This window comes from Cnephaeus nilssonii (genome assembly GCF_951640355.1).
Source record: "Cnephaeus nilssonii genome assembly, chromosome: 13".
Taxonomy (NCBI): Eukaryota; Metazoa; Chordata; class Mammalia; order Chiroptera; family Vespertilionidae; genus Cnephaeus; species Cnephaeus nilssonii.
In genome coordinates this window covers 20361543-20504998 of record NC_137084.1, presented here as the reverse complement: position 1 = coordinate 20504998, position 143456 = coordinate 20361543, and the positions used below count along the sequence as shown (strand labels likewise).

The following is a 143456-nucleotide window of genomic DNA, read 5'->3' as shown; positions in this document are numbered from 1 at the left end:
ATGAGAGAGAACCATTGACCGGCTGCCTCCTGCATGCCCCCCACTAGGGACCGAGCCAGCAACCCGGGCATGTGCCCTTGGTCAGAATTGAACCTGGGACCCTTCAGTCCACAGGCCGACGTTCTATCCACTGAGCCAAACCAGCTAGGGCGAGAAAAAATATTTTAAACAAATATTTTTTCTTATTTAACCACAAATTAGGCAATGAAAAGAATATGTGTGTTTGTATATGTGTGTGCGGGTATAAGAGTCCTGCCCCCAACTTTTGCTCTAATGATAGAAATTGGAGGAGCAAGAGTGGTGTGGGAGACAGTGAAGAAAGGGAATCACAGGTTGGTTTCATGTATGAAAACCTTGTTTTTGCTATGTGCCTAGTAATTAACTGTGTGTTCATCTGTATCTGCAGGGATGAGGGAAAGGAGAGTGATATTGACCAGGGATCTACTATGACAAGTTGTAATTCCTCCTTGAGAAGTTTCTTCATAAAATGTAGTCTGTGGTCATTATTGCATAAGGCTAATTAATGTCCAAGACAACATTTAGTTGTTTCAATGACTATTATAAATACTTTCATGACCTCCCCTGGCCATGGCTGGTAAAGCTTAATCTTTCTTAGGGGCGTGGTCAGTTATGTAAATTTGTGAAGAAGCAGAGGAGAGAGGAGAGAAGGTTGCTATCAAATACTTTTGCTCATTTAAAAATTATATACTGCCCAACCAGTGTGGCTCAGTGGTTGTGCTTTGAACTATAAACCAGGAGGTTATGTTTCAATTTCCTGTCAGGGCACATGCCTGGGTTGTGGGCTCAATCCCCAGTGTGGGGCATGAAGGAGGCAGCCAATCAATGATTCTCTTTCATCATTGATGTTTCTATCTCTGTCTCTCTCCCTCTCCCTTTCTCTCTGAAATCAATATAAAAAACAAACAAACATGTATTCAATTGTACTTGCCTTTAACCAGATAGATGAATTACATATAGCAGATACATGACTGATAATGAAGTGGAACTAAATACATGATTCCTTAGTCCTTTCCAATTTAACCCTTATAATCCCTTGAAATAGGAAATAATTTTCCTCTAAATTGCAAATGGCTTCGTGATGAAGAATAATAATTCTGGCAAAAAAATAAAAATGGAAAAAATAGAGAATGAAGCGTAACAAAATGTTTTAAAATTTTGTTTTGAAGATAAAACACAGCCAAAATGATTTTGTAAATTGAACTTGACCAAACACATATAAAAATATATACTAAAAAGACAATAATAAAAATGGTGTAGCACTGATTTCAGATCAGTAAGAATGTGGGAATAGAAAACATTACGTGGGAATCCAGTGTGTGTGTGTGTGTGTGTGTGTGTGTGTGTGTGTGCCATTTACGTCAACAACCAGATCTGGCACTAGGCTACTGGATTCTGTTATCTCTTTATTTTTAAATAAGAAAGATTAAAAACTGAGGTGCTAGATATCTTTTATGCAGATGGAAAAAAATAGAAACCCTAGGGGCATCCTAGAGAAGTGGTATAATGTAGTGAATCGTAAGGAACTATGAAAAATAATATGAATGAAGCCACTTTACAGTAAAATGAAGTTCGAGCTGAGATCTCAGATGAACCGCCTTGAACTTCTTATTCTTCAAATCTTTGGACGCTCAAAACCAGTCAAAACAACCTTTTGACTGCGCCTACAGCAGCACTGTGTTCCAAACAAGTATTTACAATGATAACAGGAAAGCAGAGATTGTAACCACTGGACTGAAATTTAAACGCATTCTTTAGAATTAGCGTCACTGTGTTCGTTGATCTGCACCTACAGAAAGTCCTTTTCTCTATTCATATAATTATTCCCCTTTCCTTTCTCATAAATGCCCCTTGCCTTCACCTCCCAATTAAAACACGGTTTGGGTTTCTGCCTACATCACCGCTTCCCAGAATTGCAATTCTTTTTGGATCTCAAAGGGCCACTCACCTACCCCTTTTTATTTTTAGGTTAACGGAACCAAATTGCTAGATGATCCAGGTTTTCTCAGCATTGTACTCCCCAGAGAAAACACCCCCTCCTGCCGCCCTTTTCTAGGAAAAGACCCCAGATTGGATGCTGACCCCAAAGCGACACAGGGGAGCCCTTCCGGACCAGCAGGAGCCGGAACCCACGCGCAGGGGTTTGAGTTTCTTCCGCTTCCGCGGGGACTCTCTGCGGAAGGGACTGGCGCAAACGCAACTTCCTGCCCGACTGAGCTGTAAAGGCGAATCCCTGCGAGGAGGTAGAGCACCACACTCTGGGTCAAGGTAACCTCCGTGGTCGCTGTGGGGAGCCCGGCGCGGCTGGACACGCGTAACCATGTGGCACCTGCTGGCCCGCGCCAGTGGGCCTCTCCTGCGAGTGCCTTTATCAGGTCAGAAGTCCCCTGGGTCCCACAGGCAGTCCCTTTTTCCACCCCATCCCTAGTGCTGTGTGTCTCAAACTCAAAGAAGGCCCTGCATGTGGTTGCTGAAGTGCTGGGCTGGGCTGCTCTTTGCTGCCGCCCTTCCTGCCTTAAGATTCGTGCAAAAGGGTCCCAGCCGCTATCGGGGTTGGCGCCGAGAGACACCCCCCGGCTGGTCTCTTTGGGCGCCTGAGCCCCATTTAGTGGAACTCGCGCCCCACCCTTCAAGATACCTCTGTCAGGAGTGTCTTTGGCCCTGGCCTTGTCGCCTTCCTGGTTTAATTTTATTTGTCTTTGTAGGTTCTTGGGCAGTCCCACCCGCCAGTGCTGGCCTAAAGACGCTGCTCCCGGTGCCGACTTACGAGGGTGAGCGCTCATTTGTCATTTTCATGTTTGTAAGCCTTTTCTCAGCTGGAATCCAGCAGAGGGTAAGCGAAGACGAAGGCGTGTGTGCTGTCTCCATTCACTCGTTCAGTAAATAAATATTGAGGGCATACTATATGCCAAACAGTGCTCTAAATACTAGAGAGAAATCAAAGAACAAGAGACTCCAAAAGGTCCCTGCTTTTATGGAGCAAATATATAATGGGATAGCCCTCCTATGGCCCGCTACTGATGTGTGGCCCATGGCCCACCCTTAGCTATGGCTGATTGGCCTCAAATTGAGACTTTTGATGTTCTCTCCAAATAAGATTATACTTATGTACTGTCACTTAACAAGATTATGTGAAAAGCATTCATTTGTTAAATGTAAATATTTAAGGTGAGTCACAATTTTGTAAATCTAATTTACCATTTCTTTTTTTAAATATATTGGAAATCTCAAAAAATTAAAGGGGCCTGGACCTCTGAGAGCCTTATCTTTTACACATAATTGTTAAACTACTACATGTTCCGGAAGTATGTATGGACTTGTAGGCCAGAGAAAGCATTACTGTTTCTCTGTAGCTTCGTATAGAAACTTGGGGGTGGGAGGTAGAGGAGAGGGGACAGTTTTTGTGGCTCTGAATAGCCTATTAATAATTTGATATTTCATTGAAGTCTCCTGTTCTATATTTGACTCCACTGTAGAGCCATGTTTGCTTTACTATAGAAATGTTTTAAATGACTTACAAGTTAACTTTTTTTTAAAATATATTTTTATAGTGGGAGAGAGAAAAACATCAATGATGAATCAATGATTGGCTGCCTCCTGCACACCCCCTATGGGGATCAAGCCCACGACCCTGGGCATGTGCCCTTGACCGGAATCAAACCCCGGACCCTTCAGTCTGCAGATGCTCTATCCACTGAAGCCAAACCAGCTAGGGCCAAGTTAACTTTTTATTCCAAAACTAGAGGCCCAGTGAAACGGGTAGAGTCCCTACGCCTGGCCGGTGATCAGGGCCATTCGGGGCCTTCTTTTGTTCTGTGCCGCCCCCTGGTTGTCAGCGCACGTCATAGCCAGCGATCGAACTCCCAAGGAGACACTTTGCATATTAGCCTTTTATATATATAGACAGACATGTAGTGTATGTTGACCTGCATTTCAGCACACCCACCCTTATCCAGCAAGCTGTTGCGTAGGGTATGTGCAAGTCTCACCATTAAAAGCCCCTGCCTAAGTAAAGGAAAGAGCACTAATCACAGAAGTCTTAGATTGTAAGTTCCCCGAGAATGTAGCAGAGCAGGAGAACTTGGATATTTTCATGTACAATATAGTATTCTCTCTACTACCCCCATTAACATCCAGAGAGGTAGTATAATTTTCAGTTTTTTAAGTGTCATACTGTCTGGCTTTGCTGTTTTAACTGGATGACCTGGACCAAATATAAAATGTCTCTAGGCCTCAAGTTCCTCTTCTATAAAACGGAGATTGAAAATACTACCTGCCTCATATCCTGTTTCTTGATCTGGGTGATGTTTATTTGGGTATGTTAATGCATTCTTTTTGTGATAATTCACTGAGCTGTGGGGGTTTTTTATTTGGCCCTTTGACATATATGTGTAAAATTTTTAAAAAGTTCAAAAAATTTTTAAAGAAAGCCCTAAAAAATACCAAGGCTATAAAGTTGTTTTAAAAGATTGAGATTATGCGTGTAAAACATTCATCTGAATTCCAGCACTAAATAAAAATAAAAGAAATGTTGGCTAGTATTATTCTGGGAGTCTTGTATCTCTATACTGTCTCAAATGGTCCCTTTTAGAGTGTTAGGCACAGAATAGTCATTTAATGAATGCATTTTGGTTTGAAGGCTAAAACTGCTATCTTTAACAATTTAAAAACATTCACATTGATCATTGTCATAGCCAAAGGATTCCAATGTTAATAAAAGCATCCACAAGAAAAACCTAACACACTTTAGAACTATTGTTCCAAGGTAACTTTTATTTAAGACTTTCTCCTGATTGCTAAAAATTTTTCTAGGAAGAAAATTAATCCTTTGAGATGTGTAGTATCACTTATTCTTAATCATCCATGTTCCTTGTAGGTGTTTCCATTCCTGAAAGGCCCAAGCTTAGATTTGTTGAAAGGATGCCACTTGTGCCAAAAGTTCGAAGAGAACCTAAAAACTTGCGTGACATACGGGGACCTTCAACTGAAGATACTGAGTTCACAGAAGGCAATTTTGCAATCTTGGTGAGTTCAGCGGCAAGCAGCTCCAGGGTGGAAGCCAGGGATTAACATAATCTCATACTCTTTGAATCTCTTCCTTCACAGGTTTTATTAAAACTGCCACCACTTGTTCTTTAAACTGATGTGCAATACCCAGTAAATATTTGAATTATGTATGGTTGTTGTTTTTTTTGTTTGTTTTTTATGTAGAGTGAAAATAATGTAAAAGCAGGGGGGGAAGAGGCTACCTAATTTACCCCATAATCAGAGCATGAGATCTTTGCAGGCCTCGGGAAAAATAAAACTATCCACTATTTAGGATGTGAGACAGCTGTTTCCTTACTCACTCAGTAGCTTTCATAAAGACTTGATGTCAGAGCAGCAAAAATGGATGTGAACTAGGCTTTATTTCCCATCAGGCAGCCAAAGCGATGTTTTAACGTCCTCTTCCCATAACCCCAAGATCAGCCCGACTACCTCTCAGCCCATGTCCACTCTCACCTGCCCATTCCTCACTACTCCAGCCTCTCTGGCTTCTCAAACTCCAAGCCTTCACCTACACCATTCTCTGCCTGGAATACTTGTCTCTTTTCCTTTGGTTAGTTCTTACTGTTGTGGCCTCAGCTTTAAATGTCACCTCCTCAAAGAAGCCTTTCCTGGCTACCCATTTAAGTAAGTCCTTGTTCTTATTTCTTACTTGGTCCTAGGTTTCCGTGGTACTTATTAGAACTCTAATTTTCATTTGTATGTTGAAGCCACAGTTGCTATAAAAGAAGACATAAGAATAGAGTCCATCAAAGATATCTAAATCCCTATGTGCTTCTAATTTCTCCCATTCACTTTTAGGCACTGGGTGGTGGTTACCTCCACTGGGGCCATTTTGAAATGATGCGCCTGACGATCAACCGCTCTATGGACCCCAAGAACATGTTTGCCTTATGGCGAGTACCAGCCCCTTTCAAGCCCATCACCCGCAAGGGTATGGGACAGCGTATGGGGGGCGGCAAAGGCGCCATTGATCACTATGTGACTCCTGTGAAGACTGGCCGCCTCATAGTAGAGATGGGCGGACGCTGTGAATTCAAAGAGGTAGAAAGTTTCCTCAACCAGGTTGCCCACAAGTTGCCCTTCCCAGCAAAGGCTGTGAGCCGTGAAACCCTAGAGAAGATGCGGAAAGATCAAGAGGAACGAGAGCGTAACAACCAAAACCCCTGGACCTTTGAGCGCATAGCCACTGCCAACATGCTAGGGATACGGAAAGTACTGAGCCCATATGACCTGACCCAGAAGGGGAGATACTGGGGCAAATTCTACCTGCCTGAACGTGTGTAGTGAGAATATGAGAAATAAATGTACAGAGAGAAGGAATCTACATTTTTGTTCCCCTCAGTTACCTTGAAAGTCTGGGTAGCTCTGATGTCATAACTAAGGAGCCGCATATGAGTGCTATAGATGAAAGTGCATTATATTTATATTAAATAAAATTTCAGTATCACCTCTGGTTATAACTTCTCATTGGTCACTCTTAATCCCTTAAATGGTTAAGAAACAGGCCTGATGGACTTGGGAGCTCTGGTCCTCCCTGGCCATATGGTGAACATCTTCAGGACTAAAGCAGGTGTTTGCATCTCCCACCTCTGGTGCAAGTCAGACTTAGTATCTGTACCTCCTTTTATATGTACAAACTTCAGGAGCTAGTTTCTAAGACCTTTTACTAGTTACAAATACAAACTAACATTTTTAGAAAAGCAAAGAAATAAAATGACTGTGTATGGGTTAATTCAACTCCTGCCCAGCTACCCATCTTCTCTCAATCTTGGGAGTTGGGAGCAGTTATTGGGAACACACCCTTGCCTTTTAGCAAAAGGAACTGAAAAACAAAAGTTAGAATTGTGTGGCCTTTCCTAGGTCTGAAATTGTTTAAGGAGGAAGAGTATCTGGCTCTATCTTTGTATCCCTGCAGGTTCTAGTACAGTGCAGTGTGCCACACAGGACTTGAATAGTTATTGCTGGATAAATAAGGGCCCCGTGGTTCCAGCTCCCTATTTGCCTTTGCCAAGATTAATCTGTTTTTCAGGACTAGCCAGCAGTAGTTCTCTATCCATTGTTCATGCTAAAGGAAATACAAATTGATAGAAACATTAAGCCATTTGCTTTTGAAAGTGGGTAGAGAGCACACTGATTAAAATGTCAAATATTTTTATCCCGCTTACTTAAAAAGTTAAGATCTCCCACAAAGAAAATAATTTACTTTCAAAAGAACAAATTTACCTCAACAGTTGTATGGTCCTTAAAAGTTGTATGCTATTTTTAATGTATTTTTAGTTAATCACTTGAAATATAATCACTAAATTGCATAGAAATGTGAACCTTGAATTGGGGACAGTGTTTGGAACATTTTCTTGTACACACTTGCTGGCCAACAACAAAGTCAGTTTCAGTTAGCAATATGAATGAGGTAAGAAGGAAGTGAGTGATAGCCACACTTCACCTTTCTGACCTAACATCGTCATCTCCTTTTTTAGGATTCATAGAGCACACTATTAATAACTGTTAGGAGTTCAACCAAAGTATAAACCTGTTTTGTTTTGGATCCATGTTCAGTTATTAAACCACAATCCTGGGACCAACCATCTTAGCAGGGTGAGAGACTGTTGATGGCTCCACCATCCATAGGGAGAGGACTTTACAGTATAACTTGTAAGGGGGATCCTGTTTTGTTTTTACATAAGTAGATCAATCCATTCCAGGTATTTTATACAGCCTCTGATACTAACAAACCATTTTCCATTGATGCCTTAAAGAGTTTAAGAGTCAAATCCAAAGACATGAATAGAAACCAGAGCTTAAATGGCAGGCACTGTGCTAAACAATGAGGACAGCAGTGAACAAGACATGTCTGGTGCCTATCATTAGGCACTTCACTTGAAAGACTAGAGGGCCCTGAAGAAGGAAGCAGGTGTGGAGTTGGTCAAAGGTGAGACTTGGAAGAACCTGAAGAGCAGAAGTAAACAAGTGCCCAACCCTGATCAGTTGATCCTGATGAACTGGGTATGCTACAATATCTGCCTTTATTTCCTGAACAGGTGCCTGTTACCCTGCAGTCTGTTCCTTCAAACCAGCTACGTATTTCTGGACTCCTTGTTACTTCACCACTGCCCGCTGCCCAACTCTGTATTATCATAATGTCTCCCTTTGTATAACTTTCAGTAGGTATTTGACTGGTGCCCTGTGTCATAAGAGGTTTCATAATGGAAAGAGGAGTCACTGTTGAGGAATCCTTAGTGAGAAGTGATGGCACCACAGAGGTGGACGGAGGATTAAAAATGCCAGTTGAGAATCCATCTGTGAGGGCTGAAGGAGATAATAGAAAAGTGGAGGGGGGAAATCAAAGATTATACAGCAAGTTGTTCAAGGTCAGGATCACCAATCCCTTTTCTGCAGGGGGAATGGGCTACTCACAAGGCTATGTTAATATGTCCTAACCTAAGGGAGAAAATTTATTTACAACAGGTTTACTATGTGGCCCTTTTCCAAAGAGTTTAGGGTGCTTCTAATACAAGAACTGATTCTTTATCCTTTGGCCATTCCTAGATGGCAAAGCCCACATTTTGCTGCAGTAGACCAACACCCTTATAGAAAGCATTCTTCTACCAGACCCCATTGCCACCTTTGTCTCCCTATCTACCTACTACCAATGCATCCTCACTCACTTTTCTCACTATGAAGCATCTCTCATTAGCTTTCTCCAACCTTCATCTATTCTAACACCTAATCCCACCCAGACTTTGGTGACAAACAATGAATGCCCTCAGGACACACCCATTTCAAGTAAGTGAAAGCAGGCCTGACCCTCCCCACAGATGGCTCACCTTTTTCAGGCAAATATGCCCCCAATGGTAGAAGCTAAGATGATCGCAAGGATGATACAGCAGATCATGATCATGATCTTCTTCTGCTCATCCAGACGAAGAGAGAAAAAGCACATGAGAAACAACATCACTGTGCAGACAGAGTTCCCACAGAAGGGAGACAACATGGATCAGGACATGGAAGGGGATATGAAGGAAAGGGGAGATGGATCTGGCTTCCAGAACCCAGAGTGTAGGAATATTCCTTCTAAGTGAGAGATTCCAAATTCAGTCAACAGCTATCTTGGATGATAGCTGTTTACCAGTAGTATGTTCTGTCAGCTAAGTACCATCACACCAATTTACCCCATTTCCTCCTGGAGCCACTATGCTCAATGAGTGGGCCAAACTCTCTGGGGTGAACACCTCAACTCAGAAACTCAAATACAATTACACTGCACTCTTTGAGAGTTGAACCATTTTCAAAAATTAGAACTTCAGATCTATCTCACCCAGCACGTTTAAAAAATATACCCCATTCCTAAACTCACCACATGGTGGCGCCCAATCACTAAGTATTTTGCAGGAAAATTGAGACAACTGGTTTCACAATCAATATAAAGTCATTTATTTTTAAATAGCAATAAAATAATCAAGTGTACTTCTTAAAAAATACAAACAACAACAAAAACCTTCACTTATATTGTATTCCAAACTATAAGCCCCAGACCGCAATCTCAGGAGAGCAAAAGCCTGTGATTAGAGCTTGTCTGGCCTTGCTGCTAGAGCCAGTCCACTGTCAACTTCATAGCCACGGGCAAGAGGCATCCCCTTGGCTCTGTCTGAGTGCTGGACGACGACTGGAAGTAGCTTTTGCAAAGGAAACCAATGGGCAGTGCCTGGATGAGGGTGCTCGCCCTGCCCTAGAAAGCATTAAAATCAATGCTGAAGTATACATCAGACTGGCAGAGACCAGCAGGGAATCTAAGAGGCTCAAAACTGGGCCAGCACAGTCAAGACACTTGAAAATTTCCCAGCTATTGCTTCCTCACTGATGAGATTATGGGAGACAAAGCACCTGTCAAGCTTATTAACCTGATAGAAGGAAGAGCTACTCAGTACCTTCTGGTGTCCCCCAACAGACTCGGCCCTGAAGACAGGACATTCCAGAGGTCACACAAGTTATATCAAATTGCTCTGGGGTAAGCCTAGCTTAGGCAGCAGATAGTGAAAGATTTCAAAACTTCCCACATATCTGCTAAGCAGAAAAAATTTAATGGAGATCAACTCAGTCCTCACCCCAAAGACCTACGATTCTCCCAGTCATCATCCAGAGCCAGCAGGCTTCTCCATGACATGGGAAGATCCTACTTCTATGACTCATTTGCAGGTAAGCAATGTCTCTTACCTAATTTTTGGCCTAGCTCGAGGTTGTTGGGTTTTGTTTATTTATTTTTGGAGTGGTGTGTGTGTTGTTTGTTTTTTGAGGCTATATCCTCCACTTCTAGCTTCCTACTTCATGAGAGACACATGAAGAGCTATATACATTAGCCAATTATAAAAATTTACCTGGAACACATGAAATGAGTGACGGAATGCTGGCACCAGTCTGAAACATTTCCAGAGCCAAAGACTCAAGCACCTTGTCCCTGGCTCAATGTTAAGTGCCAAACATTTTTTTTAAGTAAAAAATATTTGACTTCAAGGCAGTGGCTTCACAAAGCATCACCCTTAACAGTGGGCAACAAGTTTCCAAGACTCAGCCATGAAAACAAATATCCCATATCCTCAGCCTACATAAATGGTAATCTCAGATGACTGCATCACGCTGGCGCCACCTACAGTAAACATGAGAGAATACAACACAGACAAATATCGAAGTTGGCCACTAACCTAAATATACTAAGAGCTTCATTTAAGGCTGAATTTCAAGCAAGTCAGCTCTCGGACCAAAATGACATCTGCCAATCCCTCATATTTTCAGGACACAGGGACAATAAACTGTGAGGACTGGGACCCTGCCAGGTAGAAGACTCAAGTCCAAACCTACTGTTGAAAGAATCCCTTTGCTTTGTTAAAGAAACCCTCCTAAGAAAGATACAATGCAATTTCTGGGAGAATAATAATAGTCCATGAGGTAGAAAATACAGCACCTTGGGAAGGTTTCGAATAATTGGCTTTCCAAGGTGCAAGGCAAAAATTTGACATGGTAGAGGGAAGAAAGAGAAGCCAGGCTGGTTCAGACACTGCAGGTTTTGAGGAAAACTTGGGTTGCATCAGGTAGATTAGACTCCTCCAGGGCTAGATGGTTTGCTGGGTCAGGTCCAAGGACGGTAACAGGAAACAAAGAAATGGGTCCCATCCTCTTTCAGGAAGGCCAAACTCCATTCCCATCTGAAGACAAGGTGGCCACACCAGGCTGGAGTAGAATCGGGCTCTAAGGGAGGCAGGGGAAGGAGGATCAGTGCACAGGATGATGTTGAAGGGCAACATTAAGAATCAGCCACAAACCTAGAAGGTGGAGAGGAAAGATCAGAAATACCTGAAAAAGGGAGAATAATGGGAAAGTCAATGCTAAACCTGAGAAATCCAATAGACACACCAAGACAGGACCTGAAATGAAAAATCCCACTGTATAAGAAACAAAGCCCCCTATGATGAGAGGGAAAGTTTTTTAAATCTCTGGTCCTTTTTCTAATGCTTCACACAGGCTGTCACATACCCATGGAAGGACTTGTCAGTGGGGAGGCACAATCACATGTTGGAAACACTTATTCTACTGTAGGGCCAACATCAGTGCCTTTCAAACACATGCTTCAGAAACTTTCTGGGACTCCAGTCTTCTCTATGACTCCCCTTACACTCCACTTCTCTTAGAGGGCAGAAAGACACAGTAAAAAGAATATGGAAAAGCTCAGGGCTTATACTATGGCTACTCTGCCTCATGAGCTGTGTGGACCTGGGCAAATTTCTTAACTTATTGAGCTTCAAAGAACTTTCCTGTCTGAAAATTGGGTAACGTTCTTCTCCTAGACAGAATAGCTGCCACACAACTAGGAAAGAGAAATGTAAGTTGTCTTCCTTCTCTCCTGTTCAGAGAACTCTCTCCCTCAGATCACATGGGAGGCAAAGGGGAGGCCTAGTAACGATCAGTCCTGATTTTATTAGGGAATATGGATGGAATACCCTGCAGTAAGCAACTCAGCATATCAACTGAAAACAATATATCTATTAGTCTTGTTTAAAAATGATTCATTTACATTCTGAATTCCTGGAATTAGGAATGGTAAGAGGCATTATGAATTTGCAAGACATCTTTCATCCAAGGATATGGAAAGATATGCCTTTGCTTAGTTTTAACATCCTTTCCAATGATATAGTTAAGAGTCAGAGCAAAGCTTGAACTTTAAAAGCTAACAGAAACAATGGCTAGACTTCAAATTTCGGGGTGGGGGAGAATCAATTAATTACTTAAAAGATGTTGATCACCTCACTGCTGCTTCTCTCTCCAGAGGAAGGCGAATGTTTAGATCTATAACAATCTGACTTTCAGACCCTCTAGTTACATGGAAGGAGGAGGCAAGAAATATAAAGTGAAGGATTGCCTCTGGATATCAAAATGGTAGTATGTATCAAGTCTTAAAAAATACTTCTATTATCTCAGGAACCCAACTTCTATGACCTTATAATAAAGGGGAAATAGAAATGAGAAAACTATTACATAAGTTAGTCATAATGTTAGTAATAGCAAAACAATAACAAACCTCCAACATTGGAGAAATGTAACATAATTGAGAGTCTAGTCACAATCTTGTATTGAAAATCAGATTTACAAAGAGATATTAGTGGAATGATGCATAACATTTTGTAACTGGGTACAAAATGATAGGTAATATAGTCAGAACCATGTAAAACTACATCTGAATGTGTAAACATGCCACAAGGCTTTCAACAACATTAAATGTTAATTCTGTTCACCTTTTCTGCATATTATAGTTATTAAACAAAAATACTATATTTTATTCAGGAAAGTAATATTCAAGAAGTCACTGACTTAACAGTCTTAAGTTTTAACAGTCCTACTAACTAGATCATTCCTATCATGCTACCACTATTTACATGAAACTTTGATTCAGGGATCAGCCTTATTCTTTTTGCCAGATTTTAAAGAAATTAATAGGCTAAATGTTAAAGTCACTATCAAGTAGGGTTCTCTAGACTTTGTAGACAATGATAAATAGCTACCTTGTTGTACAAAGAGAAACTAAGATGTCAACAAGGACTATCCTAGGTCTACTATTAGCTGTATGTTCAAACTTGGTTGTGTTACTTTTCTCTTTAAGCCAAAGTGTCTTCGTCTGTAAAATATGGATAATAATAGCACCTATCTCATAGGGTGTTGTGAGGAGTCAATGTTTTGTGTATATGGTGTTCGGTACATTGTCTGGCACAATTCAAAATTCAAAAGTGTTAACTACTAAATCATTCACGATCCAACCAGTCAGCCACAAACAAACCCCTACAGACCCCATTCCCAATTCAAAACTTCATTTACACTAAGAAGATGAAAAAGCAAAGCCCAACATCCATGAAATCCAGTAAGAATTCAGAAGACAAAGCCCAGATCCAAAACACAGATTGTACCCAGCATAGGAGCATGCTTGCTGGGTAAGGGGAGTGGGAAAGAAGTGCTTGGAGCGGCCAGGAATGGCAGTGAAACATTAACAAGCGAAGAGTAGGGACAACCAGGAGACCCAACCCACCGACTGCAGCCAGAACCCAAGAACAGAATTTTAAAGAGATGATAGAATGTACAGACAACTGAAAGTTTTAGTGAGTCCAAGGACAATCACAAGGCGGAAGAAGTGGAATTTAAAATCCCAGGCTAATTTGTCAAGAGGAAGCCAAAAAAGAGTCCCGAGAACCTTCCATTTACTTACATTTCAGTGCAGCAGCCTCTTGGGCCGCCCTTATTTCAGCCCAACGGAAAGTCCAATAACCAACGCTAAAATGCCCAGCAACACAACTACTACCACAATGATAATTATCAACTTCTGGAGAGGGATAAGAGAAACAAAAACAAGGCATTATTACACACAGCCAAAAGCAATAATAATTCATCTAAAACCCAACCCCTCTCACCTCAACATCGAAAACATCTTAGCAATTCAAATAAAAAAGCCTACACCCTATATGAAGACATTCCATTAGGATATTTTATACTTATCATATTACTTCTTGGCTAGCCATATACTCCAGATGGAAACACAGAGTTTCTATCAGCTCTCAGCTCACACTGCTGTCCTGCCCATGTGGACAGACATAAGAGCAACTATCATGGAGTTGCCATGCAGCAATAGGCCAAGATATAAAGTGATTCATCTTTCCTTTTCAACAAGGGGTGCAACGATATTTTTGACACAGTCCTAATGTCAAACTCTGTCCATCTCCTCCCTAAAGCACATGCCCACCTGACAGCTCCAGTGACTGGACATCCAAAAGCAAGAGTATGGTCCTGTTGTGAACCATCCTGGATTCATCATGTAAAATAACTCCCCAGCTTCCCAAATCCCTGTGCAAGCAACAGGTGAAGTGAGAAAACAAGGAACTGAAGAACAAAAATATCAGAGCCCAGGAGGAACAGGAAAGAAACGTCTAAAGAGCAAGCAAAAGCCACAGAGCTGGCTACCAGTCAATGGGCAGAGAAGCATAAGGCCTCCAGCATCGGGGCACCAGAAGGAAGGGGGTGGAGAGATAGGATGGTGTGGTGGGAAGAGCATGATTAGGATCTGAATCTGAATCCCAGCTCCATGCTGACTAGTTGGCCTGAAGCCAATTCGCCTCTGACCCTCCTGTCATCTATGAAGTAGAACTAATAGGTGCTCTGTAAGATACGCCATGTTCACAACAATCAGCACAGAACTGATTTCCGGGTAGAGAAAGGGCTGGGGATAGGGGGGATCTTGGGCTGCTTGAGTGGAAGAGAAGGTTTCAGAGGAGTCAAGTGTAACATCGTTCAGGAGCAACACCCGGGCAATCGCTCCATCCTACAGAACTGCCTTCAGTGTGCGTTCTTGGGTGCGAGCCTGTGAGCCAGATCCATGAGAGGCACAGCACAGGAAGAAAGGACAGCTAGTCTCTAGGAGAGGCTGACACAGGTGTTTGGATGAGGCCAGGACAGAGAGAGAAGGCACAGGCTCAAGGACACAGGTGGGGATAACTGGAGAGAGGAGAGGCAAGTAGGACCAGCTGGGACTAAGGTGCTCACCCTCCGAGCTTCACTCTGATACTTGACAGCTTTTTTGGTATCGGTAACGGCTCGCTCCACGAAACCCACTGACTGGTCCATGTTGTTCTCGATACGGTCAATCATGGCTCCCTTTCCCCGGATGCAAGAGGCGGTGGCAGCAGGAGAAGAGACAGAGAGAGGGAAGAAAGAGCGAGAGACAGCGCACAACATGGACTCTTCCCTGAAGGCGGCGGGAGTCTCACCTTCCGGGCCTGCCCCTGGTATTTCACGGCTTTTTTAGTTTCATCCCGTGCCTTCTCCACGTGGTCCACTGTGTGCATGACATTCAGCTCTATGTTATCTAACATCTCGCCCTGCAAAGAACAGACACTAGTCACACTCAATAACAGTCCCTCCTCCCCTAGACAGTCCTAACGATCCCCACATCATCTTCAATGCTAAGGGGAGCATCCAGAAAACCTGATGCGTGACCCTCAGAGGGCACATGCCCACCTTTCCCCCTGATGTACCCATGGGCCTCCAGTCCTTGGTGGTCACTCACTGAGTTACTTCTCTGTGACAGGCCCTAGGCTGGTCACCTGCCTACATGCCTGGTATCTACATATTCTAACAGATCCCACCACCATTTTCTTTAATTAAACATGTGAGACAAGAAAGCAAAGTAAAGATGTCTCATGTTCTTGGAGCATTACCAGGGTCCTGGCCTCTTCCTGGTCATTCAGACCTGAACCAAGTTCATTTGGCTTGAACCGAGTTTGTTCAATACCACTGAATGGTGCCTGGCACACAGTAGGTACTCCATAAATATCTGAAGGTGGGAATATGTGCTTTCTCGAAGAGATATTCCCAGGCCCCTTAAGTGACACAGTGGGTTCAGCCAAGCTATTTGGCTAAGAGACAGTGATCTCTTAAGAAGATTCCCAACCTCAGATATCATAGCTGAGCCAATCATATCAACAGCTATTACTTCCTGAAAAGAAGTGCTTTCATTCCAATTAATTTCTGGGCACCTTAGGATGGGAATTCCCCTCACCTACCTACACCTTCCCTTAACTCGACCCATCGTTTTATGGCAGTCTGTCAACAGGGAAAGGCACTTACCACCACTTGGATCTCAAACCAGCTCCTCGGCAAGGCAGTGTGGGGAGAAAAAGGAAAAGTGGGGATGGAAGGACTAGCAACATGGTCTCAAAGGCCAGACTTGGAGGAGGAATGGCACTGAGCCCTGAGCAGGGAACTGATGTCAACTGCCAGCCAGGCAGTGCTGCCAGGCAATGCTCGGGCTGTGATTCGGTTCTGCAGTCCTTCTCCAAAGGAAGCAGTTCTCAGTCCTGTCCAGCTGGCCGAGCAGCTGCAGGTTCAGTGACGATGGCACGACACCACAACACGGGGCCGTGTCTGACTATGTGAAACTAACACTGCACGCAGGTGACAGAGACTCACATCCCCGAGAAGTGTGCCCAGGAACAGAACAAGTGTCCGGCTAAGCACCATTTGTGTTTCAAGTTTTTATGTAAATACTGTGCTATTCCTTCATTCACTTTGTTATCTACTCTTGTTCCTGAGCCAAAAGTGGCAACATTTTTGGAAGAACAAATGTAGAATAAAAAACAAAAATGGAAAATAATAAAAACTTCTATTAAACCTAACTTTTCACCAGTGAAACAGTTCATATCAGGAGACTGTTTTAAGGTATCATCATTAAGAACCCATATATCTAACTTTAAAAAGCAAATAAAAATAGAACCTGAGTCCAGAGGAAACTGGGCATTTGAAAGATGCTTGTAAGCCCATATTAACTAGAAATGACTATGAGGCCAAAGCACTAGAAAGAACGAGAAGGCAGAGACTGCCCCATGTATCAGGGTCCAAGTGTGCATTCCTTTCCCTGGAATACTGGAATTCTGTTTCTCCTTCAAGCAAATTCTGATGATGCTCCCTCACCTGGCTCATCATATTCCCTTCCTCACCATCTTCAGAAGTATCTGAGCTTCCCTCTTCTCCCTCCCCACACTGGTATCCGCGGCCAGTTACCTGATTCTCCACCAGCATGGCAATGTCCATAAACATGTCATGGAGCTCCTTGATGCTGCTCTCCAGCCTCACGATGTCTTTGTGCCGCCCCTCGATCTCACTGAGGGCTTGCTTGGAAATCTGAGAGTCAATGATCTACAAGAGGCCACACAATGACAGGCCATCAGCCACCATCCCCTGCTGCAGCCCTCACACCCCCTCCTGCCCAGCTCCTCACGTCCCCTGCCTCCCTGCACCTGCAGCCCACCCTTCCCTGGCTACCCAAATGGAGCTCCCCAGCGCCCTCTTCTGTGGAGGGGCATACATCCCAGCTCCCGAGTCACTCACCCCAGAAGTGAAGATAGCAGGGTTTCCACTCTCCAACATCTCCTCCAGCTCCTCATCTGTGGTCTTTTTGCCGGCTTTATAACAGAAGCAGAGCATCGAATATAAGGTCAAAAGACGCCATTTCAAAAGTTTCCTGAAGATTAGGAATATGGTAACTCCACTATAAAGACCATGGCCTTTACAACACTCTCCCAACAGTCTCCTGACTCATCTGTCCTCTGATTTCTCCCCTAATCTGATTCGTTGTTAATATGATCAGCAATTACCTTCCTGAAGCATATACCTGATCACATTCTTCCCAGCTCAGAACGTTGCCTGGTCCCATCACTACGCCTCAGAGACCAAGGCCCTCAGGACAAGGAGCCAGTTCCTGGGTGGACCCTTCCTGCATCCCCGTTAACTTCTCACTGTTGTTCCCAAATGCACACTTTCCCTAGGCCCTGGACAACCTGCCATTCCTAAATACACTTGTGTTTTTTTCACGATGTCCTTGTTCCTACAGTTCTTCCACTTATAGGGCGTTCCCAGCCCCTCCACGGGGCCCTGAGTTCCACGTTACCAAATTCCTAAAGAGCACAGCTTCATTAATATCCTCATTCCTCACAGCAACTAGAATCACATCTTTCATTTCATAAATGGTCTTTGCTATCAAAAAGACAACAAAAAACATCTTGAGTCCCCAGGAGAGCCATTATTTAGCAAGTATCTCCTCTTCATGTATAGGAAACGCTGGCCTCCATAAAAATAAAATCGCTTGGACCTGATAAACACTGAGCCACCTTTCAGCCCAGGCTTGGGTATAGAATATGAGACGGAAGCCATAAGCACAGTTGCGGCTCCTTTTCCCCAGATCTCACAACTGGGACAGACAACCATGTGGCAGGGAGACGTGAAGCAGCAGCATCACCAAATTTCAGACACGTACTGATTTCGAGCTGCCGCTGGATTCGCCCTTTGCTGCGTTCACGAAAGTCCACTTGAGCCTCATTGTATTTGGTCATCACCTCCACAAACTTCCGGGAGAGGACAGAGTGCTGTGGGAATAACGTCAAATGCAGTAAGCCCCCAGGGAGGTGAGGGATGGGGAGGTCCCTAACTATCCCCACCCCCATCACCACCCCACATAGCTTCATCTCCAGCAGCACTGGATTTGGAACCAAAGGACTAATATATCAGACTCAACTTTTTGGTGTTCTAACTTTACACCAATGGAAGATCCACTGATCTTTCCAAAGCCTGTCTTCAGCATGTTTACCTGCCCTGCTGACCTCATGTGGTAATTGTGAGGCCAGACGAGATACTCTGTGAATCTCAGAGCCCTGCACCCACATGGACGAGGAGCATTTTTCTGGCACAACCCTTGGCCTGCTTTCTAAAGCTGTCAGATTCCCTTCCTACATCCCATACCTGCCAAAGTCCTGAATTCTTACTCAAACTCTTCTTCCCAACTCTTCTTGCTTCTAATTAGAAAAGTGAATGCATTCACTCAATAGACATTAAGCACCACTGGTTTGAAAAATCACCAATATTTATACTTTTTTCAAACCGACTACCACTGTGAAAATTCAGAAACAAAATCATTGCAAAAACCCACCTAGCCAACTTTCCTCTTTCCTCTTCCCCACTCTGAGCCAACTTTCAAACAGACTTCAACCTGAAGCAAATGCATACAGGTGACTCAATCATAATCAGATTCCCTAGAACAGTGGTTGGCAAACTCATTAGTCAACAGAGCCAAATATCAACAGTACAATGATTGAAATTTCTTTTGAGAGCCAAATTTTTTAAACTTAAACTTCTTCTAACGCCACTTCTTCAAAATAGACTTGCCCAGGCTGTGGTATTTTGTGGAAGAGCCTTACTCAAGGGGCCAAAGAGCCGCATGTGGCTCGCGAGCCACAGTTTGCCAACCACTGCCCTAGAAAGCAAATGGGCTGCCTCTCTTCATGTTTGTCCTTCATCCCTACCTCACCCCCATCACCACCACTGCTGCCACCGACACACACATCCACAACCCCCCCACACACACACACACCACATACACCAATAGACTCAGATTCACATACCCACACACACCACAGACACACAGACACACAGAGACACACACACCCTGAACCTCTACCCGAGCCTGTCTGTCCATGTGGGCACTCTTACCCATCCAAGGCCCAGCCTCCTCTGGCTACCCCCAATTCTTCCCGAGGTCTTTCAATGCTAAGAACACATGCAATAGATTATGTATTCTTACACTGCCCTCCATAACAGGTTCCTTATGCCACCTGAACATCATGCTAGTTCTTGAAGGGCAACCCTTGATGTCCACCAAAGAGCCTAACTCCAAACTGGACAACTAATGACAATCTTTAGAGAGAATACTTCAATTTCCTCCCCTGTAAAACAAAGAGGCACACGAAATCCTAAGCTATGTTTTGGGAGCCCTAGGAAGTTCTTCAGGGACCTCCTTAGAGAAGGAGAGCGTGAAAGTGGCCAGGAGGGCTGGACTTCAGCCCTGTTCTCTGCTTTAACCTGGACAGCTCCTCCTTTCCAGTTCCCAATTGAGTTCCAAGTAAGAATTGTACTTAAAAAACAAACAAACAAAACCCTGAGCTAAGAAAAAAGTAAATTAAGAGATTGAACTAGATGATTGTTAAATCAGAGAAAGTCCTACCTGGGATTTTCGAATCCGAAGGTCTGCAGACGAGCGGACCTCGTCTTCTTCAATGTGCCTCTCCATGCCTGGAGCAAAGAGATAGATTATTCCAGCAACACACCTGCTGCTCTCTCTCCTCTGAGAAACACACTGGTCAATACAAATCTCCTTGCTCATTCTCACACACCCAGCCCGTGGAGATGGAGCAACAGGCAGGTGCAATCTCTGAAAGTCAGCTCAAGTGTGAGCCACAGGAGTCACAGGACTTGCATTCCACACCCTTTGCTATTACCAGGTTTTCTTTGGCTATATCTTAGCACAGCATGAGTCTTAGTCACCAAGAAACTCAGCCTCAAACCCTTGTCCTGCCACTTACTAGCTGTGTGACTTTGGGAAAGCCATTTCACCTTTCTCAGTATTCCCTCGCCTATAAAATGGAATACATATAGCACCTCCTTCACAATCCTGATGTGAAGATTAAATGGGTCTGCGCACAGAGTGCTTGGCTCAGTGGCAAACACACCATCATTGCTACTATTGGAAGCTGCTACTATGACCTCCACCTCTACTCCCATGAAAACAAATACGGTGATTTGTTTTGAAGGGAAAAAGTAGTAACTTGGGCTGAACAATGCTGATTTCACTCTCTGACCAATAACATACATTCACCAAAAACACTGGACAGGAATGCAGACCACAGCCATTGAACTGAGAGACCTTCTGGGCCCCCAGAGGAATTAAATCTATGACATTGGTTTCACTGAACAATGCTCTAAACTGAGGGGTGGGGCTAAGGTAATGGCCGGTGATATATACCCCCAAGAAATGTCAATCGACTAAATAATATATTGTGCATCTATATATCTCTACCATTACTATTCAAATGTACATCGGTGCTGGGGAAACAGAGAAAGGCAGAGCTCCCTAGTGAAAGCTGCCAAGTCACACAACTACTCAGTAGCTGAGAGCACACGTCAATGCCCATCTCCTAACTTCATTCTGCACTCTTTCAACCACAGTCATGATCAAAAACAGGTAAATTTCTGGGGAGAGTGCCCAAACCACAGGCAAAGATAGAACAAGTGGCTTTGCTCCCACCAGGATGAGTTTTGGTCCAGGAGATTTGGACGCTGTGGATGTGACACAGATAGTGGTGGGGGCTGCTTTGTTCCCTTTACTCCCTTCTTACTCTTCAGTTTGTTCCGGACGTTGTTGGCCCTTTTCTTGATTTCAGTCGTGAGCTGCTCTAGGTCATCCTTGGTTTCTGGGTAAACACAGGCAGGTAGGATCAGTTAGAAAAGACTAATTATTAATACCCAGAGCAATGTTTATTCTAGTGTGCTCTCCATCATTAGAATCATAGAGAGCTTACTTTAAAAAGGCATTTTCCAGGCATTCCATCCCAGACCTACAGAATAAAAACCCCCAGGGTTGAATCTCCACCATCTGTCTTTTTAACAAGCCTTCCCAAGTAATTCTCCAGCACACAAATTTTGAGAACCTTGTTTTTAGAGGAAATAATCTGGTTTACCATGAAGGCTTCCATTCAGAAGGGAGGATAGGGTTTTTATGGGACTTCTGAGGAGAAAAGAATTCCATGTTCATCAACTTAGAATCGAGCAACTATTTATGACACACCTATTGTGTGCACAATGCTGTCCTAGGAGGTCTGGAGCAAAATGAGTATTAGCTATGACCACCCTACAGCACCTACTACAAGCATGGAACTGAGCTAGAAACTGTTTTCAGAGAGAAGATATAGAGCCTGCCTTCAAGCTGTTCAGGGCCTAGTGGGGAACAGGAACAAAAGGGACACCATTGATTACAGTTCTAATATGCAGGGAGTAAGGTGTGAGTTCTGGTCAAGGTGTGCATGGGATGGGATGGTTATGAAGAGCCCACTAGCACAGCTGGAGGGACCTGGAAAGGCTTTTAAAGACAGATGATAATAGGACTGAGTCTCGAAGAAGGACTAAGAGTTAACCAGGTTGGAAAAGAGACTAAGACTGAAGTCTCAGGGAGAAAAACAGTATGTGAAAGACCTTTGGGGACAAGAAGCATTTGGGGAACAAAGTTTGGTCTGGCTACAGTGTGGGTAGCATGGGGAAGGATGTCAAGAATGTGGCCAAGACCATGCCATAGGCTCTACTAACATGTTTCAACTTTAATCTTTAGGTAATAGAGAGTCACTGAAAAAGTTGAACAATATCAAACTTGTTCCTTGTTCTTATGGAATCTAAAATATAACCCTAAACTTTACTCTAAAAATTTGAAATATTGAGGGGGAAAATTTTGCCTCCAGGCTGGTAATGAACAGATTAGTGATGGGAGGGACTGATGTGGACTTGAACCATTTTGTAAAGCCTCATGAAAAAATAATGGACTTGATCTGGTAAGACTTAGGAGATAGCACAAGCAAAGGGGCAGAGGTGGGGCTGAGATGAGGTTCATTAGAAGCAGTAAGAGTCACTGTCAGTCATGAGCAACCAGGTGGGAAGTAGAGGAGTTTCACTGCATGGATTACATGGGACCATGAAGAGAAGAGCTGACTGTGGCTGGGCAGGGTGAGCCCAGATAGGGTAAAGGAGGATGGGAGATGCTATGATATATACACTGGTGGAATATAATGCATATGTACGCTGCCCTGCTATTCACAGAGGGAAGGAAAAACAAGATTGGCTCAGCCCCTATGCCAAGGGTCATCGCTGGGTGATTCATCTCTGGGTAAACACTCACTTGGTTCTGGAATTGGTGCAGACAGAATGATACTGTAGAGTTTCTTAGCCCCCTCCACATGCTCAGAGATCTTGTCAATGTTGAGCCGAGTTTCCTCGATCTATAATCAGAAAGACAACAGACTTGGTCATCAAAGAGGAAGAATATATCCATGACTGAGATGAAAGCTGAGCAGAGCTCCCGAGTGAAAGATGCCCACCTTCTGGGTTTGTGGAAGAAGATATGACTGAAATGTCTTCTGCTACCCAGTGAGTAAATTAATCTCAGCAGAGGAGTCATTAGAAATTCACACTCATCTGTACACCTTGGAGGGGAGGATTCAGGCCAAAGTGCAGAAGAGCCAGGAAACCCATGAAGAGGAATCAGAGGGAAGGGCCAACACACCTGATCAGGCAGATCCTTTCGCCCCTGCACCCCCCTCCCCAAAGGTGAGAAAAGAGAGAATAGGAGAGGGAAAAAGAAAAAAAAGGAAAGAAAAAAAAGTGAAAGAGAGAGAACCAACCTAGAGAGTATAAAGAGAGAAGAATGACAGGAATAGTGAGACAGAAACAGAGAAAGAAAGAGACTAAGTGTGACCACCTCAAGAGGCAGCTCAAGCTTTTCTCTAACATATTATGTTATATTGTACTAGAGGCCCGGTGCATAAATTCGTGCAGTGGGGGGGGGGTGTCCCTCAGCCTAGCTGGCGATCGAGGCCTATCAGGGGGGCTGGCCAGCCAGGGGGGAGGGACTGCAGGAGGTTGGCCGGCCAGACAGCCCCCCCCTAATCAGGGCCAATGGGGAGGCTGGGGGGAGGGCCCACGGGAGGTTGGCCGGCCAGGGGGAGGGGGAAGGTCCGGCCAGGGGGGAGGTAAGAGGGGGGAAGTTGGCTGTGGGAGCACATTGACCACCAGGGGGGCAGCTCCTGTGTTGAGCATCTGCCCCCTGTTGGTCAGTGTGTGTCATACCAATTGGTCAGCCAGTCATTCCAGTGGTTCCAGTCATTAGGTCATAACAGTTGCTTAGGCTTTTATATATATAGATAGCTGATTCCCTCATATGATCACGACCCTGAAGCTCCAGCCATGACTGCTTCTGCACATTCCTAAGGTTCCTGATTATACAGGTATGTGTCATGAAGTATTTCCAGCAGCACTTTGTTCCCAGAGAGAACCCCAACACAGGACACTGCCTAAGAGCGTCAGACCCTCTTCAAAGGCACAAGCCACCCCTGCCCCCTGGCCCCCTGGCCCCCTGGCCCCCTAGCCCCAGCTATGGTGGAAGCCGCTGAGCAGGGAGCAGCCCATGCTGAAGAGACCCGAAAACCCAACTCATCTACCTGCCTCACTTCCAAAATGAGGGGCATATCAACGAGGCAACAATTAACAAACATAAATTATGTAAAATGCCACACAGGAGGATCTGAATATCTGAGATGCAACAGAAGTACATCTCACCCAGTGGGGTAGCTCAGTGGTAGGGCATCGCCAGGTTGCGGGCTTGATCCCCAGTAGGGAGTGAGCAGGAGGCAACAAATCAATGATTCTCTCTCGCCATTGATGTTTCTCTCTCTCTCCCCGCCCCCCTTCCTCCCTGAAATCAATAAAAATATTTTTTAAAGAAATACATCTCAATTTGCTGTTTTCAGAACTCCTTTCTTCCATAAATAATTATACCTAATGATACCTCTCCAAATTGCATAGAACATGGGAGAAATAAAACTTGAGTTCTTAAACCCTCAAATTAGTATTTTTGCTACTGGATCAGGGGTCTTCCCCTCTATAAATATTGGCCTTGATGGACCATAGTTGGAGAGTTGAAAGACGTAAAATAAAATTTCAATGTAATATCATCAGAGTATATATACAAATGTAAGTAGCCACCCAAACATTTGTCAGTTTAACGGTTGGCAAAACAATCCACAGTACTGCATTAGTATCTTTATTCAAATGAGGAACCTAAATGTTGGTGCTCTCCAGATTCCAGCTAGGATGCTTTTTCCATTAGATCTAACATTTGATGGTTGGCTTTTCCAAACTGTTTCATGTTTAGCAGATTCCCAAGTCTCTGTGACTATAAAAATGGCCTATGTCATCACCTGTGAAATCCAGCAGCCTCAGAGGTGTAACCAACTTCAGAATCAGGCCCTTGGGTGACCCAGAAATTGCCACCTTTTCCTTCCCTTCCCCTTTATCTCTCACATCGGACACTGGCTCCTCTTAACAACTCATAAAATGTCACTGCATCACACCAGATTCCCATTTCCATCACATGACTGTCTTGCCAAAGCAATTGCATTACATAAACAGGACTGAGAAATAAAGGCTTTCTAGAATAAAATGCACTAACCATTGATAAATGAGCTTGACATATTTTCACTAGTCAGAGGCCTTAGATTTTTGCATGTTCCATGGATTGGATGTTTTAGAAAATACATTCTGGAATTTTATTTCACAAACTGAAGAGCATTGTGACCCAAAGTTCAGTCAATGGTATAAAAAACGTGACAGGGAGCTGCTAGGATGAGACGGCTGGGCCTCAAGCTCAGAGTCGCTCCATACATTTGGAGACTGGATAGGAAATGGCTTGCTCAGCCCTGTGGATGGGAGAATAGGGCCGTGTTCTCCATCCTCAACCTGCCTGCAGGACTTCCTGGGCCTGAGGAGCATGTGCCTCCTCTCCTTTCCTCTGTCCTCACCAACCTCACCTTTTGGAGGCATTTCAGAAACTGACAGTAATTTAGTCCATGCACCAAATAATCACCCTTCAGAACTTCAGGATGGGCAAATGGCCAGCCACAAAAGCCATTTCTTGTTATCCACAGTTTGTATTCAATGCAAATCAATTCCATAACATGAGAAGTTACTACAAATCAAAGCATAAATACACAAACGCATTATATATTCCAAAACAGATGTACAGCATTCAGGGAGGAAACAAAAGGGAATGTTTGTTCACATATACAGTAGCTGGAAATCTGCTGGGTATAGTGTTCCTGGGTACGTTTCTAAAGATGGGACAAATGACTTTGGGTATCAAGACTACCATGGCCATATTAAATAGTGGAACACCTAAGCATCAGTGTGTGACTGTGAGAACAAGACTTTAGGAAGTGTCTGTTTTCAAAAAGGTTCTTGCATCAAGGCAGTTGTGAAAAGATTCACTTTCCAGAATCAAGCCCACATCAGGCTCTGGCTCAGGTTCTAAATATCTACAAATATGGAAAGCTTTCTTTTTTTGAACTTTATTGTCTTTATTTTTTCTTGGAAATGTTGGTTTTCCTCCGAGGTGACTTTCCGGGTATTCCACAGTGGCAGCTACATGCAATTGATTTCCTTTTCCTATCTGTGCATCTGCCAGATAACCAACAAAGCATGGGGTTGGGGGAAGGAGCCCAGGAATCAGGAAATCTACAAGTGCGGAACCTAATGCTCAAAGCTATTTGTGTGTTTGTTTGGGGTTGACATTACCCAGCACAAGAATATGTTTAAGGACTAAAACTGCTTTAACATGTACCTGTATCCGAAATAAGGGCCTTCACAGGATGTCTGTGAAGTCACCGTCACTTTCTTCCTTTTATGCATGAGAACACTGTGGCTCAAAGAGGTAGAGAAACTCACTCAAGGCCATAGTGCAGAAATGTGAAACCAAGGTTTGAATGTTGGCATCTGTTAAACTCTGTCTCCTGAACCAGGTAAAGGTGCAAGAACCACCTATGGGAGGCTCCTCTGCCTCCTCTGCCAGGTCCATGCTATCATCCAGTGAGTGCATGTTCGACGAACTGTTGTGTGAGAGGGGCTTAGTGGCCTCTCACTGAGATCATCTGCCACATTTCTTCGTTCTCTAACCAATGCTCCCCTATGGAGAGCTTTTTACACAAGGTGTGCTCATGAAACACTGCTGATCTAGGGAACCAATCAGGTTTTTCTCATCACCATGCTAAATTTCTAGCTAATATATCCTCAATGCCTGCTTATTGTGTGTTACTTTTTTAAATGTATTTTTCAGCAACGTGGAAAACAAGTTAGAATCAAATTCAACAAGTTCAAGGTTTGCCTCTATCAGCAGTTTTGTGACTTTGGGAACAAGCCACTTACCACCACCCCCTGCCCCAGTTCTCTCACCAGTGAAATGAGGATTATCATAGTTTCCACTTCCTAGAGGTTTTGTGGGGTTTAAATGAGATAATATAAGTCAAACACTTCACACAAAGTATATGCTCAATAAGCATAAATGATGGTGATGATAATCTATAGTAATAAAAGCATAATATACTAATTAGACCGGACGTCCTTCCAGACGAAGCCAGGGCTGGCCGGGTCCCAGGTGCCTGCCAGTGGCCGGAGGGAAGCCTAGGTCCTGGGTGCTAGAGGGAAGCCGGTGCCAGCAGCCAGGGGAAGGAAGGCCTACGCTTGCACAAATTTCGTGCATCGGGCCTCTAATACAATCATAACCAACAATTACTGCACATTTAATATATGCCCGGTCCCATGCTGTGCCTACACAAGGACACCTCATTTAATCCTCATGGCAATCCTAATAGTAACAAAATGCTGGGTGATGTTGTCAGGAGCCATCCAAGGAAATCAAGTAAGGACAGCGAGTCGACCAATCCTCAAGTTAGGTGTCTACCTCATGGAACAAATTATAATTAGCACAGTATACTAATCACCATCATCTAACTAAAAGGAGGGGGTAATCTTCAAGGCATGGATGGCCTCTTCCCTCTGGAGTTAATAAGCCAGTGGAATTTAATTAGACAATGGAAAGCAGAGAAAATACCACTTTGGAGAGCCAGCAGGTGTTGTGGCCTAGGGGAGAAGGCTTTGTCCATTCTACCTACAATGTCTCTGCCTCCCCTAAATTCCCATTACCTGTACCTGAAGTTAGGCATTAATTCCTGCATATTTATTTATTTAAAATGTATTATGTGCCACCCCTCTAATGTGACAAAAGTAATGGAGTTGAAGGGTCACATAATAACTCTTCCTTTTCACAATTCATTAATTTCCCCAAAAATGGTATAATCCAAAACAGTTCTCATATAAGGAGTTCTCAGTCAAATCCTCTTTGATTTCTTTCTTTTTTCTTTTTTTTTTTTTACAGAAACAAAGGTGATTTTTTTTATTAGAAAGAAAAAAAGCCTTATTTTAATACAACACCACTGTGAGAATGTACATCAAACTGGTCTTAAAAAAACTAAAAAAACATCACAATGACAGAAAATTTGATATATTACTCTTCGAGGAGCCTGCAACCAGGCCACTTGGAAATAAACATACAGTTCCCACCACCACCACACACAAATATGTACATGTTGTATAAGCAAAGGTTTAGAAAACACATCGGAAGAGAAGGGTGAACACAGCCATATGTGTATATGTGAGTGTGGCTTCTTGGCTTTGGAAAACAAATAAACATTGACGAGAATGGTCAGAGAGAGAGATCTCAGTCAGCCAAGCATCAGAAGTCAAATCCCTCAGGGGTTTTATCAAGATTGGGACTAGTGTTTCAACTCTCTCTTATGAATGAAAAGAAATGAACGATCTCAGAGTTATACTGACCAGTGAAAACTAGTATTCTTAGACAATGATCTCAATCATTCAGTGTATCTGGGCTTTGCATCATCAAAATTTAGTCAGGAAAACAAAAACATATCTAGTTATTTTAATTGAAGTAACAGAATGCAGGGTATTCTTTACACAGAGATGGAAGGGCCAAGAAGAGGATGGTAAGACACTGAAAATTAACTACAGCAGGTTGAATGGACAAAGATGGGAGCCTGACCACGGTGAAGTTGACCAACAGAATGGGGCCAAGGAGGCAAGGTCTGTTGAGTGAAAGCTGAAGCCTGGGAGAAGCATGTCTGGGGAGGAATACCATGGCCTCTTCCCTCCTCTTGAGTCTTCTGCCAGTGCCAGTGCCTCCCCTAAGTCAAACACACTAAAGCCAGTTGGCAAGGGAACCTGGGAAATGAGTTCCCTGCAACGCAGAGCAGAGCACAGGAAGGGCGGGGAACGGACCTGAGAGCAAATAGGCAAATGACCAGCAAGGGCTTCCTGCCTGCCTATTGGGGAACCCAGAAATGCAGAACCTACCAGCTCCCCTGGTCATTCAAACAGTCTACATACAGAAAAAATCAAGGAGTATTTTACCTGCTATATTTGACGTAATGCCTGAATTTCCAAGTCACACTCACTTTGAGGTTCTTAATGTTAACAAAAATCAAGCCCACCTAGCAAATCCCTATGCTTTTAAGACTGCTCACCCCCCAGTTCTCTAACCAGGCACGCTCCCCACTCCAAAGCCCCACGGCACTTTGCCCACACTCCACCCACTCTCACTTCTCCCAGTCCTGACTCAGATCTGCTCAAGGACTGGGGCTGTCTTGTTCCTCTTAGAAAACTTGACATCCATCATTGTGCCAAGCATGTGGTGTCACTTCATAGACGTTTGTTCAATGAATAAATAGATGGGCATAAGTAACTGCAGGAGACAAGCATACACCACTGCAGAACTTTCTCATCAACTTTTTTAAAGCACATCCAAAAGAAGAAAACTTTCTAATAACATTTTCCAAAATGTATTCATTCATCCTTGTTAAAAGACATTACACATCAAAAAGGTTTCTTTGAAAAAGTAGGCAAGCAAAGCAGGTCTCTTTATTACAGGACTTCTTGGAGCCTTTAATAAGTTAACGTGCATTTTACCTCTCCATGGTAGGAAGGAATAGGAAGCATTTCTCAGACATATTTGATCCCAGAAGTCTTTTTTACATCTCATAATGCCGTCCATGACAAGCACTCTGACCCACCAAACACCCACATGCCAGCCCCTGCCCTTCTTGTTACCAGAACTCTGATTTTGTTTGGGCAGCAATGCTGCCATCCCCAGAGGATGAATCGCAATGGGTTCTATGGCCATCCTGACAATCCTGTCCCTTTGCGAAGGAGTCACTCGCCTGGCCTCCCTTCTAGCCAAGACTGGCCACAACCATGTGATCCATTGCTGGCCAATGGGTCATAAGGGAAAGTCAGCTTGGAGGATTTGTGTCATTTTCTTCCCTGATAAAAGCATCTTTGAACTTTTCTAGCTGCCCCATTTCTCACTTCTTGTGAGGTTGGTATAGGACAATGCCATGTGCAGCTGTGACTGTGGTGGTTGTAGAACACGACACAAATTATTTAATGCCCCTCCCATTCTTTAATGCCTCTCCCCTTGAGAGGTGGTATTCTATGTATTGCCCTTTTGAATCTGCTTCAACAACAGAGTACAGCACAAGTGACTTCCATAGCTGGAACACTTGCCTCGGACCCCTGAGTCTCCGTGTACCAACCTCACACCCTGACTTGGTGGTGCTGAGAAGTCCAAGCCACAGAAAGAGGTCAAGTGTAGGCACTCCAACTGACAGGCTCTGCTGAGCCTTCCTGAGTCCCTCTAGTCCAGGCACCAATGTTAGAATACAGAAGTTTCTCTCAATGTTAGAATAAAGATTCCTGCCTCTGGCTGTTCAATTCTTCACAACTAAGGCTCCAGAAATTGTGGGGCAAAACTCAGCCATCTCCACTGTGCCCTGTTTGCCACTGTGCCCTGTCTGAATTCCTACTCCACAGACTCTATCAGAATCACCAAAAAGGTTGGTTACACCACTAACGGTTACAGCAATTTGCTATACAGCAATAATACGAACAGATTCCATCTCTCAATCCTAAGGGAAAAGCCGAGAGGGTCAGAGAGCTATTGACCTAGAACCCCAACACCTCTAACCCGCTGCACCACCCCTAACTCCAGACTTGTTCACGTGTGAAATCATTCATGTCTTTATTGCTTAAGCCACAGTCACTCAAAGGCATCCCTAAGTGATACACCATGCTGCTCCTCAGCGACCCAGAGTCAGGCCGGGGTGCTCCTTTTTCCCATGAGCTGCGCATGGAAACTTACTGATCTTTCCTTTTCTGGCCTCTCCCCCTCCACACACTACCATCAGAATAATTTTCTAAAACACACTTCAGTCCCATTATTTGCTTGTTTAAAATGTTCAAAGGCTCCCCATTACTTCGCAGGGGTTCGTAGCTGCAGCAGGCAACAGAAGCATCTGGAAGAACTTCAGAAGTCTGAGCATTCCGGACCCTCTGTGTCAAGTGTATGTGCAAACAACTCCCAGGCAACTCTAATGGGCAAGTCTAGTTTCAAACCATTGAGGCCTGGCCTCCCCTCCCCTTTCCCTCTATCCCAACAGAACATGAGGCTTCCTCTTCTGTGCTCCCACTTTACTACCTTGTTGACACTTCTGTTACCATGTGACTTTTTTAATTTTTCTGTCACCCTCACCAGACAAGAAGCCACCAGAAGGCAAGACCCCTGTCACACAGAAGGTTCTATCCCCAGTACCTAGCACACTCTCTGGAAGATAGTGGCACTCATGTCTTCCCATGATTGGATGAATGGATGAATGAATATAGAACAATAAACCCCTCATCTTTCTGCCTTCTCAGGTATGTTCTGTTTCCCCTGAAACTCTGCTCTCTCTCTCTCTGCCAACTGAGCTAACAGACCAAGGAAAATACAGACAACTGCAAATTAGACAAAAGTCTGAGGTTTATCATTTACTAGACCTCGGCTTGCCCAGCCAAGGAGGCCTGAAAACCCAAGGGCCAATTCTCTTATCTAGCAATCAAGAAGCTGGAGAAACCATTGGAGTTTCACAGTGGAAAGCACATTTTGAAACCATCCTGGTCCTGTGACTTCATCCACATCTTGCAAATGCCACTCTGACCACCTGTGATTCGCACTGTTGGTCCTCAGCAAATAACCAAGCGTGACCTACTCACTAGAATGAGTCCAAAAGGCAGGTCTTATCACAAGAGTGCCTTCCCCAGAAACTGACTTAGCCAGATGCTACAGGGAGTAGGGGGTGTATTCCCCAGTCACAAACAAAGGGAAACTCTCTTCTTTCGCCAAATCCCATTACCTGGAATGTACTTTAGTATGTTAGGCACCATGCTAAGTACATCACATACTTTCTCATTTTATTTTATTGATTTTTTAGAGAAACAGTGATTTGTTGTTACACTTATTTATGCATTCATTGTTTAATTCTTATATATGCCCTTACCAGGGATTGAACCCACATTTGGCATATCAGGACGACACTCTAACCAACTGACCTACCTGGCCAGGGCTCATTCTATATTTATAATAATCAGTAGGTGATACCACTATTCTTATTTTAGAAGAAACTGGGTTTTTGAGAAGTTAGACAACTTTTCCAAAGTTCAACAGCTAGTGATGGGCAGAGCTGAGATTTAGACCAGGATCTGCGAGGGGGCAGAGCCTATATGATATCTTTCCATGACTCGCTTGCTCTTGCCTCCGCCCCACTCCAACACTTATCCTGTCTGTGCTTTACCTAATAAGAAAGAAGGAAGGTAACATTTACCTGTGCCCACACCAAGCACTTTCTGAGTGTTAGCTTCTTTAATCCCCAAAAATCTGTGAGGTGGATATTTTTCTCCCCATTTCACAGATAAACCTACTGAGGCTTAGAGAAGTTAAGGAATGTGCCCAAGATCACAGCTCTTGGCAGATAAGAAATTAATTTCAAAGATCATATTCTTGCCCTAGCCGGTTTGGCTCAATGGATAGAGCAAGGGTCCCAGGTTCGATTCTGGTCAAGGGCACATGCTAGGGTTGCGGGCTCGATCCCCATTGGGGGGCATGCAGGAGGCAGCCAATCAATGATTGCCTCTCATCATTGATGTTTCTATCTCTCTCTCCCTCTCCCTTCCTCTCTGAAATCAGTAAAAACATATTTAAAAAAAAAAAGATCATACTCTTCCACCCCACCATGCTGTCCCCTTCTCCACCCTAAATATGATAGGGCTCCTTTTTTTCTAAATGATAGAATAGCATGCGACAAAGAAAACCCATCATCTCCTACCTCACAAGGAATACTGCCTCTCAGAGCCCCTCTGATGTAAGAGAAGAGGCCAAACACTGTCATTGGATAAGATCTCTTTTCCCTTATCCCTTGTTCCTTATTCCTTATCCCCTTAGATTAAGTTATTTAATGTATCTGATTTCCCAAGGCAAGATCAGAGGGACAAGCTACAATGACTTAAACATCTTCTGGAGTCCACTCCCACCAGTGAACAGACAGACATATTCCCTTCATGATCCACATGTAGAACAATACTGAACTCACAAAACCCAAATGTCTGATCTCACTATGACTTCTCGACCTGAAGGACACACCCACCCATGGGGAGGGTGGGGATCTGTGGAATGTTCACAGCCAACTTCCCAATCAGGCCAGCACACGCTCACCTTCACTCACTCTTACACCTGCCTATTACGCTCACACATGAACGGACCTGAACCATCAAGCCTCGCTCCACTCCATTTAGACAAGAACTAGAGGGTGGCTTTTCCAAATCCATAAACTAGAGGGCAGGAAGCACCACTTGCTCTTTGCAAAAGAGCCTGATGCTCCTTGTCTTCTTTCCAAAAAATTTAAAAGCCATAAAAAAGAAGCCATAGTATGATGGCAAAAACTTCAGTGACTGAACTGTCTGTGGTTTTGTTCTGTTGTTTTAACATATCATTATTGAGCACATATATCTCAGATGCTACACTGAATGTATGAGAAACATTATCCCATTTAATCCTGATAATAACCCTCCAGAGAATTACATTACTCATCCCAATCTACAGGTAAAGAAACCAAGCATGCCGAAGCCGGTTTGGCTCAGTGGATAGAGCGTCGGTCTGCAGACTGAGTGGTCCCGGGTTTGATTCCGTTCAAGGGCATGTACATTGGTTGCGGGCACATCCCCGGTGGGGGGTTGCAGGAGGCAGCTGGTCGATGTTTCTCTCTCATCGATGTTTCTAGCTCTCTATCCCTCTCCCTTCCTCTCTGTGGAAAAATCAATAAAATCTTATCTAATAAAACAGTACTATGCAAATCATCACTCCGCTACACTCACAAGCCACGCCCACCAGCCACGCCCACCAGCCAATCAGAAAGCAAATATGCAAATACACCTAACCAAGATGGCTGCAGCCTCGGAGATCGTAGGTTGTTAGAACAGGGCTATTGGAGCCGAAGATCAGAGGGGAAGATCGGAGCCAGCGGGAGTCCCCCACAGGTGATCAGAGCCAGCTGGGGGTCCCTGCCCAGGGCCCGAGCCTCAAACAGAGGCTTGCAGCATTGGCTGGGGGCGGAGTGGGGCTATCAGAGCCAGCTGGGGGTCCTGCCCGGAGCCCAAGCCTTGGCCAGAGACTTGCAGCCTTGGCCATTGGGGCGGAGCCAGCTGGGGTCCTCTGAGGGCGATCGGAGCCAGCTGGGGGTCCCTGCCCAGAGCCCAAGCCTCGACCAGAGGCTTGCGGCCTTGGCCTTGGATGGAGCTGGGCGATAGAGCCAGCTGGGGGTCCCTGCCCAGAGCCCAAGCCTCTGCCAGAGGCTTTAGGCCTTGGCGGGGGGTGGAGCCCGTGAGCAGAGCCAGCTAGGGGTCCCTGCAGGCTATTGGAGCCAGCTGGGGGTCCCTACCCAGGGCCCAAGCCTCAGCCAGAGGCTTGCAGCCTTGGCTGGGGGTGGAGCCTGGCGATTGAGCCAGCTGGGGTCCCCTGCGGGAGATCGGAGCCAGCTGGGGGTCCCTGCCCAGAGCCCAAACCTCTGCCAGAGGCTTGCGGGCTTGGCTGGGGGTGGAGCCAGTTGGGGGTCCCTGCCCAGGGCCCGAGCCTCAAACAGAGGCTTGAGGCCTTGGCCAGGGGCAGAGCCTGGCAATCGAGCCAGCTGGGGGTCCCCTGCCAAGGGCTGGAGGCTTTAGGCCTTGGCAGGGGTGGAGCCAGAGATCACAGGAGATAGGTGTGAACTACAGAGGAAATACCTTTTCTGACCGCTCATTGGGTAAGCTCCCTGTATGCCACTGGTAATATTCTTAGTAACTTGGGTAAAAGAATCCAAAAAGGTGATCTAGGGCTTTTCCACCAAACTCCTGGAGAAAAAAACGAAGGTCTGCTGCTGGAGGGCTAAGAAATGTCATATCCTGCCCTAGCCGGTTTGGCTCAGTGGATAATGCCTAGGTTTGCCAATCGTGGAGTCCAGGTTAGATTCTGATCAAGGGCATGTACCTAAGTTGCAGGCTCCTCCCTGGCTGGGGCCCAGGTCAGGGCTCATGAAGGAGGCAACCAATCTAAGTATTCCTCTCACTTTGATGTTTCTCTCTGTCTTTCCCTTTCTCTTTCACATGCTCTAAAAGTCAAAGTCAACATATACTCAGGTGAGGATAAAAAAAAAAAAAAAAAAAGAAAGAAATGTCATATTCTATGAAAGACACATCTTGAAAATGCCTAAAGAAAGTTGTCATTTTTTCTTGGTGAAGGGACGGGAGTCCGTGTTGATGAAAACACCTTGGTGGCTGCGGTGACTGGCAGTGGCTCCAGCAGCGGGGTGATGGGGCTGGTGCCTTTCCCTGATCAGCCTGGTTGTCTCTCACAAAGGGAGGCCAGACTGCGGCTTAGGCCCTTATGGGGAGCAGGCCTAAGCCGTCAGTAGGACATCCCCTGAGGGCTCCCAATATGTGAGAGGGGGCAGGCTGGGCTGAGGAGACACCCCCCCCCCAGTGCACGAATTTCGTGCACCGGGCCCCTAGTATATATATATTTTTAAAAAGAATTTAAAAAAAAGAAAGAAAGAAAGAAACCAAGCATGCTAAGAAGCATTCACAAGATCAACAGCTGGTCAGAAGCAGAGCTGAGATTTGAACCCAAGTTCACCTGACTCCCCAAGACACACTATGCCCCACAGCTTCCCAGCATTATTTACTGTAACATCTTCCCGACAAAAACCTTCAAAATCAAAGAGCATGTGAAACTGTAGACATGGGCAATCCCTCTTTGCCCCTGTCCAACTTCAAAAACATAAATTGGTGGTTTCTTGGTTTCTCTGTTATCACTAGAATTAAGTCAAAGGAACTACGTTTTTGGGAACAAATCTGATCTATATGAATCACAGGCCTGAAAATGCAATGTGTTTTATACTCATGGCTGGACCCCATGATTGATCCTGTATTAAAATTATGTAATTTAGGCCAAAAAAAAAATATCACTAAAATGTTGTCATGTAGCCTAAAACTTTAAAAGCACCTCTTCAATCACATATAATTTACCTTGTGCTGACTTTCTCCATAGATTAAAAATCCAAATCCTGCCCTAGCTGGTTTGGCTCAATGGATAGAGCGTCAGTCTGCGGACTGAAAGGTCCCAGGTTCGATTCCGGCCAAGGGCACATGCCTGGGTTGCAGGCTTGATTCCCCAGTAGGGGGCGTGCAAAAGGCAGCCAATCAATGATTCTTTCTCATCATTGATGTTTCTATCTCTCTCTCCCTCTCCCTTCCTCTCTAAAATCAATAAAATATATTTTTTTAAATAAATAAATAAAAATCCAAATCCTCCCAAGTCTTTGAGAGATTCATTCTCCTTGTAACGTCTTGGCTGCACCACCCCTCCCCAGGGAAAGACTGACTTTCTTTGCTACCCTGGAAAGATCTGAGGGGTTTTATTCTTTACTGAGGAAGCTACATTTTCTTATGTACATTTAGGAAAAGGCACTGGACAGCAGCCTACCTCAGAGAAGAACTCATCCATGAAGGCTGTGTTGTCAACGGCAATCTCGACCTCATCGGCATCATCATCCTGTGTCAGCTGCTTCTGGGAGAGACACAAAGGAGCAGGTGAGGCAAAAAGCACAAGAGCTCGCTAACAGTGCTGGATGCTCACGAAGGGCCAGGAGCTATAGCTGCCTTAAGCACTTTACACATATAATCTCCTTGAAAACACAGGACAGCTCTGGGATGTGGCAAACTCCGAGGTCACCTGTCTGAATTTAAATCCTAGTTCCACCATTTACTGATTTTTTTATTTTATTTTATTTTATTTGCAGGGTGGGGGAGGCAGGTACGGGCAAGTTACCATCCTAGCTGTGCCTCGGTTTCCTTATCTGTGAAATGTTAATAATAACACTACTTACTGCACAGCATTGTTTAATAAATCAATGAGATGATAAATATAAAACGCTTCTGCACAGTGTCTGGCACAGTGCTCAATATTGCTAGGTTTGGTGGTGATGGCGGTTGGTGGTGGTGACATTACCAGTCAGAGAACCAAGAACAGAGAGGTTAAGTAACTTGACCAAAGTCGCACAGCTAAAATGTGAAAACTGGCAGATTCTAGCCCATCTTGGATTTGGAGCCCATGTTCTAACCCTTTCTGCAGTGTTCAAATGCATGACCCACCCTACCAGGGACCTTTAACAGTTTCTAACCACAATTCCTCCAAATACTAGTCGCAAATTCTCACTGTAGGAGTGAAGATTTGCCTGTTTTCTGAAACCACTTATTGCAAAGGAAACAACACTTTGTGTTGTTCCTTGTCGGTGTTCATGTTTATAAGGAAAAGGAAGCTCTACCCCCAGCCACCCCCAGGGATCCCAGCTTTCTTAACCTTATTCAACTTCCTCTGCAAAATCACTGAATGGCTATCTAAAGGAAGGGCTTCCCTTCCCACCAGCACCACGGGCCTGAGCTTCTGCTAGGTTCTTCTCAAGTTTTCTTCCCAGACCACTGCTGCATCGCACACTGCCTATTTCTAAGCACAGACGGAGAACAGGGTGTTGGGGGTAAAGGTGGGAGGGGTACACCCCCTCCCCAGCTCATTCACAACTTTCAGTGGCCTATGGCCTTCTAAGCCAGGGCATGTCGCTCGCAAACACTCAGAACTCCACAGGCAATGAGAGTCATCAGGGGGCTCTTTTCTTCACCAGCTATCATCTCCCTGATCTACAAGAGAAGATGGAGCTACTGGGACTTCCCATCAAAATTTGGGGGCTCTCTAGCCATTCAGGGAGTCTCTTTTGACTGGCGCCCCCATCATTTCATTTTGTGGCTCAACTGGAACCATCAGCCACCCAAGTTTAACAGCCACATTCAAAGGAGTTAAATTTGAGGCGCTGCTACAGCCCCCACAATCATCTTCCTAAAACTAAGAACTCATCATGTCCTTCTGCTACTTAAAGTCATTCAATGGCAGCTCACCTCCTAGGACTAATAGTCCCAATGCCTAACAGACCATGGGGCCCTTTAAGATCAGGCCCCACCCACATTTCTCCCTCTGTGATGCACTCTCTAGACCAGGCACTCTTGCATTTCCTGGACACATCACTCTTTCATATTGCTGAACTGTCACACAAGGACTTCCTCCTGAAATGCATTTGTCCAGCTGGCAAACTTTTACTTAGCCTTTAAAACTCAATCTCCAACAATCTTACCTGTCAACCTTACCTGACACTTCCCCGCATGCACAACTTAAAACCTCCCTAAACTCCCAAAGCAGCCAACACACCCTACCGTTAATTACCCCTTTATTTAATCTGTCCTTCCCCCACTGACTATAAACTTCTGCAGGGTCAGGGTTGCCCTATGTATCTATTATAGTAGATCCCTTGAGTGTGTGTGCCTGCCCAAAACACCTTCCTTTGTGGAGATAGCCCTCACCTTTCCACATGATTCTGGGAAGGTTCTCAGCCATCACCCAGACTCCTTGAGGAATTTGAATTGTGAGGGGAACAGAGCACAGTCTAGATTTCTGCTAGATTCCCAGAGCTACCCTCGTTCTGTCCTTCCCAAGCCACCCCCTGGCTTACAGCAGGGTCACCAGACCTTCCCCAGTGTTCTTTCAATGAGCAGAACCATATTCTTCTAATATTTTTTAATTCATTTGGCCAGAATTAGCTGTTGTCACTTGCAATTAGAATTACTTGTACTTTGTCATTAATTAATTTATTCTACATGTATTCTGGACACGTACCCTGTACCCTGTAATAGATATGTAATAGCAATTTCATCAATTTTAGCTGAATAACTAATTTCCACATAGACTAGCAGCCTAAATTCACCCAGCAGTTTGTAAAGTTTGTAAATGCTCCCTTTATCAATTATCACCAATACTTGGGCCTCCCAGCAGCCTCCAAAGAGCTCATCTCCCATGAAGGATTTTGTGATCCTCACTAGAAAACAAGAACCCAGTTTTCCTCTAGGAAGCATTTGTTGAGAGTTTCCTGTCCTCAGAGGTCTTAGAGACCCATGCTGAGGGGACATACCCCATGTATATGTGTGTCCATACATACACCCCACACATGAATGTATCAACTCAGCTTTCTTCAAGACACTGGTGCTAAGAAAGTGTGGCTCAGTGGTTGAGCATCAAGCTATGGATCAGGAGGTCATGGTTCAATTACTGGTCAGGGCACATGCCTCGGTGGCTGGCTCAATTCCCAGTAGGAGGCGTGCAGGAGGCAGCCAATCAATGATTCTCTCTCATCGATGTTTCTCTCTCTCTCTCCTTCTCCCTTCCTCTCTGAAATCAATTTTTTTAAAAAAGTATATTAAAAAAAAAAAGTGGAATAAGGTTACATTCCTGGAATGGGACTAAGGGAAGTTTCTGGAAGCTTGGAACAACTGTGTCCTGGAGCATGAGAGGCAGGTGCCTAGTTGTCCAGCATTATGTAAATTTTCGAGACCCATGGAATTTGTACAGGGATCCCCCACTTCCAAACAGCCACCTCTTGGCTGTTGGCAGGCTCTAGCGGGGCAGCCTGGTCCACCTCCAGTGAGAGAATATGTGAACGAAAGGGGAAGTCTTTGGCAACTCACAGCCTAGGTCCAAAACTTGTTCCCCACTGCTGGCTATGAGACCTCCATCAAGTCCATTACTACTCTGAGTTTTTTACCTGTAAATAGTAATAACACCACATACTTGATCACTCTCAGGAGGGTTAGAGAAGATCACATGTGGAAAGTTTCTGGCACAATACTGGAGGCACACTGGCACCTAATAAGTGCCAGTTTTCCCCTCACCTAGCCGTGAAGACCTGCTGCCCAAAGAGTGTGTCCTTGTCCTCCCCGTCAGGAGGTTCTCACACTAAAGGCTCATCAGTAAGATTGACTGCATGGCGTCATAATGACCAGGGTTCCATAACACACTCCATTGCATACTGGTCACTTCAACAACTGGTTTAACATCTCTGAGCCTCAATTCTCTTATCTACAAAACTAGAGGCCCGGTGCACGAAATCCATGCACGGGGGTAGGTCTCCTCCGCCCAGCCTGCACTCTCTCCAATCCAGGACCCCTTGGGTGATGTCCGACTGCCGGTTTAGGCCCGATCCAGTCGGACATCCCTTTCTCAAAACGGGACCATTGGCTCCTAACTCACCTGCCTGCCTGATTGCCCCTAACTGCCCCCCCTGCCAGCCTGATCACTCCTAACCACCTCTGCCTGCCGGCCTGATCACACTTAACTGCCCCCGCTGCTGGCCTGGTTGCCCCCAACTGCCCCCCCTGCTGGCCTGGTAGCCACTTACTGCCCCCCCTGCTGGCCTGGTCACCCCCAATTGCCCCCCCCACCGGCCTGGTCGCCCCCAACTGCCCCCTGCCAACCTGATCACCCCAACTGCCCCCCCCACCGGCCTGGTCGCCCCCAACTGCCCCCACCCCCGTCAGCCTGGTCGCCCCACGCAGCCTGCTGTTCAGTCCTTTGGTCGTCCCTCACTGCCCACCCTGCTGGCCTGGTCACCCCACGCAGCCTGCTGTTCAGTTGTTTGGTCGTCCCTAACTAACCCCCCTGCCAGCCTTGTCACCCCACGCTGCCTGTTGTTTGGTCGTCCGTCTGGTTGTTTCAGTCGTGATGGCCCCTGGTTTTTTATATATTAGGATAGGAGCAATAGTGTCTACCAGGGCTTTCGTGAGGATTAAATGAGATAACATTTTAAAGTTCCTTATGCAATGAACAGCACATAGTAACAACTCACTAAAACACCTGTATATAAGATCTCGCCAACTTCTCTATAGCTTTAACCTGGATCTAAGTACCTTTAAACAGGAAGGGGGGCAGGGAAGGAAAGGAGATTTGTAGAGCTCAATGCAACCATACAGATTCTATCATTAAATTATCTCACTTAGAGATGGGCAAATCAAGGCCCAAGACCAAATAATGAGTTACTAATACAGCAAGAAAGAGAACACAGGTTCCCTGAATGCCACCTTCTAAGGCAGTTTCTCCCACTGTGGTGTTTGACTGCTTCCAAAAACATAAAATAACAACATAAACAACAAGAGCAACAAATGGCAGATCATAAAATTCAAGGAAGAGGGTCAATCTCACAGGTGACCTGCATAATGTGGTTATCTGGAGTCACGTGGCACTGGGAACTACCACCAAGCTTCTGCAGAAGGGACTTAGCAGAGCCCAAGGCTGGGGCTCCTTCCCTTGTGACCCAGCCATGTCCTAATAGACCAAGAGGCCTCAGGGACCCCAGGGGCAAGGGAAGCACATGGTGCCCTTTATCTTCAGCCCACATGACTGAGCACAGCCAAGAAGAGAACTTCAGCATCTTTATCAAAGAATCAAGGCGTGTGGTAATAGGAACGCTCCAGTAGCTGCAACATTAGCCACAGTATAAAAAAACCAACGTATGTGAAAACCATGCGCCCAACCGCCCACTTCCTCTCCCCACACCCTGACCCCAGCCTCCTGCTGCTTCTCCCACCAGGAGGTGGGAGATATTGGCAGTGACTTAGGCAGCACTAATCTAGAACCCAGGACTTATCACCTTCCCCACCTCTCAACTGTGTTCCAAAATTCGGTGAGGATAGCCAGGGCTATGACCTCCTCTCTGAACAGAAAGTGGAAAGAGTTCAGGGCCCCAGATCTCAATATGAAGTAATTTAACCTGTGATTCCTCTCACTCAGCACTCACTGCCTTCTCTAGAATACTTAAGTCTATCGGACTCTTCATCAGCTCCTTTAATAAAAAATACTTGCTACACAGAGTCACTGGTAGGTGCTAGGTAGGCACAACACTAGCTGCTTTACATAAACTATGTCAACAAAAGCCACCTAAATTTTGAAGTTGAGAACCTGCAGGTCAGAGAAGTTCTATGTTATTCAAGGTCTCCAGCTATTGGTTTTCAGAGTCGGGGCTCAATCTTAGGTTGTCTGTCCCAAGCCCTTGCTTATTCCTCTGCACCCTGCTCTAAGCAGCCTATCACCGAAGCAGCCAGGGACCCCGGAGAGCAGCAGCCCAGCCCTGCAGAAAGCACCCTTGGGAGAGAGGAGCTGTGGACCTGCAGCACTTGTCTCCGTTAAGCCTTGATTTTCTCACCAGGAAAGGAGCTTAGCTTTCCAATTGGCTTTTTGGAACCTCAGGACACCTCAGAAACCACCCAGGGAAGTAAGGGAGGGGGAGTCAAGCAGGTGGGTCCTCTCCCCCTGGTCAATCTGCATAACCTCACTTTTACCTGCTTTACACGTTGGGGTTGGATATAACATTTCATATGAAGACAGAGTCCTGTTGTTAAGAGAGGGAAGAAAGGAAGAAAAAAGAAAGAAGGACGGAAGAAGGCAAGCTTAGCTAGCCAGCTGGAAAGTCACTGAAGTTAATGAATGGGTGGCTTCTAAGAAAAGAGAAGAACAGGGAGGGCCCTCACTCCTCTCCAAGTTAAAACATGGCTGCAGGCCCGGCTGGTGTGGCTCAGTGGTTGAGTGTTGAACTATGAACCAGGAGGTCATGGTTCAACTCCCAGTCAGGGTACAGACTCAGGTTGCAGGCTTGATCCCCAGTGTAGAGCATGCAGGAGGCAGCCAGACAATGATTCTCTCTCATCATTGATGTTTCTATCTCTCTCCCCTCTCCCTTCCTCTCTCTGAAATCAAGAAAAGTATAATATAAAAAGAAAAAGAAAGCAAAAACACAGCTGCAAAGAGGTTAACCTCGTCAGCAATTCCATGAGGATCATTAAAAATCAGAAGAGCAAGACAGGGACAAAGAAAGAAAAGAAGTGACAAATAAAGAAAAAGGAAGCCACCCAAATTAAGAGGACACGAGTCAGAGGCTCCCTGATTCTCTGCCTGCCACAGGTGCCAGACCCCCGGAAGGCCAGAGGGTTCCAGCACAAGACAGAAGGCCCAGGAGCTCTTGGGAAGTTTCAGGGTGACGGAAATAATAACAGAGGGGAAGGGACCAACAGTCTAAACTGGAACGGAACAACACTGGTCCTTAACTTCCCACAGCAGGGTATTAAAGGACTGTGGCTAGCGGGGGCGGGATCCCTCCTGGCACAAGCAGGTGATCACAAATTCTTGCTCCTCTTCCTCTCCATATTTAAACAGCTCTTTGCTCAGAAGATACATACTCTTCTTTTTAGACCCAGATTTTCTCCCAACAAATTTGATGCAAAGAGACAATGGCATGATTTTTCTTGTCCCTGCTCCCCACTTTCCCCATCTGCCTCCCTCTAGGATAAGGGTCTGTGGATTCAAAGATGAACGTCACCACTTCCAAAAATTCCAAACATACACACCACACAACACAACACACTGCCCAACATCTGGTTTTTCCAGTCCCTCTTCTTTAATTAAAAGAAGCCAGAAATTCTGAGTAAGCCTGTCAGCTCTCAATAGGCACTCAGTGCTCTGTTCCCCATTTAAAGAGTCAGATGGCAGTTTTCCAATGCCCAGTTCTCCCTCCTACACTGTTTTTTTGCTCATCCACTGAAACCCTCCCAGAGGGACCACTTCCCCTTTCCGCTGAAATGCATCTTCCCCAACACACTTGTAAGATGAATCAAGAAGAGACATACAGATAATGAACCCTAGGTGAGACATACAGATAATGAACCCTAGGTGAGCCTCATACTTTTACTTTCCAGATGTTCTAGTTGAACATTTGGAAGCAAGAACCGGCCCTCTTTGGAAGATGAAGACACTGGGGAATAAACTCAATACCAAATCAGCCCAAGGCCAGCAAGTTGGTGGACAACTGGACAAAAACCAAAGTCCCTAATGACCCCACCCTATGCATTCTGCCATAACAATCACACTACTACACAACATATGTGTGTTTGGTTGCAGACACTCTTGTGGTTTCAAATATATTATTTGATTCTCATGTCATCCCTAGGAGAGACAGATATTACTTTCTCCATTTACAGATGAGGTAATTATTTAATTAGGTTAAATGACTGTGCAAAGTGATTCAGCTAATAATGGTGGCATGAGGACTCGAAAGCAGGTCTGTGGGAGCCCAGCACCCTGTTCTTACTTTCTGCACTCCACTTGAAGATACCCTTCCCACTCTGGTTTGATAACACACCTCATTTATTTCAGGGGATGCTGCAATGTCAATATAGTAACTAAACTGGATTAATCTATATCATGAGTGAAAAAGATACTGGTGCATATAATCCTTGAATGTGCATGTGTGTAGGAGACACAGAGATACATCTGAATTGAAAATCCAGCTCTGCCCCTTAGTAGCTGTGTGATCTTAAACAAGTCACTTAACCTCCCTGTGCCTCAGTTTCCTCATTTGTAACATGAAAACTCTATTCACAGAATTGTTGCGAGGATTAAATTCATTGATACATATGAAATACCTGAAGCAATGCTGGGTACATATTAAATGCTCAAGACCATGCCATCTAAAGCAGAGAATTGCCTTTTTTTCTCTAAAGAGAGTTTTTGCTAAAGATGCAACTCTAATGCCATTTCTCAGAAACTGAAAGCAGGTCCCTTAAAATGAACTGAAATTTAGTTCATTTATTTGAATAGTCATTTCTTTACTATATGCATTTAAAGAAATAACCCAGCCAGCATGGCTCAGTGGTTGAGCATCGACCTATGAATCAGGAGGTCATAGTTCAATTGCTGGTCAGGGCACATGCCAGGGTTTCAGGCTAGATCCCCAGTGTGGGGCATGCAGGAGGCAGCCGATCAATGATTCTCTCTAATCACTGATGTTTCTATCTCTCTCTCCCTCTCCTTTCCTCTTTCTAAAATCAGTAAAAATACATTTTTTTTAAAAAACAACACATCCTCAGATGAGCATTAAAAAGAATGTCAAATTTTTTAAAATAAAAGTAAAAATCTGCCCTAACCGGTTTGGCTCAGTGGATAGAGCATCAGCCTGCAGACTGAAGGGTCCCAGGTTCGATTCCGGTCAAGGACATGTACCTTGGTTGCAGGCACATCCCCAGTGGGAGGTGTGCAGAAGGCAGCTGATCAATGTTTCTCTCTCATCAATGTTTCTAACTCTCTATCTCTCTCCCTTCCTCTCTGTAAAATAATCAAGAAAATATATTTAAAATAAAAATAAAAATATGGTGATGGAAGATGATTTGACTTTGGGTGGTGGGCACACAGTACAATATAGAGATCTTGTAACATAGAAATCCACACCTGAAACCTATATGACCCTATTAACCAATGTCACCCCAATAAATTTAGTTATTTAAAATAAATAAATAAATATTAAAAATAAAATAAAAAGCATCCAAGTTTCATCTCCACATGCCATGTCCATTCCTATCTGCTTTTACATCTCAAATTCTAGGCCTAGAGAAGGAGCAATGAAAGGCGATGGAAATTCACCTAAACAAAGAAAAGAGAAAAGAACAAAAACACCCTCTAGGTAGATGTTATCTATACTCTGTGGTTAGAGAGGTTAATTCAGTGGGAATCACAGCCAAAAGTGAAAAAGATGGGACAGACTGCTGCATACAATCCATTGTTCATGGTGCACTGACTTAGGTGGTGGGGCCTCATAATCAACCACTACACCCACAACCTTCTTCTTCTCACTACAAGGTCCCACACAGAGTAATAGAGTCATTTATTCATTCATTCATTCTTCCAACAGTATTCATTAAACATCTACCATCTAAAAAAAAAACAAAACACACAACTACCATCTGCCAAGGAATAGTACAGACACTGGAGACACACAGACCCGACTCAGCCCCGCCTGCTCCTGACCTCACTGTCTCAGATGGGAGGCACAGGCACACAGGTCATTCATTACAAGTCCACGTACACAGGAATTGTATACCCAGGAGAGGAGGGGATCAGCCTCACCTGTATTCAGGGCAGAGCCTGAGGAAGACAGAAGCCTACTAGGGATGTATGCAGAGGTGACTCCTTGGGGAATTTTGAAGGTGGACTGGATTCCCCCAAGGATAACTTCAGGAAGGCCATTGTGGTGAGAAGACTACACCTTTTTCCTGCTTTCTCTATGCTCCAGGGAGCCATTCAAGTAGATTCAAAGAATACCTTCTGCTTCCTCCTGAAGCGTGCAGGTCCCCTTTCAAGCCTTCCTCCCCTTCTCCAGCCTTCTTTACTCTTTTCTGACTCCCCCAACTTTCCCTCCCCCCAGCAACCTCACAACATCCAGTTCTCAAGGATATAGGAAGGAAGAAGGAAGTAATAAGGTCTCTATTCCATTCTTAGCCTTCTCCTCAACCCTTCCTTTCATTCAGCCTGCCCCACAAGCCCCCTCATCCTCATGGCCGGTCCTTCCAGAACACTTCATTATTAGTTATAAAGAAAATGACTTAAACGTAAGACGGGAAACCATAAAATCTTAAAAGACTCCATAGGCAGCAAAATATCAGACATATGTGGTAGCAATATCTTTACTGATACAGCTCCTAGGACAAAGGAAACTAAGGAGAAAATAAACAAATGGGACTACATCAAAATAAAAAGCTTCTGCACAGCAAAAGAAACCATCAACAAAACAAGAGTCCCCACTGCATGGGAGAACATATTTGCCAATGTCAGATCTGATTAGGGTTTAATCACCAAAATTTATAGGGAACTCATACTACTTAACAAAAGAAAGATAAACAATCCAATCAAAAAATGGGCAAAGGATTTAAATAGACACTTTTCAAAAGTGGACATACAGAAGGCCAAGAGACATATGAAAACATGCTCAAAGTCACTAATCATCCGAGAGATGCAAATCAAAACAACAATGAGGTATCATCTCACATCTATCAGAATAGCTATCATCAACAAATCAACAAAAGACAAGTGCTGGTGAAGATGCAGAGAAAAAGGAACCCTCGTGCACTGCTGGTGGGAATGCAGACTGGTGCAGCCACTGTGGAGAACAGTATGGAGTTTCCTCAAAAAACTAAAAAATGGAACTCCCATTTGACCCAGTGATCCCACTTCTAGGACTATATCCCAAGAAAATAGAAACACTAATCAGAAAGGATATATGCACCCCTATGTTCATAGCAGCACAATTTACAATAGCTAAGATTTGGAAACAGCCTAAGTGCCCATCAGCAGATGAGTGGATTAGAAAACTGTGGTACATCTACACAATGCAATACTACGCTGCTATAAAAAAGAAGGAATTCCTACCATTTGCAGCAGCATGGATGGATCTGGAGGACATTATGCTAAGTGAAATAAGCCAGGCAATGAAAGAAAAATACCACATGATCTCACTCATTTGTGGAATATAATGAACAACATAAACTGATGAACAAAAATAGATCCAGAGACAAAGAACCATCAAACAGACCATCAAACCTCAGAGGGAAGGCGGGGGGGCGGGGGGGGGGGGCGGGCATAAGAGATCAACCAAAGGACTTGTATGCATGCACATAAGCATAACCAATGGACACAGACAGTAGGGAAGTGAGGGCATGTGCTGGGGGGTGGGAGCGGCTGGGGAGAGGGCAATGGGGGGAAAGGAGATGTATGTAATACTTTAATCAATAAAGAATTTAATTTTTTTAATGTTATAAAGATAACACCTGTGCTAAGGGTTCTTCTAAGACACATGCTCTATATTTACTAAGGCACTTCATCTCACAACAACCTTCTGGGGACCTCCCCATCTGACAGCTTAGAAAACTAAACATAAAAATGACCAGTAACCTGCTGAGATCATGCAGATGGCACGTGCCTGAGCCAGGACAGCCTGGGAAGCTGGTGGCAGGGCCCTGGTTCTCAACCATCACGGAGTGGTGCCTTCTAACAGCAACCCACCCCAGCTGCAACATGCATCACCGGCCAGCGGAAACGCACTTCCAAAGCACTAAACGCAGATGCCACCCCCGCAGGTGGTAAAACACAAGACTGAGAAGCTGTCACAGGCCAGGGGAAGCTAAGAAAACATGACAACTACACGCAGTGTGGTGTCCTGCACTGAACCCTAGAACAGAAAAAGGGACATTCGTGAAAAACTAGTGAAAACCAAATAAACTCTGGATGTCCGTGAATAGTAATGTACCAGTATCAGTTTCTCAGTTTCGACCAATGTACCATCGTAATTTAAGGCATTAACAATGGAGGAAACCAGGTGAGGCGTAGACAGGAACTCTCTGTACTATCTTTGTAACTTTTCTGTACAGCTAAAATTAGTCTAGAATAAAAAAAAAAGTCAATTTTAAAAATAAAAGCAAATCTGATGCCCTACCAAGCTGCCCTAACCCAGACAACTAAACATACCAGACAGTACACAGTCCACTGATCTCTTTAGGTGGGGGGCTGAATTTCACTCAGTCTCTAGACAGAGACTGGGGAATGTCGCCTTAGAAAGGGCCCAATGCCAGAAAACAGGCTGACCTAACAGTGGAGACAGTGGTGAGGGGAGGAAATGGCAGAGGGGCCTAATAGGAAGGTGGCTGAAGATCAGGCCCCTCAGGGACTGGAGAGCCTCCAGGTCAGTTCACTGGCAGAACATCCCCATTCATCCACTGATGGTATGGGTGACAGCTGTGCTGGCTGGGGACTGGGAAGTGAACCTACAGGGGGGATGAGGCATTCAGGGTCTATGCTACCTCAGAGAGCGGGACATCGCGGGGCAGGCAGCTTCTGAAATTGAACAGTGTGTAACTGCTTTTATATATCAACAAAAATAGTTTGTGGAGGTCCCAGGAAGGCAGAGTAAATGCTCTCTGCTCAGGGTCTGCAAGTTTTTCTGCAGTGATGACATGGGAACTGAACCCTAATGGATGTTTCAGATTCGGCCAGGGGGAAATGGGGCAGCCAGATTTCACTGTGGTATCCACATCTTCTCCTTCCTTTTCTCTCTGAACAAGAGCAACCTTCCATGATGTAATGGGCTGGGGTTGGGATATAGCTAGGAGCCCAGAAACTCATCCATCCATGTCCCTGGGGGTGGAACCAGTGATTTCTGGCTCCATCAGCAATTGTAGGGGTTCCCAGAGTTAATGCTGAACTTCAGGCAAGTAAGGATTCACCAACCCACAGGGAATGGATTGGGAGGAGTAAGTCATAATAATGAATAAGGCATGTGTAAGGGCCAAGCTGTTGTTGACTAGTCAACTAATGTTTAATAGGTAACTACCATACAGAGTGCTAGGCACTGAGCCCCAGAGGAGTATCCCATCTGCCACTGCTTGTGCATACAATAGTTGGGGAGATGAACAAATACAGTATAGGGCGACATAATAAAGCAAGGAAGATATACTTGTTCTTGATCCCACTACTTTTGAGCTGCAGATCTCAATCTACTCTGCGCCTCAAGCCCCTTACCTATAAAATGAGAATGATGTCACAGCACCTTGCCTTGCAGAGTTGAGAGGATTAGAGACAAGGTATATAAGGCACCTAACACAAGTCCTGTCCTATAGTAGGTAGCTGCTCAATAAATGATTGTTGTTACTGCAGCTGATATGATGACGACAAGAATAGAGCCATCGATCTTAAAGTTAAGAGGACCTAGAAGACTGAGTCCATCTCATAAAAAAAAAAAGAGGAAGATGGGTTCAAGTCCACTCCATGGTAACAAATAACCCCACTGACTTTTTAGAAGAAAGGTATTTCATTGCAAAGCAATATACGGCCCATGAGGGCTGCTGGAAGGGAGGGAGAATATTCTAGGCTCCAGTTAGGGAGCACTGCCTGTGATGAATGAATTTTGGCATGGTTTTGACAAAGGGGAACAGAACGCTGAAAGGGAGGACACATGAACAAGCATTTCTCCCTCAGTGACTGACAATCCCCCAAACCCCACAACCCCCAACTCTTCTACACTCACAGGAATATAAATAAAACTAATCCCCTTCTTTCATCCGAGCATTTTCTCTTCTGGCCTCCGGCTGATGGGTCTGTAATCCCTACCCAATCCCTGTTGCACTCATCTCAGCTCTGCTTCCCATCTGCTCAACAGCAAAACAGCTCACCCAGGGAATGAACCCTCCCAGGAAGAGAGAGGAGCTGGGGAAGAAATCACTGGCTAGTAGAGGTTTTATCACTGAAGGATGGGATCTCAATGAAGAGATTCTCAAGTAAGGACGTTAAGATTGGGTTATGATCCAAAGCGCCTGGCACATAGTAGGGGCTCAATATCTATTTACAGAATGAATTAAGCTTTAAAGGGGAAGTTCAGGTCTGTGTTTCCATGGGGCTGAACTAACACTGTTATCCTGAGTAACTCTGATCCCAAAAGCACACTAGAACTTCAGATGGGGAAGGGACCAAAGACAAGCCCTTTAGGACACAAGACAGAACAGAACGAGCAAAAAGTAAGGCTGGCCTTTAGAGCCTCAGGTGGCTGATTTCATTAGGTGTTGGTTTTGGAGGGGCCAGTACATCCCAAGTCATCTCTATTCCTCTGTAGATCTCCAACAGGGTCCAAAGTCCTTGACCTCTATTCCATACATCACTGGCTTCTCTATTATCATTATCTACCTTTGATTATGGAGGAGGGGGGTTTCTTTTCATAACTTACAGCCCTTTGTTTTCCCTAGATGGCCATTGACTCTTTAAGACCAGGACTTTATGTAATAATTCTGGCTAACATGATGCCCAGCAGGATGAGGTCAAAAAGAATGAGCATGAACATGCCCACCGCATAGAGGTTAAAGAGCAATGATCGTAGTGTATATGTGGGACATTCGCCAATGGGAGAGTGCTTGAGAAAATTCAGGATCCTTGCCTTACTTGGAAGACTTGAGGAGGAACCTGAGCTTAAGCATCACTTCTTCTGGGAAGTGTCCCCACTCCCTGATGCCCTGTCACCAACTCCCGCAGGGTATTCCTGCAGTTTTATCACAAAGATGGCATCATGTGTCCATTTCTTGTGTGTCTGTCTCCCTGTCTGTCTGGAAAATTCCCAAGACCCAGGAAAATGTGTTCACCATTATACCCTAGCACCATCCCAAGGACCTGGCACACAGTAGGTGCTCAGTAAATGTTTACTGAGTGTTTAATAGGTAACTAACTACCTATTAAAGAGGACCAGGCAAGAGGATCCTGGACAGCAATCATCTGGACTCAGCAGATCCAAAGTTCAGCTAGTGAGAAATCAGCAGGACCCGCCTTGTGAGATAGGCGAGGTGGAGGCATTGCGCATTCCTGGCGAGCCTGTCCTAGTCACTGAAGAAGCTGACTGCTGAGAAAGCCCACCAGGAGGACCACTGCAAGAGATTAGTCAGGTCTTGTGACCTTGGCCACAGGAGAGTGTGCCCTTCAGTGTGGATGCTGCTCCCAACAGGGCAAGTTTGAGGGATTCATACTTCCTGGGGTGGGGGATTATCATGAATCACCTCATTTCACCCTGCTAATGACCGTAGGGGAAAGGCATGAGGATCCACTTTACAGATGCAAGTCTGAGAACTAAGTCCTATAGACTCCAGAGCCTAACAGGTGCTTAGCACAGGCTCACAATGAAACATTTTACACAACCACATATCCTCAGAGTTGATGGCGGCCTTAAACCACCTGATTTGCCTCCCCTTCTTCAAAGATACTCAAATCCCTACAACATGCAATGTCCCAACAAATTCTTGCCTCCTCCCTCCCATGCTAAAGGATTCACAATCTCTCCAGCCAGCCTAGCTGATCCTTGGGCAGCGCTGACCTCTAAAAATGCTGTAGTGCAGAATCATAACTTCCACCCATCAACTTCACATCTCCCTGTATCTATACAGAGCAAACCTAACCTTCCGCACATGACTGTCCTCCAGATCTCTGGAGGCGGTTATCAGCTCTCCTCCCCCAGGGTTTAGAAAGATGCCTCAGAAAGAGATTGCATAGGCTGCTCAGTGTGAAACTGGTTTCATGCTGATTAACAAATGTCTTTCCCTGATAAAAGAAATCAAGAGAGAAGATGGTTATCTTACGGCAGTGAGAGCTGTCTCTGTCCTGGGGGGGAGAGGGATAAAGTAACTGGACTAGAAACCAAAATTTATATAACCTTAGTAGTCTTCAGGAAAATATTAATATTGAGATCAACCAAATTCTTTGTTTTACAAAGGAGGAACAGAGAAACAGAGAGAAAAAACGACACAAAAGGCCCTAGCTGGTTTGGCTCAGTGGATATAGCGTAGGCCTGTAGACTGAAGGGTTCCAGGTTCGATTCCAGTCAAGGACATATGCCTGGGTTTCGGACTCGATCCCCAGTAGGGGGTGTGCAGATGAAATCAATAAAAATATATTTAAAAAAGAAAATGACACAAAGGAACACAGTTACTAAGTGGCAGGGTCACAGCTAGACCCTTTGAACCTGCAGCCCAGTCCCACCCATCTCCCTGCTCTAGAGCACCTGTTATTTCAGAACTGCAATCCCATAATAACTGCATTTCCCTAACAGCTGCACCGTCTGCAGTCTCACTTGCACCACCACCCCAAGAGGTAAAAGGAGGAAACAGCATTAGCTCCCTGTTCCAGGGAGTAATAAGGAAGCTTGAATTTATACTTGGAATCCAAAGCTTGGTGAAGGTTCTTTGCTGGTTGTTGACAATGGGCTATTGAAAGAGGCCATAGGGTATCTTCCTTTGGAAATGGATCCCTAACTAAGAAAGGGAAGGGAACCGCCTCTGCCTGCTCTTCAGTTTGCACTGTTTTATGATGGCTGGGTGTGCTGACATGGGAAGACCTTCAGAACCTCTTCCCTTTCTGCCTCCCCAACCAGCGTGCATCAGAAAAAGAGCACCATGGAGGATCACCAGCTCTGTGACCGGGGGCATCCCTCCTGCTCAGGCTGAGCTCTAGTCTCCTCACCTACAAAAATAGTGGCACCCGGCCAGCATGGCTCAGTGGTTGAGCTGCGATCTATGAACCAGAATGTCACAGTTTGATTCCTAGCCAGAGCATATGGCTGGGTTGTGGGCTCAATCCCCAGTGTGGGGTGTACAGGAGGCAGCCGATCAATGATTCTCTCTCATCATTGATGTTTCTCTCTCTCTCTCTCCCTTCCTCTCAGAAATCAATAAAAATATATTTTTAAAAAATAATGGCAATATATTCTGCCCTGTGAGTGACCACTGTGAGGCTCAGATAACAGAAAGCAGGTAAGATGCAGAAAGGCTCACTCCCACAACGGTCCGGTCCCTTCTCTCGCTTCCTCACTGACCTGCCTCCTCTGCTGCCCTACTACCTAGAGCAGGTGAAAGGTCATGAAGGTCTCACCCAAGGGAGGAAAAAGGAAAACAATTGTGACATCATCCTATTAGTTCCTCACACTTGTATGAGGTCTCTGTTTTTCCAAAGAGCCTTAACAATTAGCAGCATTATGTTGCCATTTACTAGTCCCCTATGTGCCACACACCACACAAGAGGGCTCTGCGAGCTCTCTTGGGGTTAGTCCTCACAACCACCCATTTTACAGATGACAGTACTTCGACTCAGAAGTTAACGGATAGATAGCTAGTACTCCTGCATAAGCTCCCATGTAGATGGACTGCTTTTGTCAAGAGCTAGATTTTTAATTCCATTAAGGCAGAGCCTGTGCCCAAGGTTTAGCACTAGGCCTGTCCCTAGACTGCACTCAATAATTATTTGTTGAATGAGTCTGTGAATATCTGACTCCAAAACCTATTATGCTTTAACACTTCTCTATATTAAGTCTCATTATGTCATTTCATCGCATAACAAATCTCTAAGGCATGAATATCCCCATTTGACAGATAAGGAAAGAGTGGCTGGAAAGAGTAAGTAGCCTAAGATTTTACAGCCTTTGTGCAGCAAGGCTGGAGGCGGGCTACCTTCAGATCCTTTGCCCCCGCCACAGCTGTCCTGGGGATGCTGGGGGAAAGTAATAATTATAGACCCCCCCAGAGCTGGACCCATCTCCGCACGTAACCAGCTCACAGTTCAGGAGGTCACCCAGAAGCCCTGAGCTGCTCCCCGGGAGAGGGGGCAGGTGGGCTGGGTGTCCCTCAGGAGGGAAACAAGGAGAGGAGGAGGCCAGTCCTGGGCGTAGTGCCAGGCAGCAGCGGGCAGGAGGTGACCCCGGATCTCACAGAGAGCTCGTCCAGGCCCAAGCACCCCCCGCGGACCCCAGCTTCGGACTAACTCTGTCCAGCTTGGGGGTTAGAGGAGAGAAGGGAGGCTACAGGCTTCCAGGAAAATCGCAGTCCAGCGATGAATCACCGGCACATGATCCCGGGGCGAGGGGAGGGGGGGTGGTGGAATGGGCGCGGGATGTGGCCGCGGCTTGCGGAGGGCAGGCCTCACGCGGCCCCCCTCCAGCCTGGACTTGGGGAGAGAAGGGAAGTCCCTCTCCCGCGCAGCTCCACCCTCCGCAGCCCCGGCCCGCCGGGGTCCCGGGGGCGGCGGGACTCACGGCCTTCAGCTGCTCCAGCCGGTCCTTCATCCTGGTGCCCAGGCGCCCGAGGCAGGTGAGCGCGTCCGGAGTGCGCGCGTCCCAGGAGAGCTGCCGGAAGTGGCGACCGGGCCGGGCCGGGCCGGGAGTTGGAGGCGGAGGTGGGCGGCGGCGGCGGCCGGCTAGGAGGAGCGTCCGAGACTACGGGAGGCTCGGCCGCGCCGCCCCCTCCGGCCCCGCCGGCGCCGCGCGCTCCAAATCCGGCTCCCGGCCAGCGCCGGCTCGCAGTGCTGATGCGCCCGCGGACCCGCCCCTTACCTGGGCCGCGCCCCGCGCCCCGCGCTCCTCCTTAAAGGGGCCGTGCCCAGCCGCTGCCCAGCCATCCGCGGCTACCCTAACGCCACCTGCTCTGGCTCCTCGTCCCCCGAGGGAGCGGAGAAGTCCAGGAAGAGGACCGTGCGCGGGTAGGTCCCGCCGCAGGGCGGAGGAAGAGCGAGTAGGTCTATTGGACCCCAATTCCATTCGATTCCATTCGACAGCCTTTCGCTACCTGTGCCACGTTTTGTATTAGGAGCCGGCCCTCAAGACTCATTCATTGCGGGGCGGGGGACAAAGTATCGTAGACAAAGAACTCTTAACCCAGTGTGATTTCTGCTATAATGGGTGGGAGAGGGGCATTCTAATAACGTAATTTGAACAGCTGATAGAAGGTAGTCCTAGAGGAAATAACTGGAAGTGAAGCACGAAAGGGCAGGCTGGAAGGAAAAATTCGGATTTCATGATGTAGGCAGTGGGGACCCTTCAGAGACACGTTAAGCAGTTCAATGTTGAAGTCAGAACACCTGCCACTGACAATTTGTATAACTGGGGAAATCACCATTTCTGTCGGGGGGAGTGGGGGGTTGGAGGGCTGTTTCCATATCTATAAATCAGGGATAATACCCACTGTAACAGAGGGGGAATAATTGATGGGTAAAGTATAGAGCAAGGTTGTAGGTAAAAATATTTTTATTGGGAAGCTTAAGCCGTTCTCGCTTCCTACGTGGTGCAGAGATTCCCAGGCGAGTTATACCTTCTGAAAAGGGGGTGAGGTCTTCACACTACCCCCCTTCTTTGTTCCCTCTTCTCCCCTCCCCCTTCTCTCTTCCCTATTAGTCCTCTTTCTTGGGAACAAATAACATACCCAGCAAGAGTGGCTCTCAATAAATGGGACTGACAGTCTGAAGATTCATTTCTCAAGTCAAGAAAAGAATCTGCTCTATGCATTCAGGTTAAAGGGCTGTAATATTTTTCTTAATTCTAACAGACTTTTGCCCTCTTCTGCTATCTCAGCATGTGCTCCATGCTGATTTCATCGCCTTCCATAAAGATACTTACAGTCCGTGAGTGGCCATGCTATTTGCACCCTCTTTGGTTCTGAATGCTTCCTTCTACCCAGGTGTTAGCTAGGTGGAGTTTCCCATCTGTGGTACAAAAGGCGTCTGCGCCCCCTGGTGGCCATGCACAGAAAAAGAGCGTAATTCAGAGATACTAGTATAGGGTGTCCCCCCAAAATGTATTCACCCTTTAACAGCCGATAGATCAATTTTGAAAATGAAATGTAAACACTGCCTCTATAATTATTCAAAGTGAGTGTATACATTTTTGGGACACCCTATATATCCCACCTCCTCTTAATCTTTGTTGGGAGAGCTAGGTCCCCATACTTCAGGAAAAGAAGGTCTCCTGACTCTAGACACAGCATTTTGCCACAAAACAGCTGTTACTTGACATCACACAATCTATGTTCTCATCTTTCAAGTAAAAGAGATGATGAAAACTAATGATTCCCATTCTTCAAGGTAAAAAATAATGTATTCTTTATTTTCATTTGTAAATCTGTTTTTGAAAGATGCTGTATACTTACTATGAAATAAGAAATTTGATTTCCTCAAACTCAGATACAGAACACAGACTTGTGGTTGGGGAAAAGGAGCAAAATGGGTAAAAGTGATCAAGGGGTACAAACTTTCAGTTATTAGATAAGTTAGTTCTGGGGATGTAATGTATAGCATGGTGACTATAGTTATTAATATTATACCGTATATTTGAAAGATGCTAAGAGAACAAGTTTTCATCATAAGAAACATATTGTAACTATGTGAGGTGATGGGTGTTAACTAAATTTGTGGTAACCATTTTGCAATATATGTACTAGTATATATCAAACCATTGTTACATACTTTAAACTAATATGTCAATTATTGCTCCATAAAATTGAGGGGATGGGATTTGGTTTCCTATGAGAGGATGTTTCCATGAAGAAGGAAAAAAAGACCTTTTGGTTAGTTTGTGTGGCCATACAGAGATAACTATATGATTTTCCTTACTTCTTAAAACACTGAAAACTGTGTTAAAAGAGTCCTCTTAGTAGCAAGTAGAGTCCAGGAACTCAGGAAGGGAAACATCAGCAGAGTTCTTTTATTATCACACTAGGGGCCCAGTGCACGAATTTGTGCACCTTAAAAGGAACTATAGACCGCAAGGCTGTGGTGGGCACAGGGACGGGTCTCGGCCCATCCTCCATGGCCCTGCCCGGCCCCTCCCACTGCGGCCCTGGTCCCCTGTCTGCCAGCAGCCCCACTCCCACCACGGCGTACAGGAGCAAAGAATTTTCAGTAACCACCAGAGGCTCGCCTCAATGACAGCAACTGGCGCCCAGCCTTGGTCTGGCGCCCCGCTCACCTGATCCATCATCCCACCACAGCCAACGCCCATCATGTTCCATGCTCTGCCAATGCCCACCATGTTCCGCGCGCACCCCCTGGTGGTCAGCACACGTCATAGCAACTGGTTGTTTGGTTGTTCGGTTGTTCCGCGCCTTTCGGTCTATTTGCATATTAGGGTTTTTTATATATAGAATCTATTGGAAGGTAGTTATTATATATTTCAAGCCTTCGTTAAACCTCCTAGTAGGTAGGAACTCTACTTGGTTCATTTTATCTTAACATTAATATTTGCTCTTTCCTGACAGGAAGAAGTCTGGATTCCACCTGCTAATTGTGTACAAAAACCTTAAGAAAGTAAAGTAACTGCAAGGCATGGGACCTGAGCTAGTGGAGCCCCTGGGCTGGTATGAAAAACCCTGACATTGAGGCCAAGTGAATTCTAGGGTCTCCACGTAGGTGGACAGTGACTTAAGGATCCAGCCTCAATGTTCTCACTGATGTATTTTCATATTTATCCCCCACAGTGGTACTTGGTTTTCCACCCACCAGATATTAATGTAGCTGTTTCCCCATAAAACAGGATTCATTCAAGTGTTTGCATTTTGGTTATAAATATATCAGCCAACACTTAATTTCACATTTATAAACAAACCAAAGACAGACTCCTGGGACTTGGGGTTTCACTTCCTTCTCTCTCCACCCTGTAAACCTATTTCTTTCCCAGTGGAGAAAAGAACTGAGCCTCACCCCATCTAGACTGCCAAAGCCTGCTGTGAAACAGGTGAGACCACTTTCTGATTGGTGTACCTTAAGGTAGTATCTCCAGAGTGTGGTGTTCAGTGCTGACATATCTCAGAGGGGAAGAGAGGGGAAGATGGGAAGAGATTAACCAAAGAACTTATATACATACTAGAGGCCTAGTGCACGAAATTCATGCACAGAGGGGGGGGGTCCCTCAGGCCGGCCTGTGCCCTTTCTCAGTCCGAGAGCCCTTGGGGGATGTCCAACTTTTGAACTTATAAGCTGTCAATCAGACATCTTTAGCGCTGCTGTGGAGGCGGGAGAGGCTCCTGCCACTGCTGCTGTGCTCGGCAGCCATGAGCCCGGCTTCTGGCTGAGCAGTGCTCCCCCTGTGGGAGTGCACTGACCACCAGGGGGCAGCTCCTGCGTTGAGTGTATGCCCCCTGGTGGTCAGTGCATGTCACAGCGACCAGTCATTCCGCCATTCAGGCAATGTGCATATTAGCCTTTTATTATATAGGATATGCATAACTAGTGGACACAGACAATAGTGTGGTGAAAGCCTGTGGTGGGGCAGCCCTGGGAGGAGGAGGGTAAAAGGGGGGAATTTGGAGGACATTTGTCATACTGTGAACAATTTTAAAAAAATAAGGGGAGCTAGAGAATTAAAGAATTAAAGAGAAGAGACTTTCTGTCCTCCATAGCTATTGCTCCCCATGGCAGGAAGGATAGAGAATAATTAGGATGGAGAATAAACTCTCTGACTTGTAATTTTGCCCCTTAAAGTTTGTATATTATCTATGGCTGCATACCAAGTTGTCCTAAAACTTCTGTGATTCAGGAATCCAGGAGCAGCTCAGTTGAGTGCCTCTGTGTCAAGATCTCTCACAAGACTGCAGAGAAGGTGTTAGCTGGGGCTGCAGTCCTAGTTCATGCTTGACTGGAAAAGGGTCTGTTTCTAAGGTTACTCACAAAGCTGTTGGCAGGACTCAGCCCTCAAGGGCTGTTGGAAAGAGGGCCTTGGTTCTTTGCTGGCTGGAGGCCACCCTCTTGGCTATGTGGGCCTTTCCATAAGGCAACCCACAACAGGGCAGCTGCCTTCCATCAGAGTGAGCAGGTGAGAGAGAAGGAGATAGGGAATGAGAAAATCAGAAAGAGATCGATGGAAGCCAACGTGTTTTTACCTAATCTCAGATGTGACATTCCATCGATATTGCCATATTCTGTTCATTAGAAGTGAGTCACTAGGCTCAAGCCACAATCAAGGGAATGAAGACCAGTAGCTATCTAGTTCAAATCCCAATTAATGCCAAAGTTATGCTATTTCACCTTTGCAGAGCTCTCCCCTTCCCCATATCTGAGATCCTCACCCACCAGGACTGAGTTAAGTGGCCCTTGAGCTGCCTCTATGATACCCTGGGCTTCTCCATCATAGCCTCCACCACACCAATTACAGGGGCACAGTCTGCCTCCCACCCCTTCTGCAAGCTCTGTGCAGGCAGCAGCCTTGTCTCTTCTCCTCACTGATGTGGACGCAGCCCTAAACTTAAGGCCAGAAATGTACCAGGCACTTAGTATATGTGTAGTAAATTTATTAACTGAATGTTCTTTGTAAGATGGCTCCGTTTTCTCTTTCTTCTGATTAAAACTGAAATTTTATTCTGAAATCATACAAATGTTCACCTACATTTTGTTCTTGCTTTGTGTGTTAAAACTGGTTAAAACTCCTCAGTTGGCTTTTTATTACAAAAAGTAGGGAGTCCAGACTCAGAATGGCTTTCAAATAAGTCCCATGTATTGTCACTCCCTGACAATGTGTGTCTCTCAAATTGATGTCTCTCTCCCCCTCCCTTCCACTCTCTCTAAAAAAATCAATGGGAAAAATATCCTTGAGTGAGGATTAACAACAACAAAAGAATCAATAAATAAAAAAATAAAAATCGGGGTTTTATATGTTTTATAGCCCTTTAAATTTTATGGGTTTTTCTAAAATGCTTAAAGAATTTAAAGTCTTTATATTTAGTTTGTCAGTGATTATATTTTTCATTATGAAATTTGGTATTCAAACTTTGCTTTGTGATTTTCATAGTAATTAAATTCTGAAATTTTGTTCTGAAATCATAGAAATATTCACCTACATTTTGTTCTTGCTTTGTGTGTAAATTTTTACATAAAACTTATCATTCTGGAATGTATTCTGGTATAAGCTGTGCTATAAGGATTTAACTTTTTGCCCCAAATAAGTAACCAATTACTTCAGCATAATTTTTAAATCATGTTTCCTTTATCTATTGAATTGAGGTGTCATCTTTGTCATATATAAATGAAGTTTTATGCTGTTGTTTATTGCTTACTCTGTTCTGTAATCAATCTGGATATTCCCACACCAACACCTCCTTATTTACAAGTATTTTATAATCACTTACATCATAATATTAGAATCTATTTTTCCATAAACTTGCCATGATTAAGACAAATAGGCCTTCTTTCAAACAGACTGTGGTGGTTTTAAAATATGTCCATAAATTCTTTGTTACCTCTTCCTTTATAAGGATCTCCTTATACCCTTCCCTTTGAGCATGGACTGTACTTACTAACTTATTTCTAACAAATAGAATGTGGAAGAAGTGATACATATGACTTCTGAACCCAGTCATCAGAGATATTGTGACCTCTCTCTGGGAGAAGCTGCCATGTCCTGAGAACAATCAAGAAACCCTATAGAGCCCTAGCCAGTTTGGCTCAGTGGATAGAGCATTGGTCCTCAGACTAAAGGGTCTCAGGTTCCATTCCAGGTCAAGGGCACATACCTTGGTTGCAGGCTGCATCCTGGTCAGGGTGCATCCCAACTCAGAGAGTGCAGGAGGCAACACATCCATGTGTCTCTCCCACATCAATGTTTCTTTCTGTGTGTCCCTCTCCCTTCCACTCTCTCTAAAAATCAATGGAAAGTTATCCTTGGGTGAGGATTAACAACAATAACAAAAACAGGCAACTGGCCAGATTCAACGAAGGGCTATAGTTTGCCAACCCTTGGTTCATAGGGCACCAATTCTTTGAGACTTGAGGTTACCTAGCACAAGTTTTATAGCACTCCATGCATACTTGCAAACCAATTAATTACCATCTTATCCGTGGACTGTTCCACTTCTTTAAGGTTCAGGCCCAGCACATGTAAACATTTGCTTTTGTTAAATTGTCACAGGATTAACAGATTGGGTGTTTGGAATCAGACGAATCTCAGTTGCCAGCTTTGCCACTTGCCAATAGGTGGTTTGGGACAAATTACTTAACATCTCTAATCCTCAGATTCCTTATCTATAAAGTACCTACGTCATAGAGTTGGCACAAGGAAAGATTCAGTGAGATGATCCATCTAAAACACCTAGCAGAGAGCCAGGCAAACTTCAATCATTAGTAGTAGTATTGGCATCATCCTGCCATTGAACCACTACTGTGTAAGGCAAGTATCATTAAACCCATTTTACAAAGACATTAAGGCTCAAACTTGTTTACAGAGCGTTCCCAAAACTGATAGCCCGTGACAGGAAGCACTGATTCACACCCAGAACTTTTATTTCCAACAGGCTCTGATTAATCCAACCACACTTAACAGGAAAGAAAATTTACTGTCTATCACTCCAAGGCGAGACTGCATTTTAAGACACCCAGAGAAAGGAGTTGTGAAATGCACAAGAACTCATTCTTCGCGGTGCAAGTTTAGCCTTTTGCACTCGGATGTGGAGTGTGACTCGACACGGTTAGCAGCGGTAGCAGCTCGTATGTCGAACGTTTCAAAAAAATATCACACCATGAAAAATTATAGAGATTAAAATTACTCTTTGAATGTATCAATAATTTGAAATATAAAAAAATCCAAATAAATAAGTTTGTATGAAAAGAAACTCCAGTTTTTTTATTCTACTGCCGCGCTTTGTAAAATCTGGGGTATTTAAAAAATTAAATCCCGAGTAGAATAAAGGAATCGAGAAAAAGGTAAGCGAGTGCAAAGGGTTAGTCCGTGGGGGGAAAGAGATAATTTCGTGAGATCTAAGGCTGAAAGGGCATGGGAGGTGCTAGCGACTGCTACAAATAACCAAAACCAAGATTTCCGAAATCAGTGTGCTGAGGCTCATAATCGGGACACTCTTTTCGAGCTTGGATCCTCTAAGGAGGTGGTGTCACCCCGCCGCGCACTCAGCCTGGCGCTTCTCAGCCTCTATGACCTTGCTGCCCACGGCCGCGCTGCCCTTTTTGGCTCTCCCGCTCCACGTGCCTGGAGCGCCTGGCGCCTAAAAATATCGCCCTAGTGGACCCTCCCGGAACATGCCTTCGGCTCTTTAAAAACCGGGCGCCATCGCCACTTTGAGTCACAGAAATCACTGTCCACACCTGCTGTTAACTCAGCGGGTGATGTGCCGCAGAAAGTGGCGACGAATTCAGCCCCTTGGGATGACATGAACTTTTCCATTTTTTTTTTCCCCCTCCACTTGGCGGGTAGCATATAATTTGAGGACCGCCGAGCAGCCCAAAGACTGTGTTGGGCGTTAGAAAAAAAAGAGCCCAGGAATCTCCCTTTCTTCCAGTTTAGACTAAGCCTGGAACTCTTCAAAGCCATATCCTGTGACAATCACAAGGGTTTTCTCCGCCCCAACGGTGACGGAAAACTCGTGACTCTGACCTGAGCGTTGGGGCGGGCGCAGAGAAACCGGGGCGGAGCTGCAAGTCGGAAGGCGAGGAAGCCCCCCGACCGGCTGCGCGTGCGCAATCTCACACCACGGGCCCTCCTTCCCGCCGCTGAGTGTAGGAAACCGGACGCCAAATCTGTCCCCGCGCAGACGCCGCCGCCGGGTGCGGAGCGGAGTGGCCGCCCTCCCTCAGGCGCGCCTGCGCACGTCCCCACGCACGCTCCGGCGTACGGCGGCGGCCGGGGGTCGCGAGCCGGTGGAGGACCCGCGCGCGGAGGAGCCCGGGGGAGTCAACTCTTTTTCCCTCCCTTCCCCATTCCCCTCCCCGCTCCCTCCCCCTCCCCAAGAATGTTCCGCTACGAGGTGAGCTGTGGCGACCGGAAGTGACCCCTCCCTCCCTCCCGTTCCCCTTTTCCTCTCTTATCCCCTGAGCTTCTGTCCCGCGCTTCGGAGGACGGGTGGGCGTCGGGCGGTGGGACCCCCGGGACTCAGAGGAGCGCCTCGCACCTGGGGTCGTGGGTTTCATCCTAGAGCTGTGTGAGCTGGCTTCGGGGGACGGGACTGCCCTATTAGTTGTCGCTGGGTAGAGTTGGCCTCGGTTTTGAGGTGGGGAGGGCCCGTTAAGTGCCTGAGCCGGACCACCTGCCAGCCCCAACCCGGGAGGAGCCGCGGAGGGGAGGCGTTGCATCCATCCGGTGGCTCTTCTAGAGGAAGAGTCACCTGGGAAAGCCCAGAGACACGTTTCCCGCCCTGGATCAGGAACCACTCTTCGTCCAGTTACACACACCTATACACACAGGAAACCACCGGGTCCATGGGGCCTGGGCTTGCCCTTTGACTGGGTCCGTAGACTGTGGACTAAAGAGGCCTGGGAGTTGGGAGGGGGCGTGTCCAGCAGAAGTTCCTTTTGGGCGAGTGGAGGGAGACGTGGGTTTGGTGACGGTCCCGGTAATGTAGCAATAGTCGAGAGTCCTGAGCTTGTCGCTAATGCACTGTATGACCTTGAGCGACTTCTAATCTCTGACCATAAAGTCTCCAGGTTTGTAGAATAAAGAAAGGGGCTTGTCTGCATAATCCCTAAAAGCCTTTCCAATTTAAAAAAAAAAATAGTGATTTGGTTAAGTAGATCTTTGTGATTTGGGAGGAGTGCTGCTGGATGTTGCCTTTAAGGTGGAAGCAATTGCATACCTGCTTTTGTGTACGTTTGTGAGGGCTAAGATGGGTGAAATGGCCCTTTGGCTTAACCGTACCTTTGGGAACAGTCTAAACTAGGAGGTAGCCAGGCAAGGTATAACACAACCCTGCCTTCCGATTCAGAGTCTTTGAAAATTGTGGACACACTTGATACTTGATAGGAAATGGTTTAAAACCAAACTAACTGTATGAAAACATGGAGGGAGGTGATAAGTGGTAGGCAGTTGCCAAAAGAAGAGAAAACTTAGAAAATAAGTTAAAAACTAAAGTGTAAGGAGGAAATGTTTACAATAAACCTACCTAAGTTGTTATGGTGATATCTAGCATTGTTCAGCAACCCTCAGTGTTTGACTAAATCTCTTCCTCATTTAATCCTCGTAACTATGAGGTAGGTGGTATTGCTCCTCTATTATCTCTTAGGAGACTGAGACTTAGAGCCTAACAAAGCCTGTGGCACAATAGGTGCTCAAGAGGTACTTAATGAATTAATTTTAAAAAATGATTTGCCCAAGTTAACACCACTTGTAAGAGTGGAGTCAGAACTTGAACTTGCCATATCACAGCTTTTTGAGAATTTACTTAATTGTGGTTGAAAATTTTAGCTTTCTGTTTTATCACCAGAGTTTGGGCCAATAGGAAACAGAAAAGGGGAAAGATCAAAAATGAAGAGAAAGCTTTAAAAGAATAATAAAATAGTTGAAAAGATGACATGAATATGAGGAAGGTGAAAATTTTGTTGAACAGTACACTAAAACTCAAAATAAAGGGTTCATTTAATTTGTCATTATTATTCTAACCAGTGATGTAAAGGAAGTTGGCAGACCATGAGGAAATGCTCTTATTAGATTCCTGATAGAGAAATGGAATGTTTGCAGGGAAAGGTTAAATGAAATAAGGAATGGGAAAGAGAAACTGAAAGAAAAGAAGATACAGAAATTTTCCAATGTTGGGGAAATTGAGGGGTAGAAAAAATGCCATCTTTACAAAAAGTCATAATGAAGATATTACGCTGATTGGGAAAGTAAGATGAACATTTTTAGAACATTTTACAATGTGGTTGTGAACTTCATGAATAGCTAAATCTCTTTTCTCTTTTTAGTCTTTGGAGGATTGTCCTCTGGATGAAGATGAGGATGCATTTCAAGGCCTGGGAGAGGAAGATGAAGAAATTGATCAATTCAATGATGATACATTTGGGTCAGGTGCAGTTGGTAAGTGATATCTTTCTCTTATATCACCTTGGTCTCCTGACAGTTTCAAATGTTCTCTTTTATAAGTGCTTTGTCTTAGTAGGAGTAACTTCAGTCACCAATTTAGCAAAATATCCCATTCTTGGTCTTAGAATAGTCTAGGCTTGACTAGAAGCATCTACCCTTCTCCTCTGGACCTCTTTTTGCCTCACTTATAAAACCAGGTGTTCTGTAAGCTCTATTCCTACCAGCTATATGATCTTTTGCTCTGACACTATAAGGAATTCAAGTGGTTAGAGAAATAGATATTTTTCCAAAAGTTTAAAATAATCCTAGGAAAGGGAAATTTATTTGTGGAGCATGTAACTTAAGGAAAATTAGTTGAACTAGGAGAAAACTCAGATTTGGATATGTATGGTTTTAAAATTCAGTTGATCAGTATTATATATTACATGACCCTGCTATTGTCTTAATAGTATCTTCAATAAAATAAAAATCCCTTTATTCAAAGAATATTGGTGATAGAAAGTCTTCATAAGTTAGAAATAAGATGAAATTTTCCCATCCTTGGATATAGATAAATATTCTAGGAGTTGGAAAAGGTTATAAAAAGTTTAAAAGCCAACCTATTCTTAGAGGCCACAGAGCTGTGGTAACTGAGATGGGGAATTTAGAGAGCAAGCTTATATGGTAAAGTTTGAGAATTAGAGATCCTAGGACAAGTTACATTAATAAGTTAAAATTAAACTGAATGTTTAAAAAAATGAAGAGGTAAGGCTTGGTGGAAATATTTTTGCTCTATTGATACTGAAAATGGCAACAACTGTTTTTTCTGGGATGTGTAAATACTTATGATTTCTTTGGTATCAAGCACTCTGTCTATGCAACAAATATTCAAAGTTAAGTAATAAGAAGAGGAAATTTAACTGTAATGGGTAATCCCAAGATGTTGAATATAAATAACAAAAAAAGAGGTCTTATATTCAATTATAACCTCTTAACAAAAAAAGAGGTTATAATGGTTATTGGTGTTACAGTGACCTAAACAGCTTAAATTTATTAAAGCTTAGACTGAGTAGAATGAATTGGCAAAAATGAAAGAAAATACTATTATCAACCAGGGTTTACAAAAATCAGTAGAGAGCTCAAACTGCCACTACTAGGAACAGCAAAAGAAGTGTTTAAGGTAGAAGGAGAGACTCATTATAGAAGGGAACCAAAGACCTTTTGGATTATAGCCATAGTTTAGGACATGAGATCATCCAAGAGGATGACATAATCTAAGATGCTGTTCTCTCTCCATGGAGATCACAGGCAAAAGCAATAGAATAGAATTACAAAAGCAGGGAATTATTTGAATTGCAAATTATATTTGGAAGTTAATTTACTAATAACATATAGAATATAATAGAAGCTACAAACATTGTATGCTTGTTTCTATAACTTCGTATCTTAATTGTACTGAATCATCATTTTTAAGCAAATTTCTCAGTATTAAAATGAAGTTGATGGAGTTGGTTTATAGATATTATATTAAGATGAGGCAGCATAATAATATGTACTCAGTTTTGAACCTGAACAGATGAGGAATAGTCTTGCCTTCTCATTGACTTCCAGAGTGCTGTGGACAGTTTTCTGAGTTTCTGAGTTCCTCACAAGATGGGGGAAAATATTGCCTTAAAAGGATGCTAGAGTTTCAGAACTGTATTTTATATGATAGAAAGAAAGAAAAGTCCTGGGGTTACACCGAAAAGAATAGGTAGTAAAAAACAAAGGCAGGGAAATGAAATAGCATTTGATTAGCCCACTTCGTACCCTCAGGCATAAGGGGTGATTAATAAGGATTTCTTGATTATTAACAAGGTTTATAATGGAGAAAAAATTTCAAAACACAAGCCCTTTCTATTGAGTATAATATACTTGAATTGTAAAATTAAATTCTTAATTTCTCATAACATCTTGATCTAAATACTATAAAGGTTTCTAAAAGGGAAATTGCTTTCTAAGTCCACCTGTGACTTGCTTACTACATCTCTACAAGAAGATACACAGCTGGTGTAGAGAATTTAAACCAGGAGATAAAATGTCAGACCTTTGACATATGTTTTGGTGTGATGGTTTCTAATTCAAGGAGTGTCTTGAATGAAACCTGTTAGTACAGTAGTTAATTTTAAGTCGCTGACTACAAATGCTCTCATGTCACCTTTCCTTAAGAAACTAGTCTCTGTCTTCCTCATGGAAAAATGTTTGCATTATCTTAGAGCAGTGGTCGGCAAACTCATTAGTCAACAGAGCCAAATATCAACAGTACGACGATTGAAATTTCTTTTGAGAACCGAAAACCGACTTCTGCGCATGGGCCACGAAGTTTCAATTGCACTGTACGTGCATGCCCGCACGTGGTATTTTGTGGAAGAGCCACACTCAAGAGGCCAAAGAGCCGCATGTGGCTCGCGAGCCGCAGTTTGACGACCACTGTCTTAGAGCAATAAATGTACCACAGTAATCTCAACTCAATCTCTAAAAATAAATGCTTAACACTTAGAAGATGTTTAATATGTACTAGGCACCATTATAAATGTTTTACATATAATCCTCACTGTGTGAGGTAGGTGCTATTATTATATTCATTTTAACAAATGAGAGAGGAAAGTGACAGAGAGGTTAAGTAACCATAAATGGAATTAGTTTAAACTAGCAGTTAAAGCAATCTTTGGGAATCTCCTGTCCCCCATCCTTCCTACTTTTATTGATAACTACTATAATCTTTAGGGATTGAGATTGCCTTAAAGTTAAATCACCTCTGCTTCCTTATCATTTTGTTTTTATTTTAAAATATCCCTGAGACAGACTTAAGGGGAATTATTACAAGTATAAGTTTATGGGAGCAATGAGGAATTTACTAACACACATGAGGGTATAGGTTAATGAGTTAAAGAAAAACAGCTCTCTTTCCCTTTATTTCTCTGTTTTTCTTTTGCCTACTGTTTATCATTTTTACCAATGGGGATTGAGGTCCAATATTGGTATATCTAAGTAACTATGTTTAGGTCATTTGAAAAAGGTATAGGGTGAAATAGCTACTCTCTTATAATAAGGATAAGGACATTCCATCTCTGACATTGCTTCAGATGATTTTTCACAAAACCAAGTAACACCTGAAATGATGATGATGGTATTTATGGCATAGATTCCTTTGCTTGCATGTTTAAAAAAGCAGCAATTCACAACAGTCATGAATATGGCTATTCACAAACTATGGCTATTTAATCAGTGTGTTTTAAAATGTAGTTATTAAGGCCCTAGCTGGTGTGGATCAGTGGATAGAGCATTGGCCCTCAGACTGAAAAGTCCTGGGTTCGATTTCAGTCAAGAGCCGCACCTCGGTTGCAGGCTCAATCCCTGGCCCTGGTCAGGGCGCATGTAAAAGGCAACCAATCGATGTTTCCCTCTCTCTGTCTCTACCCCTCCCTTCCACTCTCTCTAAATATCAATGGAAAAATATCCTTGGGTAAGGATTTACCAAAAGAAAAAAATGTAGTTATTAAGGACAAATAGACTACTCATTTTTGGTAGGATCTGGTAAAGTTAGTAAAGATAGGTATGGAAACAGTGAATGAAAACAACAAAAATTAGAACTTGACTGCATTAGAACCAATCTATTAACAAATTAACTCCTTAAATTTAGAAAATAAATGTAAAAACATTCCTTATTTGGGATTATAGACTTCCTTTTTTTTTTTTTTGGCATTGCTGGGTTAGTAAAATTACAAAGAAAATTTGTCCTTTAAAAGCTTTCTCAGTTTACTGTTCCTTGGTAAAGATGACACAGATATTAATGTCACATGCTGGCTGGGCTAAAGTGGATTTTAAAGTACATTTAAATCTACGGCAGTGCCCAAGACTAGACAGTGGTTCTAAACATGCCAGGTTATAAATTTGGAAGTCCCACTTCCCTCACTTTTTGAACCACTAATGTTTTGTGATACTTTTTTATGTAGTAAAAATAGCAGATTTTAAGTGTTTATAATCTGACCCTGAAAGGTACTTACCCTACATAAATATTTACTTAAAATATTAAGATATATATAATATTTAGTACAATATTAATCATTATATTGAGAATTTGCAAATCTAAATTTCCATCAGTAGGGGATAAGTTGAATTAGTTTTAGTTTATCAATAGAATTGAATCTTATATAAATACTAAAGGCCCAGTGCACGAATTCGTGCACCAGTGGGGTCCCTCGGCCTGCAGGATCGGGCCAAAACTGGCTCTTTGACATCCCCAAAGGGGTCCTGGATTGTGAGAGGGCGCAAGCCAGGTCAAGGGACCCCATCGGTGCTCGATTGGGGCTGGGGAGGGACGCAGGAGGTTGGCCAGCCAGGGAGGGACCGTGGGAGGGCTCCAGGGCATGTCTGGCCCATCTCACTCAGTCCCGATCAGCCGGACCCCAGCAGCAAGCTAACCTACTGGTCGGAGCATCTGCCCTCTGGTTGTCAGTGCACGTCATAGCAACTGGTCAATCAGTCGACTGCCCCCTGGTGGTCAGTGTGCATCATAGTGAGCAGTTGAGCAGCCTTAGCATATCATTAGCATATTACACTTTGATTGGTTGGACAGCTGGACACCGCATATTAGGCTTTTATTATATAGGACTAGAGGCCTGGTGCACGAATTTGTGCACATTGAAAGGAAATTAATTAGAAGAAGTATTTTAATATCGCTATTCACCTTTCTCTATTATAGAAGTGTCAGCCAAATTCACGATCAACAATGGCAGATGGAAACACACCTGTGCAATTGGCGCCAGCAAGAGCTTTATATATATAGATAAACTTGCTTAATTAGACCTGCTTTCTGATTTAGCTAAACTTTTCCCAGCCCAGTGAAGCATCCCAACTTCTCTTTCAGGTAATTGTCAGTAACACAGCAGTAAATATCAACACGAAGCAGATTATTATTGTAGATCACGCAGGGAGAACAGAGGGTAAAATATTTAACTGCAACAGTGTTTGACTATATTCTGCACAGTGAGAAAACCTGAAGTCATTTTTAGGTTCACCATTTCTTCTTTTCAGTTGGGTCAGGTTTCTAAGCTTTCTAAATATCCATGTTCTGGCTAATGGAAAGAAAATAGAATTCCACTGAGTCTCCTTTCTACCTATTTCAGGACTTCTTTGAGGATCAAATGAGATGAGGCACGGGAAAACGCTTCACAGACATTTGGTTAAAGTGTAAAATGTTTCCACTTGGCTATAAAGCAAGTTAGGTTCCTTGGCTGAAGGAACTCCAAGAAGGCTAGTCACTAGGGAGAGGAAGCCAGGAGTTGCTACGTGACATCATTACCTGGTGCCCACAGCCACCATTTCTTGGCTGGGCTGGGCTGTGGGCCACATTTTGCACCACGGGGTCTTGGCAGTGGCAGCTGCAATTTGGTGGGGTGTCGCTCCGGGGTAGTGACGGGGCCTTGTCCCACTTGTGGAAAGCCGAGTGTTGCTTTGTGGGCACCAGGTCAGCGTTGCCATTTATTGTTAAATGGCCTGTCGCTAGGGAGAGGAAGCTGGGTGTTGCTATGTGACATCATTACACGGTGCCCACAGCCACCATTTCCAGGCTGGGCTGGGCTGTGGGCCGCATTTTGCACCATGGGGTCTCGGCAGCGTTGGCTGCAATTTGGTGGGCTGTCACTCCGTAGTGGCAGGGCCTGTGTCCCACTTGGGGGAAGTTGAGTGTTGCTTTGTGGGCGCCAGATTCGTGGTGCCATTTCTCTGTAAATGGCCAGTGTGTGTCACAGCAGGTCCTGCATTGAGCATCTGCCCCCTGATGGTCAGGGCACATCGTAGCGACCATCGGATGGTCGGACACTTAGCATATTAGCCTTTTATATAGATAGATTTAAAAGAATGAGATAATACCAGTAGTTACGTGTGTGTATGCATGAAAAGATGCCTAAGCTGTATTCTTAAACAAGTTGAACATGAACCCCTCAGAAAATTGTCAATGCCCGGCAGGCCGTGGCTCAGTGGTGGAGCATCAACCTATGAACCAGGAGGTCACAGTTTGATTCCAGGTCAGAGCACATGCCGGGGTTGCAAACTTGATCCCCAGTGTGGAGCATGTAGGAGGCAGCCAATTAAGGATTCCCATCATTAATGTTTCTATCCCTCCCTCCCTCTCTCTTCCTCTCTGAAATAAATAAAAATATATGTATTTTTAAAAATTGTCAGTAATCTAAATATGTTTTTAAAGTGGTTACCATCTATTATACCCTACTTATCAGGCACCTTTTTTTTTTTTCCTGTCATGGTGCCTTCAGTTTTTCCTTCTCCTAATACAGTATACAGGAATATTATGCGGGGGGCGGGGGGGGATTGTCATTAAGAACACTTTTTGAGAATTCTTTGTTTTTATGTTAGTTATAAAGGGAATTACTTGTTATTCCTCTGTTGAATTTTATTGGCATACAAAATAAAATTAAAATCAGAATAAAGCCCTGACCGGTTTGGCTCGGTGGATGGAGCGTCGGCCTGTGGACTCAAGGGTCCCGGGTTCGATTCCGGTCGGGGGCATGTGCCTTGGTTGCGGGCACATCCCCAGTGGGGAGTGTGCAGGGGTCAGCTGATCGATGTTTCTCTCTCATTGATGTTTCTAGCTCTCTGTCCCTCTCCCTTCCTCTCTGTAAAAAAATCAATAAAATATATATATTTTTTAATACATTTTATTGATTTTTTACAGAGAAGAAGAGAGAGGGATAGAGTTAGAAACATCAGTGAGAGAGAAACATCGATCAGCTGCCTCTTGCACACCCCCTACTGGGAATGTGCCCGCAACCAAGGTACATGCCCTTGACTGGAATCGAACCTGGGACCCTTGAGTCCGCAGGCCGACGCTCTATCCACTGAGCCAAACCGGTTTCGGCAATAAAATATATTTTTAAAAAAATCAGAATAAAATATGTAACATATACAAAAGAATACATGGGTGTTTGTGGATTAGAAAGTAGTGCATGTTTAGATGAGGTGAAGGTAGAATTATCATGAAAAGGTTATTTAGGGAAAGCTTCAATGAAGAGGGAAAGGTGTCTAAATTAGAATCTCAGAGGAGCAAAATAGTGGGTAGAGCTTTTATGATGGAAGCAGAATGGAACAATGAGATTGAGGAGCATTGGAATTAGAGAAGTGATGGAAGTAAGGTCTAGTTCTAGGGAAGCTCATAAAGGGTTCTGAAGATACTCATCTATGCTATAGCAGAACTCAAAACTAATCCTGTGTCATCATGAGAGAAGGAGACAGCAACCTGGTCCCAGTGCTACAGACTGTGTAGTAGTGTGCAGGAATAGCAAAGACATCTATACTAATAAAAGGGTAATATGTAAATTGGTCAGGGCAGTGAGGGGCAACCAGGTTGGTGGGGGAAGGGAGCATTTAGGGGCGACCAGGCTGGCAGGGAGGGGCAGTTGGGGGCAATCAGTCAGGAAGGCAGGCAAGTGGTTAGGAGCGAGCTATCCTGAATTGTTGGGCCTAAACCAGCAGTCGGACATCCCCCAAGGGGTCCTGGATTGGAGAGGGAGGCTGGACTGAAGGGAACCACCCCCTCCCCCCCCCCCTCGTGCACGAATTTCGTGCACTGGGCCTCTAGTAGTTAAAATAAAAGAGGAAGGTCCAAGTCACCATCACCTTTCCTTGGGGAACTGAGTAGCCATCTGGCAATCCTCCGTGCTTCCAGTGTTGCTGTCCCCTCCCCCCAGTCTGCTTTCAACACAGCAGCCAGAGTGTTCTCTCAAAAAGTCATACCACATCAAAACCTCCAGTGGTCCCTCATTTCAATTAAAGTGGCTTAAGAGGCCCTAAAGGAACTCCCTCCTACTACCTCTTTGACTCATTTTCTTGTATCTCCCCCCTTGATTATTCTAGTCCAAACATGGTCCTTTCTCAAAACCATCAGTCTCTCATGTTAAGGCCTTAGTACCGACTCTCTCTGCCTGGAACACTTCTCCCAGATATCCACCTGACTATCTTATTCTTGAATCTTTTACTCATTTGTTACCCTCTCAAAGAAATGTACCTCTGATCATCCTATTTAAAGTTTTCCGTCTGCCTCTCTTCCTCCATATTCCTGTAGCATTTCATCTTCTAATATAGTATCTAACTTATTCATTATGTTTATTGTCTTAGGTTTAGTACACTCATGTATCCAATGCACCTAAAACACTGCTTGTCACATAATAGATGCTCAACAATTATTAATTGAATGAAATGAATAGATTCAAAAGCTTATAAAGATGGCAATTATAATCTAAGAGAAAGCTGTATGCTAGTGCAGTGAGTTGTAACTTTCCTTTAAATTTTTTGCCTGAAATGTCATAGAAACACAAGACTAACAGTTTCAAAATTGGTTTCAAAATATAGTTTGGACACCATTGATAATGTGTTAACCTATTACTTTAAATGCTTGAGTTATATTCTTGATAATACGTTATTTGTTCTTAAAAGTGAAAAGCCCACTTTATTATGCTACTTAGTTTAAACTTTTATTTCATGTCTCTAAGTGGAAATTTAACTTTCCACCTATCTTCTGGAGTTGGAATTATTCACTTGGTTAAAGAACTTTATAAAACTTTTTATAATTCCAATATGAACTGTATTTCTTTTTTATGATTTCCTTATAGATGATGATTGGCAGGAAGCACATGAGCGACTGGCTGAATTGGAAGAGAAGCTACCGGCAGCAGTCAATGAACAAACAGGCAATGGAGAAAGGGATGAGATGGACTTGTTGGGTGACCATGAGGAAAATCTGGCAGAAAGTCTCAGTAAGATGGTGATTGAAAATGAACTAGAAGATCCAGCCATCATGAGGGCAGTGCAGACCAGGCCAGTTTTGCAAGTGAGTAAGTTAGTCTGGTTTGAGCATAGTAGGAGACTAATAATTAAAGTGAAATATTGAGTTTTGCTATTTCTTTTCATTTACTATAATGAGAGATTTACATATGCCATGCTGTAGAAAATTGTTAGTGTAATTCCTGATAACAATTCTGGAGATGAAGTTGGGGAATGATATATACTCTGGGACACTATATTTCTTATTCTCAAGCAGTTGAGGCTCTTTTGGAGCTTTGTTCACCAAAAATAGGTACTTCATTCAGAGAGCCTACACTATTCCAGACTTTGTGTATTTTCCTTTTTTGTTAGCCCCAACCAGGAAGTCTCAATTCCAGCATCTGGGATGGATCTGAAGTTCTGAGGCGAATCCGAGGACCATTGCTTGCTCAGGTATTAAACATTTTCTCTTTATATACAATTCCTCATCTGGGAAAATTTCAAGCTTGCTCCTGTTGTCATCCTTTCCTTGCAGAAACATATAGTTGGATATCATTTGCCAGTCTTAGGTCGATTACTCCATCCAGCACTCATAGCTGTACCACTTCCTCAGCCTCCATGGAGGTGCTGACTTGACTGTGCTTTACTTTGAAAAGGTTGAAATGGGGGTGACCTGGAGAGTGACTGGGGCCAGGGAGAGTGGTGCCCAGCAAGGAGGAGGGTAACCTAGGAGTGGGGAGGCGGAGGACTCAAGGATGAGAGATTCCCAGACAGGGCCCACTGTGAACTGGATATTCAAACGCATTCGGGCTGGTCCACCTCCCTGAGAGCCCTGAGTGTGCAGGATGAAATTGGTGTCCCCCAACTCCAAAGAGGCTCCCCTGTTCCCAAGTAGCACCCTTAGTGACATCAGAAGCAAGTCCAAATTACCAAAGTTAAGGTGGTTATTGGATTGGTTGGTTTTTATAGTAAAACCTTTTTATAGTGCATGCAATAGACTTAATTGCTGTATCTATATTATATGGTTAGACCAAGAAGTGTTTACATGCAACAAGCATATGTGGAAATGCATTTCTGAAGACCAGAATAACTCAAGGCTGCAATTCTATTCAGAACAGAAAATAAAGTTTAAAATAATAATAAAATAAAAGGTTGAAAGGGATCATTGTAACTCAAATTTGTCACCTTACAACTTGAGTTAATTGAAAAGTCATTTCTAGGTAGAACTACAAGGCTGGAGAACAGATCAGTGCTTGCCAGTGTTTGGGAGTGGTGGGAGAGGTTGACAACAAAGCCACTCTACAACTCATACAACTTAACAAAAGGAAGATAAACAATCCAATCAAAAAATGGGCAAAGGACTTAGATACTTTCCAAAAGAGGATCTACAGAAGGCCAAGAGACATATGAAAACATGCTCAAATCATTCAACAGATGCATATCAAAAAACAACAATGAGGTAACATCTCACACCTGTCAGAATAGCTGTCATCAACAAATCAACAAACAACAAGTGCTGGCAAGGATATGGAGAAAAAGGAACCATTTTGCACTATTGGTGGGAATGCAGACTGGTGCGGCCACTGTGGAAAACAGTATGGAGTTTCCTCAAACAATTAAAAATGGTGCTCCCACTTGACCCAGTAATCCCACTTCTAGGAATATATCCCAAGAAATCAGAAACGCCAATCAGAAAGTATATATGCACCCCTATGTTCATAGCACAATTTACAATAGCTAAGATTTGGAAACAGTCTTAAGTGCCCATCAGCAGAAGAGTGGATTGGAAAACTGGTACATCTATGCAATGGAAATACTATGCTGCTATATAAAAGAAGGAACTCTTAACCATTTGCAACTGCATGGATGGACCTGTAGAGCATTATGCTAAGCAAAATAAGCCAGTCAGAGAAAGATAAATATCACATGATCTCACTTATTTATATTTGTGGAGTATAATGAACAGCGTAAACTGATGAACCAAAATAGAGCCAAAGAAAAAAATATTTTAGAATATAATAGAAGTAATCCTGTTATTTGCAGGTTTTTAATATTTTTAATATTTCCTACAACTTTTGTGATATTATGTTAGTACAGTTTTGGTATTATATTTAAAATTCTTTTTCTTGAAATATTAATTTTCATTGCATGTAATATATTTAAAATCGTTTTTCTTGAAATATTAATGTTTATTGCATGTAAAAACACTCTAGAGGAAGTTTGAGAAGTGATAAAATTGTTTTATATCTTGATTGTGGTGGTAGATTCATGACTCTGCATTTATTAAACTTCAGAGAACTGTACACCAAAGAGGGTAAATTTTACTGGATATGAAATAAAAATAAATAAAATTTTTAAAAATTTCTCCAGATATTTTGACTTTATAGAGATTATTAACACGTTTCAAGTTAAACTAAGTTTTTTGTTTTTTTTGTTTTTGTTTGCTACTTCCTTAATTAGGAAATGCCTACGGTGTCTGTATTAGAATATGCCTTGCCTCAGAGGCCCCTACAGGGCCCGGAAGATGATCGGGACCTTTCCGAGCGTGCATTACCAAGGCGGTCAACTTCACCTATCATTGGGAGCCCTCCTGTTAGAGCTGTCCCCATAGGCACCCCACCTAAGCAGATGGCTGTACCCAGCTTCAACCAACAGGTACCTCTCATTAACAGGCACTCAGCCCAGGATATTGGGAATCTGGGCAAAATTATTGGGGAAATTGGTGATTTTGGGAAGAGGGTGGAAATTTTGGGTAGGCATTAGATTAGAAAGAAAAATAGCCAATTAGAGGAGAAGTTAGTACCAATAAGAGACACATTCCCTAATGCCCCTTGCTGGTGCTGCTCCTGTTGCTGCTTTCTAAATGGGGAGAAAAGGGTAGTTAACCACATTTAGTGTATATATCCTTTTTAAAGGGTTTTGCTGGCTGCCCAAAACATTAGCAAAGAGGTAACTGAAAGCTGGGGGGAGTGGGAACACACAGCATTGTCCACATCCCTTTTTACCTTTAAGATATCCCTGCTTTCCCTAGAGCCTGTGCAGTCCTGTTCCATAGACTTTCCTCCACCTGAAACGAGCAGCTGAAAAGGAAGGCCAATTTGGAAGGTATGGGGGGAGGGTGGTGTTGGTATGGCCTAGTTAGGCTCAGTATCCCATGAAATGGTGGAGTCACAGTATATCACAAAAGAGCTAAGCATGGCGGCCATATCACAGGGGCTTCAGAATAGGACTTAGTTAATCCTCCAGCTTTCTTATCATTCCTTCTCCCTCACTGCTACCAAAATATATCCTTTTGGAGAGAATTTGCAAGTTTGAATATCTGCTGGTACCTCCCTCAGATAGCATGGAAGGGTGGGGATAACTGGAGAATTAGCTAAATCTTCCTCAGTTAAAAGCTACTGATATTTGTGAGAGGAAGTGACCAAAGGTTCTGTATATGAACCCATAGCCTTAGCAATTGGTTTAGAAGTAGGGCTTTGCATTGTGTTCTGAGTCTCTGCCAGTACTAGAAGGGAGGGAGTGTAGGTGGAGGAAAAACTGACTTCACTGAGTGTAGTTGTTTATATGTTTGTCCTCATAGATTCTGTGTCCGAAGCCTGTCCATGTTCGGCCCCCAATGCCACCACGTTATCCTGCTCCCTATGGTGAGAGGATGTCTCCAAACCAGCTCTGCAATGTCCCGGTATGTCACTCTACAACCTAATGAAAATGCAGTCTGTATTTTCTGATCACTACCTATTTAATCACCATACAAGTATATGGACTTCTCTTAAATTATACATAATTTTTTTTCTATCTCCATACTTGAATTTCTGGATCTTCTGGTCCCCACATCACAAGACATGGTTCATTATGTTCAGTTGTTTCTTACATCAGTTCTTATCTTTAAAAATCTAAACTCAGTGTGATCATTTGATTTCCTTCTATCTCTGTCCCTCGTTCTGCTTTCTTTTTCATGTTATATTATGATAGTACTTCGTAATTACATAATTATTCTCTTTTACATTAGTGGACAGCTTGACTGTACAGTGTAAGAGTGCTTTTTTTTTTTTACTGTGTTTTGCATTTTGTTGTTGTTTTGTTTTTAAATTCTTTATTGTTGCAAGTATTACGTATGTCTCCTTTCTCCCTATTGACCTCTCCCTGGTTGCTTCCACCCCTCAGCACATGCCCTTGCCCCCCTATTGTCTTTGTTCATTGGTTATGCTTATATGCATACAATTTAAGAGTTTTTATATCCAAGTTTATTCTGCATTTCTATTGAGTTTCCTTATTATATTGATTTACCTATTTCACAGTATATGTTTTTTCTTTCTTTTTTTTTTTTTTTTCCCTAGAACTCTTCCCTACTGGGTCACCCTTTCCCTCCTAGTGTTCCTCCGGTTCTCAGCCCCCTCCAGAGAGCACAGCTTCTTGGAGGAGCTCAGGTAAGCCTTCAGTAGCTCAACCCATAAAGAGCTCTCTTACTTTCCTGAAGTTCACTAAATGATACCTTTTCTTTTTCTCTTTGATCAATCACTACTGCCTCTTTTTTCCCCATTATAATTTCAAACAAACTTAACAGTATTAACTTTTCTGTGGATAAAAGCAAGGGGACTTGCTGATTAACTAAATCTAAGATTTTGTCCCTCTGTAGCTACAGCCTGGACGGATGTCTCCCAGCCAGTTTGCACGGGTCCCTGGATTTGTTGGTAGTCCGCTTGCTGCCATGAATCCCAAGCTGCTGCAAGGGCGAGTTGGGCAGATGCTTCCCCCAGCACCAGGCTTCCGTGCCTTCTTTAGTGCTCCACCTCCTGCTACACCACCTCCTCCACAGCAGCACCCCCCTGGCCCAGGACCTCTCATGCAAAACTTACGGTATACACAACAAATGCTACTGTTTGTTTATTCATTGTTGGCTGAGTCTCCTATTGATGTTTAGTATTTTAATATGGAAGTCTCTTGATATTTGCAGGTGATAAATTTTGAGATGTTACTGGATCCTCAAGTTACCAGAAGAGAAATGTTTGACAGTCTGCAGGCTTTCTTATAAATCACATTTTCCTCAAGTCACATATTTCCTGTGTACATTTGCACATTCCTAATTAATCACCTCTTTTATTTCTTCTAAAGTTTATGTCTCACTCTGTATTCATTTTACAAACACACACATACTTATACAGGGTGGGACAAAAATAGGCTTATAGTTGTGAGTATGCAAAACACAGCTTATTCTGTTTATTGTATTATTATTATCACTAGAGGCCCATGCATGAAATTCGTGCACTTGGGGGCAGTGGGGGGGTCCCTCAGCCCGGCCTGCGCCCTCTCGCAGTCCAGGAGCCCTCAGGGGACATCCTTAGCGCTACTGCAGAAGTGGGAGTGGCTCCCACCACCACCGCAGCTGCGCTCACCAGCCGTGAGTCTGGCTTCTGGCTGAGTGGCGCCCCCCCTGTGGGAGTGCACTGACCACCAGGGGGCGGCTCCTGCATTGAGTGTTTGCCCCCTGGTGTTCAGTGCGTATCATAGCGACCTGTCGTTCTGCTGTTCGGTCAATTTGCATATTAGCCTTTTATTATATAGGATATTATTTTCCATATGAACAACTGTAAACCTACTTTTGCCCCACCCTGTATATATCATTAAGGGTTCTTTAGAGAAACAGAACCAAGAGGTGCCATATATACATAATACAAGGTGGGGCAAAGGCAGGTTTACAGTTGTGAGTATATGAAACAGTTTATTCTTATAGTATTATTTATTAATTATTGTTTTATTTTCCATATGAACAACTGTAAAGCTACTTTTGCACCACCTTGTATTTTCAGTGTCATTCCCAAGTGGTTGTAACAAAGTACGTTAAATCTAGAGCAGTGGTCGCCAACCTTTCGGACCTCACAGACCACCAGTGGTCTGCGGACCACCGGTTGGCAACCGCTGATTTAGAGACTTCTGTTTGACAGAAGCAAAGAGAAAAAGAATTATACTGCTTTACTGTTAATTCACTCAAATTTATGATCACCTGCTCAGGAGTTGAGAATTGGCCATTATAGAAGACATAAGAACATATGGCTATCTTTTCCTAAAAAGTCTCCTTAGAATAGACTTTAACATTCCCTTGGATGAACCTGTATAAAGTTATCTTATACTAACAACATTCTTGAAAACTTTAAATCATCAGGACAACAGAAATAACCTTTTCTGTTTTTTCTTAGATCTCAGGCCCCAATGTTTAGAGCAGACACCACTCATCTTCATCCACAGCACCGTCGACTTTTGCATCAGAGACAGCAACAGAATAGAAAGTAAGTGCTCACCCTCCTCCTTTGCAGTTTTTTAATTCAGCTGTTCATTTTGACAGTGTACATGGTGCTACTAGTTTATTTTTTTTAATATATTTTTCTTGAGGGAGAGAGGGAATGATGAGAAAGAATTATTGGTCAGCTGTCTCCTGCACGCCCCGTAGTGAGGATCGAGCTGCAACCCAGGCATGTTCCCTGACTGGGAATCACACCATGATCTCCTGGTTCATAGGTCAATGCTCAACCACTGAGCAATGCTGGCTGGGCAAGGAGCTACTGATTTAGTTTACTTTTTAAGTAAATTTAAATAGTATTGAATTTATTTTACTGGTAAAGTCAGAACATATAAGCTGTCATTTTATGTTTGTGATACACTAGCTTCAAATGATAAGATTTTGTCAGCTAATTTCCAAGTTACTGTAATTCTTTTGATCAGAAATACAGTTTAGATCTGATTTTTTTTTCTTTTAAGCCAAAATTTTATACTCTTACCGAGTTCTTACCATATTCTTACCTACCTTTTGTCTACCATCTCAGCTCTGAGGTAATCTTGAATTATAGTAGTTAGCTTTATATTTGGGTCGGACATAATGCCAACAGTCACTCTTTAATCTTAGCTATAATTCTTTAATCCTCATGCAACAAATACAAATACATATTGATATATGTGACCCCAGCTATATGCTAGGCACTGTGGGGATTGAAAGAATAGGGCCTATAAAACCCTGCCTTAGTGGAGCTTATGTTATAATCATAAAATAAAAAATTAAACCAAACTTAGGTTTCTTCAACCTTCAGTTATAATGTTTTCTATGTGTAATCTATTCTCACACTCAAAGGAATTCTAGAATATTTTTTGCAGGAAAAAAAACTGTATGGGCTCTTAAAATATTAATTTTAAAAATACTGTGTTAAAATATATTAAAATTCTAGTGGCTATCATTAACTCTATGGGACTGTACACTTTAGAATTTGATAAGAGGGTAGATCTCATGATAACTGTTCTGGGTAACAAAAGACCACACTAGCATGCAGTTCCCAGTAGAACCTAGATGGCTCATATAAATGAAGTCTCAAAAAACTCACTTGTAATCAGAAAAATGCAGATTAAAATTAGATAACCATTTTACATCTCCACATGGGCAAAACTTGAAGTTTCACTGACTGTTATTATCAGCAAGATTGGAGTGTACAGCCTCTTAAGAGAGAATTTGGCAATAAATAATAAGGTTGAAAATGTGAATACACCACCTCTTAGTAGATCTATTTTTAGTACATACTTGGGTATATTATCAACATAGATAAGTATGAAAAGCAGTGTTGAGTGAGAACCATTTATATAAAATTGAAAGGCACCCTGAACAGTAATGTATAAAATTTAAAGATGGACACACAAGTAACCAAAGAACTTATGTGCATATATGCATAGCCCATGGACATAGACAATAGTGCAGTGAAGGTCTGGGGAGTGGGAAAGGGGCTGTGTGGAGGGAGGCAAAGGAGGAAGGGAAATGAGGGACATCTATAATACTGTCCACAATAAAAAATAAATTTAAAAAAGGGAAAAAAGTATAAAAACAATTCAGGGAGGGTACATACCAAAGTCGTTCCTCTAGAAACTGGGCTGGGATCCATCCAGAGAAGTACAAGAGGGCCTTCAGCCGTAAATGTAATGCTTAATGATACTTTTTTAAAATCTGAGGCTAATTTGGCAAAATAGATTTTTTTTATTATGTCTAGGTGGAAGGTAAATGGATGTTTATTATAGTATGTTCTGAGCATTTCTCTACATTTGAATTATTTCACGATTTTCAACAAGTTAGCAATCAAATTGGCCTATGTTCAGATCTCTTACTCTGACTAGTTGTGTGGCTTTGGACAAATTACCTGATCTGTTTCGGCCTTAGTTTGTTGTCTTAAGTGGAAAAGTAAACCTACTACCTCATAGGGTTATTGTAGGGCTTATACAAAAGTCTATAGATGGAAGTACTTAGCATTTGGTAAGGAAGTCAGATCTTAGTTTTATTTCCTTAACTGTGTATTGCATAGCTCTTGCCTCTCAAATTTTGTAAAGAGTCAGCTCTTTCACTTCTCTTTTAGCAAAAGCAAAGGGAAATCTTTTTTTAATTGGCCTTGTTTATTCCTGTATTATTATAAGGCATAATAAATGCCGCTTGAAGTGAATGTGTTATATGTTTGTTTTTCAGTCAGCATCGGAATGTCAATGGTGCAGGGGATAGAGGAAGTCACCGGAGCAGTCACCAAGATCATCTACGGAAGGATCCATATGCCAATCTCATGTTGCAGCGAGAAAAGGACTGGGTCTCCAAAATCCAAATGATGCAACTGCAAAGCACTGATCCCTACTTGGATGATTTTTATTACCAGGTAAATACTCTCTGCTAGTTTTGAGGGTCATAATTTAGTTCCTTCCTCTGGTAAAAGCACTCATTTAAATATTGGTAGAATTGAACATTGATAGAATTTTCTTTTGAAGTAGTCTTTAAGTGGATAAGAATGACTAAATTCTGTCCTCTTTTCAAGCTGGTGAGCCTCTCACTGTTCACTAAAAGGTTTGCATATATGCCTTCTATTTTTTACACATAGAGTCTCAGACCAATGTTTTCAAATCCCTTTGGCATCAGTAATCTGGTTCTTTCAATTAAAAATATTGGCAGTCTTTCTTGACCTGTGTTGCTCAGTTGGTTAGGTGTCATCCCATGCAGGTTGCAGGTTCAGTTCCCCATCAGCCCAGGTTGCAGGCTCAAATCTCTGGTAGGGGGCGTGCAGGAGGCAGTCAATCGATGTATTGCTCTTACATTGATATTTCTCTCTCTCCCTCCCTCTAAAAAGTCAACTTAAAAATCTTTAAGAAAAAAATAAGAATATTGGCCGTCTAACTTTGAAGATATTTCCATTGATGATTAGCTTTTTTGAAGGCGGGATATTTTTTATAAAGGAAATTTATAGCAGTTTAACAAAAATTAGAGACCAATACATTTATAGAAGGCAAGTTGTTGCAGTCACCAGTATAATTTTTTAATGGTAAAGAGCTGCCATATTGTGTGCTTGTGTTGCAACTGAAATTCTTGTCACGGGGCAGAATTACTTTGAAAAACTGGAGAAACTGTCAGCTGCTGAAGAATTACAAGGTGATGGTCCTAAAAAGGAGCGCACCAAGCTCATTACCCCTCAGGTGGCCAAACTGGAGCACGCCTATAAGCCAGGTAAGCCCTTATCCCCTTAATGTAATAAGAGAAATTTGGCAGGCTGCTGATAACATAAAATATAAGTAACTGCATAGGTGACTGGATAGAGATGTTTAATTAATAAAGTAACGTTGTCCTTAGTAAATACCGAGATCAACCTTTGTTCAAGTGTGGAATAAATGGTTTGGTTCGGACCTTTTAGGTCCTTTTCTACTTGAGATTCCATAACTTTTTAATGCCCTTTTAAATTCCTAATAGTGCTAAAATAGATAAGGGAGGAACATTTCAGATCTCTATTTGATTATTATTGCAACAAAAAAATGGAAAAGGGTAAATTTTGATAAGAGCTTGCTTTAGATAATACTTGGATTTTTATAGTAAATTATTAGACTATGAGTAAAGAACAGAGAATATAAAGATCTCAGAAAGCTGTCTGCCTGCACAGCTGAGTTTTTGTTGGAAATGTTTTGTCCTTGCAGTGCAGTTTGAGGGCTCTTTGGGAAAGCTTACCGTCTCTAGTGTGAATAATCCCCGGAAAATGATTGATGCTGTTGTGACATCTCGGAGTGAGGATGATGTAAGTGTCAGCAGAATTGTGTGTTTAAGGAATTCTGGGTCATCACTACTTCTTTTGGGGTCATTGTGAAATGGAATCAAGCATAATGGAGTTCTTGATAGTCTAACCTAACCTGGAGCTTCTGATCTGGCCTATCATGGCATTCTGGTTTTCTTAAAATGTGCTGAGATTCTAACACCTTCATCTCTAAGGCAGCCAGGCAGGACCTGGGGTGGCAGGAATCTTTTCACTGAGTAACTGGCTGCAAATAGCATCAGCTATTTTTCTCCAGTATTTAAATTATCATTTTCTATGTGTTTTAAGATTTTTCTATAATATCTTCATCTTCTACTGCATTCTACAATTACCTTTGCCTATCTATGAGTTCAGTTTCATGGTTTGTGTGTGGATTGATTCAGTCAACTTTATGACCTTTGTCCACATCAGTGTTTTTAGAATATTAACTTTCAAGAAGTCAAGATTGTCTTCTCAAAGTATTTTCACAAATGGAACTTTTATATGCAAACTTAGAAACTTATTTTTAATAGTGGTAAACAGTCCACATTAAATAGTCTTGTCTTTTTTTAGGAAACAAAAGAAAAACAGGTTCGGGACAAGAGACGAAAAACCCTTGTCATAATTGAGAAAGTAAGTTTTAGAATTTGTTGCTATGGTTTCAAATAAGGAACTGTCAAATGTATGTACTATTAGTAGAAAAGCAATCAGTGCTCTGTAATTTTAATTAATGGATATATTCTTGTTAAGTGCCTATTATGTGCCAAGCACACCAGAAAGAAATGTGGTGTTCTCACCTGTGGCCTCAAGGAAGGCTCTCATGATCACAAGTACTGGGGTTTTGTCCACATTTGTTCAGGTCACAGCTGAGTGCTAGGGGCAGGTCACCTGTCTAGGACAATTGGAATAAAAATGACATTGTTCCATCTATGAAATAATTGAATCAGTTCACATATATTTATTGGGCACTCCCTGGGTGCTGGGTGCTAAGAAAAACAAGGTAACACTGGTAGTTGTTTTGTGAAGTGTAAATACTAAGTTGCAAGACAATAGAGCATAGTGGTTAAGAGCACAGACTCTGGAACCAGGCTGCAAATCATGCCTTTTTCACTTTTAATTGAGTCTGTGATTTGAGGCAAGTTATTTAACCTTTCTGTGCTGTCCTCAGTTTCTTTATCTATAAAAATGGAGTGATGATAGTCTCTTTCTCATTGGGCTGTAGTGAGTATTCGGAGAATGAGTACTTACATGCAAAGTGCTTAGAACAGTGCTCAGCACCCAGTATAAAAATGATTACCTTTTTTTTTTTTATCAATGTAAGCCTTCACTTGGAGCAGTGATACAGGTTGTTTGTTACAGAGCTGTTGTTGCTTTTGGAAATTTTAGAAAGTGTGTAATCTTTTCACTATCATTACCTTCTGGATTAGAGGTCAAGGAGACAGAAAGAACGGTGTTTAAAGAAATTTAGAAGTTATTTCCCTGTGTTTTTCTGGATTTAAAAGAGCACTTTTGTTCTCTCAATTTTATTACAGTGAGCTTTCATTCCTAGGTCTTTTATCTGGTAGTCCTAAATTGTGAGGTGATTTATCTAATACTCTGATCCTGACTTAGACCTACAGTTTGCTCCTGGATGTGGAGGATTATGAAAGGCGTTACCTCCTAAGTCTAGAAGAAGAGCGACCTGCCCTGATGGATGAAAGAAAGCACAAAATTTGCAGCATGTATGACAACTTAAGGGGAAAATTACCTGGACAAGAGAGGTAAAAATTGTGCACTTTGAGGAAGACATGAGACTAGCTGGACTCCCTACTCTGCTAAACTGAATTTTATACATTTCTCCCTTTTCTCCCTTACCATCTCAGTAAGCTTCAAGTCTGTTCTTTTGGCCTAATTCAGATGCCACTTCATATAAAGCATTTCATAATCCTTCCCAGCCAGGAAAAAAAAAGTCTCTTTATCCTGAATTGATTTATTCAACAAATACTTACTTAGTATCTACTAGGGACTGTGCTGAGTGCTGGAGAGAAAGTGGGGAATATTATTCAGTTTCTATTTTTGAGCTTATGGATTGTACTTGGTTAATGCTTACTAGCATGCTCAACCTTGTAATCTTTATGTATTTTCTTTCCTACTAAGCTGAAAAGTATAAACATTTAAACTTCCTTGAGTACTCATACACTATGGAAACGTGTCAGTCTTTCAGTGAAGACTAAGCTCCTTAATATATATATATATTTTTTTTCTGTATCTCTATTATCTCTCTCTCACCCAGTATCTGGAACAGAATCTTGCTAATGGTAAATGTTCTATAAATCCCAAATATTTGTTTGATGAATGCAAGAGGACTATCTAAGCCAGGACATACACCAAACAGAACATAAGAATAAGCACCTTCTTTTCTGGAGTTGGGCTGACAGGGAACTGGTTGGATAAATGTAGGTTTATCCATGGATTGGAATGTTATGCAGCCATTAAAACGTATGTAGTTGAAGTATATTTATTGATGTGGAAAAGTGTTCACAAAAAGTTGTTGGGAAAAGTGAGGTAACAAAGCCACATTAATTCTATGGACCCAATTTTATTTTTAATTATTTTTCTGTTAATCCTCATCTGAGGATATTTTTCCATTGATTTTTAGAGAGAGTGGAAGGGAGTGGGGAGAGAGAGAGAGAGAGAAGCATCAATGTGAGAGAGTCACATGAATTGGTTGCCTCCCACATGCGCCCGGACCAGGAACCTGCTATCGAGGTACGTGCCTTTGACTGGGACCCTTCAGTCTCCAGACCAACTTTGTCCACTGAGCCAAACCAACTAGGGCTGGACCCATTTTTTAAAAAATATATTTTTATTGATTTCAGAGAAGAAGGGAAAGGAAGAGAGAGAAACATCAATGATGAGAGGGAATCATTGATCAGCTGCCTCCTGCACGCCCCCTACTGGGCACCGAGCCCACAACCCAGGCATGTGCCCTTGACCAGAATCGAACCCGGGACCCTTTAGTCCACAGGCCGATGCTCTATCCACTGTGCCAAACTAGCCAGGGCTGGACCCATTTTTTTTTTTTTAATTGATTTTTCACAGAGAGAAAGGTAGAGGGATAGAGAGCTAGAAACATCGATGAGAGAGATACATCGACCAGCTGCCTCCTGCACACCCCCCACCAGGGATGTGCCCGCAACCAATGTACATGCCCTTGACCGGAATCGAACCTGGGACCCTTCAGTCCGCAGACCGACGCTCTATCCACTGAGCCAAACCGGTTTCAGCTGGACCCATTTTTTTGTGAAAGATAAAAGTGTTATACCCAGCGAAAAATTTATTCAAAATGTTAACACTACCTCTCAGATTATGGAATTTTAATTTTTTTTTTGCTTATATAATTTTCAGATTTTGCTGTATTAACCATGTTATTTTATAGTTACTTAAAAGTTAATAAGGGAAATTAATGCATATAGTTTGACCAAATTTTTTTTAACATACAGTTTTTGAAATAATGTTCTACATTTGGGAAACTTGAAAAATTACTTTTTATTATTTGATTGAGAGTTGGAGAAGTTAATTCTCACTATTTTGTAGTACAGATAATTGTAGAGTGAAAATGAATGCAGTATATTCATTTAGTAACATGCAAGAGGGAAAGGGGATTTTATATTGTTCTTGCTGACCTAAGTTAGCATTTTTCTTCCCCTGCAGGCCAAGTGATGACCACTTTGTACAGATCATGTGTATCCGAAAAGGGAAGAGAATGGTTGCCCGCATTCTCCCTTTCCTCTCCACAGAGCAAGCAGCTGACATTCTCATGACAACAGCCAGGAACCTCCCATTCCTTATCAAGAAGGATGCACAAGATGAGGTGATCCTCATGTGGGAAGGAGGGATGTCTTCTTTGGGTCTTTGTAGTATGATTTCTAGAATCCAAATTTCTTTTCCTCCCCATTCTTTTTGTGTTGCTTTTCTAACCTTTGGCAGTGTGATTTGATTGTTTAAAATAAAAATTTACTCCAGACCTATATTTTTAATTCCATGTTTCAGACCAGGTTTCTAAACATGAAGAAAACAGTAATTCTTATTTAACACTAGAGTCCAGGTGCATGACATTCATGCACTCAGAAGGGTGTGGAAGGGGGTCCCTCAGCCTGACCTTGTGCCCTTTCGCAGTCCGGGAGCCCTCAGGGGATGTCCGACTGACAGCTTTAGGCCTGCTCCCTTAGTGTTGCTGCTGCGGAGGCGGGCCGCTGCACTCGCCAGTGGCTGAGCAGCGCTCCCCCTATGGGAGTTCACTGACCAGCAGGGGGCAGCTCCTGTGTTGAGCATCTGTCCGTCCCGTCCGCCCCCCGCCCCCCTCCGTGGTCAGTGCGCATCATAGCAACCGGTCGTTACGCCATTTGGTTGATTTGCACATTACCCTTTTATTACATAGGATAGTTGTAAAGCTGTGGTCTGTATCTGAATTACTTGGGAAGCAAATAATTTAGCCCTACCCCAAATATGCTGAATCAGAATTTGCAGAGGAAAGATCAGGGACTCTGTATCTATAACAAAGTCCCAGCTGAATATGATGCTCACTTAAGTTTGCAAACTTATGGTCTTGGTTACTTTGCTAGATATAAAATAGCACTCATTGGGCTGTTGTCACCAGCTCAACATTTACCTGTAGACTGAGTTGAATGGCATCCTGCCCACAGGAATCAGGCCAGTACTTTTAAGTAACTTTTATCACAATCTATACTAGGTTGGATATTAAAACATGATTATCAAGTTTACAAGTTAACTCTTGGTGAGAATTATTCTCTGCTTATTCCTGTCATAGAACTTGAAAGATTAGCAGAATTTAGAATAGTCTTAGAAGTTCAAAACAAAAAATTAATAGGGTAGCACAAAGGGCTAGTATTATTAACTGTGAGCTTCAGAAAAATAGAATTAATGATAGTGAACCTGTTAGAATAGACTACAAGTTAAGTAACAACCATCTGGTAATAGTCTGCAGAAACATGATCTCAAGATACCTTATCAGTGGTGTAACATGAAAGAGTTGAAAATTATTCCTTTTGAAATGAGTTGGAAAAAAATACCTTCTTGAAATTTTAGCATCTGCAGAAGAAATGAATGTGAAATTTAGGTCTCATCATTGGAAAATGGGTTGGAAATTAAGGATTTGAGGTTTATCCTAGAAAATAGAAGACAAGAATGAAAGTAACCGCTACTTTACAGCATATAAATTGTATGCAAGGAGGCAGGCATTCATTCATCATAATCTCAGAGGAACTCATCAATGGAAACAAGTTTGGAAAACACAAACCAACTTGAAGGGGCTCCCATTGGTAAAGTGAGATTATTTTTATCTTAAAGAAAAATTACAGAAGTGGATTGAGGTAGAAATATTTAATGAGTTTATAATGATACCAAGAAATATGTCAATCATCTTCAGAGATTGCTAGGTCATCAACTTAATATTCTGAAAACTGATAAGTAAAGGAAAAGAATCAAGCTTCATTCTGCCTTTCCATTATAACCAAATATGGTGACCAGAGAGTTTATAATAGAAAGTTCTTCATAGAAGAACTAGAGGCCCGGTGCACAAAATTCATACAAGGGGGGGGGGCTCCCTCAGCCCAGCCTGCATCCTCTTGCAATCCAGGACCCCTCAGGTTATATCAGGCCTAAACCGTCAGTTGGACATCCCTCTTGCAACCAGGACGCTGCATGCACCAGTGACCATACTTTTCATACAGGTGAAAGGCATCTTGCTGTTGTTTGGGCAGCTACATTTTTTTGCCCTGATTATAAAAAGTAGTACATAACATGATCCTTCTGAGGCAGTAGTACCATTTTCCCTATCTCATGGGTGGAAAAACTGAGAGAAGTTAAATAATTGGTTTTGTCACACATAAGTTATAAGTGTCAGAATCAGAGCTAACGACAAAATGTGCAAGCCAGAGTCCATGCATGTCATCACTGCATCATCCTGTTTTTTAAGTGTTAGAGTAGCCTTGCCAGGTTTTAATTTTTAAATCTAAGAGACTGTCCCAATATATAGGGTAGGGTCCCTAGGCCTGGCCAGTGATCAGGGCCATATGTGGGGCTACCTGCAGGCCAGGCGATTTGGGGGCCCTCCTGCTGGCATCTGCCTTAGCTGGCAGCCTGGCGCCACTCACCAGCCTGCCCCACCCCCGGATTGCCACTGCCAGTCGCCTCCCTCTCTGGGGGCAGATGCTCAACACAGGAGCTGCCTGCAAGGAGTGGCAGCTCCTGTGTTGAGTGTCTGCCCCCTGGTGGTCAGTGTACATCATAGCGACCTGTTGTTCCACCATTTGGTTGATTTGCACATTAGGGTTTTATTATATAGTATTTCAGCTACTAAATGCAAAAATACGATAAAATTAGGAAATCGTTTTACAACCCCCAAATGGAAAAGCAGTCAATTTGGACAGCAATCATTACTGATACTAAAAGCATTAGGTAAAGGGTGGGTAGAGGACTTTACATGGGTTGGAGCAAGCTAACAACACCTGAACCCACTGGTCACTGTTCACAACACTAAGAGGGGAACTACCAGATGCTGTGTGCATCTTGACATGATGCAGTAGAAAGCACATAGTTCTACCAGCCCTCCAGCAAACCTCTCCCTTGTTCCCCCTTGAACCTGAATCTAATCAAACTTCTAATTCTATCAGTTTTTATGGGGGAAAAAGAAGATAGAAGATTCTGTTAAATGATACCACACAGATGCAAATAACCAGATCCAAACTATGAGACAAATGAGCCAGTTTCTTCAACAAATAAATTATATGGGAAGAGGATATGGACAGTGACAGAGGACCTGTTGTTAACAGATTTTAAAAGCCTTACCAACCAACCAAGTGCAGTCAATGAGTGGATCTTATTTGAACTATGATTAGAATAAATCCGCTGCTAAAGGACATTTTTTAAATAATTGAAGAAATTTTAATTTGGAGTAGCTATTTGGTGATATTGAGGAATTAAATTTTGCGAGGTACGATAATATGAGAGGTTTTGTTAGAGATACAAACTGAAGTATTTATAGATGAAATGATAGGATAAAGGAGGAACAGATTGAATAAAACTTGGCAAAATGTTGGTTTAATTGTTGAGGTTTCGTGATGGGTAGGAACATGGACTTCACTATACTGCTCTTTATACTTTTGTGTATATTTTAAATGCTTTGATTTTAAAAGCTTTGTTTATTTAGAGTAGTGGATCACAAAAAGTAGCCGACTCTCCATCCTTGGCTACTGTATAAAGTAAAAACAGCCATCATTTTTTTATAGCAGGGGCACTGAGTGCTGGAAGCACTTTTGATTTCCTTTCATGTGTTGTAACCTAGTTATGTTGGTAGCTCTGAATTTAACTTTTCAGTCCGGTCTAATGGCCAAAAGGAGTGAATGGCTAGCAGGCTAGAATTCAACAGCCTTGGGTTCTGTTTTTAGCGACTAGCTCTATAACTCTGAACACTGAGCTTAGTCACTTAGCTTCTCTAATAATCTATAAAATTACTAAATCATTTTTCCATTTCCTCATTGAGCTTTTATAAAGATAAACCAAAATAGAATTAAGTCTGAAAATACTTCTCAGTAATTCTGTAGCACTCTTAGAGTGTCTCACAATATATTGAAATTGCCTAAATACTCATCTCCTTTGTATTTTTGATCCCTGAGGGTCTGTCTATCCTTTTAACTTTTGTTTTTAGCCTAAGTTCCTGGTACATTGTAGGCATTTAAATATTTGTGGGATAAATTAAAATACTGATGTTTTATCATGAATCTTTTGTGTTTGAGAAGTGATTTTATTCCCTGGGTTCACACAAGTCATGATATTTCATATGCAAATTGAGTTGAAAAAGTTCTCAGTAGATACCTTAGAATACTTTGTTAGGATTCTAGGAGTATCTGCTAGACTTGTCAGCCCTTTTTTGTTAAATCTCACCTCGGGCAGTTGAGTATACAGCTGAGCACCCTTCTATCCAGGCTCACATACTGAGGGTGACTGAAGTAACAGTTGCCAGGATCTAATGTTTTATTTTTTCTCTGTAGGTGCTGCCATGCTTATTGAGTCCCTTCTCCCTCCTCCTCTATCATCTTCCGTCAGTGACTGTCACCAGCCTTCTGCAACAGCTAATGAACCTACCTCAGAGTGCAGCTGCACCAGCACCCTCTAATCCTCACCTCACTACTGTTCTCCAGAACAAGGTGGTTTTGCCTTTTTCGCCCCTGAACTTTACAAGGCTTCTAAATTTGAGTTACAGATAACACTAATGGCTTCTGTGGGTATGGCAACTTGTTAAAAATATTTCCTTTGTCCAGAGTTACATTAAGTTCCTAGTAACAGAGGCTAGAATTAACAGTGGTTTCAACAAAATAGGATTTTATGTATCTCATGTCAGTAAATATGGTATAGTGGCTCCACTCGTGGTCAGGGACGCAAGCTCATTCGGTTTGCCTTCTCATGACTCCTCTGGGTCCATGATGATTGTAGAATTCAAGGCTCCACTTTGCATCAGGAAGAGAGGTGGGTACGGATGGCTAAAACATGTGGATTAGCTGTCTGTCTTCCTTATGGACCTTTTCCAGGAGTTTTCACCAACAATTACTTAAAATCTCAATGGCCAGTCTTAGTCACATGCCACACCTAACTGCATAAAGGGTGGAAACATCTTTTAGTTCACACCATTGTCATCACAAATAAAATTAGAGTTCTCTTAGGAGGAGAAAAGTACATTATGGTGGGTTAGTAGCAGTCTTTGTTACACGACTTTATGTAGAAGAACATCCCATTTCATATTTAATTTACATCAAGTTAAGTATCCAGAGACTCATAGGGGAAGCATAAACAGAAGAAGGAGCATGAGCTTTTAAACAGAGCAACTTTTCATTCCTTGCCTGCCACTGTCTAGATTTGTGACTCTGAATAGATTATTTCATTTTGCTGAGCCATGGGTTCCTGGACTGTGATGATGTCTACTTCAGTGTTTATGTCCACTTCAGGCTTTTCCTATTACTGAGATGCGAGAACAGCTGTGAACAGTTCATTGTAATGCGCAGTACATATAGGCACTCATTAAGGGCCATCTGTTAGAGTAAAGTGAAAAAGTAGGCTCTTTCCTTGCCCCCAAAAACTGCCAAAGCATAACTCTGGAGAGGGAGCAGTTGCAGTGCCTTCAGATGGGGTTCTGGGGTGATCATTTATGTGCCCTCCATATTATTTGGTTTCCTGGTACTAATTTTGATAAAGGCAGTAGAAAATTGTGAGATCAGACGAGATTATATAGCCCAGTGTTGTTTTTCAGACATGAAGGGAACTTTCTGGGAAAGGCAGGGTTATCCTCTATGAGGGGAACTCAGAAAGGTGGGATGGAAGCTCAGAATATCTCCATCTTCTCTTTATGATCCATCATAACTGTGACTCAGACATTAACCCAGTACTTCTGGTTCCTATTGCATTTTCATTCTATGTTCCTTTAGACTGCATGTTTCCTGCTTTTACCACTACCCCATAAATAAAACAAATCTTTATATATTTTAATTTCTAAAACATGTTGCAGAAATCGTGATAATCCTAGTTATGGTGAATATAAACTTCTTCTCTTTTAATTTTTTTTTAGACTCTTTATTAGCATCCTGTCTGCCTTTTCATTTCCAGATAGGTGTGTCCTTTTTTAAGAAAATCTTTTCTTTGTATCCTGATCATTCCAGTTACTTTTCTTTGTACATTTCCCACAGGTTTTACCACCTGTTTTTCTTAATTCAAAATATCTTGCTCTTTTTAATGTTTTTTATTTTTCCATGAACTTTAATTTTTTGTATCAAACTTTGTCTTCATTTAACTTTCCTTTTTAATTCATTTATCCATGACAAGGAAAAATTATCTTTTTATCACAGGGTGGGGTTGGGGAGCAGTGAGAACCATAGGACACAGGAACTTTTGTTTCCATTGATTATGCTTTTTGCTGCTGTGCAAGGAGAAAGGCACAGTGTCTCCACTCATGGTTGTCGGATCTTTGCTCAGTCTCACTGAAGAGCACAGCGGTAGGGTCATTTTGATTTACTAGTAGTGCCATTTCCCCTGCGTGGTGGTGGAAAGGAGGAGATGCAGTGTTGAACTTGAATCTCTCTCTCCACTTGTAGTTTGGCCTGTCACTGCTCCTCGTTGTCCTGAGCCGTGGGGAAGACCTACAGAGTTCAGACCCTGCTACAGAATCAACGGAAAACAACCAGTGGTTAGTCTTTGCTGCATTTCTTCTTTTAAGTTCTTTTAGGTAATCTTTTCATTCTTTTTCTTACATTGTTATTATTGATTTTCCCTTTCAGGATGCAAGTGATGTTCATGGCAACCCGAGAACTTCTGAGGATTCCCCAGGCAGCCCTGGCCAAGCCAATCTCTATCCCCACAAACCTAGTATCCCTCTTTTCTCGCTATGTTGACCGACAGAAACTGAATTTGCTGGAGACAAAACTGCAGTAAGTTAGCAACAGGAGAATTCCATATTTCACTAACGTTGGCACTTTAGAAGTTATGCGGGGAGGGGGGGAGCAGGCATAAATCTGAATTTGGTAGAAGAGATTAAAGACTTCTGTCAAATATATGAGTATCTGCTAGATATCAAACACTGTACTGGGTGCAGTAGCACCCTCATAGTTGACTGAATGCTAAGGGTAGAGACAAGACATCTCAGGTGTTTCATTAAGATAATTTTTACAAGGATGTAATTTTATGAAAAACATTGCCTTCTGTTCTAACTCATTTATACAAACAAGTTTCCTTTCTTTCTTTATACCTGTAGGCTAGTTCAGGGGATACGATAAAAGATCTGCACATGTGTCCTGTACCTCTTTGGCTGTCACCTGCACTGCTGCCATCACCAGTGGAGTGTTTGTAATGAGGGAGGGGAGGTAGCTCATTCCTCAGAGCATCTTGTGTGGCTGAGTCCTGTTCACAAGGGTTGTCTCTAAATGCCAGGTGTTTCCCCACTGCTCTGTGACGTTCGGTTGGGTGATACTTTTGCTGGTTTCTTCTTACCTTCTCTGTTACAATTCTGCATGTCCTACTTTTACTCAATTCTTCTCAGTTTTGCATTTTCTTTGCTCTAGAGACACAAATATAATCTCTCCCTTTATCCCACCACTACTCCATTTCAGAGTAGATTATAGCCTGCCAAAGGATCCCTCCCCGCATCTTACTGAAGTCTTTTTCATTGCCCCATATTAATATGACTATAGGAGAACCAACTAAGTAGAAATTAATTAATATACATGTGTGTGTACACACACCCCTCTACATATGTTTCTGTGGTCTCCAGAGGATCCTTAAAGAATGAGTTTTAGAGGGAGAAATACTCAGTTGACATCCCTCCTCTAAATACAAACTAGCTGATATATTCTTAATCTGTTTCTAGTCCTTCTTATAATTAATTTGGTGAGTTCCCCTTGTTTTAATATAAATACAGAGTATGCCAGCATATTAATAAAATCAGAACTCAATTGGCTGACACCCAGCTCTAGACTGAGAAGTCCTTTTTTTCTCCTCACTTGAGTTTCCTTTGTTTCTGTTCACCTGAATGGAAACAGCATACGGTTAAGCCTTTATCCTGCTACAGCTACAGTGTACTTGAGCCTGTCCTCCCAAGTGTGTGGAAGATTGCCCATGGTGATTCTGACTTAGAGCCTGCTTCCACAGTGTAGCTTTTGTCTTCCTGAGACTACTTCAGTAAGCCATGCTTTTACCTCTCTCTTCCCCATTTTTATTTGGTGTCCTGGATAGAAACTTCCAAATGTAACCATGGAAGCTAAGTTGGGCTTGCTTTGTTCTTCATTCTCCATGCCATGGGCAGAACTGCTGTCCTTGCTACTTCATCTCACCCAGGTCCCATCCCAGGGACCTAGACATGAATCCTAGTAAGGACAGCCTTCTGTGACCCTTTTCACTTGTCCCTCTCCCATTCAGCAGTCAACCAGGATAAGGGGTTTTGATCCATGGTGATTATAGCCCTCAAGAAAAATCTGAATCCATTTTACATGACTGTCCTAATGTACTTTCTGTTGTTCTCACCTTTCGAATGTAGTGGGGAAGACAAGTTGTGATGTTTAAAGAGAATAAACATTTTGCACATACATGTATTGTACAACAGTAAAATCCTCCATTATAACCAGTTGTCCTTGTCTCCATCTCCATTTCTTCTCATTCTGTAGCCCCAGGCTCCACCAACTGTTCTCAGTGACATTACTAGCTTCCCAGCCATTATCAACTGACTTATTTCCACTGGGCACCTTTCCTGCCTTTCCACTTCACAAACAATCAAGTGAATACTTGATTAGTGTTTTTTCTTTTCTGTGCTTTTTTGTTTGGTTCTAACTAATAAAGATTAAAGTTTCTAAATTTACATTTTTATAGGGTATTGTAAATAAATACAAATTGTATACTTGAAAAATGTGTGCCAGCATTTCTTCTTTCTTGTTACTTCTTAGCATGATTTTTAATTTGTTTCTAGCATATTTAGGTAGACTGGCAAGTCTTGGTGTTGGAAATTGGTAAGGATATTACCTAACGTTTTTACTTTTTTATTGTTGTTGTAATGTTTACATGGTAAATTTCCTTTAAAAACCTAGAGTGCTTTCCGTACTCTCTCCATTTTAACTACAAAATGGAATTATGAATTGTAGATATACTGTAGTTTATCTTTTTCATGCCATCTATCTCTAGGCACATGTGACTTTTAAGAGACTCATTTAACCCAGTTTGGCCTTAAGCTGCCCTCACAATTCATCTTCTCAAAGGAGATGGGGGAAATTTGCCAATTTGTTAGAGTAAATTTATGTTATTTCAGATAAAAGGTTCTTCTGCTCTACCCCTTTCTCTGCCATCGTGGTGTGTGCAGTTGAATCTTTTCCTCACCATGTCTTCTCACAAGACTTTCAGGGTCAAGCAATTCTTAACTGACAAACAAAAGCAGAATCATCCCATTCCCCAATGGATTCGGCTGAAAACTGGTAATAAAATCTGGTACAACTCCAAGAGGAGACACTAGAGTAAGACCAAGGTGAATGTAAGGAATTGGATGTAAGTTGGCACACATACTTGTGTTGTGTCACAGTCACCAGCCTCTACCATATCTAGCTAGGAACATTACCTCTCTGGACAGTTGGATATAGTCTACAGAGACAGTCATTTTTCTCTTTGTTTCTATGTTCTTCCTGTACTAGTTGATTGTTTCAGTAATAAATGCGAGATATTTTGTTTGGAAAAAAAAAAGATTCAGTAAACAAGTAGAGAAAGAGAAAAAAGTTAAAAATGATAAAGAGGGAGGGAGATAATTATTGGCTGCCTACTTACATGAAGCTTATTTTCCTCCTCATGAGTAGCTGGGCTCTCCTTGAGTTAAACAATTTGCCCAAGGTGACAGCTGAGCAGCAGAGCATGGGACTCCTGCAGGATGTTCTTATTGCTGTGAAGGAGTAAAACTATCTTCTGGTGGATCTATTCTCACCCCTAAGTGAAATAAAGTCTTAGTAAATAGTGAGGTTTGGTTAGAGAGGAACTGGCCCAGGAATGTCCTTGCAACCCAGAAGCATGGATTCAGAATGTCAGAGTGAGGAAGACCTTAGTGGCTGGTCTACAAGCCAGGGAGCTGAAGCTGAGGGGAGAGAGGCTAACTCAGGTCCCCGGGCTGGAATTCCAGTTTGTATGCTCTGCTCCTCCTTAGGTTACAGTTCACAGCCTGAGAAATGCTGGGCCTGGTCCAGAAAATGTTATCTCTAATAATAAAAGTGTAATATGATAATTAGACCAGACTCCTTCCGATTCCCGATGAAGCCGGGGCGGGAGGGAAGCCCGGGTCCCAGGTGCCAGAAGGAAGCCGGTGCCGGCAGCTTGGGAAAAGAAGGCCTACTCTTGCACCAATTTCGTGCATCAGGCCTCTAATAGTGTTATGTTTTTTGTGAGAAAAATCCAGAGTTTAAGAAGTAAGTGCTTTGGCCCTGCCTGAGTAGCTCTGTTGGTTAGAATGTCATCCAAATACACCAAGATTGCAGGTTCAGTCCCCGGTCAGGGCACATATAAGAATCAATGAATGGATGAATGGAATAAATTGATGTTTCTCTTAACTAAATAAGTGCTTCTACTTTATGAATGTAACACTAGCTTACAATAACCACCAACTGATTTTGAGTCATGTAGTATATTCAAGATAATATTTGTTCTAGGCACTTTAAAAGTCATTTAAGACTCTTAACTACTGAGAGCAATATTAAACTCCCTGCTAATGTATGTCAAAAATAATCAAATTAGGTGAGGCACTAAAATAGTTTACGACAGTCTGTCACAGTTAAAAACACATCAATGTATGTAATCCTATCAAATAAAGAGGGAATATGCTAATTGACCATCACACCCTCACAAGATGACGGCGCCCAGTCCCCTCAGCCCTGCCTCATCCAGCCTCAGTCCCCCAGTCCCCTCAGCCCCGCCTCATCCAGCCTCAGTCCCCCAGTCCCCTCAGCCCCACAGAGGAAGGCAGTTGGGGGTGATCAAGCCAGCAGGAGAGGGCAGTTGGAGGCAATCATGCCTGCAGGAGTGCAGTTAGGCATCAACCAGGCTGGCAGGGGAGTGGTTAGGGGGTGATCAGGCTGGCAGGCAGAGTGGTTAGGGGCAATCAGGCAGGCAAGCAGTTAGGAGCCAGCAGTCCCGGATTGTGAGATCGGGCCTAAACCGGCAGTCGGACATCCCTCAAGGGGTCCCAGATTGGATAGGATGCAGGCTGGGCTGAGGGACACCCGCCTCCCCCCACACACACACCGCCCCCGTGCACAAATTTTGTGCACCGGACCCCTAGTCTTATATAAGAAAAAGAAGTCCTTGATAAGTAATAGTTAACAGACTTGTGAATAATGATTTCCACAAATGAAAATTGAAAATAATATTAAGAAGTTCACCCCACTAATAATCAGAGGTATAAAATATTTTTTCACTTACCAATCTAACAAAATTTTTAGAAATAATACTAGTGAGCCCAGCCAGTGTAGTTCAGTGGTTCCATGTTGACCTATGAACCAGGAGGCCGTGGTTTGATTCCCAGTCCAGGCACATGCCCAAGGTTGCCGGCTTGATCCCCAGTAGGGGGCATGCAGGAGGGAGCAGATCAATATTAACCTAAATCAAACCTGAAACCTGGGAAACATCTATAAGGGAGCTAGGTAATCAGTAATGTGTGTACTTTGCCAGTTGTGAATAGAATGTATTTTTTAATATATTTTATTGATTTTTAGGAAGGGAGAGAGAGAGAAATATCAATGATGAGAAAGAACCATTGATTGGCTGCCTCCTGCACACCCCCTACTGGGAATTGAGCCCACAACCTTGGGCATATGCCCTTGACTGGAATTGAACCCGGGACTCTTCAGTCCACAGGCTGACGCTCTATCCACTGAGCCAAACCAGGTGGGGCAAAATATCTTAAATTGCTTAGATTTTGTACCAATCTAAAGAGCCAGAGAGAAATCTGCATATAACTTGCAAAGGGAAATGATCTCAAATTCCAACCTCCCCGCCCCCCTCGAAAAAACCCACTGTTAACTGTTTAATGTATTGTCCTCCAAGTAATTTCTGTATGTATATGCAATCATAGTTAGAATTATAGATGTTTTTACTTTTTTTCTCAGAATCATGATGCATCTTTTCTATGTCACTGTATAGAGAGCTACCCTGTTTTTTTAAATGTTTGTATAATGTCCCACTGTGTGCCACAATTCATTTAACTGCTTCCTTATTAATAAGATTCAGTTTTCAAGGACGTTTTGTCCGTCAATGTTCATCCAACAGTGAACAAAGGTAAATCCACAATATCATCTTACAGCTCTTTCATAGTGTACAAAGAACATTCATTTTCTAACTCAGTCTTCTCTATAACTTTAAAAAATAGGATGGACAATTATAATTGTACAGTACAAAAAAACTGTAGATCAGCTACTAGACCATCCAGCTAGTAAGGGCTAAACTGTAATGTTAAGCTCCACATCTAGGTCCTGGATACAAAAAGGCTCCGGCCCCTGTACCCATGCTTCATATAGGAGCAGCAGAAAAGCTACAAGCATTAAGGACATATCTGCAAACTCTTCTGATTGGACTTTAATGCCTTCATTTTCAGTGGACAAATTAAGCAATTGCCTCCAAGAAATATCCAAAAAGGAGCAATTCAGGTTATAATGATCAAGTCCAATTGCAATGTGTAAGGGTCAGGGTTAGAGGAAGGCCCTTGTGACGCATCTGGTCCTTTTGGTTTACGCATTTTTGAAAAGAAGAAAAAAGACTCCTTGCTTTCACCCTTCCGTCTCTATTCCAGTATTCTAAAATGCATTGTATATTAGATATATTCAGTTACAGGTTAGTGGTTCATTCATTCATTGCATTACTACATGAGCTCTACAAACACAGGAACTGTCTTATTCACAGCTATAACCAAGACCCGGCACAGAGACAACACCTAGCAGGCATCAAACAAATGCCTGTTCATTAAATAATTATGCTATGAAGAAACAGCTTAGGATTATTCAGATGACAGACCTTAATATAATAAATTAGCCTGTGAGTGCAAGGCCCATTTCAAAATACATGTTACTGTTTTATCACAACAACCCCTAGGTCAGGACCAATTTGATAATATAAGGAAAGCACTTGTGTCCAGTGTTACTCCAGGTACAGTGATGACAAAGACAAAAGAAGGTCCTACTCGGGTGCAGCTTACGTTCTGAGGGCAGTACTTACAGTGATAAGAGCTAAAAAGAGAATAAAGGAGGAATTCAGTGATAGGAGGATGTGTACTTCAGACAATGTGGTCAAGAAATACCTTGAGCATGTGACATTTAAGCAGGCATATGAATAATGAGAAGAAGACCGCCATGCAAAGGTCTCAGAAGAGCTCAAGCAAAATGAAGAAGATGGCCAAGACCCTGAAATGAGAATGAGTGAGGAGTTGAAGGGGCCATGGCAGGTCAATGTTGCTGGAGTGAAGGGAGTGGGATAGGGTGACCACATGGGGTCTTGAAGGGACCTATTCTCATTGCATGGGAAGCTTTTGCAGAGTTTTTAAAGAAAAAGTACAAAACAACATATACTCTGATTTATGAGCTCCACAAACACAGGAACTGTCTTATTCACAGCTGTACCCAAGACCTGGCACAGAGACAACACCTAGCAGGCATCAAACAAATACTTTTAAAAATCACTTTGCCCTATGAAGATGAAAATAGACAAGAGAAGGGGACACTTAGCAGAGAGCCTCACAACACTATTCCTGGTCTACAGGATGAGGAGACTGAGCCTTTAAAAGGCAGTGATTGAGAATAAATTTTTTGAAAATAGACCTTAAGACAGTGGTTAGCTTTGGGAGTGTTTAGGGGGATGGGATTGGCACAAAGATGTAGGAAACTGGTTAGTTTGTATTATGTTGAATGGTGGATTAATGGGTATTACTTTTACTATTGTGTTTTATGACTTTCATATGTCATATATGCCTTCTATGGATGTTATGGGTTGAATTGTGTCCCTCAAAACTCATGTTGAAGCCCTAGCCCCCAGAACCTCAGAATGTGACTGTTTTTGAAGAATGGGCCTTTAAAGACGTATTAAATTAAAATAAGGTCATTAGTGTGGGTGGGCTCTAATCCATAGGACTGGTGTCCTTATAAGATTAGGACACAGGCACAGAGAGGAGACCATGTGAAGACAAAGATAGTAAAACAGCCATCTAAAAGTTGAGAGACCAGAAAGCCAACCCTGCCAACAGCTTGATCTCAGACTTCTAGCCCCCAGAATTGTAATAAAATAAATTTCCATTGTTTAAGTCACCCCTTTTGTGGTATTTTGTTATGGCAGCCCTAGCAAACTAATAACTATAGGTATTCAAATATTTCATTAAAATGTAAAATCTATATGCTAGTGGAATATATATATATATATACTGGAAGCCCAGTGCACGAAATTTGTGCACAGAGGTGGGTTGTCCCTCAGCCCAGCCTGTACCCTCTCCAATCTGGGACTCCTGGAGGGATGTCTAACTGCCCGTTTAGGCCCGATCCTTGTGGGATCAGGCCTAAACGGGCAGTCGGACATCCCTCTCACAATCCAGGACTGCTGGCTCCCAACTGCTTGCCTGCCTGCCTTCCTGATTGCCCCTAACCGCTTCTGCCTGCCAGCCTGATCACCCCCTAACCACTCCAATGCCAGCCTGGTTGATGCTTAACTGCTCCCCTGCCAGCCTGTTTGCCCCCAACTTCCCTCCTCTACCGGCCTGGTCACCCCTAACTGCCCTCTCCTGCAGGGTTGATCACCTCCAACTGCCCTCCCTTGCAAGCCTGGTCCCTCTCAACTGCCCTCCCTTGCAGGCCTGGTCCCTCTCAACTGCCCTCCTTTGCAGGCCGGGTGCCTCCCAACTGCCCTCTCCTGCTGGCCATCTTGTAGTGGCCATCTTGTGTCCACATGGGGGCAGAATCTTTGACCACATGGGGGCAGACATATTGTGTGTTGGATAAGGTGACCAGATCGTCCCGCTTTTGGCAGGACAGTCCCAATTTTTAACAATTTGTCCCGAGTCCCACGGCATTTTAAAAAAGTCCCTATCTTTCCAAAAATAGGGATCTTTCCAAAAATAGGGACTTTTTTAAAACGCCGTGGGACGCGGGACAAATTGTTAAAAATCGGGACTGTCCCGCCAAAAGCGGGACGATCTGGTCACCTTAGTGTTGGAGTGATGGTCAATCTGCATATTACTCTTTTATTAGATAGGATAGAGATCTGGTGCACTGGTGGGGGCCAGCTGGTTTGCCCTGAAGGGTGTCCCGGATCAGGGTGGGGTTCCCTTGAGGTATGGGGGGGCCTGAGCGAGGGGCCTGTGGTGGTTTGCAGGCCAGCCATGCCCCCTGGCAACCCAAGCAGAGGCCCTGGTATCTGGAATTTATTTTCCTTCTACAATTGAAACTTTGTAGCCTTAAGCAGAGGCCTGGCCGGCCAGGGTGTGCGGAAAGCTTTGCTTCCCCTGTGCCACCGACAACCCTGGCCTGCTCTCTCAAGCTCCGTTCTGCCCCCATTTCTGTTTGAATTTGTTTACCTTCTATAATTGAAACTTTATAGCTTGAGTGGAGGCTTAGGCCTGCAATGGCTATCGGAAAGCTTGGCTTGTTCTGTTACCTGGGAAACCTTGCTCTCTGTGGCTGTAGCCATCTTTGCTGGGGTTAATTTGCATACTCACCCTGATTGGCTGGTGGGCGTGTCTTTGCTGGTGGGCGTGGCTTATGTAGCGGTATGATGGTTAATTTGCATATTACCCTTTTTATTAGAGAGGATTCTGCTAACAATGGTCACTCCTAAACATTTCTTCAAATTTTAAAGGAGTTTTCCTTCATAGCTACTATACCAATATTACATTGAACAAATGTGGTAATCACCTAACATCTAATACCAGCCAATTTTCAAATTTACCCAAATATCCCAAACATGTCTAAAAAGCTGTTTATTTTCCCAGAACCAGAATCCATTCAAGCATTTGGTTGTCTTTTAAGTTTTTGGAAACTTAGAACAATCACCCCTGACCCTTTTTTATGCCATCAATTTTCTTTAATCTTTGTGATTTTATCTTCTATAAAATTGGTTGTCTTATAGAATGCCTAGCATTCTTGATGTATCTGATTGTTTCCCATTGTTTCTTTGAGGGTGTCTAACTGGTTCCTCTAGCCCCTGTAAAGGGAAGATTAGATATAAAGGCTTGATTGGATTCAGGTTGAACATTTTAAACAAAAAACCTTCATTAAGTGATGCTGTATACTTCATGCAGCAGCACACCAGAGACCTCATAAAAATTTGATTGTCCCAAGGGTAATGATGCTCAATTGAATAACTGAATTAAGGTGGGGCATCCAGATTTCTCCATTGCAAAAGTATGTCTTCTTTCTGATTGGCAAGTAATCTGAGAGGTGTATTTGACAACACACTGCACATTTGTGTAGTTATTTACAGTGTATCAAATATTTTCAAATGCACAACAGCATCCCTGTAGGGTTTTATTTCTATTTAACAGAAATGAAAATTGAGTCTTGGAGTGCTTAAATAAATGCCTTTCTTAAGTCCTAGAACCAGTGAGTAGCAAAGGCAGGACTGAAGCATAATTGAGTTCATTTTAGTTCAGTTAAAAACTTTTTTTAATCCCAAAGAGCCTACTTCTACCTGCAGATTTTCAAAGTGTATTCTCTCTCCTTAATTCAATGAGTCTCTCCTTATGGAAAACATTTGTCTTTACTTTCTTGATACCGGGAAGCATGTTACCAAGGAAAAGCAATTTGTTTTAGTGTCTAACAGCCATTTCTATTGCCTATCTAAACTAGCAAAATATAACAGGTTCCCCAAAGCTCCATTTTAACAGTAGCTTACAACATCTAAATGTTAAATGAAGTACTGAATATGTTACTTTCATAAATGTATGAACAAAGTAAATTTATTTTTAAAAAATTGGTGCGAAGTTATGCACACACAAGTGCGCTTGTGCTAAAATCAACAAAGTAAGTCTGGAAGAGATACCACTGTGAAGTACGTACAAAGTCAGGTCCTTGCGAGTCTATTTTCTCCTCATTAACGTGAGCAACTTGTGAGACAGAATTAGAAGCAAGAGAGCCCGGCGGCATGGCTCAGCGGTTAAGCATCATCTATGAACCAGGAGGTCAAGGTTCCATTCCTGGTCAGGGCACATGCCCTGGTTGTGCGCTCGGTCCCGGTGGGGGGCGTGCAGAAGGCAGCCAGTCAGTGATTCTCATCATAGATGTTTCTGCCTCCTTTCCTCTCAGAAATCACTATATATATATACATATATATATGTGAAAAAGGATTAGAAGCAAGAGATAAAGGATGTGGTGCAATAAGAAAACCAGGGAAAGTCATTAGGAGGATCGTGGATCCAGGAGGGAAGCTATTTCTGGGCTCCCCGGAAATCTGGGCCTCCAGATCCGAGCCAGCTGCTGGAAGAGGGCTTTAAAGGGGGAGACTGCCTGGTCCAGTGATTCAGGCAGGGCCTGACTGCTCAGAATCACTCTTCCTAGCAAAAAACTACGGAGGTCTTAACTCAGCAAGAGGGACTCTAACACCGCACTGAGCGCTTTAGTGAGACTGACTTGCTTTTACTCCCACCAATTCCCCTAAAGCAAGAAGCAGGCGGACACGCCCCCCGGGCGCTCATCCCAGATTTTACTGGCTGCCCCGGCCTGCCCCTCTTACAATACGTTTCTTTCATTGGCCAGCAGGTGAGTGACATTTGTAACAACCAATAAGAAATGAAAGTAAGGATGTGGCAATGAGACACCTCCCTTTTTCCTCAACTGGTGCAGTCAATGGTAGAAGAGGTTGAGCAGCTGATACCAACCACCAATCCATAAGGGCGGAAGAGGGACGCTAGGAAGAATGATGGGAGGGGGTGACGTGGCAGTGACGGGAACATAAAATGAAATGAGTGGCGGAAACGCTAGCCAATCCACGATCAGACTGGCCGGGCACTCTGAATTCTCGAGTCCTCCTTAAATGCTGGAGACTTCAGGAAAGCACCAATGAGCTTTACAGAAGTCTGATTGGCCTTCATAGGAACCAATCAATGACGTGCCTGGCGGACAGTCCCATCCGGGACTCTCAGCGGGTTGTATGGAATGACAGGCCCCAGAAAAATGCCAATGTCCTAGGGATCTTCCGCAAGTGACACTAAGCGGCACCAATTGACTTCCTTCTTCCCGGCAGCCGGTCCCTCCTCCCCCGGCCGGCCTGGCGGGGCGGTGACGCTACGCGGCGGCGGCTGATGCGCTAGGTGTGCGGCGCTCCAGCGGCGACGGCGGCTCTCGTAGGCGGTTCCGGTTCTGTGTCTCGGGGCGGTGGCAGCTCATGGCGGCGACGGAGCTGAGAGGAGTGGTGGGCCCGGGCCCGGCAGCCATTGCAGCTCCGGGCGGCGGCGGCACCGGTCCCCCGGTGGTGGGAAGCGGAGGCGGCCGCGGAGACTCGGCGCCAGGCTCTGGGGCCGCGCCGGGCACTGTCGCCACGGCGTCTGCGAGCGGCCCGGGCCCCGGGGCCGGCGCAGTGGCGGCGGCGGCGGGCCCAGCCCCAGTACCTCCGGCCGGGGGCTCGGGGGGCTCGGGCGGCTCGGGCGCTGGGGGTTCGGGCTCGGCTCGAGAAGGCTGGCTCTTCAAATGGACCAATTATATCAAAGGCTACCAGCGGCGTTGGTTCGTGCTGAGCAACGGGCTACTAAGCTACTACAGGTAACTGCTTCCGGGGCGCTGTCCCCCTGCTGCAGCCCACCTTCCCTCGCCGTCGCCCTCTCCGGCTGGCCCCGCAGCCAAGGTCGCCCCAGGCCCCTTTTCGTCACCGGCGCGCATTGACAGCCCGCGACCTGAGCCCACCATCACGGAGAGTGCATGCCCCACAACTTGCCCCTCTACCTGGGTTGCCCAGCCTCGGTGCCATACCTTCCCCCTCGGCCTCTGGCCTTTCCATTATGTTTCCACCAGCACGTGGGTGCAATGATTAATTCTGCACGAAGACGCTGTTGTAGGTGCCAAGGGGCACTGCTCCCAAGGAACTTAGCGTCAAAGTCCCAAGGTTTAGCTTTAGCTGTCTATGCCCAGTCTCCAGATTTCAAGGTTATTAGCAGCCCTTGATGTACCCCGCGTTGCTCTCTCCACATTCAGGCACAAGGACAGGGTGGCCTCCATCTATCCCCTGTCTTCCTTCTCTCTCCAAGACTTGGGCATGTTTTCTCCTTCTAGACAGACAGCGCAGAATGAAGATGTGCACTCCAGTACTCCTTTTATTTTTGCTTGCCCCACCTCCTCCCGTGAGAATGATTAAGTTTTCCATCCAGTAATATTTCTGGGGTCTCTGGCTAGTTTGGTGTCAGCTGATTAAAAAAAAGAATGTCTTTGGTATGGTTACTTCTGTTCAACAATGTATGTTTTATATATTTATGGTCACAGTCTTGCCATAACCTAACATGTTTTTGGCTACTCATGTTACTATAGATAGAGGGGCTAAGATACGGGATTTGGGGACAGGGCATAAACATTTTCTGAGGGCTAGACAGTTTGGATAGGTGTTTTATGTACAGTATTTCGTTGGCTCCCAACAACCTGGGAGTTAGGAGATATTCCCATATTCCTGATGAGGAAACTGAGACTTACGTAGCTTGAGCAACCTTCCCAAAGTCTTGAAGAGTCAGGATTTGAAACTAGTTCTGTTCACACCAACATAACCTAAAACCCAGGTTAGTATTACATGAGTCAGATACAGAGATAATTAAGTATCAATAGCAACTAAGTTTATAGCTCATGGTTACTATGTTTACTTTATTCAGAATGTATAAAAGTCTCCTTTAAGGGAGACTTTGCTTAGTGTAATGGCATTTCTAATTGAAATATTTTTATGAATACCATCTTATTTGGGACACAGAACGCTGCTGTTAAGAGCAGCTCACTCTATTTCTTTTCCTCCGCCAGTAGTCACTCTGCCACCAGGACAGTTAGGGTGAAAGAATCTCTTCCATTAACTCTTTTGTATTGGCCCTTAGAGAATTTTTAGGGGAAATCGAATGTGGGAGTTGGAGGTTTAGTTGGAGTTAGGAACAGTGGAAAATGCCTTAGTGCCTCCTCATTGCTTAAGCGACATTAATTGTAACCAGTTGTGTATATTGTTTGCATTATTATATTCAGAATTAATTTTAATTTTAACCTCTTCTAATTACTTAGGTTAGGTAAAAAATAAAAAATTTGGTTTGCTCCAAAGCTTTTCCCCTACTCAAGTTCATGTTTATCTCTTAAGCTGATTATTAGCCCTGGCCAGTGTGGCTCAGTTGGTTGAATGTTGTTCCATGCACCGAGGGGTCACTGGTTGGATTTCCGGTCAGGGCACATACCCAGGTTGTGGGTTCCATCCCTGGTTGGGGTGCGACTGTGCAGGAGGCAACCAATCAATGTATCTCTCTCTCTCTCTCTCTCTCTCTCTCTCTCTCTCTCTCTCTCCCCCCTTCCTTTCTCTCTAAAATGGATAAAAACATATTTAAAAAATAAACTGACCATCATTTTAATGTTCAATTGGTTCATATCCTAATTTGGCTTGTAAGTCACTGTTAACACTAATTCCCCATTTTCAAAAGTTGTGTACCAGCCGAGGGTCTTAGTGCATGATCAGTTTTCCTCATCCAAGTTCTTGCCAGATCCACTTTCCCAGCCAGTTGATTCTTTGATCAGAACCAGTCTTAATCAATATTGATCTTGATTGGACATTAATAACTTAATGTGTTCTCTTCAAGTACTTGTAACCACTTTTGACTTCTCTCTTACAAGAGCTAGTGGTACCTGTCTGAGCACAGATAAAACTCCTTCCAAAACATACCAAACCACATGTTGGGAACTATGCCATGGGCCTGCCCTTGCCAGCTAAGATAGTCCCACCCACAAATCAACCAAGCAGCAGGATCCAGAGTTATCAAGTCTATGCATTACCCTCAAAATCACATTGAAATACATCCGGCCAACTATGTTGGTAGTCTATTCTACCTAATAGAGTTCTTCCAGTCCCATCTTCCTAGAGTTGTTTGGCTAAGTTGTCATTCCTCTTGCTTTTCATGCCTCCAAAACCTGTCATTTCCCATACATGCCTTTTTAAAAAGACTGTTTTCTTTTTAACTGAGATCCTGTTCTTCCTAGACCTGTCCTCTGATGAACTGTCCTAAGAGGCTTTGGCAACACCACTTGCCTCTTTTTATGTATCCTGTTCTTCCTTACATACTTAGTTACACAGATGGCCAGTTATTTAAAACCAAATGTAGAGTCCCAGCTCTCCCAGACACATCATGACAGGCCCATGGTATTAGTTTTCCTGGCTAGCTTCTAGAGATGGAGTTACTGTTTCAACTGGCCTTTTCAGGGAAGAACTTTCTAGCTAGAAAATACCACCTAATATTGTAGTACCTGAAGAACTTACCTTGTACCCTGCAAGTAATTTTTTTTTTCAGCTTCGATAATCATGTATAACCATTGGTGTATTTGCCCAAACCCAAGAGCCCTGAGATCAAGGCTACCTTACTCCCAGGATTTCTTTGTATTTTTGAAACTGCTACAGACTTTATATAATTTGAGAAACTTTTTTATACACATATATATATATATATATATATATATATATATATATATATATTGATTTCAGAGAGGAAGGGGAGGGGGAGAGAAATAGAAGCATCAATGATGAGAGAGAATCATTGATTGGCTGCCTCCTGCATGCCCCCCACTGGGGATCGAGCCAGCAACCTGGGCATGTGCCCTTGACCAGAATCGAACCCCGGGACCTTTCAGTCTGCAGGCCGATGCTCTATCCACTGAGCCAAACCTGCTAGGGTGAGAAACTTCTTTAGTTCATGAAGACGAACAGGCAGAGATTCTAGGAAGTGATTTGTGAAAAGTACCAACACATTGTGAGGAATGAGGTAGAAGGTCCAACTAGCACCTTAAGAGTAGAAAGCAAGGGTGAGCGGACTGTCAGCTGTGGATCTGCAATTTGGCCTGCATTATTCATAATGTAACTAAAGCTTGGGGTAGTAGGAGGGGAGGGAAGAATAGAAAAAACAGGGATTCATATTACAGTGTGGCAGGTGCAGAGGATGGAAAGTGGCCCCGTCCGTTGAGACCCCCTGGCCATCCCATACAGCATTTGTGCATTTGAGGATGAAAAACCAGTTTCATGTGACAAACTGAACAATAGGGAATCGATATTCCTAAGGACAGGAAACCAACTTTCTCAAACACACCTAATCACTCTCTGCGGACGGGTGTGTGTCATTTTTGGCTTGCAAGAGATTCTGGATGTGCCAGGTGTGTTTGGCTGCTTGGCTCCAGTGAACGGGAAATGGTTCTGCTTTGCACTGTGGCAGTTGGCAAAGGACTTTGACCTCTTTATGCTCCAAGTTGGTCAGGGAAAATCGCGGTCTCAACAGGCAGGTCCCTGGGCATAGCCAGCAGGTGATGGGGAAATTAGCACAGTTCACGCTGTACACCCAGTTGTGCTAGCAGCTTGATAGCTCATGTGAAGTCTCTTGTAGCTTGTTGTCACCAAGCGGTGCTGTAAAGTTCAAAAGTTAGTCTATGAATAGAACTGTCAGTAGAGATGGGGAAAAATTTTACACCCAGCTCTCTTTGAGAGCAGATTTGCTGAATCTTTCCTAGCTATTAATAGGATGGCTTAGGAGTTTCCACCAGTAGAGGTCAGTGGGCCTTAGGGAAGAACTTAGCAGAGAAAGATTATACCACCTGGTGGTTCTTTTATGATTATTTTGTCTTTTCTCCCACAGAAAACTATTTATTCCTATTTCATATCATTTGAGCTATAGTCAATATTTACTCTAATCATGTAAGTGTGCCTTACACTTCTGCAGTACAATTCTAAGCAGTGTGACAGGTCTCATTTAGGCTGAGCTACAGTTTGGGGAGAGGGTGGATTGTTCAGTACATGTAAAATGCATGAGTTTATAAAGCACTATTTTATAATTACAAATTTCTAAATAAAAAGTAATTCCTATTTGCAAAAGGGCATGAGGGGACTTTTTGGGGAGATGGAAATATTCTACATTTTGATTGTGGAGGTGCTTACACAGTTATGTACATTGTCAAAACTCACTGAATCATACAGTTAAAATTGCTGAATTTATAGTTTGTCCTTGTACTACAGTGAAGCCTCTTTTTAAACAGCTAAGGGTGAGAAAAACCGCAGAGCAATACAATCTGACTCAGAAACAATACTTGGGCTCTGAAAGGAAATCCCTACTGACTGTTTCTTGAATTTCAGGGATCCATTTGAGGGAAATATTAGAATTTGCTCTTTTTTGGGACTACTGTATTTTCAAAAGTTATGAGAAGAAATAGAATTGATCAAGGACAAACCACCCACAGCTTTCTACTTAGCATGACTTCGCCTCGTTATTGCAGGTCAAAGGCAGAAATGAGACATACCTGCCGTGGTACCATCAACCTGGCCACAGCCAACATCACTGTGGAGGACTCCTGCAACTTCATCATCTCCAATGGAGGTGCTCAGACCTACCATCTGAAGGCCAGCTCGGAAGTGGAGCGGCAGCGCTGGGTGACAGCCCTGGAACTGGCCAAGGCCAAGGCTGTGAAGATGCTGGCAGAATCAGGTAGGGAGCAAAGAGCACTGTGCCAGGGAAACTTTTCATTTGCCTGTCTTACGCACAAACCTTATTTTATCCCTCATTGTCATTTAATTATCAATATCACCTAGATGTCTCGGGTACATCATGCAGTGTTTCTCCTGGAGAGATGGTTTTCAAGTGAGGCCAGTTCTGCCTTACAGGGGACACTCAGCAATGTCTGGAGCCATTTTCTTGTCCCAGATGAGTGGTGGTGGTGCTATTGGCCTATTGTGAGTAGAGGTCAGGGAGGCCGCTAAAGCTGCTGCCATGCAGAGGACAGCCACCCACAACAAAGAGTTAGTTATCTGGCCCAAATGTCAGTATTGCTGAGGTTGAGGTTTATGACCTACAGGCATAAACAGTTATCCTTTTGCTTTTAATGCCAATTGACTCCCTTACAATTATGAGAAATGATTATTTTATTGCTAGATCAGTCTTAGGATTATTACAACTCACAATTTGTATTTACCTTACTTTTTAATTTTCTCCTGACATCTCCTTACTTAACTATTTGTTAGTGGAGTTGAAACAAGCTTCATAGACTGCCAAAAACATTTTATGTGATATTTTCTATGAAACATCTTCATTTTGCTACCTTAGTTTCACTGAAAAAGAGCAGTCTGATTATGTTTGTATTTTTCTTCAAGGAAAATGGTAGGATTTCCCCCATAGATGTTGACAGTTTAAGCATACTGAGCTTGTTCACTTGGAGCTGACCAAGATGGTCATCTGCTGACTTGTGTTCATCTGTTGTTTTTCTTATCCCCTATAATTTCCCATACCATATTTATTATCTACTAGGCAGTGAAAGGAAAGTTCACTGCTTTGTAAACATTCTGGTAACAGGCTATGTTTTCATCTTGGCCCTGCCTCTCTGCCCAGCAGTTGCGTCAGGTCTTTCCTTACTTGTTTCGTTTTGATTTTAGTGCTGATGTTTGGCCCCTGCCCAAAAGAGGTGCCACTGCTGGAGAAATACTTTGCAGTTACGAAAGTGTTAAGTACAGAACTGGTAGCGAGAGGTACAACATAGCTGTCTGCTTGACTGACTATTGGAGAGTCATTGAACAGAAGACCTTGCATTGATTTCAGTGCAATGTGGCTATAATGTCAGAAAAGTTAATTTTGTAATCTTCTTCTCCTCTTCAGAAAAGACAAATAAATTAATGAATCTTTTGTTTATAAGGAGCTAGACTGTGATTCTCAACCCATGTCATACAGGGCCTACCGAACACCTAACTAACAAGTGATAGTGGATTTGCAGTAATAATCAGCTGGGGCTGGATTGGAACCCTCATGTTAAAGTATAAAGGCTTAATAATGCATACCTAATCCCAGGAGCCAGTTAGCTTTTCCATCCTGATCTCTAGGTTTTGAAACTTCAGTGTGCATCAGAATTACCTGGGGGGCTTATTCGAAATGCAAGTTCCTCGACCTTACCTCACACTAGCCAATCAAAGTCCCTGGGGGTGGAGCCAGTGAGTACACCTGTAAGAAGAACTCCAGGTGTTTGTGATGCAGGTGGGCTGTGGAACACACTGTGGAGAAGTTGTCTGGTAACGGCAAGCTGTCGGGTGGTCAGAGCGCACAGTGGGAGGAGTGTCAGTTTTGGTTGTGGGCAGAGTTGGCAGTGTTCAGGCTCTCACTCCTGGGCCTGGAATCATGTAAGTTACCTTTTGCTTCTGCAGATGAGTCAGGAGATGAAGAGTCTGTCTCACAAACTGACAAGACAGAGCTGCAGAATACCCTTCGGACATTGTCCAGCAAAGTTGAGGACCTGAGCACATGCAATGACCTGATAGCCAAGCACGGCACCGCGCTGCAGCGCTCCCTCAGTGAGCTGGAGTCCCTGAGGCTGCCTGCTGAGAGCAATGAAAAGATCAAGCAGGTCAACGAACGGGCCACACTCTTCAGGATCACATCCAATGCCATGATCAACGTAAGTGCAGATGGTATCTGTGTAGCTTTTTTATTCTTTCCCTCTTTCAAAATGTAATTCTTCCAAAATGCCAGGAAATTGTAATTGATAAAGCACAGGACATTAGGTCCTGCTTTGCTGCTCAGGGATTTAAGTTAAATTGTCTGTTGTATGAAATAGAACAGGGTGCACAGATGGAATGACTTCCCTGCTCTGCTCAAATGGTCAGGAGGACGCTGCTCCAGCCTGGGAGTTAGTTAGGAGTCCATAGTTCCAGCCCTGTTTCTGGCACCAGCAGGACATCTGATGGTGATGTTAATTGCATCCTTTAATCTCTGGATTGCGGTTTTATTTATTTTGAGCTGGCTCTATCTGTTGGAACTAAAAGATCTCCTGGGTCCTTCCACTGTCAAGTTCTTTGAGCTTTAAGTTGGAGTCTGATCCCTATGTTGCTAATGTATTCTGACCCACGGTGTGGTAAATGGGGGTTGGATCAAGTGAGAGCTTTATAATAGTAGTTATTCCATCTTTACTCCTTGATTTCAAGGGTAATTTTAGTTGGTAAGACAATAACACTCAGCTTTGGGCACTTCGGTTTAAAAATAAGGGGCCACTGCTCTGCCTTCTCGTGACTTCTGTCTTGGTGGCTGTTGCTGGTTTGGGGTACTTCTGCTGCTTGGCTGCAAGGCTCTAGATAAAGCCAAAGCCCCATGGGAATTAGTGATATTATTTCAGATCCTGGGGAATCTGTATGAAATGAATACTTGGTTTAAGCAGTGCTATTTTTCCTCTACTGGTAACTGATTCTCACCTGGCAGGTTGTTTTAGCAGTTTCAACTTGAAAACAAACCCTAAAAGACATTTCATAATGTAAGTGAGAAGGGGACTCGGTGAGAAAAGGCTTATGCAGGGTTGTTGTTTTTTTTTCTTACCTTATTAAATGGGATGAAATTACTTCACTAGGGCCAGATTTTCCATTGTTGGGGGAGTGATAATAAGACTTATTAGGCCCTGACTGGTTTGGCTCAGTGGATAGAGCGTCGGCCTGCAGACTCAAGGGTCCCGAGTTCAATTCCAGTCAAGGGTATGTACCTTGGTTGCAGGCACATACCCAGTGGGGAGTGTGCAGGAGGCAGCTGATCAATGTTTCTCTTCCATCGATGTTTCTAACTCTCTATCCCTCTCCCTTCCTCTCTGTAAAAAAATCAATAAAATATATTTAAAAAAAAAAGACTTATTAGAACTAGTGTGGCTCCTAGAGATCAAAGGTCTTCCCTGTGATCAAGGGGACGTTTAATTTTTCTCATCTTCAGAGCTCTGACTCACAGAAGGTAGAAAGGACAGTTGTTTTGTCCACTGCAGGAAGGTCAGCTGTCTCCAGGACTCTGCGCATCAGCACTGATGCTGTGTTTCTCATGTGTAGTCGTGTGCTCATTCTCCAGACTGTGGCATTTCTTAATGACTGCTTGCTCTTCTGGTCCTCATAAGTCATTCAGGCCAATTAATAGTGAATAAGTAATAGAACAACTCAGGACCCAAGTCTCCTGGTAGTGAATGTCACCTCTTATCCTTATCAGGTGAACACCCTACTCCATGGTAATTTTTTTCTACTCTAGATATGAAAAATTTGCTAAATAAAACACCTCTTGATTGAAAAATTTCTCATAAAACTGAAAGTTTAGTTTGGACATTACTCTTGAAACCATGCTCATCTTTGTTCCTCGGGGCAATTCTTCCCTAAGTTGTGATTGCTTGGGAGTCAGAGGGAAGTTGTGTCTTATTCTGTTCTCTCCTAGTGCACTGCCTGTACCCCTCTCATAGCTGGTTATTGCTTAACATGTGTTTTTTATCCCTGTCTTATTTCCTTTATACCTTTTAGGTGATAGTGGCAAGGCCTATAGTGTAATATGAATGTTGGAAATTACAATCCTAGCGCATTACATTCCTAAAGGGGCTTTTGTCCTAAAGGAAGAATACATTTTACTTAATTTTGTAGGTTGTAGCTTTTTTTTTTACTACCAAAGTGAATCTAAGCAGGGGAGTAAGTTTGACAGTTAGTATATCCATTTGCTAATTCAGTGGACATCTCTTTTGTACCGTCTGTCTTCTAGGCACTATGCTAAGGGATAAAACAGATGTGGGCATATGTAAAACTTTAGACAATAAAAAAATAAATTAAAAAAACACACAGATGTGGGTGTGGTCCCTGTCCTAAGGAACATTACTCTCTGATGAGGGGACAAAGAAGTTACCAGATCAGTAGGACTGTGCCAAGGAATGACAGAAGTGAGCACAGGCTGCTGATATAGCACATAGAATTTAAAATTCAGCTGAATTCTGGAAGACCAAAGAGTGCCTGCCTGTGAAAAAAGGCAATTAGCCTGGCCAGCGTGGCTCAATGGTTGAGCAATGACCTATGAATCAGGAGGTCATGGTTTAATCCCTGGTTGGGGCGCATGCCCGGGTTGTGGGCTCTTTCTCCAGTAGGGGGCGTGCAGGAGGCATCCGATCAGTGATTCTCTCTCATCATTGATGTTTCTCTCTCTCTCTCTCCCTCTCTAAAGTCAATAAAATATATTTTTTTAAAAAAGAAAAAAGGCAATTAAATCCAGCTTCCTTGGTTAACTATATAGCCTGGGCAACCTACTTCCTCTGTAACCTCAATTCCTTTTTGGTAAATGATGACTGTACTAGGAAGCTGCTCACAAGGTTGTTGAAAGGCTTTTATCAGATAACTAGGGGCCCAGTGCACGAATTAGTGCACCTTGAAAGGAACTGTGGGCTGCGAGTCTGCAGTGGGCACGGGCGGATCTCGGCCCATCCTCTGTGCCTCCACCCGGCCCCTCCCGCTGTGGCACTGGGCCATCTGCCGGCAGCAGGTGCGGGTGTTGGCAGCAGGTGCGAGCACTCGTCGGGACCGCAGGAGCAAAGAATTTTCAGCAACTACCAAAGGCTCACCCCAATGACAGTAACCGGTGCCCCCCCCCCCCTTGGTCTGGTGCCCCTGGTCACCTGCACATCCCACCACAGCCGATGCCTGCTGCTGACGCCCTCCATGTTCTGCGTGCACCCCCTGGTGGTCAGTGCATGTCATAGTGACTGGTTGTTCGGTTGTTCTGTTGTTCAGTCTATTTGCATATTAGGGTTTTATATATATATATATATATATATATATATATATATATATATATATTGATATAAAGTGTTCAGCAAATGCCTGATATAATTGTGTCTCACTAAATTTTAGTTGTGATCAATATTATTAAAAGGAAGCGAAAGAGAACAGTTGATCCAGGTAGAGGTGTGGCATAAGCAGATCTCTCCTTCTCTCCCAAAGTCTGGGAACTGCTGGTAATTGACTATTAGTGGAGCAAGTTGCAGCTAGAGATGAGGCTGGAAAGGAATTGAGTGTGGAGAAGGGATAGGGTGCAGATCATACTAAATGGTTTTGGTAGTAGTGCATTAAAAGAGGGTAAGATCAATTTTGGTGCAGGCTTAGTATAATAGCTAACACCTTATTGAATGCTTACTGTGAGCCATATGGTTCTAAATGCTTTATATATAAAGCTACAATTCTTTAACCACTTAACTGCCATGATATTTTGAATTTAATTAAAAAAGGTCTGCTGCTTGCGTCTATAGACGCTTAAGGCATACAAATAGCTAAGGTATTACTGTTGTTACTCTCTGTTTACAGATGAGGAAGATGAAGCACAGAGAGGTTAAATTACTTGTCCAGAGTTCCATAGCTAGATAGTGAGATGGAGCTGTGATTAGAGCCCCAGCCACCCAACTCCAGTGTATGTACTGCCTCTGAGTATGGAGGATGGAAGGAAGTATGCAATTCCAGAAACATTAAAGAAGAATCGATAGGACTAGATAATTGGATATGGGAGGGACTAAAAACTCAGAATCAAGTATACATCTTGGTTTTCTGTCTTGGGTACGTGGAAGGGCCCTAGAACTATTGTGCCATGGGGCACACTGAGGGAGAAGCAGAGTCAGAAAGGGAACATAGTGAGTTCACTTTGGGACCCACAGATTTTGAGATTACTTTGAGCCACTGAATAGGCAACTGGATATTCTGGTCTGAAAGCTCCATGAGCACAGAGCTGGAATTACTGATTTCACAGTCATTTAGCCTAGAGGCAATAATCGAAACCATGGGTGGAGAAATTTTATTTACCTTATAGTTTCTCTAGAACAGGGCATTTAATTTTAAGAATACATTGCTTTATTTATTTATTAAGCAAACTTTATCAGGTTCCTACTATGTACAAAGCTACTAAGGAGCTGAAGATAAATATATGAATTAATCATAAATTGTGTCTTCAAGTTGTGTATGATCCATCTGGAGACATTGCACATCAGTCATGCGGCTGCTGTGGCTATTTATTTATTAAGCAAACTTTATCAGGTTCCTACTCTGTACAAAGCTACTAAGGAGCTGAAGATAAGTATACGAATTAATCATAAATTGTGTCTTCGAGTTGTGTATGATCCATCTGGAGACATTGCACATCAGTCATGCGGCTGCTGTGGCTGGTGAAGAATAGAGGTGTATGCCAAGTGCTGTGGAAATGTACAGAAGATACTGACTGCTTAAGTGACTGGGGGGTGAGGGAGTGTCACAGAAGAAAAACATTTGCCATAGATCTGAAAACAATGAAGAGGTCTTGGCCAAGTAGAGAAAAGGGGTAGGAGAGGGCATTCTAAGCACAGCGAATGGCATATGCTATCTATGATAGGTAGGCAGGCCTGAAAGAAATATGTTGCTCCAGGAAATAGTGATTCCACGGAGGATGCAGGAGTCTGGCGAAGAGGATATAAAAAGCATGTGGTAGCCCTACTGTGAAGGGTCCTTTATATTCATAACCAGTGGTTTTGATTTGGTCCCAGTACCAGCAGGGAGCCAATGATCTGATCAGATTTGTGTTTTGTCTCTAGAGCCTTCCTTTGATTCCTCGGGTAGGCTTCTAATTTTTATGGTCAGTTGTTTCTCTTAGTGACCAAAATAAAAACAAAGTCAGTTTCCCCATATTTGGTCAATTCAGTGCAGATTCTCTACTCTCAGTGTCTGAATTCTTCAGCTTTAGGTGACTTGGGTTTAGTGAAGAATTTATTAAAAACAGTCCTATGCTTTTCCTTCTCTTTCTTTCAGTCAATAAATTTTTTTTTTTGGTGTAGTTCACATAGCTGCCCTCTGTGATGTTGCCACAAATACTTTGTCTAGGTTTACTGCTCCCTTGGCATTTGGTTGGTCCTCATGACCAGGAAAATATGAAAGAACCGTGACAACTATGCTCATTTTGTTTTCTGGAGTCGACCTTCATTGCCTCATGGAGCTGGCTGTCCCTGCTACTGGGGAATAACAGGGAAAGTCTTTCTTTGTAATCTGCCTGTAAAGTTCCCAGAATGGGTTCACAGGGCCTGACGGGTATCTCTGACTAGTTGAGTGACACTTATTAACTCTTTTCCCCTACAGGCTTGCAGAGATTTCCTTATGTTAGCCCAGACCCATAGTAAAAAATGGCAGAAGTCACTGCAGTATGAACGAGACCAGCGGATCCGGCTCGAGGAGACCTTGGAGCAGCTGGCAAAGCAGCATAACCACCTGGAGAGGGCTTTCCGAGGAGCCACGGTGCTGCCAGCACACCCTTCTGGCAGTGCGGGTCCAGGAAAAGGTAAGACGCTGGGCCTCTGGGCAGCTTGTTCTGAGCGGAGCCAGGGTGTTTTCTGCCGTTGGTAGAAGAACTCCAAATTCTCCGGAATCAGTGACTCATGTGAAATGTAATTGGTGCCACGGATTTCTTCTGTCTTTTCCACTGCTGTCTACCATTTGTTGCTTTGTTTGTGACTCGTATTTAAAATCCTGCTGAACCAAGTTTCGGCCAAAGTTATTAAACAAGGCTTTTCTCCTTACAGATCAGTGCTGCTCTGGCAAAGGAGACATGAGTGATGAGGATGATGAGAATGAATTTTTTGATGCTCCTGAGATCATCACCATGCCTGAAAATTTGGGCCACAAGTAAGTTATCTTTGATCCTGATAAGAATGAACGTATCTGACCATCCACAGGTTAGAAATGCTTCAAGGGGAGTATCATACTGAGATCTAGGACCCTTTCCTTGAGTAAGTGGAAAACTGTTAGCTTTTTTACCTGACCAGGTTGTCCAGAGATGTTTAAATTCATACATATTTTATTCTACGTGTCATTCGATCACCCATTAATAAGTTTGTGCAGCATGCTTAGCATTCTGCTTTGTAAAGACATGGCGAGGACCAAACTCTAGTTCTGGTCTTTGTTCTAATTCTCATACATTTCCCATCCGTGTAGACGTACTGGCAGCAACATCAGTGGAGCCAGCAGTGACATCAGCCTTGATGAACAGGTAACTCTTATTTGGGAGTTATCTGAAGTGAGGGACTTGAGGTGTGATTCTCAAGGATTTGCTTGTAAAGCACCAAGAGAAACAGAAAAAGTACTGATTGTTGTTTTTTTTAGAAATACTTTTTAGCATGGGGGAAGGGAAGGTTATAATACTGGGTTTCTGTTCTTTGTGGGAGATTGAATGGCTTTGTTTTGTTCTTAGTACAAGCATCAGCTGGAAGAGACCAAGAAGGAAAAGAGAACTAAAATCCCATACAAACCCAACTATAGCCTCAATCTGTGGAGCATCATGAAGAACTGCATTGGAAAAGAACTCTCTAAGATCCCCATGCCGGTGAGGTTCTCATACCAGGCTTCAGTGGAAGGCAGCTGCTGTGACGGCCCCTCCCACGGCTGTGGCAATCTGTGCATGGTCTTTGTCACCCTTTATCCCTTATGGTGATCTGCTTCAGTGTGGGCTGTGGATCTGGTGTGTTCCAGATCACCTAGAATCAGATGCATTGGGTCAGTAGTTTCTTTAAGAGCAGATTACTATGCTAGCCATGCAAAGATAATAGTCTCTCTATTTTCAAAAAGTATGTGGTTTAAAGGAGACAAACATGAAGATATTTTCTATGATAGTGTTGTTTCAAGTACTGTGCATATAAATGTTTAGGGAGCATAGAAACAAAAGCAGTTCAACCAGGCAGGTGAGGACCATTGCCATGGTGTTTGGGCTGACCTCCCTGCCTCCAGTCACGCCCTCTTCCAGTCTGTCCACATCGTTGTCAATGTGATCTTTTTGTTAACTATGTGGTCATGTCACTCTTTAACTGAAAATCCTTCACTAGATCTCTTTGGCTTTGAGAGTAGACCAGATTCCTTGGTGGGCTTGCTACTTCCTCCCTGAGGACAGGCTGTGCCCACACATCAGGTATTCTGGTGATTGGGAACTCCCTTCAGGTACTCAGAGGCATCTTGTCTATTCCCACGGGGCATTTGCACACACTGCTCTTTCTGCTCGAAACTTCAGCAGCTTCCCACCCACCCTTGCCACTTTTTTTTTCTTCTAAATACCCTTTTCTTCAGGATTCAGCACAGCTTCATCTATGCATCTGGTCAGGGTGAGATGTTACCTCTCCTGTGCTTTAGGTTCCATCGTTTATGTCTGGGCAGTGGATATCACTTGCTTGTTTAAATTTATTAGAATGACATTGGTTAATAAGATTATATAAATTTCAGTTTTTATATTTTTAAATGATTGAAAAAATCAAAAGGAGGATAATTTTTCATAACGTGATAATTATATGAAATTTAGATGTTAATGTCCATAAAGTTTTATAGGAACACAGAGACACTCACTCGATTGCTTCTTGTGGCTGCTTTTGTCCTACAAGAGCAGAGTTGAATGATTGTGACAGAGACCATATGGCCTTCAAAGCCTAAATATTTATTATTTCACCTTTTACAGAAAGAGCCTGGCCAATCCCTGCCTTAAACAAATATTAGCTTAATTCATTGTCATGTGAAAGTCCAGAAGTAGGTGGCTCAGGGCTGGTACTGTGCTCTGCAGTGTCCAGACCAGGCTCTTTCTGTCCTCTTGCTCTGCCGCTTATGGCCTCCGTTTCTAGGTCCTAAGTGACTGCTCCAGTGTGGGCCTTCAGGATCTCATTCCAGCCAGCAGGAAGGAAAGAAAAGAAGGGCTTGCTCCTGGAAATTGCATAAACCCTTGCACTTCAATCTCTTTGGCCAGAACTTAGTTATGTGGCCATAGCTAGCTGGGGAAGAGGCTGGCAATGAAGACTATTTTTGGTGACATCACTTGTAGTGGAGAGTGGCTGCAGGTTCTACCCATAGCCAGGCACATGGCATACAGAAATACAGAAAGCATTCCCCTCCCCTTGGGGGATTATGGACCAGTGACCATGGGCTGTGTTCCTCATGGGCAGAGACTGTGTCTTACTGTCTTTGTAACCTTGATGCTTCCCCAGTACCTAGCACATACACCGTTTAGCAAATGTTGAAGTGGTTAGTTAACTGGGTCTTGGAAAACAAATAAATTTATATGTAAGTGTGTAGGATTTCTGTTAGAAAAATGTTGACCTACCCTAACCGTTTTGCCTCAGTGGATAGAGCATTGGCCTGTGGACTCAAGGGTCCCAGGTTCGATTCCGGTCAAGGGCATGTACCTTGGTTGTGGGCACATCCCCAGTAGGAGGTATGCAGGAGGCAGCTGATTGATGTTTCTCTCTCATTAATGTTTCTAACTCTCTTTCCCTCTCCCTTCCTCTCTGTAAAAAATCAATTAAAAAAAAAATGTTGACCTCCAGAAAAGTCCTTGAGTAAGCACCCTGAAGAAACAAAATAACTGGTTCACTGGGGGCCGGTGCCTTGAAGGAAGCGCCTTGGGAAGGTGCGCTGGAAAGGCAGGTCTCCACAGCCTTGGAAACGCAGACCCTGCTTAGAAACCACTTCCGAGTGCAGGTGACCTCCCGTCCTCCTTTACCATTAGTTCCTTGTTGACTTTGCCACTAGGAATGTGCAGTCCTGTACCTGTTTGCCTCCAGGTCTAGTCCTCGCCCTGCCCTGCCCTGCCCTGTGCTGTGTCACAGGAAAGCTGGTCCCTTTTAGGATGTTGCTCAGGCTTCTGTGTCTGTTGGCACAGAAGCTCCACCAGTGCCAGGCACCAGGAGGAGTTTGGAGTAGGGAGAAAGAGTAAAACTCCAAGGTACTTACAGGGGTCTTAGCTTCTGCCCGATGCCTTGGGCTCTGGGCCACAGTAACACCACTGCTTCTCTCTGTCCCTGCTGTTACTCAGCTCCAGATTGTCTTTTTGGGATGCCCAACTCTCCATTTGGGATGCCCAATTCTCTGCTACCAATTCTCTGCTTCCTTCCTCGTAAAATTCACAGATTCGTTTGTTTTTCTCTTAGGCCTCCAAGGGATAAAATAACCGATACAAAAAGCTTGGCACTTTTAGAGAAACTATGGTTCTAGGAACAGTTGGGGGCCAGGGTTGTGTATGTGTGAAAAGCAGTGATGGCTTAAGGATGCAATGGTTCTAGTCCCAGGCAGTGCTCAGATGTCTTTTAGCCACTTGGAGAGGACACCACCCACCCCCAGTTCTGAATGTTGGGAAATATTACTTAGTGTCACCTGAAATTCTGCCAATGAGAAATTTCATTGGCATAGTTAACCAGCACCCTCTGTAAAAAATTAAAAAAAAAGACCTTTGAAGATGCAAGTTCTGTCAGTATGTCGCCCCTCTTGGTGTGCATGTTTCTTGTCCCGGTGCTCTTCTGTCAGGGCCAAGAGAGTGGTTTTGGAGAGTGGTGCTGTTTTGTTGAGAGAGGGTAGGTTCTACTTCCTGTAAGAGCAGTGTTCTAATGTTGGTCCCAGGGCTCCGTCTTCATTGGGAAATTTTCACAGAGAAATGCTTGGTATATTCCTTAGAGAAAAAGCAGGCTCTAGTATACTACGTAGACATGTACAAATACATAGAAACAGCATAAAACTATTAATGGTTATCAAATAATGGTTATCATTGGCTGATGGCATTTCAGGTAAATTTTTTCCTTCATATGTAATTTTTAAAAAATATATTTTTATTGATTTCAGAGAGGAAGGGAGAGGGAGAGAGAGAAATATCAGTGATGAGAGAGAATCATTGATGGGCTGCCTCCTACATGCCCCCTACTGGGGATTGAGCCCAAAACCTGGGTATGTGCCCTTGACCGGAATCGAACCCAGGACCTTTCAGTCCATAGGCTGACGCTCTATCCACTGAGCCAAACCAGCTAGGGCTTCATATGTAATTTTTAAATTACAAGATGTTTTATAATCGGGAGGACAGTAAATATGAGGGGAGTCTGGCTCAGGGATTGGCAGGTAGGAGGCTGGACAAAGATGAAAAAGAGATGGACTGTCGGAAAAAAAGAGTGTTTTGGTTTGGTTTAACAGAAATGTTACTGTAGGCCAGCTCCATTCACTAGAAAGGAATTTTTATTCCTTCCTCTGTTCTCTGGACTCAGAACTCCAGCTAGTGATATCCAGGCCTATTCAGCTGTATTGCAGATTAAGTAAACTTTATGGGCTAGCCTAGAAGCTGAAACTGTTTTTGTGTGTGTGTGTGTGTGTGTGTGTGTGTGTGTGTGTGTGTGTATAGCATTTTAAAAAATAACTAATGTAATCTTAAATCCCAGTCAATTTAGACAGTAATGCTATTTTTAAGGGGGAGACTGGGGAGACAGTGTCTCTTTTGTTCCCTTCTCTACACCCAGTGAGTAGCATAGGGTCTGACACACATGAGGGCTCCATAAATACTTGTGGAATGAGTAAGTGAATGCTTAGGTGAATGAACATCTGTCTTCTCCCCAACAGAAACACACAGATACTCAGTGGTTGAGTGCCCTGAGTTGGCTCTAAGACTGGAAAGGTAGAAACATGGCCCACTCTTAGCCTCATTAAGAACACTCCAGGTCCAAAAAAACAACTGTCCAGCCTCAGAGCTAAGAAGTCAGAATCCTGGCCTGATGAAGAACTGAACCAATACTTAGCGATCATCTGGTCCAGGAGTAAAAGCTAACTTTAGTAATGTTTTCGTTTCACTAGCCAAGACTTGCCTGTACTTGAAAATTACTACCCTTTCTTTCCTCCCTCAACAATGTTAAATACCCAATTTCTTCTCTGGGTATACTTGTGCTAAAATACATTTTCTCTTTTATTCATTCATTACCTATTTGATGATAGTCTTCTGTGTGAGGCACTGGTAACTGCATATGTGGTGATGAACAGAGGAGGCATGGTTCCCATCTCAAAGAGTTTAGAGTAAATGAAAAGATGGTGTATACCACTCACTGACATGAACAGTTGACTAGGGAGAATGGATTGCTTCCAGGTTAGAGTTGCTCTACCGAGCAAAGGCCTCTTCTCTTCCTAGTGATTTGCTTTATCACCATAACAACTCAGTATGTTTCTCCACCTGCAGAAAAATTAATCTGTCTCCGATAGATGTGTGGGCAAAGTTTTTATATCTGTTCTCTCCTGACAGGTAAACTTTAATGAGCCCTTATCCATGCTTCAGCGCCTTACTGAAGATCTGGAATACCATGAGCTGTTAGATCGAGCTGCAAAATGTGAGAACTCTCTAGAACAGCTCTGTTATGTTGCAGCTTTCACCGTGTCTTCCTACTCCACTACTGTCTTCCGTACCAGCAAGCCATTCAACCCACTCCTTGGGGAGACTTTTGAACTAGACCGATTAGAAGAGAACGGGTTCCGATCCCTCTGTGAGCAGGTAAAGGTGCTTCGGGGCGGTGACACGTTTTCTTTTTTAAGAAAGGCATGATTTGTTGGTTGTCCCTCCCCACCCCGCTACTCCCCTGGTGTTGTGTTTGCAGAAATTCCAGTCCCCGTCATCCCACACTGCCTTCTTTTCCTCAGGCTTCTACGCTGGTATGGGTGTAAAAATGGCAAGTATGAATTTCAGGTGTTCACCACCAGTTACTAGGCAATACCTTCTCCTTCTCCTTTCTTCTTTAATTTGAATCACTGATTTCTTCAAGGTGAGTCATCATCCCCCGGCTGCTGCACACCATGCTGAGTCCAAAAATGGCTGGACGTTGCGTCAGGAAATCAAAATCACCAGCAAGTTTCGAGGCAAATATCTCTCCATTATGCCCCTTGGTAAGGCTACCATCTTTGTAAGAACTAGTGCTCCTGGAATGAGGAACCTCTGGCATGGTAGAGTCAGGAGACTGAAAGGCTGATTTGGGCCCTGAACCTTATTGCTAGCTCTACGCAAGTCATTTAACTTCTCACCTGTTGATTGAGTGAGGAGGTATGAGGCTTTAAGGACCTACCCAATTATACATTTTTTTGGTCTTCTTAGCTATATTTAATTCAGCTTTAAGTATTATTTTAAAATATAAATTCTAAACATACAAAAAAATTCTATCTCTTAACTGGTATTTTCTCTTATTACCCTCGCAATTGAGTTCTCTCTATAAATAAAAAATATTGTGACTACATGGTTAGGTTTCTCAGCTATCCCTCCCCCTTCTCCTCCTCTCTTCTCCTTTCTACCCTCTCTTCCTCCATTGGATGGGTTAGATATCATTTATGTAAAGGCTGACTTCCATGTAAGAGGAAACTTTCTTTTTTTTGTTAATTCTCATCCAAGGATATTTTTCCATTGATTTTCAGAGAGAGTGGAAAGGAGAGAGAAAGACAGAGAAACATCGATGTGAGAGACACATCAATTGGTTGTCTCTTTGCATGCACCCTGACCAGGGCTGGGGATTAAGCCTGCAACCACGGTACATGCCCTTGACTGGTATCGAACCTGCGACACTGCAGTCCTTGGGCCTTTGCTCTATTCACTGAGCCAAACCGACTAAGGCAGGAAATTTTATTTTAAAAGATCCATACCCTAGCCAGTTTGGCTCAGTGGATAGAGTGCCGGCCTGCGGACCGAAGGGTCCTGGGTTCAATTCCCGTCAAAGGCACATACCTCCATTGTAGGCTCCTCCCCGGCCTGGGCCCTGATCCAGGCTTGTGCAGGAGGCAACCAATCGATGTGTTTCTCTCATCCATATTTCTCTCTGTCTCTTCCCCTCCCTTCCAATCTCTCTAAAAATCAATGGAAAAATATCCTTGGGTGAATATTTAAAAAAACAAGCACAAAACATGAAAGATCCTATTGGATTACAAGTTAGTTTTGCACCAAGATCAAGAAGATCAGGCCTGGGAATAGGAATCCTAATATACAGTGTTAGGATTTTTAGGGGAAATGTAGCAGAGATTCTCGATACTCTGTTGAACTAGAGCAGCCCATGTTTGGCCATGTGTGTACTGAAGAGCAAATGCCAATCTGCATAAAAAGAAGCACAAAGCAGGCAGAGAGAAACCAAATAGCTCTCTAGAGTCAGCTGACAGTACCTGCCTGAGCTCCTACGGTTTTCTGTGTCCTGGTTTCGTATTCCAGGAAGCCTGGCTGCAGTGTTTGATTAGTGCACTGCAATCATCTTTAAAATATATATATATATATATTATTGATTTCAGAGAGGAAGGGAGAGGGAGAAAGAGATAGAAACATCAATGATGAGAGAGAATCATTGATTGGCTGCCTCCTGCACACTCCCTACTGGGGATTGAGCCCGCAACCCAAGCACATGCCTTTGACTGGAATTGAACCTGAGACCCTTCAGTCCGCAGGCGGAGGCTCTATCCACTGAGCCAAACCAGCTAGGGCAGCAATCGTCTTTTTTAATGAGTTCCCTTTCTCTCAGAAACAGAAAATATGGCAGATATAGTGAAAACTAGAAATTAGCCAGGAAAAAAACCAGGAATGTTTATAATTACAAAAGGAGAAAAGAAGCTGGAGTGTTAATTCTGTTACTTCATGATTAATATGCGAAAGGCTTGTAGATAAAAAGGAGACCAAGCACTTTTGGTCTTGATCTTTACTGAGGATCTTTAAAAAGGTTCCAATTGCTTAATTATCTTTAAAGCTAATAATTTCAGAAGTATTAAGTTAAGAGTAGTAAATACCTGGGATATTCACACCTAATTTTCAGAACTAGGGTCATATTGTAATAGGACTTTTCACCTGCGAGGCCACTTGAGGATCTCCAAAAAGATGGATTATATTTAATTCTAAGGAGGGTCGTGTGTACATTTAAAAAATAGGAATAGCCTGGCCGGCGTGGCTGAGTGATTGAGCATCGACCCATTAGCCAGAGGGTCACTATTTAATTCCTGGTCAGGGCACATGCCTGGGTTGGGGGCTCGATCTCCAATGGGGGTATGTAGGAGGCAGCCTATCGATGATTCTCTCTCATCAATGATGTTTCTCTCTCTCGCCCTCTCCCTTCCTCTCTGAAATCAATAAAAATATCTTTTAAAAATTCCCTTTTATCCATTCTCCCAATTTCTAAGTGTTGTTTTTTTATTAGAGTGTTTAATCAATTTACGTTTATTATAAGTACTAATCAGGTAGGGCTTACATCCACTATTTGGTATGTTTTTTGTACATCCTATGTCTTTTTTTGTTCCTCTATTCCTCCATTAGTACTTTTTTTTATATTAAGTAGATATTTTTTTAAATTTACCGTTTTAGTTCCCTTGTTATTTCTTATTTATTTATTTATTAAATATAATTTATTGATTTTTTAAAATATATTTTATTGATTTTTTACAGAGAGGAAGAGAGAGGGATAGAGAGTTAGAAACATCGATGAGAAACATCGATCAGCTGCCTCCTGCACACCCCCCACTGGGGATGTGCCCGCAACCAAGGTACATGCCCTTGACCGGAATCGAACCTGGGACCTTTCAGTCCGCAGGCCGACGCTCTATCCACTGAGCCAAACCGGTTTCGGCCCTTGTTATTTCTTTTACTGTATTTTATTTATTTATTTATTTATTTATTTATTTATTTATTTATTTATTTTGTATAGTAAAGGTGGAATTTATTAAAGAACAAGTACAGATTCCCATGTGGGGAGGGAGAAAGAGTCCCCTTTTACTGTATTTTTAAAGGTATTTTTATAGTGGGTATCCTGCATATTACAATTAACTTCTAATAATCTAGTGCAGGTTAATACCAATTTTTAAAAAATATATATTTTATTGATTTTTTACAGAGAGGAAGGGAGAGGGATAGAGAGTTAGAAACATCGATCAGCTGCCTCCTGCACACCCCCTACTGGGGATGTACCCGCAACCAAGGTACATGCCCTTGACTGGAATCGAACCCAGGACCCTTCAGTCCGCAGTCCGATGCTCTATCCACTGAGCCAAACCGATTAGGGCAATACCAATTTAATTTCAATACTGTACAAAAACTTTGCCACCTATATGGATCCATTACCTTTCCCCTGCTTTGTGCTTTTATTTTCATATAAATTGTATTTTTTTTTACATTATAATTCCATTAACATAGGTTTATAACTGTTGCTTTATACAGTTGTCTTTTAACTCATATATAAGAAAAAAATAGTTGCAAGCAAAAAATACATTTGTACTGTCTTTTATATAGTTTAATTGTAGTTTTCTTTACTGATCTCTCTATTTCTCAATGTAGATTTAAGTTACTGTCTAGTGTCCTTTCATTTCAGCCTGAAGGACTAGTATTTCTTGGAGGGCAGACCTGCTAGCTAGGCATTCTTTCAGGTTTTGTTTAGCTGGGAATGTCTTATGTTCTCCTTTGTTTAATAAGAATATGTTTGCTGGATATAGAATTTTTGGTTTGACAATTTTTTACCTTCAGCATTTTGAATGTGTCATAATGTGTCATCCTACTGCCTTCTGGCCACCATGGTTTCTGACAGTCTTATTGAGGAGCACTTCTATGTAGTACATCACTTCTTAGATTCAAGATTTGTCTTGTCCTTTTTTTTTTTTTTTTTTTAATATATTTTTATTGATTCCAGAGAGGAAGGGAGAGGGAGAGAGAAGTAGAAACATCAATGATGAGAGAGAATCATTGATCCGCTGCCTCCTGCACGCCCTACACTGGGGATTGAGCCTGCAACCTGGGCATGTGCTCTTGACTGGAATCTAATCTGGGACCTTTCAGTCCACTGAGCCAAACCTACTAGAGCTTGTCCTTGTCTTTTAATAGTTTGATTATGATAGACTTCGGTGTGGTGCTCTTTGAGTTTATCCTACATGGAGTTCATTGAGCTTCTTGGCTATGTAGATTAAGGTGTTTGTCAATTTTGGGGAATTTCTGGCCTATATTTCTTCAACTACTCCAACTCTTATCACCATTTCAGGCAGCTCTTGTGTTAAAGCATCACTTGCCACTGATGGTTTTGATAATCACCCCAGGGAAAAGGCTGTTCAAGGTGACCAGGTGCTGAGTCAGGTCAAATAAAGATAAGCCCTGTGAGTGGGAGTTTACCAGGAACCACCACAATGGTCAGGTAATGACAGTGTTTTGAAGATGGGGCTTTTAGGGAGCTTCATACTTGTGAAGTTTGAGGTTCCCCAAAAATGTTTGCTAGGCTGAAATTAAGGCTACTGCCAAGCTGGTGAGAGTAGGGTGGGAAGAGAGCAAGTTAAAATGCCTGCCACATAGCTCATTTTTCTTACTGTGATTCAGCCATTTGTCTTGAATAAATGCTGCTTGAATTATTGTAAGCCTTTGTTTAATTTCCAGAGATCTAAAATATTTGATTATGATAATTTTTGCTAGTATTCTTGTTGATTTTGTTGAGCAGATATATGGAAGTCCTTACCCCACCATTCTGGAAGTGGCTTCCCCTTCATACATTTGAAATGGCTCTGTGTTTGTTTATGTATTTTTTATTATTATATTTTTAAATTAAATCTTTGTTGTTGGAACTATTACATATGCCCCTGCTTTTCCCCTATTGATCCCTTCTAGCCCACTCCCACCCTGTAAGAGCATAAATTGTGTTGTTTTAAGCCATTAAGTTGTGTCAGTTGGTTGCAGCAGCCACATGAAATAAATATGGGGGATAATAGTGTTTATAGCTGAAGTATTAACAGTTAACTGAGTGTCACTATATGCCAAGAAATATTCTAGGTGCTATGGGTGTAGTGGTGAACAAAAGCCATTTTGCTCTCATTTAGCTTGCATTCTTTTCTTAAGTAGACAAAAATAAATATATAAATAACTTTATATGTGGTAAATCTATGGAGAAAATAAAGTGGAGATAGGGGTTAATGAGAAGTGTATGTGTCTGTGTGTCTGTGTGTGGTTCCTTGGATAGGGTGGTCAAGGAAATCCTCCCTGAAAAGGTTACATCAACCAAAAGATGATTTGGGGGAGAACATTCCAGGCAGAGTGAACCTGAAAGATAAAGGTCCTGAGTTGGGGGCAAGCATAGCCTGTTTGAGAAGCAACAGGGCCACAGTAGGTAGTTCAGAGTGAGCGAGGAGTAACATGATGGATGAGTTGAGAGGGTTTTGTTCTAATTATAGTGGAAAGTCATTGAGAGATTTTTTGCAGTGTTAAGTTGATATGCCATGTTTTAAACACATTATTTTGACTAGAGACTTTAAGGGAGCAAAAGTGGAAGCTGGGAGACCAAAAAGAAGTTGTTACTTGCCAGAAGAGGTTCTGGCAAGAGATGATGGTGGTTTAGACTGCAGTGGTGGTGGGAGAGGTGTTGAGCAAGAGATTTGGATATATTTTTAAGATGGTTGTGAAGATGAAGTGAGATGAGATATGAGGAGAACCTAGCACAGTGTCTGGTTCACAGTAGTGCTCTCACAGAGTTGTAGTATTATTGTCAGTGTCATTGTCATCATCATCATCTGCTGTAGCTACCAGGGATACTTTAATCTTTTGTGCAAGAAAGGCACACCTAAGCTACATGTGTTCTTTTCACTAGTGGTTACAGAGGGAATTGACTGTTATTTTATATATGTCAAAATAATAAAAATATATATATCTTTAAATTTTTTTATTATTTTGAATCTTCAGTCACCTCTGTTCAACCAACTAACTGATTTTGATTTGGTATTCATTGGAGATTAACTCATAGGAACAGGAGGAGACTATATCCACTGAGTGCTTATTATGTGTCAAGCATGTTACTGAGTAAATAAGCATTTACTGCACAAGATATGATTACCCCAAATTTACAGATGGATGAAACTGAGGCCTAAGAAAGTTAAAAACATTCCCAGGGTGTAGTACGTAATGCAGTTCTGACACTAACCACCCAGGTTAATACCAACTACATAAGATAAGGGTACAGTCTCCAATAAGTCAGCCCTCACTTTAGATGTCAGCCAGAAGTTTGGAGATCCCTAGGCCACCTGCATATCTGACTAACTGACTATAAATTTAGGGGTTCCCACGACTCCTTCAGGTTCAATAATTTGCTAGAATGACTTACAGGACTCAGGAAAATGTTATACTCATTATGACAGTTTTATTACAAAGGGTACAAGTCAGGACCAGCCAAATGAAGACACACATAGGGAGGGTCCTGAACATGGAGCTTCCATGCCCTCTCCCCATGGAATCAGGGAGCATGACCCTCTTGGCACGTTGATGTGTTTACCCACCAGGAAGTGCCTCCAGGTTTCACTGTCCAGAGGTTTCATTTATGTAGGTGTGGTTGACTGAATCATGGGCCTGGTGATTGAACTCAATGTCCAGGTCTCCTTCCCTCCTGGAGGGAAGGGAATATCATTTCCAAGAGGTCGGGAGATCCAGCCTTTATCAGGTAACTCTCTGAGTCATGGTTAATCTTTCTGGCCTGCCCTCATCCTGAACCATCTTGTTAGCATAAGCTATCTAGGGCCCTACCAAGATGACTCTTTGACAAACCTTCAGGATCCCCATGAATAACAAAACATTACTATCACTTGGGAAATTCCAAGGATGTAGAGGTTTCTTCCCAGGAACCATGGACAAAAAGCAGACAAATTCTTTATTACACAACACTGGGTCACAAATCTAATGAGTAGTGGAGCCAGGACTTAATCCAGTTCTATCTGATTTCAAAGCCACAGCTCTATCCGCTACTCCTTTTTTATTGTTAAGGCCCTTAGATAAGTGATTTGCTGAAAGTCACACAGCTAGTTACCAAATATTAGGGCCTGGCCCCAGTACTAACAATGTATGCTACTTTCCACAATGCAGTTTTGTTTTTTCATGTTAGTTCAGATTTGACCTGTTCCTAGAAATTTTGCAGCTAGTATGGCAGTCACAGGTGGAGAAAAGATTGGGGGTTTTGCTTTCATTTTTATGTCTATGCTTGTGTACTCTTGCTTCCTAGCTAAGCTGTATCAGTTGTCAGTGTTTGTCATTATTTAGTTATGTTTTATTCACAAATTTTAAAATCAAGTGAAAAAATTAAGTCAGTGCTTCCATCATTTAAGAAGATTATTAATTCTGCCCTAGCCTGTTTGGTTCAGTGGTTAGAGCGTTGGCCTGCAGACTAAAGAGTTGCGGGTTTGATTCTGGTCAAGGGCACATATCTCTGTTGCAGATTCGGTCCCTGGCCCTCGGATGGGACAAGTTCAGGAGGCAACCAATTGTTATGTCTCTCTCACATCAATGTTTCTCTCTCTCTCTCTCTCTCTCTCTCTCTCTCTCTCTCTCTCTCTCTCTCTCTCTCATCCTCCCTTCTACTCTCTAAAAATCAATGGAAAAAATAGATGAGGATTAACAACAAAAAAAGATTATAAATTACTTTTAAAAATATATATTTTATTGATTTCTTATAGAGAGAAAGGGAGAGGGATAGAGAGTTAGAAACATCGATCAGCTGCCTCCTGCACACCCCCTACTGGGGATGTGCCCGCAACCGAGGTACATGCCCTTGACTGGAATCGATCCTGGGACCCTTGAGTCCACAGGCTGACACTCTATCCACTGAGCCAAACCCGTTAGGGCTATAAATTACTTTTTAACTTATTATTTTCCTTTTAAAAGTAAGAAATATTGAAAGAAGAAAATCCATTGTTTTTCTAGCTAACATGGTGCTATTTTTTTCTAATGTTGGGCTTAATTTGTATATCTCTCCCTGCTTCCAGGTACCATCCACTGTATTTTCAAGGAAACTGGTCACCACTACACTTGGAAGAAAGTTACCACAACAGTGCACAACATTATCGTGGGCAAGTTGTGGATCGATCAGGTGAGCGTGTATGCCCAACATGTTCCTGAAGCCCAGACTGTTGTTACTGGCTTATCAGTTTCTCCTGAGGAATTTCTCTTAGGCAGTAACCCCATTCTAATCTCCCCACGAGTTTCTATACCACAAATTATTATTTATAAATTACCAACTTGTAACATTCAGTGACTACTATAACTGTTGGGCCCTGTGAAGGATACAAGAAAATAATAGCCCTGGCTGATTTGGCTGAGTGGATAGAGCGTCGGCCTGCAGACGGAAGGGTTCTGGGTTCGATTCCGGTCAAGGGCACATGCCTGGGTCACGGGCTCAATCCCCACTAGGGAGCGTGCAGGAGGAGGCTGATCCATGATTCTCTTATCGATGATGTTTCTCTCTCTCCCTCCCTCTCTCTTCCTCTCTGAAATCAATAAAAATAAAAAAATAAAATAATAAAACACAACTCCCACTCTTCATTCTTTCATTATTCATTAGATGTTTACTTCCAGGCAGATTATCAGGTCCTAAAGATACAAAGTCAGATGAAACGTTGTCCTTCGAAGAGTTATTGTATCATTGCATATGTGACTAATTTGTTTAGGTGGAAAGTCTAACAAAATACTCTATGGGAAGAGGTGTACTAATGTATCTGTTTAACTGTCGATATGTGCTTAAGACAATGATTTTGCAGTAAATTCAGAAAAGAGAGGGAATGTTCTCTTAACTGTCAGGAAAAGCTTCATGGCAGATAATAGGGAATAAAGTGTAGAAAGGCCTGCAACACGTAACCTTGAAATTATGAGTCTAATATATATATTTTTTTACCTCACCCAAGGATATTATTTTTATTGATTTTTAGAGAGAGAAACATTGATGTGAGAGAAACATTAATCAGTTGCCTCCATACGCTCCCCAACCAGGGATTGAACCCAAAACCTAGGCATGTGCCCCAGCCAGGAATCAAACCTGCAACCTTTTGGTGTATGGGATGACCCTCCAACCAACTAAGCCACCCAGCCAGGACTAGAATACTTTGATTTAAGCACAGAGTTGCCGAAGGGTTCCAGTGAGGATTGGTTTGGAAAAGTGAATTATGACATGAATATCAGTATATGTACTGAAGGTCAAATCATGGCACTAACATGTGACAACAATTTAAAGAAAAACAAAGCAAAGGTCATTTGGTCTTCATCCCAGGCTGGGATACCAAGATTACAAAGGAATTCCATAGCATCTCAAGGTTGGCTGAGACCTGAGTCTAAAGCAAGGGAATGCTGGAATGTAAGATAGTAAAGTAAGAATTATGAGGCATGGAGTTGGCATATATTCAAATCATCCAGTCTTAATAAAACTAATCCTTGTTTCTTTTCATTTTATAGTCTGGTGAAATTGATATTATAAATCACAAGACAGGAGACAAGTGCAATCTTAAATTTGTTCCTTATAGCTACTTTTCTCGGGATGTAGCAAGAAAGGTAAGAGAAGTTGGAATTTAACTTTTTTTATTTAGTGTGTATCCCTTAGAAAGCCTACTCCTTTGGGGCTGGGATAGATGGTTGGATGAATGGATGGGGAGGGAAGGAGGGTAGGAAGGAGGGAGAAAGAGAGAGAGAGAGACAGAGAGTGTCTAAATATATGTATCTCCAAAACATACATATATAACATATACACTGAGTGGCCAGATTATTATGATCTCTGAACACATAATAATCTGGCCACTCAGTGTGTGTGTGTGTGTGTGTGTGTGTGTGTGTGTGTGTGTGTGTATATATATATATATATATATATATATATATATATATATATATATATTAGAGGCCCGGTGCATGAATTTGTGCATGGGTGGGGTCCGGCCAGCCTGACCAGGGGAAGGGGACATGGGCGGTTGGCCAGCCTGCCTGCTGGTCAAACTCCTGGTTGAGGGGACAATTTGCATATTAGCCTTTTATTATATAGGATATACACTGAGTGGCCAGATTATTATGCGTTCAGAGATCATAATAATCTGGCCACTCAGTATATATATGGGGGGGGCCCGGTGTATGAATTCATGCATGGGTGGGGTCTGGCCAGCCTGGCCAGGGGGAGGGGACATGGGTGGTTGGCTGGCCTGCCTGCTGGTCGAACTCCTGGTCGAGGGGACAATTTGCATATTAGCCTTTTATTATATAGGATATACACTGAGTGGCCAGATTATTATGCATTCAGAGATCATAATAATCTGGCCATTCAGAGTGTGTGTGTGTGTGTGTATCTATATCTATATATCTATATATAGATATATAGATATATAGATATAGATACACACACACACATATACTAGGGGCCCAGTGCACGAATTCGTGCACTTTGAAAGGACCTGTGGGCAGTGAGGCTGCGGTGGGCACAGGGCCAAGTCTCGGCCCGTCCTCCGCGCCCCCACCTGGCTTCTCCTGCTGTGGCTCCCGGTCTCCTGTCTGCCGGCAGCTCTGCTCCCACCACCACCACTCCCATGTGTTGACAACGCCAGCCCTGCTCCCATCCGCTGATAGCACGGAGTGATTGGGGCTGGTGCTGTCAGTGGGTGCAAGCGGCTGCTGCCTGAACACCCCTCAGGAGCAGGGGGAGGTGGAGAAGCCCTGAGGGGCAATCAGGGCCGGCAGCTGCCGCTCGCACCCGGTGACAGCACCAAGAGATCACCAGCAGCAGGTGCAAGCGGCAGCTCTGGGCCCACTCTGGCGCTGGCAGCGGTGTGAGCGGGGCCGCCACCGGCAGCAGGTGTGAGCACCGGGCAGGACTGCGGTGCATGGGAGCAAAGAATTTTCAGTAACCACCAGAGGCTCTTGGTCTGGTGCCCCTGCTCACCTGCTCCATCATCCCTCCATGGTCAATGCCCACCGTGTTCTGCACTCTGCAGACACCTGCCATGTTCCATGCGTGCTCCCTGGTGGTCAGCGCACGTCATAGTGACCGGTTGTTCGGTTGTTCCCCCATTCAGGCTATTTGCATATTAGGGTTTTACATATATAGATGATGATTAAATAAAAAAAGAAGTAAAGGAGAAAGTCAGCAAGAAAGGAGACAGCATTGCATTACTAATCCAAATCCTTCTCTTTTCTGGGAAAGACTACAAGTAAAAAAGTAAAACTCAAGAGCAATGAGAGACAACATGGGAAACCAGAGGAAGGACTAATGAAAGGATTACAGGAAGAAGGCACAGGCACTTTGACCATGAGAATGAGTCTGAGCGAGAGGTGTGTTTATTCCTCAGTAGGAGAAGGGAGAGTGTAAAATAGTTAGGGATTTAAATTTGTGGCTCTCTCTGTATTCTGGAGAGAAGAAAATACCATAATTCTGAGTACCAGTCAGGCCCTTTTCCTACATAGTATTGTTGTAACAAAAATTCCTTTAATTCATGCCTTGCTTATTTTAAGCAGCTTTAAAAAATTTAACAAAATAATTTGGACGACTCCATGGTATTTGTCTTAATAGGATTTAACCAGTATTTACCCTAGGACTTTGGTTTCCAGAAGAGCAGGTAAGCTAACCCACAGTGACTATGGTCTGTACTCCAAAGCCCTGCTCTCCATCCTTGCAGGTGACAGGGGAAGTGACAGATCCATCAGGGAAGGTTCACTTTGTCCTGCTGGGGACGTGGGATGAGAAAATGGATTGTTTTAAAGTCCAGCCTGTCGTTGGGGAAAATGGGGGTGATGCTCGACAGAGAAGCTATGAAGCAGAGGAGAGCAGGGTCATGCTGTGGAAAAGGAACCCCTTGCCGTGAGTATCAGTGTGCATGCTGCCCAGATACCTCTGTGACCTCAACCTTGGGGTGATACTGATGACATTTCTGTGTTGCTTCCAACTTCATTATGTGAGGGGCTGAGCGAAAAAAGTCAGAACCTTTGGAGATATCACCAGAAGGTGGGCACTGGGTGACTGGAGTTGTAGCGTGCCTTACCCCAAGGATGTTCAAACTAACCAAACCGAATCTGCCAACCATATTTAGTGCTTTCTATAGTTCCTTTGGAATGTGGTTCAGAAGGACATTATTCTATAATTTAGAGCAAAACTTTTCAGGAGTGGCTGGAGGAGAGAGGTGCCTACTACCTGTTTACAATTTAGCCTAAAGGCCCAGCAGCAATGGAAAGCTTCCTGAGATAATGTTCAGGACTTGGAAAATAAATTAAGATGAAAGCCGTTTCCCTGTCAGGTTTAATATGTTCAGTCCATAGTAAGAGCCAAGATTATCCCCGAAAGAGGGTAAAAAGAAAGCAGAAGAAATAAGAATTTTCATTTAGTAGAATGTTTCCTTGTTCCTGATGAATTTCTCTCTACTTTCAGCTGAGCACAACACAAGCCCAGAAAACTGGAATTGAGTGGTGCTGGGGGAACCCGAAGGATGGTTCAGTTTGGGTGTCTCAATTCGGGGAGGGTGCCATGGTGCTCAAGTCTGCCCCTTTGCAGAACAGCCCGGAGCTGTTGTCTTCATCCAGCTGGGGCCTGGGCTCCCGCCTGACCCTTTTCCTTTCTCATCCTTTGCTTTTAGGAAGAATGCAGAAAACATGTACTACTTCTCAGAGCTTGCTCTAACTCTCAATGCCTGGGAAGCTGGCACTGCCCCCACAGACAGCCGATTGCGGCCCGACCAGAGGCTGATGGAAAATGGGCGCTGGGATGAAGCCAATGCTGAGAAGCAGCGCCTGGAAGAAAAGCAGAGACTCGCCAGAAAGAAGAGAGAAGCAGAAGCTGTGAAAGCCACAGAGGATGGTAACAAATCTACCCTCTTCTCCATTTCTTGATATGGGGAGACTGCCGGTGTGTTTGCGACTCTAATTCTGTTTTTCTTCACTCTCCCGTTTAGGCACACCCTACGATCCCTACAAGGCACTGTGGTTTAAGCGGGAGAAGGACCCCGTTACCAAGGAGTTAACCCATACTTACAGGGGGGGATACTGGGAGTGTAAAGAAAAGCAGGAGTGGACCGCATGCCCGGACATCTTCTGAACTGACAGTAATGAAAAGGAGGAGCAGTCAAAGGCCAAGAGGACAGAGGATGTGCGGGAAAGCTGGCTTTTGGGACCCTCTTACCCAGGGCTTTCCTCGAGTTTGTCTGTCTTAACCAATCATTTTTTCCAAATCAATCACCAGAAGCAGACACCAGTGGTGGTGATTGGCTGGTTGCCTTAGCTGACTGAAACTGAAATCAACATACTGGATGCCCATGTTTGTAAGGGAGAGGCTTAGTGGCTGAAAGGTAGTGTTATTCCACGTCTGCAAAGTCAGGTATTCTTGGCTCTTCCTTCTCCCTCTGCCCCTGTGTAAGGTGACGCCATCCAGCCTCCCCCTGTCGTGTCCTGCTCAGCCAAGATCTACACACGATTATGACGCAGGGGCATTTTGGTGCTGCTCAGAGCAAGAGCTGGTTTAAGAAGTTCCTTTAAAAAGAAACACGCAAGACTCACCAGCAGAGGCATCGTGCATGGCCGCGGTGGAGCTTAGGCATGACGATATGAAACGTTCACCAGGGGGCCCCTCTCATGGGTGTCGGTGCGCAGATAACTGCATCTTGGAACACTCGCCAGGGGGATTGTTCTGGAAGGTTGGAACATTGAGTTACATTCTTGGAAGTTTCTATCTTCACTCACGTAAAACACCCTCTGCTGTTCTCCATCTTCTTTGTCAACAACCGGAGGTCACTTCGGTGGTTGTCGGAGGGTTGCAGTGTCCTCACGAGGGGTTTTATGGACTTGCTCAGGCGGAGAACTTCTGAGAACACAGGCAGATGGAAGAAGACTGCCGCCACCTTTGCTTTCCCACGTCCTCCTCACCCCCACCCTTCATTGCCTTGCTCACTTCTCTTCTCTCTCGGCACAGGACCAGTTTGGGTCTGTGCTCCAGAGTGGAGCAAAACGTTACCTGTCCCGTTCTGCTCTGCAGAACTTGAGAGAAGCAGCTCATCTGGAATAAAAGTTGTCACCATCTCTCAAGCCCCACGGACTGGAGCCACCTATGGAATAATGTGTTAAATAACTGTATATTATATATATGTAGAGAAAAATCTAATTTTCTTGTTTGATTTTCCTTATTCCCATTAAGAATCTTGTTTTTTGATATCTCTGGTCTCCCCGGGACTGTCTCTTGGACATGGGGATGTGGGTCAGACCCTCCTCCGCTTACCATCCTGTAAGGGCAGACAGGCAGAACCTGAGCAGGGCCGTGTTTGGCAGCTACCGAATAAGGACATTATCCATGGCTTGTGTCATGGGGTGCCCACTACTGTCTGAAGTCTGTTCTAATTACCTGACTCTTGAAAATGAAATCCTAACTTCTTTCCTGCCTTTTTTCCATCTTATCAGGAAGAGTATGGGTCGAAAGTCAGGAGGGTAATTTCCCACTTCATTCTGCTTCTGTCCAAATCACAGCACACACAGCTGACTCCCAAAAGAACTTCCTTCAGAGGACATGGGGCTGGAAGCAGCATCACACAGGGTGGGTAAGAGAACCCCTATTGGGCCCTGGCTTCCTCCATTTTTTGTTCTGTATTTGTTTGAGTTGTCTTGTTCTGAAATCTCACCCCGTGCAACCCACCCTTGGTTGAGGATCACAAATTGAGGTGCCTTCCTTGTATGCCTTTTGTTTGTGTTTTTTATTTCTGTTCCTTAACTGCTGAGCCTCAGCCAGTGTGGGTCCCAGGGGCCACTGTCATTCCAGAGGAAGCCAGCCCTTCGGGAAGCTGGATTTATACCATTTATACGGGGAAACTGGTACTCTTGGTCTTCCCCACCTGCCCTTCCTCCCTTCCCAGCTGTGATGAACTTGAGAGGGGCAACTGCTGGGAATTTTCCTATGAAGAGCCCAATGCCCAGCATAAACAAGGGGTTGTCCTGGGCTTCTTTCAGGGAGGCCTATAAAAGCAAAGATATGATGAATCAGGCTTTAGACAGCGGGAATCCCTGATTAAATGAACTTCCCTCTTCCTGCCCCCACTTCTCTCTCCACCTTCTGCACCACACTTCCAGCCTGGTCCCCAGTCAGATTCCTGCCAATGGAAGAAGCTTCCAGTCCTTCAGGTGAAATAAAGTCACATGAAAACAAAACAAAACTATATATTTTTGGTTGTTTTGCTTTCTTGTTTTTTTTCCAAGAAAACTACTAAATTAAATAATTTTTAAAAAGTCATATTGTTTGTCTGATTCACTTCTACTAGGTAGGAAATGGTGGGGAGAGTGGGCCCAGGGGTGATCTGTTCTCGGGAATCTGGGATGATGATCTTCACAAACCAAAAGAAAAACGGCTCAGATCTCCAGGGGTTTCAGCTGTTGAACAGCACTCTGGAGCCCCGCTGCTGCAGTGTACTGTAATCATCAGTGTCCCACCTTGGTTATTAATTCCAGGCCTGTTTCACCTCAAAAATAACAATTGCATTTCTCTTTCTGTTTAGGTTCTTAAATTCTGAGCTGTTTCATATAGGGATTCAAATCTATATTTTGAAACGTAAACAAGCAAGTATTGATTTAAAGACCTTGGGGAGAAGGAACAGTGAAAATGCTCGTTTAGGTTTTCTCTGTAGAGTTCAGGGAGGGGAGGAGCGGGGCAGAGTAATCAAAGGGGCCTGGAGAGGCCTCCTAGGGAGCAAGCACAGGTCCCGCCCTGTGGGATGTGGGAGGCCTGCACACCTACTGAGCATCTGCGTGTGTTTGTGTGTGTGTGTGTTGGGGCGCTGAGAGGAACTCAGCATTGGTTTACACTTAAACAATCTGAAGAGGTTAATGTTACAATCACCATGTTGAATATGAAGAAAGGCACTGAAACGGCTAACCTACAATTCACTCAAGGTCACATAGCTGATTTGTTAGTCACATTGTTGGAATTCAAAGCTGGTTTGTTTAACCCTGGAGTTTGTGACCCCTACAACCTTGTGTTCTGGGAGAAACTGGGTTGGAAAGCCGCTGATAGTTGTTTCCTCCTGGATTAGATCACATCACGCAGAAATTCGCATTTCTGTTTCCAGGGACTTAATGTAGATAGTGCCATTTGGGGGTGTGGGGTGGGGGGATGGGGGGGGGGGTCCACCTGTAGGAAGGAGCATTCTTGAAGTCTAGCCTCGGGCTCCTTAAAGTCTCATGACTCTCGTGTCCACAACATTAGCTATGTTGTCAGGGATGTTTTTCTAACCTGGTTCTGGGGAGGCCATTTATCTGTTTAAGTCATTTGCCTGATTCCCAACGCTGGACTAGATGTTAAGTTTCAGCAATGTTTTTTGGGGGGGAGCTAAAAACCATCCCAGTAGACATTAGTTAGAGCTGCGTCCTGCAATCTTGAATACCACTGCGGTATGTAATTTCCTCCACTAGCAGCAGTCAAATGTACCTGAAACATTTTAATACTCCCTCCTTTAGTCCTTTAATGGGCTACTGTGACATGATGGGATGGGATACGGATCCTGAGGGGTCCAACCACACTCATGATTCAAAATTGATGACTCAGCAAAATTACAAATTGCTATGCTTGTGAGGGACCTCTGAAGCCCCACAAAAATGTTAAGCCCATACATTTCAAGGGTCTGCTTGACTTCCAGCAAGATGAGTGAAAACCAACGTATAGTCCTACAAGGTGGCATAAAAAACGTCTTTGGAATTTATTCACATTGAGGGTATACCTTGTGAAACTCTAAGATTGTCATAAAAGTTTAGAGCTGGCTTCTAAAAGTTTATAAAGCTTTTGCCCAGTAGTCTGCCCTGCCCTGTGGGAAGCGTTCCAAGCCTTTTATGGCTTTCTCTTCCAAAACTCACAAAATAATCTGGTTGTATTTTCCTCAGATTCTCCCTTCTACTCTTTTCAAGTAGAGTGCCCCTCTTTTAGTTCACAGCGATCTCTCAGGGGAAGGAGCTAGGGTGGCCAGATGAGGCATCCTTAAAGGCAGGAACTAAAGAGCTCAGAATATATAGCATTGCCAAGGTCACATCGCCTGCGTCTGACCAGATGATTTTATTTTTAAATATGTTTTTTATTGATTTCAGGGAGGAAGGGAGAGAGATAGAAACATCAATGACGAGAGAATCATTGATCGCCTGCCTCCTGCATGCCCCCTACTGGGCCCTGACTGGAATCAAACCCTGACTTCCTGGTTCATAGGTCCACACTGGGCCACACCTGCAGGTGACCAGGTGATTTTAGAAGTTAGTAAAGAACCAGTTGGACCTGAGATATGGCTGGGAATGCCCTCATTCATTGAACATTTACTCCAGCCTGTTATGTAACATATTTTAGGGATACAAATGGCAAGAAGGAGCTCAGGTAAACCAAGAATTACAATCCAGTTTGATAAGTGGTGTGAAAGCAATTAGCTTATAGAGATGGGGAGGGAGGGAGGAGATAGATACATGCCCTCGAGAAGGTTTCTAGAACTTAGGAGACAGTATCGAAGTTTACTAGGAGAGTTGCAGTTTTAATGGAGGTTAGCAGAAGGGTAATGGCAAAATGCTGCATGGACAAAGATGACGAGCCAAGTGAAGGAATGCATCCTGCGTGTGGATGGCGGTATGGATGCTTCGAGTTTAGAGTGAAGGCGAGAGCACAGACAGGATGCTGAAGAGCGGGGAAGCCCCTTAGGGAAGTCTTGATGGACCGTGTAAAGAAGCCTTGGTTTTTCTTTTCAGCAAGGGAGCCAGTGCAAGATTTTTCAGTTGGATGATGGATTCCAGTGTGGAAACTAATTTGTAGTAGGAAGATCAATTAAGAGGTTGGAAAAGATTTGAGAATGAGAAAAAGTAGAGGCATTCCAGAAATACTGAACTGAAATGACCGGCACTTGGGTACAATTATGGGTGACGAGCAGAACGAGGGAGGAAGGACTTGTATTTCTCTGGCTTGGGAAACTTAGATGGAAGGTGGTTGTAAGATAAATACGTTTAGAGGGAAAGATGGGTTCATTTTTTGGACATACTGAGCTGGAGGTGCCTGTGGAGAGGTTGAGCAAACGATTAAGACATGGGTCTATGTGTAAACACTACATTTTTGTGTGAGAACTGAGGCATGGGATGCTGAGGGAGGCTGCACATTAAAATCACCTGGTCAGCTTAGAAATATATAGACCTGAGCCCCATCAGCAGGGCTTCTGATTCAGTGAGGGCCAAGGCTAGTTCAATTATATATACAGGGAGGGGCAGAAGTAGGTTTATAATTGTGAGTGCGAAAAATAGAGTTTATTCTGATATTATTATTTATTAATTATTGTATTATTTTCCATATGAACCACTGTAAACCCACTTTTGCCCCACCTGGTTATACAAACACAAAGGATGCAAAATTATGAAATGAGAGGAGGTGGAATACAACTAGCATATTAGAGGATATTATTAAACCACGGCTTGCTTCCAGAAGTTTGAGAGAAGTCTGAGCCAATTCCACTCTTTAACAATGTATGTATGTGTGGTGTGTGTGTGTGTGTGTGTGTGTGTGTGTGTGTGTATTTAATATATTTTATTTATTTATTTATTTATTTATTTATTTATTTATTTATTTACAGAGAGGAAGGGAGAGGGATAGAGAGTTAGAAACATCGATGAGAAACATCGATCAGCTGCCTCCTGCACACTCCCTACTGGGGATGTGCCCACAACCGAGGTACATGCCCTTGACCGGAATCAAACCTGGGATCCTTCAGTCCACAGGCCAGCGTTCTA

The 143456-nt window shown here is 43.3% G+C and overlaps 4 protein-coding genes across 10 annotated transcripts; 3 read left to right on the top strand and 1 right to left on the bottom strand.

Moving 5' to 3' along the window:
• The first annotated feature begins 2213 nt into the window (after positions 1-2213).
• On the top strand, positions 2214-8837 carry MRPL16 (mitochondrial ribosomal protein L16). The gene is made up of 4 exons (XM_079788607.1): positions 2214-2393; positions 2724-2789; positions 4895-5043; positions 5866-8837. Exons 1-4 carry the CDS (start codon positions 2339-2341, stop codon positions 6349-6351), a joined length of 756 nt encoding a protein of 251 aa, XP_079644733.1. The 5' UTR covers positions 2214-2338; the 3' UTR covers positions 6352-8837.
• Positions 8838-8891: 54 nt separating this feature from the next.
• STX3 (syntaxin 3) lies at positions 8892-54842 on the bottom strand. Of its 5 annotated transcripts, none has more exons than XM_079788603.1 (11): positions 54291-54842; positions 36470-36553; positions 22865-22964; positions 21318-21392; positions 20147-20214; positions 18407-18515; positions 17482-17555; positions 17155-17289; positions 15363-15473; positions 13811-13924; positions 8900-11381 (listed from the first exon to the last, which is right to left on the bottom strand). In XM_079788603.1, exons 1-10 carry the CDS (start codon positions 54318-54320, stop codon positions 13841-13843), a joined length of 870 nt encoding a protein of 289 aa, XP_079644729.1. In that variant the 5' UTR covers positions 54321-54842; the 3' UTR covers positions 8900-11381; positions 13811-13840. The 5 variants fall into 5 exon arrangements, with proteins under 5 accessions (XP_079644732.1, XP_079644729.1, XP_079644728.1 ...); XM_079788602.1 differs by having other exon boundaries at positions 8900-11307; XM_079788604.1 differs by having other exon boundaries at positions 8900-11307; positions 36470-36550.
• Positions 54843-62453: 7611 nt separating this feature from the next.
• Positions 62454-96120, top strand: PATL1 (PAT1 homolog 1, processing body mRNA decay factor). 3 transcript variants are annotated; one of them, XM_079787213.1, is made up of 19 exons: positions 62454-62769; positions 64700-64811; positions 73463-73680; positions 73986-74066; positions 76074-76268; positions 77194-77295; positions 77951-78040; positions 78250-78470; positions 79808-79897; positions 82102-82282; positions 82998-83121; positions 83583-83680; positions 84248-84307; positions 85286-85434; positions 87368-87527; positions 91726-91881; positions 93817-93908; positions 94000-94149; positions 94473-96120. In XM_079787213.1, exons 1-19 carry the CDS (start codon positions 62755-62757, stop codon positions 94492-94494), a joined length of 2316 nt encoding a protein of 771 aa, XP_079643339.1. In that variant the 5' UTR covers positions 62454-62754; the 3' UTR covers positions 94495-96120. The 3 variants fall into 3 exon arrangements, with proteins under 3 accessions (XP_079643339.1, XP_079643341.1, XP_079643340.1); XM_079787214.1 differs by lacking the exons at positions 62454-62769; positions 64700-64811; positions 73463-73680; positions 73986-74066 and adding an exon at positions 76645-76718 and having other exon boundaries at positions 76212-76268; XM_079787215.1 differs by lacking the exons at positions 62454-62769; positions 64700-64811; positions 73463-73680; positions 73986-74066 and having other exon boundaries at positions 76144-76268; positions 77170-77295.
• A 9239-nt stretch (positions 96121-105359) lies between these two features.
• Positions 105360-139950, top strand: OSBP (oxysterol binding protein). Its single transcript, XM_079786922.1, has 14 exons — positions 105360-105963; positions 110677-110885; positions 112586-112836; positions 118301-118499; positions 118741-118843; positions 119153-119207; positions 119409-119540; positions 124236-124481; positions 124750-124870; positions 132710-132813; positions 134169-134264; positions 136367-136548; positions 137318-137538; positions 137633-139950. The coding sequence occupies exons 1-14, from the start codon at positions 105590-105592 to the stop codon at positions 137773-137775; spliced, it is 2436 nt and encodes an 811-aa protein (XP_079643048.1). The 5' UTR covers positions 105360-105589; the 3' UTR covers positions 137776-139950.
• The last annotated feature ends 3506 nt before the right edge of the window (positions 139951-143456 follow it).

What these genes read in the sequence shown, in the direction of transcription:
- MRPL16 (XM_079788607.1), top strand. Translation starts at nt 2,339, where the DNA reads ATGTGGCACCTGCTGGCCCGCGCCAGTGGGCCTCTCCTGCGAGTGCCT. An exon ending in CCTGCGAGTGCCTTTATCAG is followed by an intron (nt 2,394 to 2,723) that starts GTCAGAAGTCCC and finishes TTGTCTTTGTAG; the next exon opens with GTTCTTGGGCAGTCCCACCC. An exon ending in CCCGGTGCCGACTTACGAGG is followed by an intron (nt 2,790 to 4,894) that starts GTGAGCGCTCAT and finishes TGTTCCTTGTAG; the next exon opens with GTGTTTCCATTCCTGAAAGG.
- STX3 (XM_079788605.1), bottom strand. Translation starts at nt 54,320, where the DNA reads ATGAAGGACCGGCTGGAGCAGCTGAAGGCC. An exon ending in TGCACCAATTCCAGAACCAA is followed by an intron (nt 21,393 to 22,864) that starts GTGAGTGTTTAC and finishes GTGTTTACCCAG; the next exon opens with AAACCAAGGATGACCTAGAG. An exon ending in TTCGGATTCGAAAATCCCAG is followed by an intron (nt 18,516 to 20,146) that starts GTAGGACTTTCT and finishes TTATTCCCACAG; the next exon opens with CACTCTGTCCTCTCCCGGAA.
- PATL1 (XM_079787213.1), top strand. An exon ending in GAGGACCATTGCTTGCTCAG is followed by an intron (nt 74,067 to 76,073) that starts GTATTAAACATT and finishes TTCCTTAATTAG; the next exon opens with GAAATGCCTACGGTGTCTGT. An exon ending in TGGATGATTTTTATTACCAG is followed by an intron (nt 82,283 to 82,997) that starts GTAAATACTCTC and finishes GTCACGGGGCAG; the next exon opens with AATTACTTTGAAAAACTGGA.
- OSBP (XM_079786922.1), top strand. Translation starts at nt 105,590, where the DNA reads ATGGCGGCGACGGAGCTGAGAGGAGTGGTGGGCCCGGGCCCGGCAGCC. An exon ending in CAGTGCGGGTCCAGGAAAAG is followed by an intron (nt 118,500 to 118,740) that starts GTAAGACGCTGG and finishes TTCTCCTTACAG; the next exon opens with ATCAGTGCTGCTCTGGCAAA. An exon ending in CTCGGGATGTAGCAAGAAAG is followed by an intron (nt 134,265 to 136,366) that starts GTAAGAGAAGTT and finishes CCATCCTTGCAG; the next exon opens with GTGACAGGGGAAGTGACAGA.